Genomic DNA, 141,398 nt, shown 5'->3' with positions numbered 1-141,398 from the left:
GTTCTTAAGGACAGTTTTTCTAATCCTTTTTCGGATTTCCCAATCGAACGGTAAAAATGAAAATCCGAAAACAGATACCTCAGCGTTGAAATCCGTTTTCGGATTTCGCGTTCTATTGCAAATCCGAAATCCAGATTTTCAAAATCTAAATCCAGATTCACCAATCGAACGCACCCAGAAGGAATTTCAATTTTTGAAGCAAGGACCAGCTTACAAAAAAGAACGACCGGATCCTAATAAAGGATCTAATTAGCAATATCTGAAAATTTAAAAGAAAAGAAGCAAAGCTGATTTTACAGTCGAGAATATACACCTACTTCAATAAAGGTTGCTCCCGTTTACCATGTTTCATAGCCTGCGGTGCATCATGGTAAACCGTTTTGTAGCGGGCAGTTTAGTCTTGTTCACGTTTATTGAAATAATGGAGACCATTTGCGAAAGGCGTTCAAGAGAGCTTTCACGTCAAATGGCTGCTAAAATTCTTAAGCATAAGCGAGCTGTAAATTTTATTGTTAAAATCTCATGGTAAAAAATTAGAAGCCTCTTCTTTTAACAACGTTAAATGAATAGGGGTTTACTGTCTCATTAAGCTGCGTTTTTGCATTGGCCAGAATGCTGGTTATTCACGCCAATAAAGCAAATCAACTCTATTTTTTTATTCAATTTTAAGAAAATTGCCTCAAAAATAGATAAGCACGTAATGTTAAGTTACAAACGCCTCGAATTTGATTTTTTTAAGACCCTGTTTACATGGAGTGGGGGACCCCGGTCTAGTGGGGTAAGTTTCTTTTGTTTTGTGTCCCACAGAGCGTGAAAACAAAAGAAACCAATCCCACTAGATCGGGGTCCCCCACTGCATGTATACAGGCCCTAAAACTCTATCTAAAATTCCTACGTGCGCGAGCCAAGCAAACTCGTTGAAAATTTGCAGCATTTGCATATTGCCACAGAGAAAAACCTAACCTCAAATCACTGTCTTGATTAAAAAGCCTAGGATTCAGTGTTTTGAAATATATTGTCTTAACGTTCTGCTGAGACAGCATAGAAGCGTTAGCAGCGTTTGCTTTCTGGGTTTCTAGGCTTGTTGCGGGCACAAAATTTACTTGACTTGCTACAGTAATGCACCGCGGGCTATGAAACATGGATCATGCATTATTCTTCTCATAAGCAACCTTAACTGAAATTCTCGGTTTTCACTCACGTGAGAAAGCAGGAATAAAAATGGAAACCTTTTAAAACAGACAGTCTAGAATCTGGAAAATGAAAGAAGATAAATATACAAAAAGCCTTGCCAAGAATCGGGTCTATGCAATAGTTCATATGCGAGATATTCGGAAAAACGTTTTACCCAAATTTATAAAGCTTTGTATGGAGACGCCATGTTTGTGCCCCTTTCAGGGGCACAAATATGGCCGCCGGAAACCAACAGAAACATCTGTTTTTGAGTTTTCCTACTTATGCGTGAATTCTTCGCGTGAGGAACTCATAAAGATTAAAGTAATATTTATATTTATTCTAAGACAAGGAATGTTTAGATAGCAAAATCTCCAAAAATCCGTAATGTTTTTAACCCACATAAGAGCTTTCCCGGCCGCCAGCTAAATGCCCCGTCACGCAAAAGCCTGGAAATGCAAGCGTCCTGTATCACAAAACAAAGAACCCTTTTGAACCGAAAATGGAGAGGTTTGCTATTCTCGTTCCCAGAGTCCGCGCTGGACATTGAGAAGGAAGCGTAATTAAGAAGCGTAATACTGGGTCCCACTTGGCGCCTGCGCGTTTCGCAATGTTCCTCTTTCCCTATCCAACATGTCGAAGAGAGGTGAGGATGACAAGCAGTCGATGTTTATATCGTCTTGCATCGTTTTGTTTAAAGGCATTGCGGTCAAAATTTTGCTTATACTACAACATTCATTAAATTTCCTTTCTTCTGGTGTGTAAAGTTCGAATAACTTGCCCTGTGAGCTTTCAAATTCACGTGGTGAAAGTCAGTGTGTCTTGAAGACATAAATATTATCGCTCGTGGTGCTTTATATTTTTGTTGACTTTCGATCTTGGTTCTTAGTTAAAATCATCGTAATAAACTGACTTTCTTCTTAAGGAAAGGTTTCTAGGGTTTGTCTTTGTTAGTGATGGTCTGTCTTGTTGCTGAGATATAAATTTATACAGTAAACTTCGAGGGATGTAACAGTCGCGCAGACATGTCTTAAGAGTTTATAGGATCACACGCTTATAATACAGTCAACTCCCTTTATAGCAGATAATGTAGGGAGAGTGCGTAATAGCAAGAGTTTATGTGAGTCAAACATCTATAATTTGTTTTTACTGAGGAGTTTAGCTGCTGTCTGTATTATCGGGGTGTCTGCAAGGCGAGAGTTGACTGTATTATTCTGGACATGTTTTCTTCGAAACAGATTGTTAGTTGTCCTTGGTAGCATTTTGCCATTTCAGTGTGCAAAGAAAGTAGTGTCCGATAGCCGGGGGCTAGTGGATTTCGCTATTGGGCTAGTGATTTCTTTTATAAACTTGCCTGATGGGCAAATGAAGTTTTTTGAGGAATTGAAATTACAGAAGAACTGTGAAATCAATCTGCTCATCAAAACGTTTTTGGGGCTAGTTGAAATGATGTTTGGGCTAGTAAATGTTATCTTCAGCTTGCCCGAATGGCAAGCTGTAAAAATGATTTTTTTTTTTTTGCACCCTGCATTGACACTAAACTGTATCAAGGGAAACGTCTAAAGGAAAACTTGCTTCAGTAAATTAATATATGTGAAGCAATGTGTGGTATACTTTCTTTCTCCAGGACGTGGAGGTTCTTCCGGAGGGAAGTTTCGTATCTCCCTGGGTCTCCCAGTTGGTGCAGTAATAAACTGCGCAGACAATACAGGCGCCAAAAACCTTTACATTATTGCTGTCAAGGGAATCAAGGGTCGCCTGAACAGATTACCAGCTGCAGGGTCAGGAGATATGGTATTAGCTACAGTCAAAAAGGGAAAACCAGAGCTCAGGAAAAAAGGTGAGAAAATTGTTAGGATTCCCTATGTTGATGGATTTAGTATTTTGCTGTGCATGTAATTTGCATTGACAACTCCTATGACTTAGTGAAGCAACATGCAAAATTTGTTCTTTATCTTACCCTTTTATTTTTCAAACTATGGCTCAAACTTATAATAGGAATAACCAAAGGTTAGGGAGTACAGGTGAGATTGATCAAAGGTCAAGTCACTCTTGATCCAATGCTGTGCTTTCAATAGCTTTCATGTGATAGAAGTTTAAAATGTATGTCACCAGGTAGTGTTCTATGGATCCCATTTATTCTTTGTGGGAGTCTGGTTGAATACTGGGTACATACTTGCCGTGCATACATAACAGCAACCAGGGCCCAGTTGTTCGAGTGCTGATTAAAGCTAGCCCGGGGTTAAATTTTAATCCCAGTTAATTTTTCTTTTGTTCAACGGCATTTTCTCAGATAATTTTCTCTATTCATTTGAGAGCATCCAGTCATCAGGTAGTAGAGAAAAAGAATTAAACTGCATTTGCTTTTTAATCTTTCATATCTGAATTCAAATTTCGTACTAACCCTGGGTTATCCTAACCCAGCTTTGAACAACCCTGCCCTGGAGATTAGACTTGCAGGCTCCTCTTGCCATCCACAATAGGCCATTTTTCCAATTACAACATTTTACTACAATGAGCAGAATTCATTTTGTTTTTGCTTTCCTATTGAAATTCATCTATCCTGCTGAGATTCTTCTAACAATTTCCAAAGTGAAATTTCACAAATATCCTGAATTTTTTTTGTGAAATCCTAAAAAATGGAAGAAAGCCCTTCATGTGTGCAAAAGTTCTGCCAAAGGGATTCCATTCGAGTGGTAACATCATCAAGGATTTTGTCAACAAATTGAAAAGTTAGAATGACAATTAACATTGCACCATAACTTTGTCTTAGCTCTTAAAGTAATATTATTGATTTTTTGTCAAATTTCTTGCCATTTTTTATGTTTAGTGATGCCTGCAGTGGTGATTAGACAACGGAAGGCATTCAGAAGAAAGAATGGCATGTTTATTTACTTTGAGGGTGAGTTCAAGGATTCAAGTCTATTTTCGTTATTCGCTTATTAAAGAATGTACAGCTGTAGCACACAGTCCTCTTTAATTTCAAGGTAGCATTCTTCTTCTTTTTTTGAAGTTGTAGCTTGCATTTTTGTTGTTATCAGCCTCTTAAACTTCAGCTTTGTGCAGGCAATGGAAATGCTGACAATTTAGCAGACTGAAAGAAGTGTGTGCTGGGCAAGAACTACCAGGCCCTGGGTTAGCGAGTAACTAACACAATCAAACCTAAAAAGACCAAAGAAAGATTTTTGACTCCAGTATTTGTTTGGAGCAAAATGTTTTCCTACTACAATACAATGCAATATTCTTTATTCAACGAAGGTGACGTAATAACCCAATGAGTTGTCTAACTTATGGCCCTCACAAAAATACAAAGTACACATATAAAAACAATGCCTAATCAGTAATATACGACTACAACAAGAGAAAAAATAGAACTAGACAAATGTATGGTTTAACATAGATATAAGATGATATAAACTAATTACCTTCTAATACAGTTACAATAAAGAGAAAAACGTAAAACATATTAATTCTTCAAGATGAGAAATGTTACTTGCAAACTTAAGGAATAAGATAGAGAGTTTATGCTTAAAATTATTTAATCTAGGTGAAAAAATAATAGAAGAAGGAGATACACATGCTACAGTTTGTTGTTTAAGTGTTGTGTCCAACTTCTTACATTCTTCTTTATGATCTTCTTCTCCTTGTTGCAGACAATGCAGGTGTCATAGTGAACAATAAGGGTGAAATGAAAGGTAAGATACGGCTATTTCCTTGCTGTTGATGAGGTCAATCTGTGGATGAGTGTAAGCAGTGATTTTGTTACAATTTGCTAATAGTGAGTCCGGGGAATCGTCTCACGAAAACCAGTCCAGAATCGAATGAGTCCCAGTTCAAAATCTAATGAGGCATTACTATAGTAAAAGATGCCAGAACTCTAATGAAACTAGACAATCACATTTAATCTGTAGTCTACTGTTAATAGCAAAGCACTTATCTCTGTAATACATTACCGTGGCGTTGACTCCCAAAGGACACAAGCTGTCAGTTATTCTGCATCCTTGAGAATTTTTTTGCGTCAGGGACACTTTACGCAGGGGTAACAAAATCACTGGTGTAGGTTATTAAAAGAGTTGAACGTAAAGCAATTTGTCTCGTAGGGGATGTGTAATTCGACCCAAAAAGGGTGCTGATAGTAGTAAAAATTAATATTATTCCTTGAAAATATTTCTCAGTTTTGCATTGGGCTAAGTTCCCTAGCTTATTCTTCCTAGCCAGCCAGCAATGAGCAAATAATGAAGATGTTGTTATTTTCCTGTTAACTTCAATGGTAAAAGAGTTAACTGAAATAATTGTACGCACTGACTGTCGCACATAAAGACACAGTGCAGCAACCCAGCAGTTTTGAGAGAAAATGGCGGAATAGTTTACACATCACATGAGGATAGAATATCCAAAACACAACAAGAACACGTACACATACATGTACTGTACCAACAGTGCCACTTGATTGATGATTGCTTTCCGGAATAATCCTTTCTTGCAACAAAAAACATACATTCATATCCTGAGACTGCTAAAGAGCAGCCAAATGTTCTTAAGATGGGAATTCTTACATGTACATGTACCGCTGTATATGTAGGTGTGCCTACATGTTTGTGTTAAGTGGGAGCATATGTTGTAGGTAAAATTGATTTAAGGTGAAACCATAGTTCAGCCTAGTTTGATATTCACAATTTTCTATGTCCTAGCCCTAACTATTCATAGGAGACAAAAGAAATTCTGGTTTAGTCTAAGAACACATTTTACATACATGCACAACACATACATCTACACCATATTTTGATGTTAATGAAGCTGGCCAAGCCATGTCTTTTATTCATAACTTTATGTGCATGTATATGAAACTACAAAATTTTGGTGGTCGAGCAAATTTTGACAGATGAAGATTATTGCAACTTTTTTCCTCTGGAGTTTAATGGTGGCATATCAGTCCACAAGGTCTCAGTCATTATTTTCTATCGGCATGGCTATGCTTTAGACAAATAGACTACAAGTAGTTCCCATTTTTCCTTAGGGATAGTAAAGCGAGCAAAATGCAAGCGCGTGTGAAAATCATCCCATGCAAGAGAGGCAAGCTGTTTCGCTTGCTCTACAATCCCTGAGAAAAAATGTGGACTACCCGTAGTCTATTATAAAAAAAGCCATGAGGAAAATACACTTGTACTGATGGTTTTTGATTATTTTCTGTAGGTTCTGCCATCACTGGCCCTGTAGCAAAAGAGTGTGCTGACCTGTGGCCAAGAATTGCTTCCAATGCTGGTAGCATTCAATGAAATGTACTGTACACTTGTTAAAATAAAGATGCTCTGACTTACCCATAATTTGTTTTTTTTCTTGTTTTATTTTCTTTCTCTTTTTGTGCTAAATTACAGTCAAACCTACAAAACTGTGAACTCGTGATATATTTCAGGAATGTTTATTGTGTTATGACCAATCACAGCAAAGATCAGGATGGTGAACTAGTCACCAAACCACAAACTCATTAACGTTCTTGTTTGGCGTGTTTCTTGCAACACAGTAACATTCTAGAAATTTCTGTATTTCTGGTGTTCACAGTTTTTCGGGTTTGAAAGGTACTCTACCTTTCAGGGTTTTGTACAGGTCATGGAAAACCTGGAAAGTCACGAAATTTAAGAATTTCATATTCCAGGCCTCGAAAGTCATGGAATTTAATTGGTCATGGAAAGTCGTGGAAAATTGATAATTGAAGTTGTGATTGTTAGATTAGTTACTGCAGACGTCAAAACGAAGACAAAGTAAGATAGAGAGAGGTAATTGAACAGTTCAAATGACACACATTTTGGTGGACACCAAATTGTAATTTGTCGTACCATGAATCAGGTCAAAAAATGCCCTAAAACAAGGATAGTTTTGAAAGTTTTTGAAAGTGACAGCCATACCTATACCTTTAAGCCCTCCCTTGGGTTGTTATGTTAAAAGTTCTCACAAGCTTTTCTATTGATCATGTATGGATATTGTTAGAAGGAAATTACTATTGTCACTCTGAAGGGGTTAAGCCTGCAATGTGGGTAACCCCCGCCCCTTCCCTGCCCCAGACCAAGAGTAGGCACTCCTTGGACAGTGTCTGAAAAAACTTCAAGTGTAATCAGACATGATGGCCAGGTATATTAAATACCATGGAAGCTCAAGAACCCTGGTTGAGTTCAAATCTTTCAAATCTTCAGAATGTGCCATCAAGAGGGTTCGCTGTCCACTGAGCTACATGGAGCTGGGGGGGGGGGCACCCAACAAAGTTTTTTATGGGGAGTCTTTGTCTCAAGTTTTAACCCCTTACCCTTTTATATATCATTTTTGGTAGAAAAGACACCCCTTTCGTATACCTAGTGTGGAACTTTGCATCCTTTTTAATTGCTGTAAATGCTCTCTGTTTCAGATATCAATAAACCTCAGTTTAGAACATTTTCTTGACTTTTTCAAAGCCTTAAAATGCATTTGTTAATCCTTTTGGGCCTTTTTACTGACCAAATTGAGAGAATTGCCTACCCTTTCATATACCTGAAACCCGAAGAAGGTACCCCTTTCGGGCGGCGCCTCCCTGCTCCCTGTGTTGGCTATTATAGGGAGTACCCCTCCCCCACCGGGGAGCTACAGAAAATCTTTGGCTCCGGCAAAGGGGGCAACTTTTTTCTCATTTAGACGATCGATAAAGTTAACTCGGCTGGAAGGGTGCTTCTTTTTCGCGGGACAACTTTTCTTTAGGTAAGAGGGGCCTTTATCTTGTTTAACCCATCTGTCCCTGAACCATCCGTACTAATCTTTGTACGGCTTGTGACGTCATCCGACTAACGCTGTTTCCTTATGGGTCCATACAATGAAGGCGAAGACAGGATGGCAAAACCAGCCCAAATCACTTCGAAACGACGCTGGAACACAAAATACTGAAGAGGTAAGTCTATTTCATTTCATTTCTTCACATTAAGCTCCGGTGAGGCGACTTATTTTCGAAATATGAGCCTTATAAATCGTTTCATAACGCAATATTGCCAGTTGTGTTAATTTTTAGTAAGCGATCACATATAATGCGGGCAAGGAGTACTCCTGGGAAACCGTTAGTCTCTCAAAAAAACATTCCTAATTAGGGCTTCGTAAGAAACACTACGCTACGAAGCCCTAAGAATTTCTGAGTGGGAGGCCAGGAGAACGTATACCAAACAATACCTGGTTACCTTGGAATTGAATCTCACTTTCATGCAGACGAAAGGGTGTGGATCTGACCATCGGGCGCCGATTGGATGATATTTTTAAAAGCGCGCAAATCAATTTGATTAGTTCGTATAAGTGGAACTACTATGGGGGCCGATCAAGTAGGTAAACTGGTAATAGACCTATTCGGCTAATTCAATGTTGTGCCCAATTCAAATCTCCCGGGGATAAGATTCATTGTGTAATATTTTATTTGGATTATAATGTGGCATTCACATTTAATTGATATGGAAATTCCTTAAACAAAACGTTTTATTCCCTAAGGGTTTGAATTGGGTACAACATTGAGTTAGCCGAATAGGTATATCGGTGCCAGATCCAGACCTTCAGATAAGAGGGGGGGGTGGGGGGGGCGGACTCCAAAAAATTTTTTTTCGCCCCTTCAGGTCTCAGATTGCCCTAAAAATAAGAGCGCGGGGGGGAGGGGGCTCCCCTGGATCAACCACTGGTAATTGTAAATACTCGTCACCACCCAAGTGGAAATGGATTTTTCATACGAACAATTTCCGCGCGGCTACCCTGCTTAAAAAATAGCACGTGATGGCTAAATTACCATCGGTCACTTCTGTAACTACCAATTTGACGCGTTTGACAGTTGTGGTCGGCAAGAGAGCACTGAAACCCCGGAGGGGTACTAAAAAAATTTTAAACGGGGACGCTCCGCCCCGAGGTCCAACCCCTTACCCTTTTATACACCATTTTGACAACCAAAGGAGACCCCTTTTGTGTACCTTTCATAGACAAATAGTACCTCTTTCACATACTGGTTTCGAACGATGCATCCCTGTTAACTGCTGTAAGATGTTTCGAATATGGATAAATTATTAACATAGGCAGTTTTCTTGACTCTTTCACAGCCATAGAAATGCGCCTGTTAGCCCTTTTAGATTAATGGTTTAGTGGTTTACATAAAATTTAGGTAAGGTCTACAATCTTGGACAAAAAGTGTTAAGAATTTTACACTTTGTTATACACGGGGGACACACCCAGTGAATTTAGCATCATGGTGGCCCCTCCCCCCACCCCTCCCTGATCAGTGTTGTTAAGTCTGGACCAGAAATGTTCCGGTGACCCTTCAACATTGTTTTTTTGGGGGAAGGGGAAAGTATCTTGAGTGTACGGGTCTTTGGAGTGAAGTATTCTAAAATGAAACATACTAGATGTATTTTTCTTAACATTTTTGTCCAAGATTGTAGATAAGAAGTAACGAAAGTACTCATCATCATACATGTATATTCCGATAACGTTTTTCAATAGCTATAACGGTGCCATTCAGTTAACAGAAGAAGAAGTTAGTTTCTTAAGGCCCCGGCGAAATGATCTATTTAAGGTGAAGCAAATACAGGGATTTACTGCACAATGCGAGAAAGCCAGAAAATCAAAGATAAGGCTACAAAGTTGAATGTCACATTCAAGTGGTCTTCTCTTCAATGCAAAGCGCCTTAGCAAGTTTAAAACAGTTATGGGCACCAAGCATAATATGCACCCTAACACGATGACAAAGGTGGCGAGCCAAAGAACGTTTCGGTTTCGTTGAACTCTTGCGCGAAGAACCTCAACGTTGGACATTTGCTGGCCGAGAAAATCCACTCGGTAGTGCTTGAAAATAATGAAAGAGTAAAGTATCGTAAGCAGAGCGGTGGGGATATAAATAAATACAACATATGTGACTAGGAGGTAATTTTTCTCAGACAAGGACTCTCCAATAGTTTCATTCCAGCTCCATCCGCAGAGTAGTTGTCCCTGGTCTGAGCGAAGCTTAAAGGCCAGTAAACCGGGAACGGTAGCAGCAATTGCGATTATCCAAATGGCCAGAATACATAAAACGCTTCGTTTGGTGGTAAAGAATGGGGAGTAAAGAGGAAATGCCACACGACTACATCGCTCTGCCGCTATGAGAATCAGGCTCAGAATGGAGACATCAATCGACACCCTTTCAAGTAAAGCTCTAAGTTTACAAAGTGCTCTTCCAGGGAGACCATCGATAAACCAGGAGTCGTGGTACAAATGCGTTAGATGGATAGGCAACAGAAAGGTTGGATACAGCAAATCCGACGTGGCCATGTTGACAATAAAAAAGTTAATTGGCCTTCTCATTCTTTTATTTTTGTAAACAATGGTCACAATTAAGGAATTTCCAACCAAAGAGCCAAAAATAATCACGCAGTAAGCAACTGTTTTTCCAATTAAAGCTGAAGGATTTGTAGTGAAACAGTTCGATGTATTTACTAGTACTCTTGTGTTCGAATTTGACATTTCGCTCTCCCTTCACTCAACTTCTTGGGGTCCTCAAACGATATTTCTTTAGTTACAATAAAAAATGAGGAGGCAAACGTAAGTGTACCATTGTTCACTTGGCAAAATAAGTTGAAAAGTGGTGAAGGTGATGCAGACCAACCGCTCTTTCATGAGTTAAACACCTAGTTATTATGTTATCTCGAACCAGTCTGATCGCTATATGAATAAGTCACGTTTTTTTTTGCTGAATATGGGAACCAAACACCCCAGCTCTCAAATGATCAGGTTTTTTTTTAACTAACAGGACGTTTTACCGTTACCTCGACATTGCACACGCGTGGGTGCGATGGAAAAATTTGTAAATGTAGACACGTACGCGAACCCCGGCAAAATTTTTTTGTGGTTTTGACAGAGTGACGATACTACTTTATTCACATGATTAAAAATTACATGCGTGTACACGCACGTAAAATTACGCGACAGTGGAAATCCACCCATACATTGCCTCTGCTTTATTTACGCGCGTAAAATTTAAGTGCGTAAAAATTGCGCGGCAGTCACTGTTGCGTAATGTCACGTACGCAAGCACGCTCGTAAAAATTACGCAACATTGGAAATCCACCCTTACTCGTATGTATGACATTCGTGTGGTGTTTTTTTGAAAACGGAGATTTCTCCGTTCTCCAAAAATACTGACATTTCTAAACGTAGCGTATTCGAATCGTCCGTCTACACGAAAACGCTAAAACAATGGATTTATGATATCATCTCTTATGGAGAATTCGCTGTATGATGTATTCAAAAACCTCCGTTTTCGTCCATTCACACAAAAACGATATGCCGGCTTTTTCATAAAACTCCACTCTAGGAACTGTTATCAAAACCTGCATTTTTGTGCCTGAAAAAGCCGTTTACGTGTAGACGGAAGGCTAAGACTATATAGTTATGAATCAGACTATATTATTCGCCGTTCGGAGGCAACCTCATCAGACTTTGTTATATCTTTTTGTGGGCTTCAAGGTGCACATAGTTCAATAGCATTCCCAACATTTTGATCTTTTTTACCAATGAAAACGTCACATTAATATACTCCATCACAATTTTTGAGCAAAAAAACAAAGGATTGTGCACCGTCAGGGAGCAAGATGCAGGGCAGCAACGTTTTTTTTTTTAATCTTTGATGTTTGCCACCTATCAGTTTCCTCTACTAACGCGGAGAAAACGGCGAAAAAGTCTCCGATTTCAAAAATATCCGGATATTTGTTGAAGGAGCCTTGGTTATGGTCGGTTCCGGGAAGCTGCATTGCGTGCATCCCTCCAAATTTCTTAATCACGTATAGAAAACATGTCAAAAAAAGTTAAATAGTGGTAAAACGATCGTCTCTGCAAGTGCGTGTGTACGTGAATATATTATACTTCCTTGGCCTGTTATCGTCTCCATCGACTAAGATTGTTTAAACAGCAGCGATATTTATCTTTCTAACAAGGAAATAGCGTTAAACCATACTCGTGAATTAAGACACAAGCGCCATACAAAAATTAGTCATGCAAAATACAGCACTGTTTAACTTTGTAAGCGATTTGATATTATGAGGCTAGCCTCCCACGCCATAGGTACCCTAAGCTCACGAGCTAGGCTGACAACAGAAGGATTTGTTATTAAATGCACGACTCTCTTAAACCTCTCTTCTTTCTCAATTTAGTTCGAAATTTAACTAAAATGCGGTGGTACAACAAAACTAAGTTTATTCATTGCAAGACGCTTGCTTATCAGTGACGATTATTAATGTTAAGTTGTGTGCTTCTTCTTTTCTGTGTGGTTCCCGAGCCGATTCATGACCATTTAATAGGTTTTATAGGAACCAGTTTGCTCTTGGTTATGCAGCAGTTCCGATGGTCATCCATCTGACTGTATTCAGTACTGTTTCAGCTGTTCGTAAGGTGACTCCTCAGTGGTCGTAGAAAACAATAACACAATATTGTTTATCACTATTTCTATTGTTTCACGGTGAGAGCTGCAAACCAATTGGCTTTTCGGGTTATTATAAGGTTACAAAAGAGTGATCAGTATTTGTAGCAGTGTTTCTAAGAGACTACCGTCAAGCAAGCTCTCCATTTCGACAATATCTCCCCAAAATGGAAAGCTTGCTCGCAGGCTAACTGTTGTTTTATTCAATAGACGAGCGGAAATGTCTGGAATAGATTTTAAACGGTTCAGCACCTAAAGTTACCCTTAACACTCATAATTTGCAAGGTCATTATATGAGTAAATAGTCCTTTATTTCAGTTTTTGTGTACTTATTGAGAACCGCTTTATCGTTTACAAGTGAACAGGACCAATCAATTACTTATAAACCGTTGGATATCGAAATGATATGATATCTTATGAACTTTATGGAAATGTAAAGAGAATGTCAAAGTTGACAATAACAATGCATCCTCCTTTTAAGAACAAATGATGGCGATCTTTAATGTTGACCAGTGGAAAAAATAAATTGTTTCAAGGTCACGTACATTATAATCGTCTTGTGCTGCAGTCAGAACCACAGACAACCCAAGCTCTGCGAGTTCTGCGCAAGCTTCCAATAAAGTAATTTGAAAGTCACATTAATTAACTCTACTACATAGTCGAAGGTTTCTTAACGCATAGTCTCGTAAGCGTACAGCCCCATGCTCTCCGCCGCCTTGAAAATATCCCAGAAGGCAAAACGTGGTCAGTTTTCTGAGTTTTAATTGGCCACCCGAACGGCAAGATAGGCTCATCTAAAATTTTAATGGAATGTTTGTTATAAGGGGTCTCAATGGGGTTAAAACTCAGCCCGCAAAACAGCCACAAAATTAATTGTAAGCCGTAAGAAATTGAAATTTTTCACCGTTAGCACCCGTTAGTCATAAAACGGGAGAGTGACCATATGTCCGGCTCCATGTCGTTTCTTAGAACGTCGGGCGTGTCTTGTCTTTGTGTCTGTTGGACTGCGTTTCAGCCACTTGTCCTTAGGGGCCCAAACCGATAGAAGCTTTTCAAAGTTTTCAACATTATCTATTTTTTTTCTTTGTCAGAGTTTCTGATTACCGTAATGGAGAGAAATTTAACGTTAGCCATAAAAATTATTGGAGAAAAAACGGTCATTGTAGGAATATTAATTATTTTTTTGTGAAGACTTTTTTACTCACAAAAAATTGGTTTTTGTGCGTGCAGAAAGTTCTAGAAAGAATTCGCGAATCAACGTACGCACTGCGCACTTTGCTTGTCTCTTGAAGGTGGGCCATTTACCTTTTCTGGGGATAGGGGGTGAGTGGATTTAGTGATTCATCTTGTCAGTTTGAGCTACAAATTTTTCCCTGGGCCGTGTTCGGAGTTTTTAATGCTCCCCCCTTTTGGAGTAAATATGAAACTATTGACGCGATGCAATGCCTTTTTGTCCTCTGAATCACATCATGATCAAAGTTTCTTAGGTTTATGTGAGCATATTTCGTAAAGAATGTAAAGCGAGTGTTACTGGAAACATTTTTCTTTTCAGAAATCACTCAAGCCTTCAAAACCTTCTACCTTTAACAAATAATGTTTAAGGTTACTGACTGAAGCCTTGTATTTCACAATGTTTGAATTCATAGTTTTGGCTTTCTTTTTAGCTTCGTTTCCACGTGCAGTTGTATAGCCAATCAGAAAACACTTTCCTGATAACGAGGTCGCTTCGCGGCGCCACGTTTAAATGCAAAATTGAAAATTATTCAACAGCGAGCGAAGGAAGACATGAAAGTAGGACTTATTGCGAACAGTTTTTGCACTCCTAATACAGCCGATATTGCTTTTCGCAAAGCGGTTTATCTCGCCGTCTGTGCAAACTTATCTGCGAAAAACTGTGGGCCGCAACAACGCGGTAAACTGCATTTGAAGAGACTGACATAAACAAACTGAGTGGTAGGTAAATGTTACTTTTGCATCATTTGTTATTTTAACCTGAAGTACAAGGCTTAATTTGTCGTTGCATGAATTGTCGTGCTTTAAAAGATTTGTACAATATATTGATAATTATCTTTCGGTCTCGCGCAGAAATTGCCGGAGGAAACAAACAGAAAACAAACACAAGAAATCCAGTTTGGTGAATCCATGAGTTTATCTACTGAACGTGGACGACGCAATGGCAATAACAAACAACTTACAGCGTTTACATGGATATCTAAGAGGTAAGGTCATCTCTTCTACTAGTAATGTACAATAATCTGAAAAAATGAATTTTTCTTTTTTTTGGCTACTCATTCGAAGCCTTTATCGTATTTGCATGTTACAACAGTATCTCAGATAATGTTACAAATTAATAGACTTTCAATTGGTTGACTTCGCAAAATGAGGCAACAAGATTTATGAATACCTAGTACTAGTGAATGAACAGCAGAAGTCAGTGTTATTCAAGAATAGCAAATTTCGGCTCGTTTTAGTATTTATCTCATGATTTATCCAAATGCCTCGCTGTTACTTGATGTGAATAACTCATAACTGAGGGTCTCAATGGGGTTAACCGATAGGGGTAAAACGGCCAAAAATTTAGCCGATAGCCGTAAAAATTGAAAAAATTTAACCGTTAGCCGTAAATAGGGTAAAAAAGAGTTAACCGTAAAAGATAGTGTTCCTTAGATTTGCTACTTTTAAGGAAGGTACTAAACTCACTTATGGTTGTGTTTTTTATTTCCCGACTAGTGTGACTCCGTACGCACGTAAGGCGAAGCGCCCTTCAGGCGTTAACCAAGACCTAGGCTCCATTTCCGGCGCTCTATCGGGGAACTAATTTTTTTTCCATAGCGGAAGTGTGGCTTCTTGCTGGGGATTAATATTTGCAATTTTCGGGAGGTCGTGCCCTCGAAACACTAGTGAAACAGCACGCAGAGACGTCACTATTTGTAAAACACGTTGCCGATAAACAACATTTCCCTGTTTTTCTCTGACGCTAAGGTAGACATTGCTATGCCTAGTCCCTGTACGGCGTCTTCCCACGCAGTCTCGGCCAAGGCATTTCGGTGGGGAACTCACTCGGACCACGTGACCCGAAACGCATTAGCAGCGCGGAATAATGCGGCCTACGGACAAGGCAACGGCAGACAGTCGTTCCGTACAGTGATTCGCTTTCCTTAAAAACATTGGACACGGGAATTTTGTTTTTGGCCGTTTTCACACTAGAGCCAGAAATGGATCATCCGTCCGAGACTAGCCTGTGTACAGTCGCGCCCTCCCCACAGACACCCCTTGTCCGATTTTTTTCTGAGGGGAGGGGCCGGCTGTACACAGGCAACCTGGAACGGATAATCCCGTCTTCAAAAGTCAGGCGGATTGTTCACTCAAAATTAAAACTATTCCATTTTCAAATTAAGACGTACATTACCTATCTGACGTGAATCATCAAACAAATAGCCCGTCTCACACGAATAATCCTTCTCTAGTGTGAAAACGGCCATTTCTGTTTTAATGAATGTCGCCCCGGCCTTGAGTTGGGCGCTCGCTTGTCTGCTTTTGCTTTTTCACAAAGGTCTTTTTTAAATTGACTATTGACATTTCTATGTGTAAATAATATTAGAAGTGGAATACTTTATTAAAAGTATGATCTATCAAATGTGAAAATTTTTCAAAAGAATTGCTTATTTCATCCCGAGATGATCGAAAGACCTTTATTTTAATTTAAAAATACAAAAAATACAGGTTAATTAATATTTAACTTTTTGAAACAAAAGAAGTTAATTTTTAACTTTTTCGTTAACCGTAACTGAAAAAAATTAACCGATAGCCGTAAAAGAGCCAAAATTTTAGCCGATAACCGTAAAAGCCACCACCCCATTGAGACCCTCATAACTATTTATTATATTCTTCGCTCACAAACAAATAACGGCACAACTGAGTATCAAAAATAAATGTACAGATTGAAACTGGGATGTAATTTTAACAGAATGAAACGATCCTTTTTCTACCATTTACCCGCTTTTATAAATTAAAGGGTCTTAGGGCGACTCAAATTATTGCGGTGGAAAATTTTAACAATTCCTCACAACAGCCCGCGTTACTGAGGAGAAATAGTGTGGAACGCTTGTTAGTTTAAATGCGGCAGAACGTTTAATCCTTTTTAATGATTTTAATGTTGTGAAACAAAAGCTTGCCTTAACTTTTTAAAACTTTTTTTTTTTAAAAGTCGACTTGCCAATTATTAGTATGGTTGCATTGTCACAAATGTTTTATTTCCCTTCCTACACGGTTTATTAAACATTTTCGGATTTGTTCCCACCTCGGCCAATACCTGGATTTCATCTGCTGTGCAGTTTTGTTAAATTTAAGAACTGAAATTTGTGGTTATAAAAATTTAAATGTTATCAATTGGGTTCTAGTCTTTGGTTTCAGTGATCGTTGTGTAATGATAGTAGCTGACAATGATCATTTGCAAATTAGTCTGTTTGCAAGAAATGAAATGAAATGAAAGCTTTATTACAATTTTTTAAATTCGTTCATCCTTTAGAACTGAAACTATGAAGTTTGCTCCTCATGCTTCATATAGAATTTTTCACATGTTGTTGTATAGGAGCGTCTTTGCGTCATTGTTTACATTTTTGCTCATTGGCATACGATTTAACCAATTAAAAGATGTCGTCGTGGGGCGTCGATAAAACCAGGAACATGGAACATCCCGGAACATTCCGGAACATTCCGGAACATCCCGGAACATCCCGGAACATGAAAAAATTAAAATAATTTTCATAAAAAAAAAAATTAAAAATAATAAAATAATTTTTGTAAAAATTAATAAGAACGTAAAATAGCCAAAAAAAAAAAACGAAAAATAATGAAATTAAATAATCAAGAAAAAGAAACTGGTATCCTCTCTGTAATGAGTGAAGGCTTGCTTCTAAATTCAAAATATATTAAAATGGGTCTCGAGGAGGGGGTTTTCAAGCTTTCCTCACACAACCACCTCTTGTAATTGTTTGCCATGAGTTAATCATTTGGCGGTTATCCATTAACGGTTCTGCGATGGTCTGAAATGTCGGTGCAGTATTTCATGTCAAGCGAAGTCGGTAGAATGAGCTCATGTCAAGCCAACATATAGTCTTCTTATACGCTGTGGCTATATGGCCGGTAACCGGTCAAGGTTTTCAAAATACTAAATGGCCGGCAGTTCTATATTCTCAGTAAATTTCACAAAATCGAAAGATTCCCGCCGGTTTTGCGCAAAGGCCGCATGAAAGGTCAAGATGGCAGACGTCAAACGTCGCCTGTCACGCCACGCTTTGGACAGAAAACAGTAACGAACATCCAAAGACTCGCGACCAACAAAAATAATGATATAGAAATCCCACAAAACCGGCTGGTTTGATCAGGATCACGACATGTTCTGGTTTAGATTAGCTGGAATCTTTCGATTTTGTGAAATTTACTGAGAATATAGAACTGCCGGCCATTTAGTCACCATTTAGTATTTTGAAAACCTTGACCGGTTACCGGCCATATAGCCACAGCGCAAAACGCTTATATATAACCGACATTTGCTTACTTGAGTTGCTTTGCTTCACTTTGACATGAATTACTCACAGACTAGGCGTCTCTGTAAACTTAAGAAGAGTATAGGGGCTCCTGTCTTTGGATTTTAGTGGACAATACTCACATTCGTAGTAGTTTCTATACTGTTTACAGTCAGCATGATATTTCAGACGTCTCCTCGAGTCGCAAGAGGAGTTTGCGGGGAGACGACTAAAATTCAGGCTCACTGATAACAGTTAGAAACTACCGCTGCGCTACCACTGCCGCTGCAACTATTCTGCGGCGAATGTGAATGTTTAATTTAATTATCCAAGTCCAAAGCGACGAGCCCCTAAGCTCTTCTTACGGTCGCAAAGCCGTAAATTGATAACCGTTAAACCGCATGGCAAACATTTACAAGAGGTGGCTGTGTGAGGGGAAAGCTTGAAAGCCCCCTCCTCGCGACCCATTTTAATATATTTTGAATTTAGAAGCAAGCCTTCACTCATTACTGTCATTTGAATGGACCCTCACTCGCCCCAAAAATTCATTGCGACAAAATATTGTTTTCTCATACTCGGAGTTGACACCAGTTTCTTTTTCTTTCTTTTTCGTTTTTATGTTATGTTATGTTATTTATTTTGTTATAAGAAATTTTTGCAAAAATTGTTTTTTATCTATTGTTCTTTTTATTATTAATATTATTTATTATTATTATTATTATTATTATTATTATTATTATTATTATTATTATTATTACTATTACTAATATTTTTGTTTAATTAATTAATTATTTTTTCATAAAAAAATATTTTAATTTTTTCATGTTCCGGGATGTTCCGGAATGTTCCGGAATGTTCCGGCATGTTCCGGAATGTTCCATGTTCCTGGTTTTATCGACGGCCGTCGTCGTGTGTACAGACTAGGTTCAAAAGTTGAAAGAGCTTGTTATTTTGAGCAGCTCTTTTTCGGTGATCGACAAAACGCTTATGAGTTCATATATTCTTTGTTTCGAGTTTTTGGAAGAGAATTTCTCCGAAACTATTCGGTATATTGGGCTAAAGTTTTCAGAGACAACTGAATTTGTTATGACCTTTCAATATTCAGTGATTTTATTTCAAAAGCTTGATGAGGGAACGAAACGCATAGGTCAATAAGGCAAAAAATATAAACAAAGATTGGACTTTTATATACACACCGCTCTGATATGACATTCAGATTCACATTAACGACAATACAATACGATAACTTTATTTAAAGAGAAAGACGTAATAACCTTTGTACACTTACGACCCTCAAAGAATAAGTAAAGGAAAATATAAAAGATATGTACAACAAGTGAAATATTGAAATAAATATACTATTTATATTAACTAAGTAATATACATTTATATAAAGTATATCAGTAAGCAACGTAAGCAAGTATTAATTACTATACCCTCCACATTTCCACAATAACAATAAATTTGCCATTTTCATCTTTCGGACAGTGCAAATCAGCTACCTCCACCCGCTGAACAGATCAGACCATTTTCCTGTCCAGCAGACCTTAAGACAACGCCATTCATCTCCAGCAGACAACCTTTCAGACCATGTTCCTCTAACAGACGTCCATACCAGACCAAGAGACCATGTTCCTCTACCGGACCTTCAGACCACACCACTTTCCGCTACCAGACCTGCAGACCAGACCATTTACCTCCAAACAACCACCAGTCCAGGCCACATTCCTGTACGTACCATTCAGCCTCGTACCACCACAGCATACCCAGCGCTAATACGGATATTCGTCACTGAGGTCAGGTCTTCTCTTTGTGGGTTGGGGTCAAGGGAGGTTAACATATAGAGCTCTGGATGAACCTTGCAAAGCATACTATCCACACACGTTCGGCCTGAAGTCACATGACTTCACACTTCGACTTAACTTAACTGTAGATAGATTAGTTAGCGGGGTTCCCTGGGCTGGTAAGGGCCTCCCCTTCCCTTTTTTTCTAGTTTGGGTTCCTTTGCAGGTATCCGATTTCGGCATTTTTGATGTTAAGTTATTCGGCTTTATTCGGTTATTTTCGTATCGTCTTCGCACCTGTTTCATCGATGGTCGTTTTCGTCGTCGTCGTCGTCGTCGTCGTCGTCTTCGCTGCTGTCTTCCGCTCAGTTGCGCCAAATTCAATTGATTTACTACACTTCACTTGACAGCCAACGCGCTATGCAAGTGAAGCTTACATTCGCAAGGCTCATCCAGACAGAAATTACTTTAAGAGAGATTTTAGGAACTAGAGACTACAGACCATTCAACTGCTGTCAGGGGACCTTATTTGGCAACCCCTTACCAGTTGAGTGTTTTTTTCTAGTTACAGGAAGCTAACTAGTTCAGCCTCACAAATTTGGTGGTGTTTGCGTAAAATGACCAAAACGTGGCTTATAAACCTTTTGGCTAGTTTTAGAAGCATGAGAAAGGCGATGATAGTAAAGAGCAAGTTTTCAGATAAGCTTTCATTGCCAAATTTGTGAGCGTAGAGTTGATACAGTCAAGTCTTACAAATGAGATAATCTGCGACTAGGCTATCTCCCGAAAAGAGAAAACACCATGTCGTGTGTTATCTCTGGGCAAAATGGGACAACGCACACACCGTAGGCTAAATCGTTTACAAATTGTAAGCGTAGGTAGACTTCGAGACCGATCTACGACGCAGTTTTATCGCTGGAGTACACCACAGAACCTGAACATGGAGCTTTAGATAAGTTAGTAGCCTGCGAATTATGCGCAAGGTTGGCATGGGTGCGGCTATATTTCGAGAACATGCATATAGAGGGCATTAGATCTCTATCTGCTTGTTATTGGATTTGCGTCCACTGTAGATCTTGTGTATGCTTCAAGGGTTATAGATAATTGTTAGTAGGCAGGTAAAACGGGAGGATCTTCTTGCAATGGAAAGGTAGACACTAAGACGACCGGGTTTGTCTTCTTGTTAATCTTGCCTTGCGGGAGATTGCTCTCGTCAGGAAGCCCTGCACTGCACTACGCAGGCACTGAACGTCTACAAATGGTAGGCGTAGGTAACCTTCACGTCGACAGCCCATTGGTTTCGCCTTCCTTGCCCATCCCATCAGGATTGGAGGTCAATGTCAGTCTGCGGTCATTCCTTGTAAAGACAAGTCAAGACGCCTGTGTTAGAGTCCTGAGGATCATACGGCACACTGCATGGTACACGAGAGTAAGTATAGCCGGCCGAAGAAAGAAGAACAAAGATCACAGGACGGCTTAGAAAGCTAGAATGGTTAGTTAAGTAGGTAAGGCAGTTGCGGATTGCGGCGATAAAATAAAGAACACACGAGGCGGATGCACGACCATCCCAGATGGGGACAACAACTACGACGATTCAAACCGTTTGCTCTTCTTAGTCAATTCTGTGGTTATAAGAATTTTGATGTGGTTTCTTCTGCTCAACAATTGACAAAATATGGCTCTAAGGTCGAGGTGCGTCTGCTGCAAAACTCATGTGCTTAAGTGCCTATCTCGAGTTCTGCTTACAAACGCCATCTGAGTGACGTGGAAGTGCAAACGAGTTGGCGGCTAGGAAGGAGAATAGCTAGAGTATTCAAGAATAAGTGATTTATGTAAGTAAGAGCTTTTTCAACCAACTTTTATGTTCCCTCCAGCCTTCAAAAAGTAGTGAAATTCGAGCGCGGAAAAATTGTTTGGGTAAATTGTATTCCTTATTTTATGTTAGAAAATTAAAAGATCTCAATATGAGTAATTTTTGTGTCTGCATTACATGGTAAATTACAATGTTGGTTGAGACAGCTAGTAATTTAGTTTATTAGTATAAGTTGGCCGGCCGGACTTCATCATCGACATCATCATCGTCATTTTTACATCTGGAAAAGCGAACCACAAGACCTAAAGATACAAAATCTGGAGCCCAGTCGCACTCGGAGATGTATGGATGAATGGCCGATATTTCTTTATGATTGTTTGGAAAGAGACAAGATACAGCAGCCCATATAAGGTAGGGCCGATTGAAATGGAACAGCGCGTGCTCAAAGCTGTCTTGTGCTAGCTTAAATTTCCGCAGCAACGTTTGGTTAGAGATTGCGCACGTACGTTGTTTTCTCAGTTGTGGTTTTTGCAAACGCTGTTCCATATCAATTAGCCCAAGGTTACGACATCAATGTGGCACAAGGTATGTGTATTCTCTTTTATTATTCTTAGTTATATTTCCGGTTCCGGCTTCGATTCGGCTTTTTCCGGCTTTGATTCGGCGTTCGGTATGTTTCGAAATTCAGTATCAAACAGCGTAAAGGCTTAGTATCGAGCATGTGTCGATAGCAAGCCGCTTATGATCCTTGCGTACCGTCTGAGAAATCCTGGGGTGTCTCATTCGAAGTGTCAGAGTTTTATGGACACATGGACATTCCTTGGTTTCTGCAGACGCAAAAATTTTTTTCTAGGAGCGCTTCCCATCTGTCGATTATTTAATCAATATCTGTGATGAGAACAATGAATGAAATAAAAAACTTGAAAACTCTTGTGCCTTTCGTGTGTAAGTCTGTTTTTCTTTAAATATTAAATAAATTCATATTTTATTAAAGTAACATAGTCACTAGGAATAACATGTAACAGTTATGAGTACGTCTTGAATACAATAAAACAAAAAAATCACTAAGTTGTCTATGTACTGTCTTCCAAAACGGTATCTTGTATTAAATACAGGTAACTAATTACATAAGCAATTTACTGATACAATTCTATTTCAGGAATTTTCCTTCGTGCGCAAGTCATCATTTACTTCTATGCGCCAAATTGAAATTGCCATTGTAACACATTGATGAGAAATAAAATTTCGAAAACAACCAAAGTTGTCAGTGAGTCTACAACTAACGCCAGTAACATAAATCATAAAAATGTTACTTCTAGCAGGAACGACGAACGATGAGTTTTTTGCTTTTTCGTGCACCGTACTCCATGTTCTTTTTTGGGAGATCTCGACGCAACAAAACTGCACGGTTTCGTTTTGGGCGCGCCCAATCAAGATGGTATCAAGACTTCACCTTTCGCCGTTTTCTCTCAAGATGCCATTTTTTTGCTTGTCTTTGGATGTGCTACTTCTAAAAATGCATTGGATCACTAATTATGATTGTAAATAATAGAGTTTAAGTTTATTTGCAAATAAAAAGTAATAACACAACTTTTTCGTTGTGGTGTCCTTATATGGTAGTTTAAGACTAGCTAGACTTTATTTTTTGGGCTTAGTTATCTTTGTTGTAATTTAATTGCACATAAATGATCAATAAAGTTTTACAAAAGCAACATGTGCTAGTTCTTGCCTTTCTACTAACACATTACAAGATTTAAATAATTATATTTCAGGAACATCCGATGGATTATTGCTTTTTTTGGCATTTCCTCTCTGAAGAAGGAATTGAAAGACATGTCTTTTGGGCGCGCCCTCTCAAGATCGCACCGGACACAACTTTTTTAACGTTTTTCTATCAAGATGCTGCTTTTTTTGGATGCGTTTTTTCATCTCTTCCTGACGAGTGACTCTTCACAAGACATCATTTTTTTTAGAAGATACCACTTTTGTCAACTACTTGAAGAAACGCCTTATGCTACTGATACTGATGGAAGAAACAATGATGGCGAAAGGTAAGGCATATACTTTGTCATTTAAGGAACCTTTAAAATACTCTCTATTTATTTCAGCAGTTTTCAGGTGTCGATTAGTCATCCATCGACGTTTTAAGAAGGGAAGAAGTGGCCTGTGAACTGTAAGTATGAATAATACTCAGGCTTCGAAAAAAAAAGGAAGAGGACAACTGTGATATGCTCACTGGACGTTGCTGAAGGTCTAAGAACTGTAAGATCAGTTTTACCACACGAAGAAGTTAAAGTGAACCATTGAACATTTCAAACGGAGTGTGGATAATCACAACGATAAACTTTTAATTTTGTTAGATAAATATCGTGCTTTTTTTAGTAGTTCTTATTCTTCAGCAGAAGTTTTGCATTTAGGATGAGAACATTACTGCCAGTTTTGTGGACGTGATATCCGAAACTTTCAAAGAAAAGACAAGGTAAAGGTAGACTTTAATGCTGGGACGTAAAAGGTTTGTGTCATTAGAGATGATGAATCATTGCATTAGCGGCAATTTCACAGTCGGAAACGTACATTTCGGAGGCTTAGTAAGATGAAAATTTATGGCCAACACTGATTGTTGATGGTAGGGCGGCCAACCAAATATAAAATTCAGTTTGTAAAAAGGTAAATAACGTTAACTACATTAACCTCCATGGCTTACAGAGAGAATAACATAAGTTTTCAGTTGATTGCTAACCGTTATCATTCCTTGTTCTTGAGAGGTGTTGTATTTAGGTCTTGGAAATCGGCCTTCGTGATAGCACTGCCATGAAGTCTTTTTCTGGAATTGAAAGAATGCGTCAAAGTGAGGTAATTCAGTATTTGACTATACATCGTTGGTAATACCTTTCATCCAAACCTGGAACGTATTTACCCCCGACTTAAGGAAAAGAGTGAGATAAAATGGAAAATTTAGTAAAATATTAGAATTTAAGCGTGACCATCTGTCTTCAAAACTGTTGCTAAACTTGAAAAAGATATGTATAGAAGAGACAAGAGGATACTCGGAGGATGTTAAGACCATCGTTTGATTAATAGTTGAAATGTGAAAATATAAGTTGTTTTTAAAATTATTTCGTGCTTTTTTACAGCTAATGTTCTTCTTCTTACTTCAAGTAGACCACCAATCCTGACCAATTTTCTATACCAGACTGTCAGGCCAGACCATTTACCTTCCGCCGGCAGACCAGCAGAACACACCATTTGCCTTCGAAAAATGGCCACTAGACCAGACCACATCTGGGATTAAAACAATGCGTCAAAGAGAGGTAGGTACACGGTGATACAGCGTCGGTATTGTCTCCCACCTAGAATCTGGAACCTATTTCACTCAGAACTTGCAAGAACTGGTAGAAAATCTAGTCTTTTTCTGTTCTACATGACCCTCCACTCAAGCCTATTGAAGACCCTTTCCTCCAGGCATAGCGTTTAGACAAAAGAAGGGATTGGAGACGAATCTGAGGTTTTTAAAGTCTTGTTTGAACATAGGCTTACTAGAACTTTTCATTTACAAGACTGAATAGGATTTCAGGATCACTCTTGTGTAATCTGGCCTTCTGAAAGAATTCAGTCCTGAAACTAACCCATAACTGCCGTTCCTCTCTGTTTGGTTCGTTTTTTGGTGACCTTAAAAACATTCTCTTTTATTTTCACGTCGCAAGTTTTAGGGCAGGAAATTCCACGTATGATCAGGCTGGCAAAGAAGTCATCCGTGTAGGCCGCCATTGTGGATGACGTCATAGGTCCTTATTGTCGCCAGATCCCGTAGTACTTCTGAAGAGCACATTATGGCAAAGGGATGCTGTATTGAAAATACAAAAACAGAGCAATAATTCGAGGTAGGAAAGGGGTGCAACCACTTCTCCTTACGCCCTCCCCATCACTTGAGGTGTAAGAGTTTTCTTGTTCGTCTGAGGGGTACCTTAAAGAGGAGAGAAAATCAAGCAACAAACTGAAACTGGCAAAAGCAAAAAACTACAAATTTGAATAAAGTGCGAAATCGCGGATAAAAGCCGATCATGTGTTGCTGCAAGTTTTATCCAAGACTTTAAAGTTCAAATTTGTGGCATGGGTCGATTGCGTCCTGGATTGTCAATTTTTAAGGATGAAAAAATAACCTTTTCTCAGTAAACGTGTTTCAAGCAAAAGTATGTACCCATCCATATACTTGTGCAGTTACAGAGCCATTTTGTCAGAAGTCTTGAAACTCTAGCTAAAACTATTGCATCTTTCTTTTTTTTTCCATCGAACGAGGTGATTCGTAAGCCACAGCATCAAAAAAGTTGCCAAAGTTTTTTCATTTCTTTCAGTCCGGAGAAATGGTTCAATTTGAGCTTAAAACGGAGACCGATTCCATGATTAAACTTCCACCAAACATGTTATCAGTAAGGACGTTCACATCGTAACATGTTTCTCTCTAAAAAGATTAAATCTGCACTGTTTACATCTAGTTTCCCTGTTAGCGGGGGCCCGTTTTCCTTTTTATTCGCAGAGCTGAACGGCAGCGGCTAGCCCGTCAGGTCAGCGAAAACAAAGGAAAGAGGCTCATAACTGTTATCAGGGAACAAATTAGTTTCCAGTCTACCTGTCGACTGTGTTCTTTCAGCCGCCATCTTTAATTTGTTTATTTTGAGCGCATTTAAACCACCTCATGAGGTGGTTTCAACCCGTGCTCAGAATGAACAATTTCGATCATGGTTTCGCGCAACCGTTATAAATACAGCTCGAGTTTCCCGTGAAAAAATGTAGCGTGTTTTAAAATCCACTCAAAAGCGTATTTTTTCTGTTGCCCAAGTAAATGGCTTTAAAATTTCTGAGGTCATGATTAACATTTAGATTGATTCATGAGGTCATTTATAAACCATGCCATGTCTAAATCTAAGAGAAGAGGGCGCTTTCCATGAGTCAGAACTATCCAGCGGCCAGGCCCGTGAAGTCGTAAAGAGAATTTTAACATAAATTAGGAATGCCCATTCAGATCAGTCTGATTGGTCATCACTGTCGGGCATGCTCGGTAGTGATGTTTTTTTTTTTCGTGAAAATATTCTTTCATTTTAAAATTGACCAGTCTGGCCGGTAGGAAATGACTTTTGATGAGCACCCTTGCATTGAACATTCCATGCAATTCTCCCCTTCCCCACCCAAAAGTACCGATCTTTATTGACGACGCCTTTTCTCTAATATGGCCATATCATGATCATGTCCAAACCTTTAAAGGAAGCAAGAGTTGATACGAGGTGGTGCAGTTTATTCTTTCTTTTTCATGGAATTTTTTTCCACCAGATCCTTGCTTCTATTTCGCTAAAGGAGCAGACTGAAAGGGACAAGTGCGGAAGTATCTCTTTTGTGATGGTCATGATCATATAATATCTAAGCTACATAGGGATGTTTCTGCACACTACCCCCCTAGGACTGGCATACAAAGTCGAAGGCGTCATCTCGTAGAAACTTTGCTTCTTATTCTTAGGGATTAATTGTTAAACATTCATGTTGAATAAAATTCCCATTACATTTTCTTGCGCTCGGATTTTAAATACCTTTTTGAGTGGAAGAAACATAACGATAGTTTCGAGAACATGAAATGTAAATTGGTTCGAGCAACCAAATTTCTCTGTTCTGGGGAGGCCTAAGATGCTGTGGTTTATGATTATAGATCAAATTCGGTCTGGTCGCAACCTCGTCCCCAGGGCTTTTCCCTTAAAAAATGGGTGGGCCCCACCCATTTTTTAAGGGAAAAGCCCTGGGGACGAGGTTGGTCTGGTCGGTTTTGTTTTTCATCAAAAAATTACAGAGAGTGGTTTTGCTTGGAGTAATGGGGTAATTCTTAAACAGATAGCCCGCGAGGTGCTTTACAAGTGGACGTACGTATTATGAGTTATGACTTTAAATATATCCTGAAACCAAAAAAAACCCGAATATCAGCAAGTTGACTAAGAGATTTTGCAAAGAGGAGGATCTAAAAAAGCGGAAAAGAAATGGTAGCCTGGTTTAAAAAAGGGGAGAGGCGTGAGTAGGAATTATCATCCCCCCTATCCTCGCCACTTAAATGCCCGAAGGTAAATTTTGCACTTTTTCTCGGGAAGATGTTCACACAAGCGACTCTTGATGTAATGTTTGCAGATAATGAAATGTTGATGGCGTTTTCTGTCCTCTGTTTGTCTGCGTATATCTACTAATTTAGAGATGAAGTCTGTTCTTGCAGTTCTGAATGATGCATTAACATTTCCTAGCACGACAAGGACGACGGACTGATTTGATCTTTTATTGTAGCTTCAACGTGAACGGGAACATGCCCTCTCAACTCACCTCACACTATTCATCTGTTACTAAATTGCCTTTGTGTACTGTAGTCCTTTTGCAGGTAGTTAAAATGTCCCATAAGATTTGGTAAGTAACTGTCCCCGCGTGCAAAATTGACCGAGATCTCGGCGAGATTTGTAATGTCCGCCGAGAAAATTTTGTACGTGCCGAGATCATTCAAATCCCAATTTGAGGAAGACTTTTTTCCAGACCTCTGGGTCCTCTCTTACCCGTAGGGACGAGTAGGAGACAACCCTGGGGACGAGGTTGGGTTCCCTATATATTTCCTATGTTGCTGATGAGGAAAATCTGTTTAACAATCAATATCTTGTTTACATGGAGATCATTCTCTTTATTCTCATCACCATTATGCTTGCTTAAGCAGTGATTCCGTACGGAGAAATTGTATGCTGATCACCGAATCTCAAGGGTTTAACGGTTAATCACAGCATTCATATCCCGTGGCTCTGAGGGATTACTCTTGTGCTTAATTTTCGTACCGAGTAAAAGCCGAATATGACCTCTGTTTTAAAGAAAAAGAGAGGAAGAGAGAAAATTTTAATTGTACGGATGCAAGGTCGGATCTTTATTACCACGGGTAAAAACCAACTGTTTTTCAGGCTACCTTATATGTTGTAAAAAAATTCCTTTAATCTTCACAGATTTGGTTTTAGGTCAACCTTTTCTTCCTACCATACAAGCCATGACGTCTCTCTTCACATGCTCTCTTAGAGGGAATAACAATTTTGGAACGAACCCGGCCACAGAGGTAAGAGGCTGTAAGCGCTGAACAGGGAACCCAATTTCCCTTACCTTACTGCGACTTGTGAAAAGCTCTGGCAGTATAAAAACAAATGAAAGACACTTCTGGTGATTTGTCAAGAAAGAAATCGATCCAAATATCAACATTTTGAATTCTTATAAATTCTTTCGGCGCGCAATGAACGTCTTTTACAATCAGTATTAGAACACACGAATCTGTTTTATTTGGATTGCGTGTGTTTGACTTGCTTTATGACAAGAGAATTGAAGAAGTGACGCTCACAGACAGACAGTATAGAGTCACGGAAAAAGCTAGGCGTTTCCTATCCTTTTTTTAATACTGAAACAAAAGCATTTGCACGGGAAAAGTAAAACGTTAAGTAAGAGACGAACTGTATTATTTATACGCGGTGCGTCTTAGAAAAGACGTAAAGACATTTTCTGTGCCATTAATACGAGAAGTTTGCGAGTTATCTAAGAAGTGTCTCCTTTAAATGACCCTACAGTTCCCAAGTTGTGGAAACAGTTTAAATTGCTTTCTAAAAGTATTATGTCATACGACGCGCAAGAGTGATTGTAGAAAAGGGATGGACATAGAAATTCTTAAGGAAAGCAGTAATGATATAATTTTATCATTTTTTTGCTTCAACGGCTGGTAGGAGAGAAGAACAATCTTAAGCAAGCAAGAACTGAATTGTCACTTTGATGGAGGGGCTGGATATCAAATCATTTATTCTTGACCTTGGAAGATCTGACGACCACTGGAATATAACTTACGAATAGAGATATTAGGCAAAGAGGAACTTTAATATAGAAGCTCACTTACTATATTTTCTTGAGTGTATTGTGTTTGGCCTTTTTAAAGGAACAGTTGTTTCTTCTCTTTAGAAGGAAATTTCAAGAATTTCATTTTTAGGTTTAAATTCCAGTCTTCAACTTTTGATGCAAATTTGAACCGAATTCGATCATGATCACTGGTGATAACTACATAGATTAAATCTTGTCTCCCTGTTTTGACGTTACATGATCGATTGAACTTTTTTTGATCCGTAAACTTGGCAGAGAATTAGTGCCTACACGCGGTGAATTGCGAATTGAATTAGAAACGAACATTTACCAGTTATAAAAAGGAATTTGGAACCTCTGAATCCTAATCAAATGCTTAACCGCTTACTCGCTGATCATAGCTTAACATTTAACCTAACCAGTAATAGCCTTCTAACGACTAAGCAGTTTCAGAGATTCCAGGTGACTTTTTGCAAACCATCATTTCTAAGAAAGCTGTAGTGACAATAATAGTTGTGAAATAAAATCTTTGTTCTTCATAAAATAAATATTAATCCAAAGAAACGAGAATGGTCAGGGATGTTTGCTAGTCTACAGAAAATGAGAAAACAGTCAGTTGGCCCCTGTTTGCCTCTGTTCTTCACCTCCTCTTTTGGATAAAATTGCATTTGACAATGATATTTTTAGACTGCAGAAAGACAGAAAAGTCAATCGCTTCGGCAACAAAGCGCAAAGCGCTGGCGTGAAAATGTTGATGGTGGTAGTAGGGAGGGGGGGCTTCGCGCAAACCCCTCGTCAAAGTCTTGATCTCCATTTTTCCATTTGTTCCCGACCTAATGTTTGACAAGTCCTTGCGTTGCCGACCATCAAAAGAACACAGCTGTTTTGCAGTCTATTACCACTAAGTTTGGCGTGGTAGTAATACTGTTTTTCTTATTACTGTTAGAGCTGATACTCTCATAATGAACTATGTATGGGTTAAGAGTAACACTTCATGTGAACTTTGTTTTTGTAACATGTAATAAAGATCGTGTGGACATGCACAGCCGAACAAATATGAAATAGTCTCTACGAGTACGTTTAGATCAAATGAGAGGACGAATAAATTATTAACAAATCTCTCGTGGCCATTATGCGCTCGTACGTTTTAATAAAAGTTATTGACTTATTGCTTGATGGATTTATTGATTGTGATCAGTATCTGATCGACTGAAGGAAGGAAAGGGACTCTTTTTCTTGAAACATTTAAGCCTTAAGGTGGATTTCCACTGCTGTATTATTGTTACGCGCGTAAATAAAGTAGAGGCAATATATGAAAGGTGGCGAGTAAATGTAAAAGTTGAGCGACATTAAACTTTTACGCTTACGCGTGACCTTCCGTGTACTACCTCCGCTACGACAAAAAATAGAGTTTGGCGTTTGCAACAACAACTTTTCGCACCTGCAATAGCCAAATTTGTTTAAGACAGTTTGACTCGTGGTTGGTAAAACGCGCAACGTCGCTATTCAACTCATTTCGCAGCATATTATGTCGTAAAACAAGTTGCATGGGTATGTTCCCCTTTTTACTGTAACTTTACGCCGGGGCGGGAAGGAGTAAGTTGCGTGCATCTATACGTGTACATTCATTTATTGACATGTACACCTCAAGTTACTTTCCATTCATTATTTACAGTATCACAGGTTGCAAGTCTAATTAAGTTCCAACTGAATATTTAAAACTTCTCATTTTCTCGGGCATTCATTCGGATATTTCAACTAGAAATTCATTTTTCATCGAGGATGGATTTTCACTGTCGGTGGCGCTTCTTTTCAACAACAATAAAATGTAGCCGTGCGAGCTGGTAATAAACAACATATTGCTCTTTGAAGTTTTTCGAAATGTTGATACTAAAAAACCGCATCCTTTGTCCTCTTCGGTCTAGAAAATTATTAAAAGAGAAAAAAAACATGAATGATAAATTCGTTTCCTTTTCTCTTTTATAAGTGCATTTCTAAAAGGAACACTGAGGCTCATGGAAGAAGCTAAAGAATATAATAAAATACACCTTAGATTAAAATTTAGTTGCGCAAATCTTATTCCACCTGTTTCGACAACAGCACTGTAAACGAGAAATTAGCATAAGGAATGCCACAGTAAATGTTTGCCTGAAATATCACTATAAATATGCTGATATGTATTTTTTCCCAAGTCCGTATGCTTGTATTTAAGAACATTTTGAAAGGAACGTTTTGCACATCAAATCTTGTGAGAATTCAGAATGTTCCCTGAGTGCCGGTTCAGCCTGCCAGCTAGGTGCAGTATACTCCCTTCTAAACATGACGGGGGATACTCGACGGATAATTTCAAAAACACGACTAAAGTGTAACAAGAATATCGCTCTTTGGGGTGTGTTTTAAACTCGTTTCATTCTCTGAGAGGCACCACAAAAAGTTTGTGCAAGCTGTAAAAGCAATGCGACCGCTCAAGGTTCCTTAATGTTAAATCAAAGCACATAAGCAGTAGTTCACTCCCTAAGCAAAAGATGTAGCAAGTTCCTCCTCCATTGGGGTGTACCCCCCGGCGAAGATTTAGTCGAAGCACTGAAAAATTCTTTTAAAACCTTGACGATATTTGCTACAGAAAATGAAACAAATTATAGGGTTTATAGCACAATTTGAAAAAGCCATGAAAAGAGCGATGTGCAAGATCAGTACCATAGAGCAGTTATTGTCATAACCCGATGCAAAGTATAATAAAGAGTCGACTATACTGTAGGGTACCCAGCATAGTACGAAAGTCAACACAGTAGCCACAGCCATCTTGGAGACGTCTCTGTTTCTTTTCGCGCGCACGGAATGAGCATTAGTGCTGATCGATTGGTCGCCGGGTATCTTTTCTGACCAGAGCTTAATTAAGAGGATGGAGTAGACTATTATGAGCAAGACAAGCGGGGTGTAAATAAATGTGATATATACCACAAGAAAGTAGTTATCTTCAGACGAAGAATCGCCAAATACTTCAACCCACCGCCATCGGCACGCCTGTTGCCCTCGCGGGTATTCAACCACTTTGACGGAGAACAGAAACGGGGCTTTTACTGCGATCGCCACGATCCACGTGATGAAAATAACGAAGGGACACAGCTTGGAACTGATTAGTGGAGAACGGAACGGAAACAGCACAGCTCCAAGGCGATCCACTGCTATCAAAACCAGACTCTGTATTGACACTAGCATGGAGGCATTCGTTAAGAAAGGGATCACTTTGCACAATGTCTTGCCGAGAGGACCGCTGTTAAGCCAGGAACCGGCGGTGTACAGCCATGTTATTTCCCGGGGAACAAGGAGTAATGGAAACATCAGGTCGGATATGGCCATGTTTGCGATGAAATAATTGATCGGTGTTCTCATGCTTTGCGTCTTGTAGACAATCAAGGCGATGGAAGTATTCCCGACTAACGAGACAACGAAGATCAGAAAAAAAGCAAAGGATTCTCCAATTTTTTGAGCTGTTGGGTTTAACAGACTGGAGCAGTTCCATAGATTCACTGTTGTGTTCATTTTTGTTGGCCACAAAGTAACAGGTGCTTTCTCCTTACAAACACATCTGGTATCTAAAGAATCCTGCCTCTGCTATCATGGCTATACGTACCACACCCATGAATGCTTGCCATAACAAGACAAGCTGGTTATTAAATAACTTTAACATATGCCAATCCATGATATGAGGGAAGCCTGGTTATAAGCACTTTTTTTTTGTTTAATATCTAGCCAAGATTCCATTCAATCGAAAAATGACTCAATTAGTTTGGAGTCCTTCCTTCAATAATTATTTAGAAGTTGTGGATGATTTTTCGAATGTTTTTCATTTGTAAAAATTTGGTGAGGGAAAATTTAAAATTTTGGATGATTGGAAAATATTTGATCAGGGGATGGTTACAAAGTAAAATATGAAGCGAATAAATGAGTAGACAAATGCCAGATTGTACCACCAGTACAAGGCGCCTCTGAGCTCACAGTTAGAGAACTAACTGGTTTATGTGAATACCTTTTCTACTCTTATTTATTTCCTTCCCAAATCAACATAATTTCCCCAAAAAACGACCAGACACCTCCCCCTTAAGGGTTTCTTTGAGGTAGCCAGTTCGGATTTGAAATACAGTCGACTGTCTCTTAACGGACACCTCTATAAGACGGACACCTCTTTAAAACGGACACCTAGAGTTGGTCCCTGCCTTTCTTTACCCCCTTTATTTGACTCTCTATAAGACGGACACCTCTCTAGGACGGACACTTAGTGCCGGTCCCAAAGGTGTCCATCTTAGAGAGAGTTAACTGTACGTGTTTAGCTGCTAAGCGGGCAGTGGAACTGAGAAAGTGTTAAAAGCCGCGCGCTCGGCCGCCAATAAGCTCACAGTATTTGCTTAAATTAATAGCCCACGTTTGATATATTAAAATTGTAACGTGAATGCGGCTTTCTGGTCATTTTTCTATATATTTGGTTTGGTTTTCTTTGTGCTCAAGTCTCTTTTAGGAATTGCGAGACAATGGAGTCTTGAAAAAATTGCAATTTTAACCCTAAAGCCTCGGATTCATGTTAGAAGTTTAATATATCCAACGTGGGCTATTTCCCCGCCAGCTGTGCCTTTCGCGAGCAGTGTTACAGCCTACGCGCCAAGACTGTAAATGACTGTAAATCCCTTAAAATTTGGTCACAACTTCACGATTGTCCGTGCTATAGAACGGTATCTGAAAACCTCACAACCTTTACTTAATTCGTTTTATGAAAGAAGAACCGTGCTTCATGGCTGAGTTTTGGAATCTTTTAACGACATTTCTTATATTGCTTTGCGGTCTCGTCGCAACGTCAACCGAAATAGCTGTATAATCACTCGAACCTTCTTAAGACCCTAATGTAAACAGAGTGTAATGTGGCAAGAGGTTCACATGGTCAGGTAGTTTGGGTCATAAAAAGCTCAGTTTCTTGCACGATCTAGTCGGCTAGCAAACAAATCATTTTAACGGTGCTTGTATGGAAATCTGATGTTACTAACCTTAGCAAAACGTTTATATATAAATTCATCATTAAACATTACAGTTTAATTATATCGCACATGTTTCCAAGCACATGCTATCGTTGATCACCAAGATCATTATCGCGTACATGTATATATTTAAACTGCAGGCATCACTGTCACTCGCGGTTCTCTACCCATTCTCCCACTCGTTCTCTAAAACAGGACAGTGAAGGCTGCGGAGGAGGCTAGAGTTAGTCCATGGTTTCGGCGGAAAATTGGAAGCTTCAACATCCTTTGTTTTTAGGTAAAAAAGGACGACAAAAAGTGTTTGGTGACGTTCTAGATAGAAAACTAGTCTTTCTAGACCACAAAAACCTCGTTATAAGAAAGTAGCACAATTTGCATCTTTTCAAAGGGTTAGTCCACTAGTCTTAGTCAAAAATTTAAAATTTCTTCATTCTACCTTTTTGGGTAAAAGAGGCCTAAATAGGGTTCTTAGCGATGTTCTAGATAGAAAACTGACCTTTCTAGGCTATAAATTTTTTCAAAGCGCTATTAAATGGTCTGGAGTCAAAAATTTGAAATTTCTTTATTCTTTTTTTTTGGATAAAATAGGCGTAATTAGTTTTTTTAGTGGCTTTTGTAGACTTTAAAAGAATCGATTTTAGATAGTCCTCTTTGGTTTTGGTCAAAAATTGGAAATTTCTTCATCCTTTCATTTTAGGCAAAATAGGCAATCGTATTCGGCAAAATTTCTTTTGTAACTTTGTAACTTTATTTGATTTACCACAAAATACAAATAACGATAAAACATGACAGTTACACAAAAGCAAATGAAAGTGGCGAGGAAGCCCAAAAAGAAACCATGAGGCTTATAGACATTGGGCTCCCTCAGAGTAAAAATAAAGTTAACAGTAACGGTAAGGCCAGGATCGAAAGCAAAATACAATGAAGGTAAGTATAAATTAACTAATTACATAGACTGAGTTGACAAAATATAAGGTATGGTACAAGTAACAATAAGTATAAAAATAATATCAGACATGTGAAGAAATATAACTATTTACTACAAGATTTATAACTAATAATTCATATATAATTTTTTTTTTCAATTTCGTTTTGAATACGTGGAGAGAATTAGATTCTTTAATATCATTTTCTATAGTGTTATAATAAGTAGGTCCTTGGAAACTGACAGAAAATTTACGAAGGTTTGTTCTACAAGAAGGAAGGTGAAAATCGTTCGCGTGTCTAGTGGCATAGCTATGGACTTGTTTGTTTAAAGAAAAATAATTCTTGAACTTTGAAGGCAAAAGAGAATGGTTAAGAGAAAACATAAGTTTACCTAATTCTAGCTGTCTAATATCGGAAAGTTTTAGTAGCTCTAATTCTTTGAAAATAGGGTCTGAATGAGAATCGAAAGTTGATTTAGAAATAATTCTGATAACTCGCTTTTGCAAAGAGACAAGACGGCGAAGATTGGTTATGTACGTAGATCCCCAGACAATAATACAATAATGAAGATAAGGATAAACTAAACAATAATAAAGAGTTTTTAGACACGGTTTAGGTAGAAAAAATCTTGCTCTATTAATGACACCTATTGATTTCGAGATTTTACGAGCTACTTGAGAAATGTGCGGTTTCCAAGACAGATGTTCATCAAGGACTACACCGAGGAAGACCGTTTTTCTTGTGGGGTTTCAGGCCCTAGTAATGTGCGTGTTGGGAAAATATGATCGATCGGTAATATTTTTTTCTAAGTTTCCTAGAGGAGGATGAAATGTTCGTCATTGGATATCTTGAGGTGTTCTATATCTTTTTTAAGTACGTAACTGGTAGCGTGATAAAACTGGAAATCACTCAAAAATATTGATGCGGAATTGGTGCGAATTTGCTTTGTGTGAATAAATTGATCAACGTGTTTGATAGCCGAAAATGCATTGAATCTTCAAGTTTGTTTTACAGTTAGAGCTTTGTGTGATAATAGGCTGGATTTTACTTTTAAGACTACGGTTGTTCTCATTTTGTTTCGTTGGAGAGAATAGAATAGTAATTCCCACAAAGAATGGTTGGAAAAATTCGAAACGAATCTGAAAAAAGTTTTATTTGATTTTTTCATAAAAACGTTTGTTAAATATTAGCGATTTTAATAATGATGGTCACGTGACATATCACATGTCTTGTTGTAAAGTACTTTGCAACGGTAGGTGAAGTTCTCCTGCGTGCAAAATTTCCATTCAGTTTTTTTTCCAATCAAAATGACATTAATTTCCTGATTCATCGGTTTCAAGTCGTATGATATTTATGTGTACACAAATCACGGACCTATCAAGCGCTGACCAAAAGGATCGCAGCCTCTGGGAACAAGATTGTAAAGACTCTGTTAGTAGTGCCTTTTGACAGGATTCACCTTTTGTCATAGTGATAATAGTAGTCATTTTTGTTGCTCAAATGAACGGTTTGTTCAGTCACTCTACTTACGGTTTTACTTGAAATGGTCAATAACCCTTTTTAACGAATGGACGAAATCGTGCCGTGGACTAAGCTTTAACTGTCTTGTTCGCTAATAGATCACAGATGCACCTAGCCTGTTTGAGGCGTTCAGACTGAGGCGACAGGGCAAAATGTGAGAAGGAAATGAAAGGTCTCTTTGACTTTGCGCCACATGCCCACATTCTACGATCGGAACCGCTGGAACAGGTCGCCCCATGTAAGGGAATGTGGATTCCGGAATCTGGGACGTTTTTCTAATGGAATCTAGAATCCGGAAACTTTTGCATGTGGAATCCGGAATCTTAGGCTTTGGGATATGGAATAAACATCAGGGAATCCGGGATCCCAATAACGATTACAATCCAGAATCCGAGTTCTACAGACAAAGAATCGGAGTCCAGTACCCGTAATCCAGAATCCCGCAGAGCGTTGAATCCAGGATATCCAAGACTGTCTTGGATTCCCTTAACTTGGGCAGAAAAGGCTAAAAAGCAGCCGGGTTTGATTTAATGTAAGTAGATTGAAGATAAGCCTCTCTAAAAAGCAAAGTTTATTTGCTTTTGTCTTGCGTAAATTAAATCACCCTTGTCACAAACACAAGAGCTATTACCAGCAAGACACTCTTAAAGTTACGGGCACTGTGAAGCGTATTTGAAACTGTCCTAGCAACCAATAATAAATTCTTAGTTTATGAAGTGAATAATAAATTGGCAAAACCTAAGAAATTTTCTCGTTAATTTGAAAATATCCAAGGTGAGCGATCGTTCTCGCGCATTTCATCTTTTCTTTTCCGGCGCTCTTAATCACCTGATTCTAAGGAGAGAAATTCATTCAAGGTAAAATAAGAACTAATCAGGTGCTAGCTATATCAGAGTAACCACAGAAGGATCTTTGGTAATTTTTAAACACTGAATACGAGAGCTTTTATAGACCTAAACCCAAAAACAAACAAACGCCAACTTTAAGGGCAGTTAGAATATGAGTACAAGGAGAAGACCATTTATGGCCATATGAACACGTTAATTTTTGGTCGCTACAGAACAAGACTACTCAATTTTATCCAGAATCCATATTGTGTACAGTTGGTGGACTCTGATAACAGACCTCATTTCAGATCCTTTCTTTATTGGAGTCCAAGGGAGTAGCGATCTTAGTTGCGGATTGTATTCCGTTTTCCAGACGCTGGATTTAAAATTTGTAAACCATTTAATATTTGATATTCACTTTGGTTTAAATAAGAAAGCAATTTTTAATTCTCTTAAAAAGTGTTTCTGGTTTGAGAAGGTTATGTTAATCACATCAGTTTACTATTCACAGACACTGTTCTCAAAAATCAGTTAAATTACACTCTTGGTACTTTGGCGACGGACGCCCTGATCAAGAATAGCTAGGATTACTATTCCTCTTGTTTAAAATCTATTTCAAAAACCTGATGATTCGTAAAAGCCTTGACCTATCGAGAACAGGTTGTTAAACGAATTCACGCAACTCCGTTTTCACAGACGTCAACAAGGAAGTGTAAGATTGCAATGAGCCCAAGTGTCTTCGTTTTCCACATTTGGATCGTATTTTGCTGTTTTCAAAAATCAGGTCAGTAGTTTCATAAATAAAGTTTAATGTTATTTGAAAGAGAATATATAAAGTTTTTATATATTTGAACGTCAATATATATATAAAACTCCAATGTTGTTGTTGTGCGCCGCATGTATTCCGTATGGCTGAGACATCAGATCAACAGACGATATGATATTCCAATGGTTTATTTTGTCGGATCCTTGAATTTCGATGCGGTTTATTACTTGTTATAAAATAGCTAAGATAGTACGCGCGTTCTGATTGGTTAAAAACCTAGGATTTATTGTGCCGGTAAACGCATAGTTTTACTTAAAGTTATTTAATAAAAGCAATAGACCACACTTTCTTTGGGTTTACCGGCGTGATAACCCACTTGGGATGTTGGTAGAACACTCGAAAAGCTTGTAAATCACTCGCCTTCGGTTCATGATTTACAAGCTTTTTCTTGCGTTCTGCCAATATCCCAAGTGGGTTATCACGCCGGTAAACCCATGGGGAGTGTGGTCTATTGCTTAATTAATACGGTTATTTAAGTTACTGGCTCACTTCCCAATTCCAAGTAAATCATTTCTTGTGGCTTTGAATAATCTTGTTAGACATTTACGGTCGAGAAGCACGCCATGCGATATCTGTGTCATTTTCATGTCTCCCCATTGTTCACTAGATTCCGCTCATCACGATCAGACCCAAACCCATGGCAACAGCTCGAAGCCCCTTGGAAACTTTCCCTTGGAATCCGAGACCAAATTTCTCAAGATTCAAGAGGAACCTAATAATGAGAAAAAAGCCTCGCGTAAACAACTGAAGTTTGATGAGGAAAGCAGCTCCAATATTCAGACCAGGCTAAAAGATATTCTTGGCCGAGTTCCCTGGAATTATCATTCTGGTTCATTTGCTCCTTACGCTAATGGAGTGGGTGGTCTATCCCAAGAAAAGTTACAAGCAATTATGAATCAGTTGACCACTAATATCAGAGTTAACGGACGGAGGGTTTCTCCACTGCAGGCGCAGATAGTACATCAGTCATCCAATGGGGATTTAAACCCAAGCATGCCCGAGCTGAACGACATGCAAAATGACATGATGAGCCAACTTCAGGACTCTATGCAACCCAGTATGCAAGGCAATATGCAGGATGACATGCAAAGCAGTAAGCCAAACGACATGCAAAATGATGACACGGGTGAAACCGAGATTAAACCGATCCAGATACCATGGAATTCAAAGGGTGGCAACAATGCACAGTCTACGAGTCCCTCCACGTTTGAGCGTTTGATGTTTGGTGGCCTTTCTCAAATCGCAGGAGGTGGAGAAGGACAGAATAAAGGTTATTCCGATTTCGGAGGTGGTGTGAGTAACGTTCCTGGATTATCGTTTGGTGGTACACATACGAGTGGAGTCATCAACCTTATGGAGAGTGAAAATGGATTAAAACCCATGACTGGTATGAATGGAATGCGCAGTATGAATGGAATGATGACAGGAATGCATGGTATGACGACGAATGGAATGGGTGATAGAATGTGGGGAGGTCGGTCGTTCTTTTCCAGAAGGGGAGAAACTGTTACAAATAAGACCAACGAGCTTTCAATAAGAAAAAACGCCGACAAAGTCACTCGTGCAAACAAAACACATGAACATGGTTCTGCAAGTGATATCCATCAAGTTCAAAAGTCGCACCACGAGACAAAGCCCAGTGTAATAAGGTTGATACCTAGTGACAAGCTAACCCGAGAAAGGAATAAACTCGACAATAGAATTAAACCAACAGCTACGAACTAGACTCATCGCTGACGAAGGCAAACTCATCAGATTTAAGGGAAATGGAATAAGATGTATTATAACTGAGTGGTTCCTCAGTGTTCTCTTAAGCTTGATAGTCATGAAACTTTGACCTATCGTAGCAGCAAGAAATATAAACGGCTTACTGTAATTGATGTGAAAATTTAATGTACCTTTATCGGTTCTGGTTGTTATGTCTCGATGTTCTGAATTTGTAAATTAAACTCGCTAATTAACACACTTAGATGCATCACCTGTCTATCTACTTATCAGGTCGCTTATAAAAAACGTACAATCAAATCTGCAACTACAAACTGATGCCCAAACGCCCATGTCAAAGAAACCCCCCCCCCGGGGGGGGGGCACTCCCTTGTATAAACCATATAGGTATGTGCCGCCCCAAAGGGTAGGGTCTTTGTGCCTTGCCGTTTCGGTCTGACAGCGGTATAGATTTTGGTCTTTTTGGTCTGAAATCGGGTGTGGTTTCGAGGAAACTACGGAAGTCAGTGTTAACGTATTTATCGTTTCAACACCAAATGAATCAGAAAGAAACAGTAAGATGCGAATGTCCGATGTCTGACGTCCGATGTCCGATTTCCCCTGTCCGATGTCTGATACAGTGATGTCTGATGTCCGATTTCTGATGTTTCATGTCCGCTATCTGATGTTCGATGTGTGATGTCCGATGTCTGATATCTGATGTCTGACGTCCGATGTCTGATATCAGATGTCTGATGTCTGATGCTGATGTCTGACACGGATGTCTGATGTCTGATGTCGGATGTCTGGTGTCCTATGTCTGATAACCAATGTCTGATGTCTAATGTCTTATTTCCGATACCCGATGTTCGATGTCGGATAGTCTGACGTCTGATGTCTGATGTCCAATGTCTGATGCAGTGATGTTTGATTTCCGATTTTGCTGTCCAATGTTCGATGTCTCATAGTCTAATGTCTCTTGTCGGATGTCCGATGTCTGCGATGTCTGATTTTTTTGTCCGATCTTTTTGTCCGATTTGATGACCGATTTGATGTGCGATTTGTTGTCCGATGTCCGATGACCGGTGTCCTATGTCTGAAACAGATGCCTGATGTCCGATGTCCGATGTCTGATGTCTGATGTCTGATGTCTGATATTTTGTCCGATTTGATGACCGATTTGATGTCCGACTTTTTTTCCGATTTTTTGTCTGATTGGATGTCCAATCTGATGTCAGATTTGATGTCCGGTTTGATGTCCAATCTGATGTCAGATTTGAGGTCCAATTTGATGACCGATTTGATGTCCGATTTGATGTCTGATTTGATGTCAAATTTGATGTCCGACTTTTTGTCTGATTTTTTGTCCGTTTTGATGTCCAATCCGATGTCAGATTTGATGTCCAATTTGATGACCGATTTGATGTCCGATTTGATGTCTGATTTGATGTCCGATTTGATGTCAAATTTGATGTATGATTTGATGGCCGATTTGATGGCCGATTTGATGACCGATTTGATAACCGATTTGATGTGTGATTTGATATCTGATTCGATGTCCGATTTGATGTTTTATTTGATATCTGCTTTGATGTCTGATTTGATGTCCGATTTTATGTCAGATTTTTGTTTATTATATCGATTGTAATCTTAGGCCATGATAGATTTTTATTTCTGTAAACGCATTGAGGCATGCAATCAACAATCCATCATCATTATTATTATTATTTTCATATTATTATTATTATTATTATTATTTATCAATAGATTAGGTAGTTTTTTGCCAACTGTATGATTTCTTCTGCTCAAAAAACGAAGCGTAGAAACTGCATTAATGTGTTTTTCTCTTTTTAATCTGGACCCATTTAAACTATAGAGCTAAAATATTTCCACCAGTTTAAAAACTTAAAAACTCCAGTCATATTTGTAAGGATTTTAGAAACTACGGCTTTACTGGAAACTGGCGAAATCATTTTGACCCGAGCAGCTTCCTAGCCTTGCCTGCTGGTAACGCATTGTTGGTGATACTTGCAAAACACCCACGCTTCCTGTAGCTACCTAACTTTCACGCCCATCGATGTGGTTCACTGAACATCTTTCTTTGTTCAACCTGGGGAAGCTCTCTAAAACGCGTTAAATATTAATCGCCAAAAGCAGAATGACGTCATTGTATCAACATTTTCGCTGTCAAAGAAGCAAAACGACGAGAAATTATATTGAAAATGTATGGCTCAAAGATATTTGAAAGATGTCTAAATATTGAGTGTAAACAGATTTAAGCCTGATTCAACATTGAAGTAAGTAATCCTACTGTCCTATTATCGCTTTTAAATTGTGTCCAGTAAAAAGGTCTTTAAACAAATCAGGTTAAATTCAGGAGCGAAGACAAAACAATCGAAGGAGATAATTAGCGTTGAGGGCATCTTTGTTAACTTAATGTTATATTTATGTACAACAAAACGCACAGAGGATGACCGAAGTTAAGAACTTTTTACGCTCAGCAGTAGAGTTTCTGACCTTTGTGCTTCCAAACTGGCCTGTCTTAGGCGTGACTTCTGAAGAGGACCTCGTTAACTACCTGCTATGTGCATTTTCACCTTGGAGGGCACAGAATCAATCAGTTAAATGCAAAACCACAGACTAAAAATTACCCAAAGGCAAATTTCATAACCTTAAACTGTGAACAGTTGAAGTGAAGAGGTTCATTTGAATGGTTACATCACAGGATTTTGTCTATATATTAAAAGCCTGTCGGTAATTTTCGTCATGGCCAAGAAACTAAAAATTCAAGACAAAAGAATTAGGTTGTGCAAAAGCTGGAAACAGCAGAGGAATTTTTCTTACAAAGAGTCAGCCTCTTTACCGATAGTTATATACTCCTATTCAACCATATTGCACTATGAAATTGGTGTTTGGGTGTTTAAAAAAACGGGTAACACGATGATTAACGATGTTTAAAAAGACGGGTAACACGATGGGAAGAATGTTATGTAGTACCAAATATCGTCCGTTTCTCTTAATAGAAGTATAAAATAGGGTAAAGAGAACGAATCTTAAATTTGCAAGATTGGATTTACCAACAGAGAAAACGTTTTTCTGCTTTTTTTCTGAGTTGTGGTGGGAGAGCAGGACGTTTCGCAGTTATATTAGAGTTAATTGATATATTGATTGGATTAATTATATGGTTGCTTTACAGCTGATGTCACAAGATGTCCTTTGTGGTGTTACTTCAGTGAAAGATGGCAGACAAAAGGCACCGACTATATTCAATTCTGCTGTTGTTTGCCGTTGTTAGGGGAACCACGACTACGGGTACGTCAGCTCTTCAAATTTTACTCCTGTGTAGACGCGAGGAAATGAGGTCTGTTCTGAGTCCTTCTTCAGCTTGAAACAACTTTTAGGAAGTGATGTGCGCATTATCCTGTCTTCAGAGCCTTGGGGTGGATTTTCAATCTCGCGTAATTGTTACGTGCTTTAATGAAATGGAAGCAATGTATGAAAGGCCGCGCGACCTTCCATATACTGTACTGCCTTCTATACATTGCCTCTATTTTATTACACAGCAGTAGAAATGAACTGTTCGATGAACGTGTGAACTGATGCAATGTTGATTTTTGCAGTGTTCCTGGTACAATGCATAAGCGGTTTAAATATAACGGGAGGTTTAAATATGACAGGCTATGTCCTCTAAGCCCCCCCGTTCTAGGCCCAGGCATTTTTTGTGCAAGGCACTGTACTCTAAAAGTGAGTTAAAGAGAAATCTTGCCTCTGTTCCCGATGAGGTCTATGACTACATTTTATTCGTCAACATTCAGGCAAGTCCGAAAAGTTGCATCATGGAAAAATCCAAGCTGCTAGAATTTCGATTGAGTTCGAGAATTGTTTCACCTTTTCATTTACGTCGGATGAAATATCACGAATATTTATTTTTAGTCATCAAATCGTCATAATGCCACTGAAAAATTCTAACTGTCGTGAGCAAGTTGTTGGATGCCGGTAAATCAGTGAGACTTTTTCACACTGAGGCTTTTATTTAAAGGTTTGAACTGTCCGAGACTGCACCTTCTTTCTTACTAATTACAAGATCCTCAGTGGAGTGTGGCAAGGCTAGAGATAAAAAAAATTAAAGAATCAAACACATGCTATTTCGATCTGAGGAATTGAAATACTTTTCACTAGGATGCAGTCTCCTTCAATTAATGAGGGTTGACTAAAACTCTTTAAAGAGAGGCCTTGATCACAATTCATTTATGTTCATTGCAGTTCAAAGAGAAAATTCCACCAATGAGTTTGCACGGCAGTTTATTGTTCCACCAAGAATTCAGCAAATGGCATTGGCAGACAGAATGTTAGGGAATAATCCTTCTATGATGGCCTTCCGTGGACTTCCAGGTGCAACTACCGAGGTCACTGCACAACAAGTTGAAGACCAAATAAACCAGTTGAACCGGCTCAGTCAGCAGCTTCGTGCTTTACCTCAGTCTCCTTCAGCCTTCGAACAATTAGCTAAGGAACAGCAGAATCCTGTCTCTGGATATGTTCAACAGGCAAGCAGACTGACTCCTGAGACTGGATTTGGAAGACCACTTGGAGCAGTTCCAGGATACGTAAAAAGTATTGCTGGAAACCCATTAACAGGACCCAATGGTCTTACAAAAGAGGTTTTAGCAGACTTGATGTTTGGGAATCTTAAAAGTTTGGCCTCAACAGGTGGTCTGGCAAATTTCAATAATCCAGTGGAAGAGAACGAACTTCCCCCCCAAACACTTGGAACTTCAGAACTGAGTGCATTCAACAATCCTTTAATTGAAGAAAAGCTCAGACAATCACCACTGGGAAAGCCTGGGATTGGATTTCCACTTCCGCCAAATGAAAATGTGGACTTTAACGATCTTCCTAACGATGATTTGGACACTTTGAAAGATTTATCCAACATCCACGCAAGACACAACACTAAAAGTGGGAGGAAGAAGAAACCAGTTAAATCAGATGTGGTTACAAAGCTTCTGTTGAGTTTACTGGTTGACAAGTTGAAAGACATATACGAAATGGACAAATTCAATACCACCCAGAACAAATCCTTAAAAACGAAAGTGGATTCTTCGACGATAGGAAAGATTGGAAATGCTTTAAAGGAGCGTAGTCAACCGAAGAGCAGAAAGAATCCGACTGACAAAGCTGGTGAAAGTAACATCAAGGTGATACAAAATTTTGACAGTAACCTTTCCTTTCCTCTGACGATTTCGGATCAGAAAGGGTCCAAGGTGTCACTCATTGACTCTCCACAAAATGGTGGTAAAGATGACAGTTCCGCAATCAATGTTGACACCAAAAACATCGAGAATATAATAAAAGGCATCGAAAATGGCAACATGGAGCCCAAGGAAAACATTTCTACCCATAGAACTGGAAATGGTGTTGACTCTGGAAACAGCCCACAAGAAATTTCGGAGAAGACGACAAAGACTTTGGATGACGCCAGTCTTTTTAACAAAGGATCAAGTTCTGAGTTTCACCAAGTGAAAATAGAACCCGATCGTGATGGTGTTTTAGGAAAGAGCAGAACTATTCCCACAATTTCAAACTATCATCCAACCGTAGATACAACATCAACAGATCCAAACCCAGGAACATTCGATGTTCAAACCGACAAAGCCACAGTGTCAACGCTACCCACGTTTTCTATCTCTTCTATACTAAACCAAGAAATCCCGGGAAGCGTCAAAGGAAGTAACCGCGTTTTAGATAATAATGCCTTAAAGGACGTCAAGGCTGAATCTATTGGTTTGGGGGGTTCTCCATCCACACAGGAACCTGTTTCCTCAAAGGCGGCTGGAGAAAGCGACACTGTCGATTATTTGCAAGCTTCCAGAGTTCTCGGAGCTGTGTTCAACAAAGTGAGGGACCCACTTGCTAGAAAGAGCGTTGAAGTTGCTATAAAGGCCATGTTGAAGCTGATGAAGTCGGACAGTGCTTATTCCAAAAAGCAAACCGTTCCATCAGTGCAGGAGCCGTGGGTAAATCATGAAAAAATGGGAAGACTAATGAGAACAATCCACCAGCTCTCTAAGGCAGTAGACGAGGAAGCGCAGGTAGCTTCAAGTAAAAAAAGGCGTCAATGGCGATCGAAGCACAAAATTCTTAAGAAATGGATTTCACATAAACACTCACATCATCGCCATAAATCAGGTCTCATACAGCATCATAAACATAAATATTGAGATATGGTTGATGGTAAGACAGTTTCTTCAACAGCGACTGGAGAAAGTGACACTGTCGATTAACTGCAAGCTTCCAAAGTTCTCGGAGCTGGTTCAACAAGGTGAGGATCCACTTTCCATAAAGAGCGTTGAAGCTGCTATAAAGGCTATGTTGAAGTTGACGAAGTCGGACAGCGCTTATTCAAAACAGTTTCAGCAGTGGAGAAACCATGGGTAAATCATGAAAAGTGTGAAGGCTAATGAGAAGAACAATAATGAGAACAACAACTTGAGTCAGCATTCCATGTCACCTTTCGGATTGCCTCTAGAGAATGATAATAATAAAAAGCATATCATAAAAATTAATTAAATCATAATTGTCAGGCGCCCTAGCAAAATAAAATTTAAGCTTCCCGCTTTGTAAAAACAACCCTAATGATTTGGTAATTAAAAAACAGGAGTATTGCTAATAAAAATGTTTAATTGCTGTATGGCCATTGTGAGGAAAGCCCTTTTGCCTTGTAAGTATTGACTCTAGAATTCTTCTCACTTTGCTTGTCATGCTTATATCAATGTTTAAGTTGGCTGATTGCCGACTACAAAGTTTCTTGTAGTTCTCTTCTTGCCTGTTTGCGTGTTTGGCGATGCGTATATGTAAACTCTCAGGAAAAGCAGAAGGTCGTAAAACCCTTACTGAGATTCCCTGTTTGTTCTTGGTTATTTCTATTCGCTGGTTTGAAAGCCCAAAATGAAAACCGTAATGCACACACATTGGTCGCCAACTACATGGGCTGTGACCATTGTAGAATATAGAATATAGAATATTTATACGAGTAATAACCCAAGGTTAGGGAATGCGTGCGAGATCGATGAAAACGCATTTGCAGTACTTCTAGAAGAAGTGATTGCCTGTCTTGAGTGATAGAACGTCCAAACGCGTTTGATCAGTTTGTGTTCTGTGCGTTTTATTCATTCTTAGTGGAAGTCCAAACGAATTCTAGCTACATACGAGCTGGGCATGTGTACCAGCAACCTGGAGATTAGGATTACGGGCTATTCTAGTCAACTGCAATTGTCCCCACTGCCGTTTTATATTTAAATGATTTAATTACTACTACGGTGCAATAATTTGGAAAACTGCTACCTTCGCTCCTGGATGTGGCCAACGAAAAAGGGCAAGAAATATACCTCATTTCATGTGAGAAATTACCATTAGGAGTAGGATGTGCGAAATGGTCCACTGGTGACCCTTGAGCCCTTAAAACTGGCTGTTTATGAGGGTGACGGACCCTTCTGTAATCTACATGGAAGTCACAGCTACAGTTACAGTAAAAACAGTTGTTCTCTAGGGGATGGGTGTTTACCTTATTGGTCAATTCCTGGATGTGGCATGTCGACTTGACTGATCAGCTGTCAGCTAAGAAGTGATGTTATTGGCTGTCTTGAGACTCGAAAACGAGATTCTAGGTGGTACGTTTTGAAACACCTTTTACTCCGGTCTCTTGTTGATGACAATGAAGCATACAAATGGCAGCAGGTTGTTAAATGACACGTTCATTTATTAATTTACGGTGCACTGACGCTCGATTCATCTCTAAATCTAAAAAATAATATGAAAGAAATGATGTGGCTTCTATTTCAAATCCTGTCACGTTGTGCTACTTTGTAGTAACCATAAAGAAACTGTGGCACCTTTGACATAAAAAAAAGGTCGCCAAACCAAATTCTGTTTCTACGGCAGTTTAGAGCATGAAAACGTAATTTAATAAGAGATTTTAGAAACTGCTGTATTTTAAGTGCTATATATTTGGATCTATATTGCTGTTAGATAAAACCAATAGCGTATGATGAAGCCAGACAACCCATGCATAAAGAATGTCGTTTTTCTTACATCATTTAAACGAAAGCAATTGCCACCAATTTCGTGGGCAGCAAGTACGTTCGGAGCAAAAAAACATGGCGATAAAGTGATATTTTTCAGCGACGAAAATTTTCTTTACATCGAAATGATATAGCGAACATGTAGCTGTGTATCGTTCAATCCTTTTGGGTCCAATGATTCATGGAAGTTGTATTTTCAATGAATTGCAGGTAAGCCTTGATTCATAGACGATTCTTGTTACACTAAGATAATGGAAAGTGAATGAGTGGAATAAAAACTAATTTGATCATTATAAACCATTAAATTCCCCTCTTAAAAAAAAACTATAAATTTGTTTAGATGTAATCAGTCACTCTATAGTTTTGTATCTTAGGTAGTCTTACATAAGTTTTGAATGTTTCATTGACTTATTATAGCATTTAATTTGCGATTTTGGTGACCCTTTTTTGTTATTCTATCTATACAAGTGCCTTAGTTATCCTGCACAGTTAACCTCTTTTAAGTAAACATCGATATAGCTTAGATGCTCCTTTGATTTTCTGAGTTGAGAGGCGGGAGCAAATTCGAAGGAGGGCACTTATTTCGCTTTTAGAATTTTGACCTGAAAATAACATCTTTTTTTTATCCACAGTGTGTACAAACAGCAAGCTAGATCGTATCCGTCGTATCCGTAAAAAAAACTGTGTGTAGTCACTTTAAAAGCCCTGTTTCCTTAACTTTTTCCCTTACGACCATACTCTATTACAATGATTTTAGAATCCACCGAATCAGTGGATAGCAATTTTCGCGCGTTTCGATTGGCTACCGTAACTCGGAATGTCCTTGCCTATAGGCCATTTGCGAGTTCCAAAAACCCTCACTTTCAAAACGAGGCTAAAGTGGCAACTGAGCAATGGCCTATAGATGGTTTTCACAGTGACGTCATCAAATTGTAATGTCAAAATAGCGAGGTTTTACGAATTCTTATTTACACTAGGTTGAAGATAAACAAAAAGTATCTTTGTACAAGTTTTCAGTCCCATAGCATGTTTCATTTCGAAAATACAGCCATTTGAACTTCCGAGTTTTCACAGTGCGTGACACCAGAATAGGAATGCTGTCTCGTTGAAAAAAAGTCTCTCCTCTTGATTTTCAGCAGTATAACCATTTCAAGCATTAGAAGATATGTTTATGCGCACGTAGACTAGTTCTCGAGTGAAAAGAAGGAGCTTTTATGGAACAAGTGAACTCCAGATGTTTTTGTTGATTTTCGGCGGCCATATTGGTGCACCAAAACTGTGCACCAATATGGCGTCTCCACACAAAGTTCTACAAAGATGCGTGAAACGTTTCGGCAAATAACTCAGAAACTGTGGGCCAAAAAGACCTGAGACTCGGACAAATTGTTTAAATATTAGTCTTTTATAACATATCATTTTCTTGGCTTCTTTCACTGGACGGTTTTCAATTTATTTTTTTGTTGCGTGACAGTGAAAACGATCTATTCCCCCTCGGGAAAATATAAAATCGCATAGCCGCAGCCCAAAGCAAATGAGTCACCTAAAAAGCCGGGTTGTATAACTTAACTTTACCTATTTCACTAACTTTCATTACCTTTCTTTTATTGGTTTGCAGTAATTTACAATAATGAAGTTATTGTTGTCATCGTTTGTCTTCATTTCGAGCTATATCCTGCTTTCTTATGGTAAGGGCTTTCACCACATTTGACTTTTAAAAAGTTTATACTTTGTGTCGTAAACGAATGTAGTTGTATGTATACCATGTTTAAACATCTTTTTCCGTGTACTCACATAAACACTTCTATGTTCATACAGGAATTCCGAAACAAAGAGACGAAGGTCGCAGCAAATCAAGTAATCTGACTCACTTTTTTCAAGAAATCGACAGCAACATATCTTTACCAGAAAATAACAACAAGACAAAAGACAAAGAGAATAAAGTAGACTTGACCAAAAGCTCTGCCGCGGATAAACATGAAAAAAGGTTGAATGAGACCGATGGAACTACTAAGACTCTTATAGCAAAGCATAAAACAAATCCCTCGAATACTTCTCATGATCAAAAGGCACAAAGAGTTGCGATTCACAAACTTCTGTGCGACCTCCTCAACAAGACAAAGGGCAACCAAACCTGTAAAGATAGGAACTTTTCAAAGAAAGCTATGATATGGCCAACAAAAATGTTACCCTGGTTAAAAAACGTTCTGATGAGCAAACTACAACGTGGAAGTAATAATCATATGTCCTTTTTGGATAACATGGAAGACCCGACAGGATCACCTTTTGGAAGCAATTCAGTAAACAGCATCTCTGACAACTGGGATGAGAATCCCTTTTTAATGCATAGAAAACATCGACATGGACTTAAAATGATTCCACTGTTAAAAAATTTGAAGGCAACACTTTTTGGACAAGCGCCGACTTCCAATGTTGGAAGTCTTAATGATGCGTTAAATAGCGAGACACTGAATGGATTTGGACCAATACCAACGCAGGGAAGCTCGCCTCTTGTTCATCAAATATTAAAACAAGCTTTGGGAAGTTCCGACAGGAATTCGGTTTTAAATGAAATGAGGCAGGAGCTCCTTCTGGCAAGCGACCGTGGAGAGGGAGAAACCAACGAGGTATTTGATGACGTAAATGGAAGAAACAATCTTGCTCAACTAAACGCTGGTGTTCAAGGAGATCCCGTGATGTCTCCACCTACTCAAGGTGTTGCACCATTTGCTGGCATGAACATGTTACAAAGTAATACGAGGACTTCAATGATGGAGCAAAATGTTCGTCAAGAACCTTTAATGGAACAGCCGATTCATGCCCAAATGCTAGATAATGGCGTCATAGCGCCGATGGGGAGACAGCCTCTTGCTGGCTCATCTTTAAAGGATGCGTCCTTTTTAAGTAATTCTCCTGTTGGTGGGTCTTCACTTTTTAGACGCCCTTTTCGAACGTCGTCCTTAGCTGCATCCTCATTAATTGCTCCAACATCGAGACGTTCTCCACTGCAAAGCTCCTTCCTCGAAACAGCATCACGAGAAGGCTCCCTTCTTGAAAAAGCTGGCGGATTTGACATGCCTGCGACACCATCAATGCTTGGACGAACGTCAGCTCTAAAAGAAAGGATATTTTCTGACAGTGCACAGGAGATGCCAGATTTTACAAGTCGGCAAGAAAACTTCATAGAGCGTAACGAGCCTCTGGAGAGACATCAGAACCCAAATCCACGTCCTCTACCTCGACTTCTTGGCAACAACTTGGTCATGGAGGAAATCAGTGACTCCATGGCTCGCGGCAGAAATCTCCCCGTGCAAGCTAATCCTGATTTCGAGCGTCTGATGAAACTACGTTCCCGACTCCGGTCAAGAAATCCCACTAGTTCACGGATGTCTGGCCTTGAACTTGGTAGTAATTATGGTGATACACTTCGTTTATCACCAAGCTCTAATTCATTAGGAATCGCCTCTGTTGTGGCCAAAGATGAAGATTCCATAAACTTTAACGACCTAAACTCTGAGCGTTCTTTAGCATTTAGAAGAGGGAAAGTCTCAAAGATAACAGGCAATTCTCGTGCCTATACAAAGAACAAAAGCAGCCAACAAAATCATAAAAAAGATAACACCAAGACCAAAAAGAGTTGACTTAAGAAGTTTCAGATTTCGAGAGGATTTGCAGGATAATGCATAAAGTATAGTTATCCTTGATCTACCTGTAAATTGTGCCAGCTTCTCATTCTTATTCATTAGTAAACTGTCTGGGACAGTGAATAAAGCAGTGTTTTGATTTAACCGGAGGAATTCTTGTCTTATTGAAAAAAAAATTGAGTAATAAACAAGAAGACTCAAATGTTAGGAAAGCCAAATATACCCCCAGAATCTGCAGCATGAAAAAAAAAAAATGCGGCAAATAAAAAGCGTGCAATTTGGCTTGGACATTTTTGCAACTTTTGTCTAGCCTGTGTTTGAATTTGGTGCCTTGTTTTCGAAAGTAATGTGTTAATAAGGAGATAAGTAAAAGCAAACAGAACATACAGACTAAGATCAACAAGAGATATTTTAAAGCAAAACTTCTCGGAATTACGACAAGGCTTTGCGCTTTGCGATGGGCGGGGGTAGCTCAGACGCCACTTGAATTCAAAACCATTTTACCGAATTAAGCTCCCCAATTGTTCCATGAATTTTATGTCGTGAAAGAGTAATAACTTGGTGTAAGTACAAATTTGGTTGCATGTTTTAGTAATTCTCCCACTTTGACCGAAAATCAGTTTAAATTAAAGCCATTCAGATTTACTGATCAACCAGTGATTGTAATCCTCTATCACCTCTGGTAACAAAAGGCTAACTATTTTCCCAGTGTAAGAAAAGTTACCGTTACCCTCATTTTGCTTCTCACGGTTTTATAATGTTGGAGTCGGACAATAGGCCCTTTGCAGCTAGCCATTCAGGTGGTACAAAACCGCCCTGCTGGAGTGCAAAAGTCGCACTTGGACAAGGCAAAAAAGGCATACGTAATTTTAAATGGTAATTTCCTGTGTTTGTCTTGTCCCAGTGCCACTTTTGCTCTCCAGCGTGTCAATTATGTACCACCTGAATGGCTAGCTGCAAAGGTCCTCTTCTATAATGAAGGGGGCGGGCAACTGAGGTACTGGAAGGCCAAAATACTCTAAAGATAAGCGAATGCCTAACAGGAAATGAATGCACCTTACTGATCTTCCAGGCCCCTGGAATTTCTTTTCGTGTGCAATACTTCACATAATAACACACATCAAGTTCCGCTTTCTATCAATGACCTATAACTTCAACGTTCAAATGAAACAGCTAACTTAGTGATCAAGCTGTGCATGGTACGTAATCAACACACCTTCAAACCACAAGCGATTTGAAACTAGCTGAATTTGGCAAACGGTATCCTGCTTGTCCAGACAGCAAACTTTTCCAATATTCTACAGATATTTAGTCTCTTCACCTAAAGGGAATAACCAGGAAGAACCAGGGTGGGTGAGATGCAGAGGTGCGGCCCGGGCCCCTGTTTAAGATAAAAATCGCTGATTTTCCTTCCCTGTTTAACACAGAATTCCCGATTTTTGATACCTTGTTTAAGACATTTAACCCGAAACCATACCCTGTGTAAGACAATAATAAATATCGAAACTCTTTCTTATTTAATCCATTGGCAATCACAAAACTATTTTACAGCTTGATCAACATAGTAACGAGGAGCTTGTAAATATTTTGCTGTAGTTTAGTTCGTAGAACATACGCGCAGATACCATGTTTAAGACAAAAATTGATAAAATCGATACACTGATTAAGACAAAAAGTGATAAAATCGATACCCTGTTTAAGACAAAAATCTAGAAAAACATACCCTGGCTGGCCGTACGTCCCCATTAAGCCCTTATAAGGGAGTACCCCCTCCCCTGGGGACAGATCCCGCTCGAAAATATTCTGCAAGGTATCGATCGGAATCCAGAAGCCTTTCTGAACGACTACTAGCTCAAACAATTATCGCGCCTCCTTGCACTCTGAAACACAAAATCCACCATTCATTCCGACTATCTTTTCATGTTTCTGCTTCTTAACACGTTGTCAGCAAGGGTACGAGGCCGTCTCTCTGATAAACTTCCATTAGCAGTACAAAAGCAGCAGCTTGTCCCCCACTTTTTTCCCTCTTTCACGAGCCAAAAAATATCAAAAAATGAATTCCTATTTAAACCGTATTTCCCTTTTTCATTAAAATCTGCCATCGTTTTCTAACTCACTGCGGTCAGCACCTCGGTGGTAATTTCTACTGGCTTTTGGTGAATATTGTGTTAAGAAGGCAGTAGTGTCTTTTCTACTTTAGTGATTTTCTAACCCTCTCACTCCCGAAAATGGCTTAAGTAAAAACTCGACAAAATCTCCAAATTTCAATTTGTAAAATGTTGAAAACCAAATAACATCATGTGAAAGTACTGCTGATAAAAGAGGTTTTTTGAATGATCACTGATCTGAGCCATGGACTTATTTAAACTTTTGAATCACCTTTACCAGACTCCACCATTCACGCTGGAAGTAAAAGACTGGTGTTTATAACAAACCAGAACTAATTAAAGCAAATGAGATACCCTCCATCGATCCTCTTGAAAAGCGACTAACCCACAACGGAACACCAGTCATTTGTCTCGCTGGCCGGACGTCACTGATCCTCTAAGTGAATAAATATTTATCACTTTACTGTTTAGATCATGGAAATAGAATGCGGCTCAGAAGGAACAAAGTTTGGCTATACTTTTTGGTAAATTTCTGGCTCCGTTAAGGAAAATTTAACCTAAGATTTAATATATGGCTTCGAAATGAGGTAAGTGGTCTCCAGGCTTTTAGCAGCTAATTTTACTTGCTCCGAGGCAAGATTATTGCTTTTGTGAAGCCACTTAACTTCTGAAATCTTGTTGTTGCTAATTTCTTCAACAAACTGCCAATCAATTACGTTGTTATGACAGACTTGCTTTCTACATTAAAGTTTGGCTTTGTTGTGGTTTAGCCTTTAAATCGTGTGCCAATTGTTCTAGAGGGTGTAAAATAACAATGTAACACAAGTTTTAATTAGTTCTTGATGCAGGTGCTGGCGATAACTTTCGATGAAGTTTTATTCGCATTAAAATGCTCTCTCTCTTTTAATAGTTTGATCCTGCACTCGTACGGAGTTAGTATTTACTTCCATTGTTAACTTTAAGATTTCTTGGAACTGTTTTATTGTTATAGAGTGGTATACAGCCTTGTGTTTGGTCTGCTTGTCGTCTTGTTATTGAAGGAATCCCTGTCAACCTTAGCAGGTAAAAAATCACTTTTCTGTGTCTCACAGCTAATTTATTGTGTCTCTTATGGACACTGGAGAAGCCAAACTCCACTGGATTAAGGAAAAGAACATTATATTACAAGATAATCGAATCTGTTATTAGAATTATTCCCCTATAGTATAGTAAAATACTGTTAAATCGTTAACTTGCTTTCTCTTAAATCTCTAAAACTGATTCGCACAACAACTGAGTTACGTATCCATTACACTGTCAAACATTGTAATTTTAAAAACGATAAAGATTTTTTTAAAATTCTTTCTGTTAATTCGAAACCAATTTTCCTTTCCCTTGGATAATCTAGAAACTACGACTCCATTGTCAGTTTGGTTTTTAAATAAATAATTATGGCATTTTATGATAGTCGACAGGGACAACAGCACATTAAAATGTTGTCTAAAAGAGTACTGAACGGACGACTCGGTATCTCTGGATTCAGCCACCTGAATTGCGATGTTGATTATTTTACTATATCGATTGAAATTCACAATTTTATCGAATTATCTCTACTTTGCCCGAATTACTTTAGGTTTAGTACTATTAAGAGTTACTAGAGGTTGTATGCCTTGGTTGTTAACGAAGCGAAGGCGTTTCCCAGCTAATTTATTGTTTTTATTCTCTTTATTAAGAAGGATTTGTATATAGGATTTTAAAGATTAATTTTTGTTTTTAAATTGTTATTTTTACTAATTTTTAGGAACGATGTGTAAATTTTTTTTTTTTTTTTTTTTTGGAATATGTACTAGGATTTTAGGATTTTGTTGAGTCAATGTTATGCGCAGATGAAAATTTCTTTCCCTGGATTGATATTTGCGCAATACAAATCAATAAAATTATTATTATTAAGCGAAGAGAGAAAGGCGGGGAAAATTTTAATAACTGTTGTTCTTGTAAATTTTTTTTTCATGTAATGACAGACTTGCACACACGTCATAAACATGATGCGAATGAATGGAGAGTTGTACCTCGAGACACTGAAGCTCGTCTCCAGAAAAACGCCAAGTTTGCGAAAGCATTGCTAAGCAGGAGGCTGATGAGAAACGAAAAAGCGAGGAAACATTCCAACCTCACAGTTGAGAAAGGAGTAGTTGCAGAAATGAATGAAAGTTCTCCAGATCGTCTCACAAACAAAACCCAAAAAATGGTCGAAGACGTAACGGGAACTGAACTGAAAGATTCTCAATTACAATCACAGATGCGAGATAAAAACGGAATCTTAGGTGTCTCAGATGAAGAAGATAGCGCTAAATGGGCAGCTTCGCAAATAAAAATGATACCAGCTAAGTTAAACCGCAACGAGAAAGAATCCAAAGCAGTCCAGGGAAACAAAAGTATCGAAAATGGTATAGGCTTAAAAAATGATCCGAGGCTAAGTTCGCTGCAACATATCGCGCAAATTCCTCAGAGTATTGAAACATCTAAGATGGTAGCAGCTCCGGATTTCGAAAATTTGAAGCCTTCCAACGACAGTAAAATACCTGGGGCAAATGCAACGAAATCAATGATCAACCCCCATGATGGTGATATTAACACGGTACTGGAGCCTTATTTTTCACAAGGAATAAAAGAAAACGCTGGCAATAGCACTAATTTCAACTTAGCAGTAGATCAAGTAAATTCTTCAGCTGTACAATACGATGCCTCAAACAGCAATGTAGCTGGCAGTATGGAGAAAATGACAAATGAAACTGCATCCAATCTTGCAGGACTCTCGTTAAAGACAAATCACTCAAGCATGGATTTGCTTCCGTTGAAGAATACTACAGCAACCAACCAAGATGACGAAGAAAAGGCACCTTCGCTTTCAATCAATATCACAACTTTAAGGAAAGGGCAATCTTTTGACTTGCAGATGCCGAGTTTGAAAACAGCAGAAGGAACTATTCAGGATAATCACCTCCACATTGCGCCACAAATGTCGTTTTCATCTGAATACGTTTCGGACAGTTTACAAAACTATTCCGGTCACTTGCTCAACGATATCTATAATACTGTCACTGATGCTGAGAAGAAAAACGAAAACGGTTTGCAAAAATTAAATTTAGATAGTGTGTCAAGAAAGGTGGAGCCTCTAAACAGGAAAGTAAGTCCCGGTGCTGGACTCTTTGATGAAGCCTCCCGCGAAGAAAGGCCAGCTGGCCGAACCTTTGCAGACAAACTCTTGGAAGATGCCTCAATACAAGAATTACTTAATGGCAAGCCGGAGCAACAAGCCCAACAAGTGCAGCAAGATGAGACTCTCGCACGGGCTCTAAATCAATCTTCGGTTTCGTCTATCATCTTTTCTGCTAACGAAGCTATTTCCAGTAGTGACTCGCACGCTTTCGCGAAGAAGAGCACACAAGAGGCCGTTAATACTGAACATAAAGGGGTCAAGTACAAGCGAAGCAAAGTTGCCCACTCATCGCGCGACCATCACAGAAAACACAAGAATAATCACCGTACAGCGACTGAACGTCAAGTCATAAATTTTGGCAACCATTTACTATGGGTCGGTGGCCAGGGTGCAGCTGATGCTAACGGCTTTCCGCGCCACGATGCGACCTCAGAAGATCCCCAGTACAACGTTAATAGTTACGTTTCTAGTCTTCTTAATTCGGGGAGTGAAAAGGATAAAGATGGTACAACCAAAGGATATAAAGCGCTACAAAACGCCTTGACTTCTATGGAATCCAATCAGGGAGAAGATTATTTGTCTTTCCAGAATAGCATCCCAGGTAATAAAGAAATGAATGACACTGGTCAAGAACCAGCTTCAACAAGCGTTCTCATCCAAGATGAGGCAGGAAAGCCAGTATATCAAGGTCTTGTAAATATCGTCAAATTAAATCAAACAAAATCAGATGACAATGTAACCAGTGAGGTGAAACTTCCAAACGAGGCCGATGCTTCCAACAAAAGCAGTGAACATTTTCAGGCTGAACAAGAATCATTAACGGAAACGGGTTCAAATAATCAGAGTTTAGTTTTTGGAACGAATACCACCACATCATTGTTAGCCGAAGGGGGCAAAAAAGTAAATCTAACTAAAGCTCTGAATGGTGCAGGACATGGAGATGAAAATAACTTTACTGTGTCCAAAGAAACTGGTGCTGATCAAAGTCCGACTAAGGAAGGGAACAAAATTAGCCAAGATGAACAACTGCAATCTGAATATCAAGATCAACAGCACCCCTCAAGTGGAGCACAACCATCCGCTATCATAAACAAGCTAAAAAGCAACTCAAACGAACCGGAGACTTACCATATCGTAGTAAATGATGCAAAAAGAAAGGTTACAAATGCAAATGGCCATGTTACCGTTATTATTTCTGGTCCAACTGCAAATGAAGCCACTATGCCTTCTGCGGATGCTTTGCTTATACCACAAACAGATACCTCCGGTTCTTTCTCGGAAAACAGTGCCATTTCTTCTAACGAAAGCCTTTCGAAAGCGTCAGGGGATGGGCAAAGCTCATTTACACAGGCCGATCAGTTATCACACAGCTTAGCGAATGGAACTCAAGGCGTGACATCTCAGTCTTCGTCATCTGCAAACAAAGCTTCACCAAACAGTACCAATGGACCCGTTTCACTTCTTAAGGAAGATGCTCTTTCAGCGTTGAAAATTTCGGAAGGCATAGAGGGACAATTAAACAATGACCAAACCCAAGTGGAAAGAGAAAATCAGGATTCCAAGGCCTCATCTTCAGACGCTGGGCAAACTAAACCTGTTGACATTCCAAGCACAGATTATCTAAAGCAGGCAGGACATCATTTTGTCAAGATTGGCCAGGATCTTGAAGGTGGAGTCGATGGTCTTCAAATCGAAGAAGTTTCTCGACCTAACATACAGGAGGAGCAGCGAGAAGAAAAGGAAAATCCTCTCATAGCTGGAGAAAATTATTTGGAGGGTATTGAGAAGGCTGTGGCGGGGCAATCTCAAGATGTTCCTACCTTAAATATTATTTTAGACCCATCACAGAAATTTGGCTCGTCTTTATCGGTTGGTGGTAAAGTAATTCCGCTTGGCACAGGCAAATCAGGGGGAGATTCTATGCAAACCGCTGGCGGCAACAAACAACAACTAGACTGTCATGCTGACCCTAAAGAAAGAAAGACAACGGTGACAATTTTGACGTGCCAAAAGAAACAAAGTTTTCCAAATATTCCCATGTCCTTAAGTGGACAAAATGTAGGATACTTCGGTGGTGGCCAAACGTCTGGTGGACCCTCTTTACAGCTGGACCAGGTGATGAATGTCCTCAACGATCAAGTAAAAGCAACGATAAATAAGGAAATGTATTCGGAAAGTAAAGACATTCAAAAAATGCTGACAGGTATGACATCACCGAGCAGTACTCTCTTGGACACTGACGAAGCGTCTTCTCAAATGGGTTCACGTCAGCGGTCACCTTTGATAGGACCAGATGAATTTACCTCACTGCCAGAAGACGAGGAGCGTGGCAGATGGGGACGTCGTCACCCTCATCACCGGAGAATGCATCATTATGGGTTCCCTTTCACTTCTGGAGTCCCTAATTACCTTGGACTCCTTAATAATGCATTCCCTACACACAGGCGTCATTTTTGGGGCGTCCATCGTCATTCTAATCCCTTCGTGGTGATGGCTCATAAAGATCATAGTGGAGAAGGCTACTGGGATTATCAACACAACATTTTCATTCCCCATGAAGAGGGGGATGATGATAATGATGATGATGATAGTGATGACGATGACGATGATGAAGACAGCAGAGAAAAACACTGGATCCCATGGAGCCAACAAGCTCATAGAAAAGGAGACTGGTTTATGCCCCATTCACGTTTTTACCAATCCCATTTCTCTCCGACCACGCACCACGATATTTTTCATCTTCGTCTTCCTACCCTCTTCGGAAGATCAGGCCCTTGGAGGCCTCCTACAAAGCATAAACAAGAGCAGGGTGCAAAGAGAACCGCAGTGGTCCATAAGACAGTCAGGGGGGATAGAGACACTTGTAGACCGATTATCGAGGGCCCATCCCCTCCCCTGAAAGGTGAATGGGAGTACCTGGGAAAGGTTCTGTGCAGTTGCCCTTGCAGGTTAAGTGATGCTGAATGGTGAAGAGATAAGTCAAAGAAAACAGAAACAATCCACTTTCATGAATATACAAACTTATGAAGCAATTTCGTAACCGTTGTTTTTATTAGACGTAATTTTGATTCGTATGTTGTAAGAAAGACGACACGCATGAAAGAAAAGTATTTCGAAGATTTTTGAGCTTTCTTTGCTTCACAGTTCTCTATAATATTACTACTCTTAAAGCTCTTCTTTGCTTTTTGAGGCTTTCTATGATAATTTGAAAAAGGTTGCGAATACTGTTTAAATAGTTTTGTTATCGTGGTGGGAAGTTTTAAAGATCATCATCGTTTCGTCTCAATTTAGTGTTGCCAGAATTCGACATAATGATAAGCAAGTAGAACATCGTCAAAAACATTGTCATCATACAAAAGCATTTATTTATTTGGTTCATTTTTAATGTTCCACACGTATGCGTTTTCGTTCGTGAACGCTAACAAAGATTTCGTCCACAAGAATCGGGACACCGTTTAAAAATCTCTTGCAAGATTTCATTTGAACACGGGAGCTAAACGAATATTGTGAGTGCTAGAGTATTAACAAGTAACCACACTCAGTTACGACGCGACTACAGCGTTGAACCTGCGCTGCAACGTCAGTGTTTTAAAAATGAGTACAGTCACTTCAGGGGTGGATCCAGGAATTTTTGATTGAGGGTCCAAACTTTGGTCCACAAAGGACTGTTTAACTTTTTTTGTGACCAGCTGAGAAAGCAAAGACGACTACGTGTTTCTCAATCTGTGAGCGCCGGTCGTCGTTGGCGGGCGAAATACTGCTTTACGAGCAGAGGCGAACAGAATATAGGAGGGTACCCAAAAACGATTGCATTTTTTAATATCCTCATGCAACGCGCGTTTCATAAAAAAATCAACCTGTTAAGAAGTGATATACCATCCTGCCGATGTAAGAATTTCAGTCTCAAACAAGGTCAGGTCAATAGCGGAAGTCTAGACCCCATGGACCCTCCCCCTTGATCCGCTGCTGTACTTTGCCTCCATCATGTAGCCTGAGGAAACATTGTCTGAAGACCAGCTTCAATTGGTTGGTTACGTCGTTTTTTTGTGGACAGAGTCTGACTTACATATGCGTTCACGTACGTTAACGTATACTCAGGGGTGGTAGCCTTGGAAGATTTGCTTCCAATAGCTATTAGCATGTGGACAAAATATGATACAAATACCATTGACCGTGTTAATTAAGATATTAGCACAGAAAACAAGCTGTTGAAACAAATTCCTTCCTTTTGAGGAACAGACTGAATTAGAAGATAATTTTTTGCATATCTAATAGTGACTTGAATTCTCCAAAGAATTTGAAACGTATGAGACCCAGAAGTGCAAATAAAATTGAATTAACCTGGAACTTATCTAGCGTTTGTCATTATCACTGAAGGATAGACGTACAGCGTATCTTTATACGACATGGACAACTTAGGGCACAGAGGAAGCTGCAATTTTTTAAAACTGATTCTCCGGAACAGAAAGGCTATGGGAGAGGGGGAGGAGGGAGGGGGGTTACGGCGTGCTTCTTTTTCACCATGATTCCCTATTTCACATTTCAATTGCGTTTCTCAAAACACAATTGATAAAACATAACCAATTCTTGACTCAGCTTCCAGAACTACACTAAACATCAATCTGTGTGAGACTCAAACAGCCAGCCACCATACCAAATTCAGCACCAGAAGATTTTAAAACCATACCAATTTCCGCCGCACATAACCGATACAGCGTATAGCATCCCCTTTAATCCTGGATTCTCGGGATAAAAGAAACCACCGAAACCACCTGTGATGACCTGGATGGCCAGTATGACCCGAATGAGTGAGATGAGTGGGATAACCACGACCACCAAAACAACCAGGACAACTAGGACAACAAAGACAAACGGGAGAACCGGAAAAAACAGAGACAACCAGGACAACCGTGACGACTAGGATAACTGGGACATCTAGGAAGACGAGGTTAACCGAGACAACCTGGACATCCATATAACTGGGACAACCGAGACAACCGAGACGACCGAGACAACCCGGAAAACTGGAACAGCTGGCACAACCAGGACAACCGGGACAACTATGACAACCTGGACAACCGGGGCAACCGGGACAACTGGGATAACCCTGACAGCCCTGAAAAGCCCTGGGACAAACGGGACAACCAGGGACAACTGGGAAAAGCCAGTCAACGGGGACAACCGGGACAACCCGGACAACCAGAACAACTGGGACATCCCGGTCAACTGGAACAACTAGGACAACCGAGACAACCGGGAAACCTGGGGACAACCGGCACAACTGAGACAACCGGGACAATCGCGACAAATGGGACAACCGGGACAACTGGGACAACCCGGACAACCAGGACAACCGGAGCAACCGGAACATCCGGGACAAATAGGACAACCGAGACAACCGGGACAACTGGGACAATTGGGATAACCGGGAATAAGGTTTTTAAACCCTCCATCATCATTAATTCGCCACTCCAATGTCTTTTACTTTCACTGAAAATACCCAACAATAAAGAGAACACTTTATTTAATATAGTAATAAAATTTTCACTAATGCCTTTTTTTTGCACTTCAAGTTCATGTGCTCTGATCAAAGTACTTCTTTCAGTTTTCATAACATCAAAAATAAACTTTATTAGAAACAGTCATGTATTTCCATAATCTCTTAATCCAATCTACAATGAGAGATCCAGGGTGTGAGGGAAGAATGGCCTGGGAGTAAGCGCCTAAGAATCGCGACCCGGAGCCCCGGGTTCGAGTCTCGCTCTGACCATTAGCTGCATTTGTTTCTCAGTTGTCTCGAGTTTAAATCCTCGGCCATGCTCGGGAAAAGGCTATTGAATTGCCTCCTTAACAATAGAATCCAAACTAGTGAATTCAGAATGTCGGAACTCCAAACTGTTGAATTCGGAATCATCCGTCATCATCCGGCCTACTGATCATGTTAACAACCACGATATTTCGAGCAACAACAATTTGCTAACAGTTCCGTTTCAATAAGTCCAAACATTTGAATTCAGAATGTTGGAGATCCAAACATTCGATTTCCAATCCAAATGCCATGACTTCAAAGAATTAAATTCAGAACTCCAAACATTTAACTTCAGAATGTCATAACTCCAAACATTCGATTTCCAATCCGAATGCCATGACTTCAAAGAATTAAATTCAGAACTCCAAACATTTAACTTCAGAATGTCATAACTCCAAACTCTTGAATTCAGAATGTCGCAACTTTAAACTCTCGATTTAAGAATATGGAAACTTCAAACTCTTAAGTTAAGAATAAATCGGAACTGCAAGTTAACTCTTGAATTCAGAATGTCTGAACTTTAATCTCTTGAAATCGTTCCTGTCATTCACTTTTAATGAAAAAAAAGTTTGAAAATGATGTTTTTGAAATTGATTTTGGAGCTTAAAGGTTTCTACTGGTTTTAAAACATTTGTCTTGTATTCGGAATAACTTATCCACTCATATATGGGGGCATTCGGCTGAAAAATCTTAGCAAAGAAAAGTTGAAACTTTTTACATCTAAAGCACAGTAATCATCTTTAAATGTTGGATTTCGTTGAAAATAGCTTCGGTGTAGTTCTTCATCTTAGCATTCGTTGTTTACACGCGAGGTTAGACTTTTCTCCTCTGTGCGTAGACTGGATCTATCTTTTCTAATAGCTTTCTTTCTGTTGATTTGCTCTTTGACCTTCTTTATCGCCCAATTCGGGTAACCACATGTATGGAGGGCTGTTCTTATGTGTTCTTCCTCTTGTTTACGGTCTTCTTCTTCCGTGACAAAGCTGTCACTCCTTTCCAATAACGTCCGTATGACAGCAAGTTTGTGCTGAAGTAGATGATGCGATTGAAACGACAGGTACTGGTCTGTTTGTGTGGCTTTCCTGTAAACCAGTAGTTTGATGGATCCGTCCTCCCTCCTGGTGATAAGAGTGTCCAGAAATGGGATCTGGCCATTTCTCTCTGGTTCGTGCGTGAATGTGATGCTGTTTGTTTTGTCTATTCCGTTGACATGATCTGTCAGAGCCTCCACCTTTCCCCTCTTAATGATTTCTAGGATGTCATCCACATATCGTTTCGTAGCTTAGGTTTAGAGAAACCGGACACAGTTCCATGCAGCCAATGCGAAAAGGTATATATCGGTGAAACAGGGAGACAGCTGGGAACCAGGATCACAGAACACAGAAAGGCAGCAGAAAAGATCTCTGACAGAAATTTCACAAGATCCACCCGCAGAGCTTTTACCAATGAACACCATAAATCAGCCATAACAGACCACGTCTGTCAGAACAATCATATTATGAATTGGGAAGCAAGTGAAATAGTTGAGCAGGAAAGTAACAAGTTTAAGCGATGGATCAAGGAAAGCATATGTATTAGATCGAACCCTCCTACCATGAACAGGGACGAGGGAGCCTATCAGCTTTCTCCCATATGGACACAAGTGATCTCCACCCCCAAACCAGGGGGGAGGGGGCGTCTACAGAGTGACTTTGCGCGTTTCTCGCAATAATTAACTCCTTCAGAAGCCTATTTAAGGCTTCTGACACTTTTAATGTTTTTCAAGTTTTGATAAAGATGGCTGACAGTCATCGAAACTGTCAGCATCAATAAGACGTTAAGACTGTCTATGTTTTAAGAACATTTCAATCGACAGAGCAACCCTATGTTCATGGATGCTTAAAACGTTATAGGCAGGAAGGCGTATGTGACCTTTGCCATCCGAGTGAAGCTTTGGCATTACATCATTAAAGGTTGGACTTTCTAGCTAACATTGCGAACATTTTGGTAAATATAGCCCTTATTACACGTTATCGGGAAATATTATAAAAGGTGAGCGACTCTGAATTAAACATTTTGCACTCTAAAATAACCATTAATTCTAAGGATGTTGTCCATATTTTCATTTATGGTTTATTATTATTGATTACACGGTGGTCAACACACCAGGTACATTAAAGCCAGCCATTTCTTTCATATAACAAATGATGTTTTGTCTAGTTAACAGACTGGCAAAAACTTCAAAATTCCTTTTATATTTTCTTGGCATAAGAGTATTTATTAGTCCTAGAGTAATCTGTAAAGGAGAGACCTTTCATTTAATTTTTAAAGGATAAACTTAAAACGAAACCACGGAGATGACAGCGAACTGTGTCCGGCCAATATTTGGTAAAACAACATACATCAAAATATGTTCTTTGGGTTTGACCCATAGGACACTGAAGAACTAAACAACTAAATGATCTTTCATTGCTTTCTTTTGTCGTCTTTTTTTCTCAAATGATACTTGGAAAAGACGAAAATAGCAGGTATAACCAAACGGGTCGAGTGTTAAAGCACCTGCCGATTTTATGCTTGATTGCCTTTAATCTCAGTTCTAGTTCGCTAAAATCGAAAATATAAATCTTAGCTTCAAAACGTTTCTATTTCCAGACTGCCATACAAAAGGAGCAAGGTTTTATCTATGTCCCAATGTGATGACCTTCTAAGGGAGACAACACAGACATGAGAATTCTGGGGCTTGTCCTCATACTTTTTCTATCAGAAATTTCTGCTTCCCGTTCAGGTAAGAGGCAGAAAATTATTTTTAACAGAATTTACAAATAACACCTATTGGTTGACCTTGAAAGTAAGGTTGTTTATAGAACTATTTGTACGATGATATGGATTGTAAAATTCGACATTGCAGTAAATTTCTATCACTTGTTTTTGAAGTCTTGAACCTATCCAAATTACTACACTTCAGGGGCAGCTGATAATTGCTTTATCGCATGAGACATTCAACGTATAACCAGGTGTCTCTTATTTATTGTGAACTAGGAAGGAAAAAAACGAAAGTGTACCACGGCAAAAGGAACTTTCTAGCAGATGCTATGCGTGAAATGGAAAGCGGCGAGAAGGCATCGAATCCCGTCTCTGCAGTAGGAAGCGTTCCAAACGTCATCAAAGTTGTAATGAAACCGGAAGTACCTCCACGGCGTCATCACCACCATAGACATGGAAAAAGACATCGGGAAAACCTCGCATCCTTTCTCAAGCTAGCTGTAAGGCTTGATAAAGCTATCAAGGGATCACATAATAACAAGAGTGTGCAGCAAGACAACGCAGAAAACGCACTCAAAGATACTTTTCAATTTCTTGAAAGAGTCAATGAACAATTACAAAATATGTCACAAACAAATACGAATGGTGAGCGTAAAATTTCTTCTGAGGTAACCAATGGTTCCAAGGCAAAAGTAACCAAAGATCTGGTGCAAAATGATACGTTTCCATTAATTCCTGAATTGAGAAGTATCGTTGTGCATGGAAAGCCATTTGACCCAGACGCAACAAGGGCAGCATTTGCGAAGGCCAAGCAAATTGTTTGGGAGAGCGTTGGGCAAGATCCCACAGGAACAGATATAGGTCATCTCAATAACACTAAACTAACCAATGCCGTTGCTTTGCTTGAAATGGCCGTAAGGGAAGCGGAAAAAATGCAACGAAATAATACGAACATTGTCAATCAAGGAAAGAGTGCCAGTGACAAAATTCCTGACACCACCCAGCTCAAAGTGCCGAGTCAGAGATCAAAACAAGATTCACACCAGTTAAAAATTCTTAAGCGTCTTCTACTACAAGAGCTTAAACAGGCAAACTACACTAAAGACCAAGCCGGTATCGTTATCAGCGATATACCGTTTCAGAAACTAAGGGGTAATGAGCAAGCTAATGTAATGCAGAAACTACATAAACCATCAGACAACTCCTCGTTGGAGTCCAAACCAAGCTTCAGTAGCAAAAGCAAAAAACCGACTGGCGGCACTTCGGCTCTCTTAGACAAATACACTTCATTTATCACTAACATTCTAAAAGCTGCACACCTCAGCTACGTAAAGAATTTGACTAGTGATGCAAAGAACATGCCAGCTAAAAATAGCACCAATTTGAGTCTAAACAAGCAAACACAGGGAAACAAACCGGTTATTCCGACACATGGTATAGGGAATATTTCTCTCGAGGAATCAACAAAAGGCCAGCAGATCAACGAGCCACAAAATGGAAAAGGAGATCAACTTCTGTCATTTGCTAATGCAGTACAGGAGCAAAATCATCATCGGCAGCAACCTCAACAAAGGTTTTTCCAGCCTATCTTGTCTAAAGACCGTCTGGCAGCAAGAAAAGCATTTGGTACCGCCCAAAAATTGGTCAAAGCATTTCAGGCCAGACAAGAGCTTTATAAAGCGGAGAACGATTTCTTTAAAAGAGTTCATGAAATGCTGAATAAAAAGGATGTAAGCGAATCACCGGCTGAGAAACAAGATTCTACTTTAGCTAGCCAGCCGACGGTGGCTAGTCCTATCCAATCCCCATTAAGCCAGCCACCGGTAAATACTGCAAACGGCTTAACGGGCCTTGGGGGAGAAGGTAAAAAAGAAACATCGGAGGCTCAGAAAAAGTTTGAAGAGGCGGCACATCTTGAAGAAAAAGTTGCAGCCCAACAGGATGCGATGTACGATGCCTTAATGGGTCACTCGACTAGAAACAAAGGGCTTGGAGGATATAACGAAGATGGAGCCATCCGTGGAATACCGGAACAAGACGATGATTCCTACAACACGGAAGACTATGGTGATTTCAAAGATAGTGACGAGGAAGCAGAAAGAAAGTTTTACCACGATCATCGCCAGGGTGATTTTGAGTCCAAAGCTGAAGATGACACTTCTTTTAGTCTCCGTAACAAAATAACCTCCATGAAATCTAAGGGGTCAGGAAGCATGGAATTTAGCGGTAATGGTCGAGGAAGCGCTCACAAAGACACAAAACCAACCATCTCTAAGCTGTATTCTTCATTTGAGAGTAGCGGGGATCATATAAGAAATAACAAATTGGTGTCAAAAACTCACAAGAAGGCCATAATCTCGAAGCCGAGTATAGCACACCACTTGATCAAGACATATCGAAAAGGTTCAAGATCCCTACGAAAAAATATTTCTGCAAAACGAACAATTATCCCTAAAATAGTAAAAAAGAAGAATCCACTGGAAAAGGATATAACAGCAACAAATCTGCGAATACACGTTTTGTAACTCACTCTGAAATAATGCCGAAAAAAAGCTTAGTAAGATAAAACGTCAGTTTCCTTCGCATTAGCCAGAGAAAGTTCTCGTAACATTATCATTTTAAGAGTTCATTTGTAACCGAGCACTTTCGCAGTATCGCATTCTATGTTTCGTGGTTGCTGTATCTATTTGTAAGCTAATAGTTATTTACTTATTCTGCGCCTTTTAACATGTAATGATCAAAGGCGCATCACATCAAGAATTCTAAAAATCTAATGAAATTTTCAAATAAAATAAAATTAATATTACTAAGAATGGAATGCTTGTTTAAAAAGATATGTTTTGAGTAAGGATCTAAACTGTTGAACTGTTTTTGATTTCATTCACTTGGGAAATATAGTGGTAATCCATAATTTGTTCGCAGCTAATAGACAGATTGATACCTTACGGAAATTATAGATTGCAGCGGTAACATGGCTGAACTTATATGAAAAGGTAACGAGTCTAGCTGCAGCGTTCTGGACTCTTTGCAACTTGGAGATCGCAGTGTTTGGAAGTCCGTACAGTAGACTGTTACAATAATCCAATCGGCTTGTAATACAAGGAGGGGCGGGCTCTTACCAATTTAATCCTCGCATCAGAAGATTAAAACACAGCTAGTCTGTTTTACGTTATGTAATGTGCCTATAAACGTATTCGTTTTTGCTTTTTTGACCATATCAACATTACGCAAACACTATCCCTTTACAAAGCTCTCAAACCTCGTAGGAGTCAACGAAAAAAGAACAGAATTTCTTCGGAATCGTCAACGATGCTTTCCTTTTGCTAAAACAGACTAGCTGTGTTTTAATCTTCCGATGCGAGGATTCATTTCTGCCCCCAATATATCGTTTACAAAAGTAAGGAGACGGAAATCATAGAAAGATGCTAGAAAATAGATTCTTTTTGCAGCCAGCAATTGTGGGGGGAGCTCAAGCAAAGACGGAAGTGGACTTTTTGTATTCTTGGGCGATGGTGTTCTCATTATTTTCGGTCAGATTGTCTCTATAAGAGCAAAGACAGCGTCGAGGCATATTAGAAGGGAAAAGCGCTCAATTCCGGTTGACATACGTCGCGCAAAAACGACTTTGCTTAAGCTTCCTATTATTATCTTAAAGAGAACATCGGTTCCCCGGTTATTAGCCCCCCTTTTTCAGGGGTGACCCAGAGATTAGCCGGTAATTGGAGATAACAGATTCATCGTCTAAAAGGGCGACAATGTGGACAGTACTTAGCCTTTTAGTTTAGACAAGGAAAGTTTATGCAAGAACCATAGACTGACATATGAACAGCTAGCTGACTCTGTTAGCAGACCATTATTGGGGAAAGGCCTAAGCGTAGCCATGGCAATTGATTGCCTTGATTTGCTTAATACTGCAAGGCAAATATCGTCGTTCCTTTTTGGTTCTTTCCTCGACTCGAATACTGGCCATTTCTTGCGGCTCGGGCTCCCTTAAACGGCTGGAAATCGACTATCTTGCTCATATACGTCTTGTAAAATATTTAAATTTCCAACAAACAATACGGAAAAAAATAACAGCCGCCACTTTTAGTGATAAGAAGTACTCCTCAGGACTTTCGACCTGGATAATATCAAAGAGTAAGCGTCTAGTAGCTCAGACCGAGAACTGCTTGTAATACGTTACAAAATTGTTGACTTGGATTTAAAATCAGACTTATTTACGTATTGTCACTATCACCACGAGGATACTTGAAAGGCTTTTCAGTTGTTTGGCCATGGTTCACCGGCCGTTGCACCTACTGACTATAACATAGGTGCATCTCGGAGGTAGTGCCAGAGAAATCCAGTTAAGGGACACGCCCGTCCTCGATAGAGCTTTATAACACGCCCTGAATTGTTCTAATTCGCTCGTTGCGCCGTGAAGTGACAACAATCCTGATTTGCAGGTAGCGCTTGAAGACCCAGTTTGAGGTCCTTGACAGGCTCAATATAACCTTAAAACACCACCTCTCGACAAATTAAAGGCATCGATACGTTCACTTAGTAGGCGATCATCACCTTTGACCTCCTAGCTTGGCGTTTTAAGCTTTGTTTTAGCCACGTATTTATACATTTTCGTAGCTCTGGCATTGTCCTAATGATCACGCAAAGCCAAAACATGTATACAACTACCGTTTGATCGTTCAATGCCTGCAAACGCTCTGTTTCTTAACGTCCTTGGCAACACAAGAGAGCTATGTTTTAAACTTATGTTGTAAATAATTAATTGGTAAATAATTTTATGATCTGGGTTAGCTAAATATCGTATTCTTACATCAGTAGCGAAGCTTTGATCTCTAGTGCTTTGAGACAAATGTATTTGACCAATATCTTCAACAGTTCCTCAACTGGCGGTAAGTTATCCGACGCCACATAATTCTGATTGATGAGTTTGAAATTTTCTCACTTTCTTTATAGCTTGTAGTGACTATTCTTAATTATCGCTAAGATAATTGTTTTTGCAGCTCGTAGCAGTTAATTTATATTTTGATCGTCTTTGGAGATTACATTTCCAAAACCTGTCAATAACCAAAGGAAGTTTTGTTTGTAGAGAAAAGTATCGGCCTCTAGTATATGGTGCGAGGGTGGACGAATGATTAGTAATCTTACCTATTGAGTATTTGTACCTTGTAAAATTTTGTTTTCGTCTTGTAAAATACATCAACAAACTGGGTCCACAAGGAGAGTCACCAGGTATCACTTATCAAAACAAACTATTAAGGCACATGTTTTGGTTTTGCTAGTTACTACCTATTCGTTATGTTCTTAGCAATTAGTTTTTTTCTGGTAGTAGATAAAGTAAAGACTGGGAGAGAGCTAAGATTGCACTGGATATCTGCGTTGTTCGGATGTTTTGGCCATGTCAAGCGTAGTCTAATTAACACTAAACCCCCTCGATTTATTAGACAACGTTAAAAACACAATCTAGTTACTCATGTTAAAATGTTTTTGTTTTAACTTCTATTTCTTTTAGCATCGAGGAATTGAAAATGATGCGGAAACGTCCCGTTCTGCTTTTTCTACTTTTAGCAGTCAATTCATTAACAGGTAAGCAACTGGTACCAGTTATTTTGACAACAAAGTTAATGTTGCGTTCAAGGCTGCACAAGCCCTTCTTTTTTGTTCCATGTAGAAAATACAAAAGAATGAGTGATCTGACAAAATAAATTCGCCGGAATTATATCAGTGATACGTTTCTGAACAAATTACTCGGTTGCGACCAAAGAGAGAGAGAAAGAGAAAAAAAGAACTTGCAATCTAGATATTTCTTAACCTCGTCGTCGAATGAACATTTTCGTCAAAGCTGAATCTGATACCGCGTTCTATGTGAACAACGTGACATATATGTGACGTACATCCTACCATGGAATGGGCTAGACTTCCGTATTAAAAACAGTGATTCCATCAAAGAGCGATTTTCGTGTGACCTTGAAATGAACACGCACGAACTAAACAGAAACAACAAATGAACGAAAATTGAGTGATTTGATTGGTTTATCAAACGGATACAAACGCGCGTGGCTTTTGGTTGGTTAATCGAACGCTCGGGTGAAAAACTTCATGCCCGAGAACTTTCTAGAAATCATTCAATACTTCCTTTGACGCAATACTGCAACACTATTGCCCAATCGAACAATGCCTCCTCCATATTAGGGTTTTATTTAGCGGGATACGAAGAGTCCAGGTTTTGATCTTTTCATCCATTGGCTGATAAAACAAATAACGAACACTTACCGAAACCATTTTTCAAGATCATACGAAAATCGCTCTATTTGCAGTTACATTCCAAGTATGGCGTAGTTTGAAACCCTAGGCCAGCTGTTTCTGTAAAAGAAAAATTAATCATCAACCTGAGAAGAAACCAGACTCATGATAGCGGAAACGTGATGATATTTGTAAGCATGATACGTTTAGTCACAATATATAAGTAAAAAAAATTTCCCGCGTCTCGCTGCAATAGTGGAAAGGAAATGCCCTTATCTGAGATGATCACAGTATAAATTCCGTTTGAGATTGCCCCCTAATTTTTCTTTTTTAACACTTATCGGTCACGATCTAGTAGCGAGGATTAAAGGTTTAAAGAAGGTTTAAAGGCTTGTTTATAGTGGAAAAAGTATTTAGCTTATCCAGCTACCTTAAAGGCATTCCACTCAAATACTTAGAAACAAATAATTCAAACACAATATAACAAATGGCAGGAGGCAACCAAATAGTTATTTACAAGAATTGTTTCCAAACCTCTTCCTTTATAGGAAGATTTTGGGACGCGAACTTTCTGGAAAACAATTATTAATCTGTGTATTCATGCAATTGTTACATACGTTTTTTATTTATTTCTTTTTGTTCTCCAGAGGTTTCACACAGCAAATCTTTGAAAGGTATTTAACAAAACAATGAAAACTATAGTGTGTGTTGTTTTAAAATGCAATAATATGTTTTACCTCGACCCCCCTTTTATATTCCTTTTACCTTTTTCAATTTTCCAACAGGTTGTATTAACTCAGTTCGCAGCTCGACCTCTAAACCTAATAAAAACTCGCATGATCCTGATGATGAGGTCGTGAGGTCCTTGAAAAGGTCGTCCCTTAAAGAAGGATGTGAAGATGACGAAGAAAATAGACCTCAAGTGACCAGAGAAAAAAACAAAATTAAAAGGCTTCAGACAAGCATTCACAAAAACTTAATAAAACTGTTTCATAAGCTAAAAAGTGCCAAACCCGGAAGCGTAATGCCTGATCGCAAGGAATTTACTAACTTCGCAGAACCGGCAAACCAAAATGGCAAATCTGGCAATGCAGTGTCAACAGGCATTCCACTGAGTAAAGTCAGAGACGGAATCAATAACATCACTCAGTTTCAAGACATGAACACTACATCGACGCTCAAAGCTCTTGACAAATTGGTAGGTGCAGTTCTTCCTAACATGTCTTCGTTGCTAAACAACAGTAATCCACAACGAGCTGATGATGCTGATGGCGGAAGTGGCTCTGGGACAGAACCCAATGAGCTACAGAAAAATAAATCAGATCCTTACGCTGCCATCGCTGCAGGACCCGACCACCCTAAGCTTCCACCAGACCTGAAGATTACTCCTGGTGGTGGATCGGACGGAGAAGCTCCACCTGTGGTACCTGTTGGGATGTCTGATGATAGTAAGACCGGCGGAAGAAACGATGAAGGACATGGTCCTACTCCAGAAGGTAACCATGAATATTTGTCTAACTTTGACTTCACATTCACTCTGTACTGCAGAATTCTTTAATGTGTTTTAAGTTTGCCCTTTTATCCCTACTGTCGGGATTTTAGCTGCCGTTGCGATGCCACGCAATCTGTGTTTGAAGTGTATTCGTGCCTTCTAATCGCAGTACCATTTAATGACATTCCCTACTTTAAAAACTGGATCGTCTCAGTCATGTGATCTATGTATGCCTTTCTACAAGAAAATATCGCAAAATCACAAAATATAAATGTGATTTCGGCTTTTCTGCTCTTTCGAGCAACGTAAATAGGATTTATCAATATTCTTTGGTGGGTTAGTACGATTTACCGATTTAGTGCTTTTTAAAAATGCTTGCTATGCTCTTGTTGATCCTAGCTTGGTTTTTTTTCTAGAACCCAGTGAAGCCCCAAGTCAGGATGAAGGTAACCGAACTCTTTTGATAGCTTTTAAAAAGGGAACTGAACATTCAATAAATGAAAAAGACAATTTGATGATAAAATTTCCTTTCTACATTGCTCGTTTAGACAAAGACAACTCCGAAGAACCAGACAATCCTATGGTGAAGCAAATGCAAGCCCAAGCTATGCAAGTAATACAGGAGCAGATGCAAAACCAGTTCAAGGCCGCCATGCAAGCCGCTAAAGGAATGCCTGGCATGTCGGGTGGCATGGGTGGAATGGCAATGATGGGAGGAATGGGGGGAATGCAAAGTATGAACGGTGGAATGGGTGGTGGAATGGGTGGTGGAATGGGTGGTGGAATGGGTGGTGGAATGGATGGTGGAATGGATAGCATGGGAGGAATGGTTGGAGGAATGGATATGGGAGGAATGAACGACATGGGGGGTATGGGAGGAATGGCAGGATTTGGAGGAATGGGAGACATGGGAATGGCAGGAATGTACGGCAATCGTATGGCAGAAATGGCTGGAATGGGAGATTTTGCTGGCAATGCTTATCAGAGAGACTCGCTGAGGGGCAGTAGGGAGTCTTTCGGTGAAGGAAACCCTTTCTACCCAAGAGGTCTAGGTGGAGGATTCAGAGCACCCATGGGACCAATGTACCCAATGGTAGACGAATCGGCAGTTGGAAGAGATAAAGTTCCCGTGGGGTACGAGGAGCGGGAGCCGATGCCTTACTTCCGTCCTTTCCGGAGACATCGTTATTTTAGTGACGGTGATGACCTCGATGACGATGTTAGTGATGATGATGATGAGGAGGACGAACCGTATTTTGTTCCAGCAAGAGAACATGCTGCGTTTGACGAGCCATTAGACGAAGGGGCTGAAAACGAAATGGATGACGGGTATGATGCACCTTATGAAAGGAAGACGAAAATAGAAAAAGTTGAAAAACCTAAAAAGAAAAGCAAGGTGAGGCACACCAGCCACAAGAGAAGCAAGGCAGCTAAAGGACACGCGAAGAAGTCCAAAAAACACTTCACAGAGAAGCGAGGAAAGACTGAAGGTAAACAACGCAAAAAGAAGGAATCAGCCCTGTAGATCGTGCATGAAACTCTTTTCTTCCCGGAGCAAGAAAGATAATAGGCACAGAGAAATTGCATGCTTGTGAAATTGTCATGGAAGAAGTGTCTTCGATGAAAACTGGGACTGCCTTTAGAAGCAATAATTTGAGTCAGCTAGATATTAGATATCTCTATTTACATTTATGACACAACTCAGAACTGTTTTTCAGAAAGAAAAATATTATTGTCAACACAATTCAGTATTTCGTATTCCTTAAGCGAGATTTGTTAATCAGTAATTGCTTCCTTCAGCAAAGGAATATACAACATTTTAATCATTTTTAATAAAATACCTTTGACAAGAAATCATTTCTTCGTTGAACCTTTCACTCGGAAAAAGAAGAATATCTGATTCTTCAGCATACTTATTTGGTATGTAGAAGTATCATTGATCGTGATTTTACGCCTGCATCAGAAGTCACAAACAAGGAGAAGCAAAAGTAATTGGCTTATATTTTGTCCGTTAGAGGTCTCTTGCAGATTGACATCGCGTTCACTCACAGACATTAAAATAAAAGTGTTTGGCAAAATTTGTTGTAATCTTACATCATTGTAATCTCGTAGGTGTGAGTACTGATGCAGTAACCCCGCAGATGTTTTACAGTTCAGCGATGAAACAAATGCAGCAACAAGCGATGTCGGCTATCGAAAAACAGATGCAAAACCAATTTGCCAGCGCTTGGAAAGGTGCTAATGGAATGGGAGCAAAGATGAATATGGGAGGTGGAAACATGGGCGGCGGAATGGCAGGGATGATGGGTGGTATGGCAGGAATGAATGGAATGCCAGGAATGGGAATGGGAATGGGAGGGATGAATCAAATGCAAGGTATGCTAGGAAAGGGAGGAGGTGGAGGAAGAATGAATCAAATGCAGGATCAACCACAAGGAATGAGCCCCATGCCCGATATGCCAGGAGGACAAGAAGGGTTTGGCCCCATTAAAATGCCAGGAGGTTTTGGTCCCATGAATGATATGCCAGGAGGAATGGGCCAGATGAATAATATGCTAGGAGGGCCAGGCGGAGCGGGGCCGATGAATGATATGCCGGAAGGACTTGGAGGAATGGGATCTATGCAGGGTATGCCTGGCGGGCCACAAGGTAATGGACCGATGCAAGATTTTCCTGAATATGGAGGAATGGGTGGATTTGGAGGAGGTAATGGCATGGATGTTCAGGATCCGAGCATGCAGACAAGCATGGGTAATGGCTTATTTAAAAGAGTGTTGAAGAACAAGGCTAACAGAAAAGACAGTCACAAGAAAACTAAAATAACTAAGGGTAGGAAAGGTTCTCACAAGATGAAACACCACAATTAGCTTTTTTTAGTTCTGCGGGTACGTGTTAAAGTGATTTTCGAATTTTAAAAGACCTTGATAATATTATTGAATATTATGTAAATTCAATCATTGTGCAGCAAAGCGCATAGACATTAATTTGCTGACGTTAACCACACATTTTGTAAAAGTCTGCGCTTTGATTATTCCCAGAACAGTATGAAAACCATATACAGACTCCAATATGTGACCCTCCACAGGAATTTGATGCTAAAGGTGAAAGCACGCGCACGACACGCTTGCACGACACGCTTAGCGTGCCGTAGATCACGGATATGTGCATATTAAATTGAAAAAACAAAGACGGACACACTTGCCTTTGTTTTGGCAAATTTAACACGCTAGACCTTTTGTTTTTTTTGTAGCGTGCCATATGTCATGGTAAGTGTGCGAGTTATAGCACGGTTAGCGTGCAATTTGGGTAAGACACGCTGAACACGCTTGATTACTAAAACCGCTAAGATGATAAAAATGGCTTGGGTTTTCAGCGGATTTAATCAGCATTGACAACTGGTCGAAGTGAATCAAATATACCAATTGAGACTGTTTTGGAATTTGATAGTAACCGTGGCCATTTGAAAATCACGACTTAATGGTGGTCTAGCCTGGAATTAACGCGAGATCAGTGTAAACCAATTCCTCCGGCTGTCGGCTGTTGACCGGAATCGCAAAGAGGCCTGCTATCGCATGCGAGGCACTGAAGTTATGTCGCCTGAAAATTATAGTTATGCCACCGGAATATTTATTAGCAGTAATGCACAGAGAAATGAAGTTGAATAAATTAGTTTAATTGTTTCTTTAAGCCATGCTGAGACGAATGAAGGTAATTAAATCGGAGAAACAAAAACTGCCTAGAATTTTCTATAGGTGCTCCTGACGAACGAATAATCATAATTTATGTGAAGATATCTCGTTACGCTATGCTAAGACGAATCAAGCGCTGTAAACGTGTACTATATCTCGTTCTTCACAGGACGAAAAAAAACAAGAATCTGTAAACTAAAAACACTGTAGAATGAGGGAGGATTGCGGGCGACTTTTCTTTGAATTTTGGGCGACAAAACTCATATTATATATAGTTCTACCCATAAATCCGGTAGGTCACACCGTTCACTGTTTATACTTTTCAAGCGACGACGTTTTTTCAAACAGATACTATCGCTGCGATCGCTGAGGTATAACTTTTTCTTTCTCGATAGTTACCTAAAAAGGGTGCCGTTCATAATCATTTACGGTTCCTTTTTGTAGAGGAAATTTATTTAGCTTATAGATAACACGCCTTGCGTGCTTTTGCGCACACTGAAAGCGTGTTGTGCTTTTTCGCACGGAGCTTTTGTTTCAAAACTTTAACACGCTCTTTTGTTCGACTTGCTCACGCTTGATTGTCTCAAGCGTGTCCTCTGAAACAAAAGAAATTGCTAATGAGGCAAGATTGCAAGCGTGCTAAAGCGTGTTAAAATAAATTCTTTTGTTTTAAAGTGAAAGTGTGTCGTGCGCGCGCTTTCACCTTTAGCATTAAAATCCTGTGGAGGGTCACATATGCCTTTACAGACTTGCCTCAAAATTGTTTTCTTTTTCATTCACGATAACTACTGATGCCGGTTCTCTCCTCACTCCAAATGATTGCTTACAAAAAATGGGACAGGGTGGTAGGAAAAAACATGGAGGGTTTTCTGACGAACCGTAACATATTATTTGTAATGATAGAAGTAATAACTTTTTTGAAATCTAGAACATTATTCGAGTTTAACAAATTAATTTTGTAATTCTCATATGGCAGAAAATTGGAGGTTTCTCGGGCTAGTCAATTATGCCTTCATTTTGAGCGGGCGTGAAGTGCCGGCTCTGGAGATAATTGAAAATGATTATGAATTGTTTCAAGGATTCTTGTGCAAATCGTCATTAAAAGTGTTAATTCAAAATTTGATTTGAATACAACAAGTGCGTCAAAAAAAACCCAGGCTGCCCTGGGCCTGACCATTATTAATATTTGTAGTAAAAGGGATTGGCCACAACAAGAATTTATTGACAGCAATATATCCGTTGCCTTCAGATTTCATTTTGTTTATGACAATGTTATTATCAATAGTCCCTTCTCTCTTAGACGGAAACTGCAGAGATCGACAATGAGTGGCCCTCTTGGACATGTGCGCGCCAGTGAAACTTTAGGTGTTTATTTAGGGATGTGTCCGTCTTTTGGAAAGTTGACTCTGCATAGTATATTTTTATTCCTGTACTGGCAAATATAGAAACGTTCACTTAAACAACGAATGGGACAGATGTTATAAAAAATAAAGTACTTTATGTGTAGATTTGTAATCGGCATCGAATTTTTGGGATATTTTGGTTCTATAGTATGTGATAGAATGGTTTATCAGTGCAAGGACCATGACATTTTGATACTCCCGTTAAAGAAGGCAGATTGCTTTCTTTACAAACTCGATACAAAGAGTCATTCAACAAAGGATTCCAGATCAAATTTCACCACCATAGGATACCTGGTCTGGGATTCAAAGTCTTGGCGCTCATCCCTCCATGGCCCTTTGCACTGGTTTACTAAAAAACAGGAGTAATGAGCTTTTTAGCGCCTCTAACTCTAATACACCCCCTCTCTCCAAATCGCGACATCTTTTAGCTGAAAAGTTGCCTTTCTCAACGAACAAGGTTGACCGCTTAATACAGGTTTGACTAAATAATACCCAAGTTTAACTCCTCGATCACGCTTGCAAATAGCCAACAGACTAACCTTGTGCTGTTCTTTTTTCTCTTTATTCGCTCCGCCCCCATAAACTCTGGTCAATGACTACTGCCAAAGGAGAATTACCTGAACGCTCACTCTGAAATGTGAATTAAGTCTTCAATTCTCGAAAATTTGTTTATTTAAAATGATAAAACAAGGAAATAGAAAAGTAATTTCTTTAATACTTCCATAAAAAAATTCCACTTCGAAGGAGACTGGTTTCCAAACTCAGCGGTAATTTTCTTTAGTGTTGGAGATTCAGGTTGACTTCCCCCTGTCGTGTTTATTAAAAGGCTAACATACGCCTATTTTTTCAGCATTGGTATCTGTCTTATTTCAGAGAAAGGTACTTTTATTAAAATTCCAACTATTGGCTAATATAGCAATCTAGGTTGCGGCCCTACAGGAGTGGTCACGCAGCAAACATTAAAATCATTGCATTGGTAGCTTGTTGTTCTCCTTCTATATTAGCAGTTAGGACAAAGGCAGGACAGGGGACGGGGCGTGCTTAAATCGCTAATTTCTATCACACTTGTAAGAAGCTGGTCCACACTAACGCCTGTTTGTTAATATAGACGTTAAGACAATCTAGGAACCACAAAAATGACATATATTGTTTACAGACCCTCTGTGTTGTAGGTAGCCTCCCATGCAGACGTTCGTATAGAGGTTCGTAACGCGTTCCTGCTCACAGGAACGCCTGACTAATCCCTGACGAACCCCTAAGAACGTCGGTGTGGGAGGCTATGTTGTAGGGTCCCTTTTCCTAAAAACAGACAGCTATATAAAAATGAAATTATCCTTTGATCTTTAAGATAGGAATAGGTCCAGCGGCATTCACCATTTGATTTACGGCTCTGATAAGTTCGTCTTTCTGCTCCTTAAGACTCTTTTTCCCTGACTGTCCTGCCAATAACCTTGCTACACGATCCTCATGTTTCCTGTACTCGTCTTTTCTAGTGAACATCCCGCATATAATTTTGTCATAAATCGATTCGTCTTTTGTCCATTCATCTCTCATTTTTATTTTACCAGAACATAAACGATGTAGCCTTGTTGTTCTTTTTTCCCCTCGTACAGCCTTTGCTGTTTTTGCTGTAGATAGAGACAATAACGCGTAGTAAGTGCTGTAAGGAATCTTGCTGGGTTTTACTTTGCAGAAATTATAAACACGATAACACTGAGAGGTTTCGAGGTCTCATGCACCTACTAGCGCCGCCGCGATGAGACTTGATAATGACTTAGAGGTTTCGGTAACAATAAGTACAGTTGGTAAGAAGCTTTCCAGCTATGCCTGAGGTTGTAGATTTTATTTTAGTCAGACCCACCAACGAGGGTCTTGCCGACCGTCAGTAAAACCTTTGGCACTTACCATTTCATGATGGGACGACCGGAAATTCCAGTTAAAAAATATAATGGTACGCGTCATTCCGTTTGGGAAGCTTCTGACAGTATGGGCTGCGTTTCAGGCGAAATTTTTCGAACTCTTTTTGAACCTGTTCAGATAATGTGGATATACTTTGTAGCGGGTCGTTTTACCACCAAGTAAAATTTAATAGCTCCACGCGCAGAGCCCCATAACTAAGGAAATGTAGTAATCTACCAATCCGAGAAAATTTGGTAATCACGTGACCGTACACCGACCGACCGACCGACCGCCCGACCGTCCGTCCGCACCACAGGCATGGCAACCGAAATGCAACAAGAGGTTTTATTTGGACGGAAATAGACCTATTCGGCTAACCCAATGTTGTACCCAATTCAAACCCTTTGGGAATAAAATGTTTTGTTTCAGGAATTTCCATTTCATTTAAATGTGAATGCCACATTATAATGCAAATACAACACACAAAGAATCTTATCCCCGGGAGATTTGAATTGGGTACAACATTGAGTCAGCCGAATAGGTCTAACACATGGCCGCCAGGACTTTTAGAAAGAAACAACAACAACAAAGTTGTGTCTTTTTCGGCATTATTTTTTATGTTTACACTAACGTGGATAACAGAGAAAAAGCTGGAGCGAGTTATTGAAAACAAAGGAGACGAATTTCGTAGGAAGAAACACGTGGAAATTCAAAGCGGCGGTGAGAAAATGAGAAATGCTAGCGGCCAGCAAGGTGAAAATGAGCGGCAGGGAAAAGTAATAGCGAACGTGAACACAGGAAACAAAATATTGGGTAAGCACATACGACAATGTCTCCATAAAAATAGTGTGTCACTAGGTAGTTTGACGTTTTAGTCTACAAAACAGCGATGTAGTCGTGCAAAACAACGGCAATAGAAAGACAAAAAAAGCGTGCAACACGTGCAAATTTGGTTTTGCTAATTAGAAGAAAAAGTGCGCTGCACGTGCAATTTGTTTTTTTTTTGCTAATTAGATCTATTAGTGTTGAAGCCATTTTCATTGCCTTCCCCGTTTAGCATTACACGATGTAATTTTTTTGTTTACACGTATTATTAACCGGAGCTTCGCTTTTAGCCCTGGCTAAATCTATACATTAGATGTATATGTTTATGCACAAAATTTCCAACATGGGTGGATTGCGTAAATGGTAAACACTCCTTGTTTCCGTTAAGATACTCAATTGTGCACTGACTTGTCTTTTTTACGCCTGGTGGGCCTTACCATGATCCTTACTCTTGAAAAGAGTAGAGGATATAGACGCTTGAGTCATGGTCTTTCTGTTTCATTGTGCTTTTAGGTTTGGTTGAGCGGAATAAAGACCGAGGAAGTAGCTGAGTAAAAAAAAACGCTAGCTAATTTCTGACCTCTGTTGTATAATTCCTCAACAATGAAAGAATGCACTTACGATTTCCCTTCGGGTCTCCTAAAAGATGTTTAAGCATTGCTGTAAGGAAACGAAAAGAAGTTAAACAACTGTATTTTAGAGTCAAATCAGTTTTTTTTTATCTCTTTACATGATCTTAAGCAATAACCATTTGACGATGGTCGAATTTCGGATTCAACTTGAAATGAGAGTTGGTGGTCTCAGACCGTAAGGTCTCATAACGCCTTACTCGATGGACATAATTCTTTTAATCAAACTCAGCGTTATCTAATATTTTTTCATTATTGATTAAAAATCATTTTTAGCTCACAATATCATGCTTACTTCGATCCATGTACTGACGTTCCAGTCTGGAGTCTCCCTCAGCGGTAGTATTAGGATGAGAAGGCAGGTTAGGAGGTATTTTATGTTTTTCAGAGAATACTTCAGATAATTCTTCTTCGCATAACGTCAAATCTTGCCCCTTTTTCTCCACTTATTTTTAGTCGATACTGTTATGATTCACTTGAAATGTAATATTAACAGCTAACATCTTTCAAATTTGGTCAACGATTACTGGATATGAAGAATTAGCCTGGGATTAGTAAATTTAAGCAAAGACTTTTGGGCGACACACGTCAACCGGAAGTGGACTTTTTTCATTCTTGAGCGGTATTTTTGCCCAGATTTTTGGACAAATCGTCTCTATAGTAAAGAAAGAGACTAAGAAATACAAATTTGGTATTGTCAATTTATTTTAAAATAAAAAAGATCTCACTTCCAGTTGACATGCGTCGTCAAAAAACGCCTTTGCTTAAGCTCCCTTATATAATATTAGTCCATTAGAAACGGAGAAATGCTCTAAATGAAAAGTAAAAGAAATTTATCAATTTCACAACAGAACTTCACTCACCATACTCCCATGGACTCCGTCTGTCAATTCTGATCGCACGCTTCTGTACTCTTTCATTGGAACCTAATCAAGTGAACACACAAAATTGTGAAAGAATTTAAAATTAGCTGAACTTTCTAAATGTCCAATTGGCCATTAATAAATGAGCCTCTTCAAAACGTGTACTCTACTGACTGATATCAGGTTTTAACGACTGGTTTCATTTCAATTAGCATTCCTGCTTTTGATTCGGTTGGTATCATAATAAACTAGGCCTCGTAAACAAAGGGGGTAAATAAATGTTAATCGTTCTGTAACCTCTATGGCTTTAAATGACTAAAGAGAAAGAAGTGGTTGTGTGCAACCTTTTCCCAAGTGTCAATTCAACCGTTTGTAACAGAATTAAAACTAAAAAACAACAACTACTTTGTGCTTGAAATAAAGGGTGAACGGTTCCTGTTTGCTATATTTTGGACAAATAAGCGAGACTCGCTTGAAATAACATGATATTGGGTTAACAAATGGACGGTAAAATCCCCGACTCGCCGACACCCTTGTTTAAAAACCGCACTCTTCAAGACCCCGAGCCAGGAAGAAGTGCACAAAAACGAGAACTCTCAAAATCAAATTCTGCTGGAGCCCTGATTTTCTAGGTGCCGTTCACCTTCCTTAGGAATAAAGCGACCATGCGAGGAATTTTCAAAAAAAACCAGATCGTTTCAAAATAACAATTTTGGTCAACAACATGAAATCAATGGAAATTAATACCTGTCAGAAACTGTCAAGGGAAATTTTCAAACACAGGAAAGTCAACGAGGCGGAGAAAACTAATTTAACTTACACTCAGCAACAATCACGACTTCCAGACCGATAATCACTACCGTAACAAGAATCAGCCTCATTGTAAGTAGCACATCATGCGTTGGTAGATTTCGTACTCCAAACTGAAGCGAGTCACTTGTGTTAACTAAGCACCGAGACTATAGGAAAAAGAAGATAGGCTTGTTTAAATTTGTGCATCAGTCTTATTGTCGTCAAGCGTGGTTGTATGAAACCTAAAGGGACTGCGAGGCCTTCTCGAGTCATCCCCACGGGTGAGCCACTGAATCACAACATCGCGGAGTGGAGACGTGGTTTCTTACTTACAAGAAAGAAACACTTACATGTTTGCTTACAATGCGCTAGGGAGAAATGAAGTAAAGGCAACGTCCAGGCTACATAGCATATCATGTTTATATCTTTAGTATTGAGCTATAGAAGAACTGAAATCAAATACTTCATGGCACCTGTTATGGGAAAGTAGTTTTCGTCAATTACACCAATAAAAGGCGAATATTTTTACTTACGCGATCGGATTGTCTTCGCCAAAATAAGAATAATTCGCGTTCAACTCGAGGTTACCACTCTCAAATTCAGCGATTTCTTTACAGACAGCCAGCCTGCCATGAAGCCTCCTGTATGACGTAATGTTTTGCCACCCTCACAAGCCACTTGTCGGTTTCCTTACTGGCTACAGGTCGCCTCCGTTCTTAATCTGTGGCAAAACATTATGAGAGAGACTTGCCCTGCTCGAGTGAACGTAACAAAAATAGGATTTTTTTAACTGGCCTTGATAAGCAGGAGGTGTGTCCTAATTTTGCCGTATCATAAACATTCTTTTGCCTAATAACTATTCATTCAAAAGAGGTAAATTAAAGGTCAATTTAACCTGTTAGTGTCATTGAAAAAGCACCAAAACAGCAACTCACTTGACCTGGCTGTGATGAGTAGGAGGTGTGTCCTAAATTTGTCGCATCATTAACATTCTTTTGCCTAATAACTGTGTGTGCATTCAAAAAAGGTATAATTAAACGTCAATTCAACCTGTTAGTGTCATAAAAAAGCACCAAAACAGCAACTCACCTGACCTGAACTGATCTTATTTTAAAGCTTTTGACCACTTATGCTCTTAATAGTCAATTGCTCAGACTAAGGAGATTTACATTTTGAGTCTGTTGGAGAATCCTTTGACGTACCCATACAAATAGAGGCTATATACCAAGAAAGGGGGTGGGAGTGGGGGGGGGGGGGGGCTGGGGGTCTCCCCTGTGCTGAATTGTTTATTGTAATGTTCAGTGTTGTTCCTTTTGTGTAGCCATTCAACTGAAGCACGTGATATGTGATTTTCATTATTTTTACAGTATGATTTAGAGTTTTCTTTTTTAAATTATCCGTCGTTAAAAGTTTAACCCTTTCCTTTCTTACCATCTCACATTACCTCACGCAAAAAACTAAGATTCAGACAAGTCTTAGACATGTTTTAACTTTCACTGGGCGCAATTATTCTTTTCCTATCAAAAACCTACTCAGTTGCAGGAAACACTGTCTTTTTTTTAAGCTCTAAGGTACATATACTATCAAATTGTTTTGCCCAGTCTGTACGCATTTATAGTGCGAAGTAAAATTTTAATCTGTTCGAGCAAGGACACCTACAAAACCATGTTTGTTATTTTCGTCCAAAACAAGCATTTTTACCCCGCATTTACTACTTATTGATCAAATTAATGTCAGTTATGTCAACATATCCTTGGACGGCTGTATGTTAAGAAAACTCTAAATAGAGCGCCAAGTTTGAGATTTGAAACATAACAAAAAAGGCGGGCGCTGTGGTTGGACAAATACGCGCATGTGAACGTTAAGCTCTTGGTTGCACGTAGACGAACTCGACTATTGCTGTGTGGCGGAGTTTCTTGAGGAATTTTTGCTAATATTGCTGTTAGACGTCACTTTTAGAGACGATGTTACTGATAACTCGTTGAGAGGGTATAAACAACAATATATGAAATCCACAAAAATGTCTGACAATGATAGGAGAATACATCATTAGCCAGAGGATATGCTCCCCCAAAGACTTCTCAGATGACGTCCAGAGGTAATCAGAGCAAAAACGTTGTTAGCGATCAGCGATCGGCTCTTTCAGCTCTTCTGTAATCTATAACCGGACAGAAATATCAGAAATCTCATTGCAAATGCGTCTCAATGGTCCCACCCGGACCTCGCCTATTTTGTACAGAACAGACAACAAAATTCTGCAGTGTTCCCTGTACGTCCGGTTGTCTAATGGACCAGATAATAGACGGTCATAGCCCCAATGAGCCCTTTACAGCCACTCATCAAAGTAGTACAAAACGTAACCACTATGCTGGAGAGCAATAGACGTACTGGGAGAGGACAAACAAAGGAAATTACCACTTTAAACGATGTTATCTCTTTACTTCTCTTGTCCTAGTGCTTCTCTAACGAGTCGTTTCGCCTACGTCGTGATGTTAGCAAAACCACATTCGTTTCCAGAAGTGTTTTATGCACGCGTCGTGCAAAGAATTCTTCAATTCAGATCACCGTATGTACTGTACGAAATACTCCCCCTACCTCTAAAACTAATTTCCCTTTCATGTACACGATACTGACATGTCTCCATCATATGGACGAGTTTATGTGCAAGAATGGTCAAGTCTTTGAATTTAGCAGGTAAAACCCACGAGACAATGAACACATTCTAAGCGTTTCTGAAGCATAAAAACGGAAATTAACCTCCACAATTAAACCAATTTCCTTCATTGACACATTATCTTCTGTAGCTTTCATTGTGTAGTTGTGATTCTGTTTATCGTTTCGCCAGCGTTAGAATCAGAATGGATGCTTTTGTCTCAAGATTCTTCGTAGCGTGTTGGTAAATATTTAATCTGGGTTCATTCAAAGGACTTTCTCTGTGTCTATGACGTCATTTATCGGAAGTGATCACATAGGACAAGTTTGCCAAGTTCCTTTTCCTCCTTATTTGATGATTTTTAAAGGTAAGTCTTTCTTCTCATGATGGTATGGCTACACAAAGCTTTGTCTATGGCAAGACGATATTTTGGCGGCGAAGAAAGGTTTTATTTATAAACAATGAATAGTTATTACAAACAAAGTAAGATAGACCTGTTCCTATTATCAACCTGCAACGATGGCGCGCGAAAAAGATAAAAAGATGAAGCGATTCTTTGCCCAGTGAGAAATGTCTTCCATTGACATCTACGGAAGCTCTGGGGCTATCTGTTTCGTGAAACGTTAATATTCTCGACATAAAGAGCCCGAATGTCTTTTGTTAGCGTTTAACCTTGGTGATAAATTTCTATCATTTGGTCAACAGGTACAGATTTACGATAAATAAACAATAACCGCGAACAAGAAAAGCCCGTGTGATGAACATACGACTTCTTTTCACGTGCCTGACATTATGTTTGTCGCATTCAGGTGAGTTAAAAGTAATATTTTTACTTATAATGATAAACGTCGCCATACACTTGTGGTAGTATAGCACAAAGTGACTCGATCATTGGTCCCACTCAGTATATTATTCTGGTCACAACAAGCGGGTTGTCTCGTTTGACCGGAGATGTCTTATAGCTTGTGTGGAAATACAGAATATTGAAAAAGCGAGCTTTACTAATAGTTCACAGAACTGGAGAGTGTTTCTCATGTATGGTACAAATTAAGCCAAATTCCTGAGCTCGCAGGTTCTTTATCATTTTCTAGGATTTTACTGTAATAGACGTTTTTAAGAATCTGAGGTCTACCAGTGAGTCACTTTAAAATGCTTCTATATGATATTAGTTGTTAAGCATCATGGATAAGTACTATTTTGGGGTGAATGAGCAAAGCTGCTCTAGATATCTGGAAGTGAGTAAAGACATCCTTATTGCCTGAGGCTCTTTAAGAGTGCAATTGCATAAAACCTTACATCAAATGTATTTAAAAACGTTTCGCTCTAAAATAAATAGTTTGAGTGGTCCGAGCGTCAGATTCAGAGCCGTTGTGTCCGGCGCTACTTTTTATGCAGCTGGGCCTAACTGATTCGGAAACAGTGTAACAGGTGTTTCCTTCAGATTCGGCGCATGTGTGATTTAACGTATGAATTGGGGCCAATCGCAACCCGCAAAGTGTGCCGAGGAGAGCAAAGAAATGTACCAAAAAATTGGGTTGTGTGTGCAAAGCTGTTCAGTGTTTCAATTAATAAACCTATTGTTTTCAAACCTATTTATTGCTGTCGCTATCATACGAGTTATTTGGTTCTTCAGTAACTATTAGGTCGAGGAGGTTACTTAAAGGGATCGTACAAACACGCCCACAATCTTTAGTATGCGAGCGAAAGACTATCAAAAAAATGGTCGAGATCTATCTGCGTGATGCATGGTTTGCGATAGAAACGCCAAAAAGACTGAACAATTTTGTGGATTATTGCTGGGAAATTATTAGTCGATTGTCAAATATATCGTAGTACTGTGTTTTCGTTCAGTTGCATTTAGGGACTGCTCGTTTCATAATATGTTAAATTTATCCAACAGCATCTTATTCTTTCCTTTTAAATCATTGATGTTGCCTCTAGTGTTCTCAGCTCCACTTGAAACTACAGAAAAACCTGGATCAGAACAAGGTAAATCCTATGTCTCGTTAGCGGAATGTTACCGTCTTCTGTTTGTACAAATACGGTCTACAAGTAACTTAAATCACTGCCGCTGTCTATAAATAAACCACTTAATTAGATGAGCTTGCTATTTTGGCTTTGTCTGTGGACTTTTATAAGCAGTCAGTCTATAACATGCTAATACATACAAGGATGAAAATATAAGCTGCGAATTGGTCTAACGGTCGCAAATGGGATGAAAATATGTCCATTTTTTATTCTCAGTGCACAGAGAGGATTCAAAGTCGGTTAATCTGGAAAATAAAGGTATGTAACGTTGCGGTGGTGAGATGGGCAAGGAGTACGTGTAATGCAAGCATCAAAATAAGTGTGCATTAATGCTTAAAGTAAAGTAAGTCTTTTAACGAATTGAATGAGTGGTAAAATGCGTTAATGAATCTGCAAGCTTAATCCAATGTTATAGTGATTATTTGCTCATGAGTGACTAGATGAATCAGATATGTTTGCTTTTGCGCATGCCTAATAGTGCTTTGCTAATGCTCTTTCTTTGAGATAGGATGTAGTACTGCTAAAAAATATTACATTAGAGTAGTGATGACGCATAATGACAATAGACCATTTTACAGTTGTGTGCTCAGTGCCCTGGCCTTTGAATGGAAGCGAGGCTGGCCGTGACCTTGTTTTATTACAAACCTTCTCATTTTTCATGTGCAAATCGTGGTATTCTCATGCCAACAAGCCCGTGAACATGATCATTTACATAAGAAAAACACTAAAGGTCTGTAAAAAAAACAAGGTCACCACCAGCCTCGCTTCTATTCAAAGGCGAGGGCTCTGCGCACACAACTGTAGAATGGCCTATTACGAAAACAATGGACATAATACGAGGCACATATGTTACCTCGGGATTTGACATATACTCTGCTTGAATCATTTCGTCCTTTTCCAATAAAATAGTTGAGACACTAAATTGATCTTTTCCTACAACGAATACAAGTTTTTAAAGAAGGGATAAAGCTAGGGTGGTGCAAGAAATCTCGTACCCAGATCTCTTGCTCACGAAACCGAAAGCAAAGACTTCGTCAGCAAGAAATCTGGGTACGAGATTTTATGGTGAATGTCCATGCCAAGTCCGACTCTCCAGAAACCTGTTTGACTACAACACTCTAGAGTCGTCCTGCTCTACGAAAATCGTCTATTGCCGATATTTGTGTTAAAAAAAATTGGAATAAGAATACGCAACCCCGGATGTGCGCTTGACTTGTGTTGAGCAGGAGCATCTTGACTTCGGTCAATCAGTGTCTCAACTGTTTTGTCGCCGATTTTGCTTTTGTAGTAAAAGAGGCTGTACAGAAAGCTGAATTAGACGCCAGTTTAGCTGCTGAAGATGCAGTGCGGCACGGACATAAGGCCGAAGAAAGAGTTAAGAGTAACAAGGGGGAAACAGAACAGAGTGAGGGAAGCAACGATCACGTGACTGACAGTGACAAGCCCACTCTACACATCAGGACGCATGCGTCAATAGGCACGAGTTGTCATATTGTACCCATTAACTGGATTAACAAATCTAACACATAACTTAAGCATGTTGAGTATAGATATAAGACACTAAGTAATGACTACCGAACAGAATAGATCTAATCCTGGTGACATAGCTCCTTTAACCTTCGCTAGTCAGCATGTCCATGAGTTTTACAGCCACAAGCATTTAGATGAGAACATTAGGTATCATAAAACTTAAATGTAACATGCAGAATTTATAGATTGGACGTGATTTTAACGTAGGTCCATTCTTCTCTAGGGAATGAGGACGAGGAAGGCTCTCACATAAAGAGAGTGAAAGAACACAAAGTGAACCGAAAGCCTGGGTTTAGTGACTTCGGAGGGAACAATAATGATTACAAAGAGGATACCAAGCTTGAAGATCGCCTGGCCATGGAAGCAGAGGAGGAGAAGAAATATGAGACAGGAGAAGGGTATGGCCCTGGTGGCGGTGGTGGCGGAGGAGGAGCTGGCTGGGAAGACGGAGCAAAGGGCGTCAACTGGGCCACAAATATACAGAGACAAGATGCTGCAGAGGTAACGGATGTCTTCAAAATCCTTGTCACGATTTACTGATCTTGCTTAAAAACTCTAAAACACTTTAGAATCAAAGAAAACTTACCCAAAAAGTTTTGCTTAAAATTACTTTTGTATTCTCCTTAAAAAATATAAGTTTACATCTTTGACTTTCGATTGCCACGATTGAATGGATTCCAGGTTTTCCAAGTCACCTCCACTTGCGCGTGTCAAAAAAAAATGACCAAGACCGATCCTTCGCAATTCTTTGCCTTCCATTTGAGAGCATATTAGCTCTCTTTTAGAGATTCCTAGGATAGAAAGAGACTTCGAATATACTTAGTTGAATATCAGCTCATTTTTCACCTGAAATATGGAACTCGCAGCATGACAAAGCTCTTCCATAAAAATTATAAGAATTCTTTCAGATAAGTGATGCTTGCAATATTCGCCGCAATGATTTCTTCTTCTGAAACCCGCAGAAGCAAAGCATTCAAGCCCAGGTCGCCTCTGAAAGTGCTCATGAATTAGACGAAATCCAACGTGCAATCGCAGCTGAGTCACAGTCATCTCGAGGCTCTGCTTCGATTGGCAATGAAGGAGCTTCAGTGGTCGGTGGAGCGCCATCCACGGTAACTCTCCTTTGCTCTCCTCCTAGTTCTTGATATTTCTTTGCGGACTTTTAAATTGTCAGTATTTCAACAATAAACTTAAAATTATCCTGCAATTTTCAGGAGCAGACAGGAATGCAACCAAGAATCACAAATCCCGAAGGAGGTGGAAGAGGAATGTCTTTCCTTGGAGGACAGCAAAAAGGAATTAGTCCAGCAGAGAACCAAGGTGTGCAAAATGTCTCGTAACATCTTTATTACAAGGACAACCTATTAGATGAAGTCGATGCTTAAAGTGTATGGATCGGGAGCAGCAAAACAAAGTTGTAACGAAAAAACCCTGGAGTTCTTTTGCCATTGATGATTTGAGGCACTTTTAGTCAGAGAAGCCTAATATATACTATTTATTCCCCCCAGGGAATAATAGCTTCCAAAGTTGTCGAATTATTTAAAAAATTGTAAACTTGAAATCAATTTACCCAACCTTTTTTTAAATTATTAGACTGTTCACAGTCCCCAATTTTCCCTATGATCGTCGAGATCAAGCGCTTTGCGTTACGGGTAACCATCCTAATCTCCAATGTTCCGAGTCTAGCCTAAGGAAGAGTGTCAAATCCACTAAGGGGGCGGATCGAGGACAGTTTGGGAGGAGGCGAGAAAAAATAGACGGCGTCTCTGTTTTTCCCGCCTCCTTCCCCACACCCTAACCCTAACCCTAAAACAGCATTCTTTGAAAAAAAATAGACCCCGACCCCGCGTTTTACTGACACTCAATGGATGGAGCAATGCATTCCATTTCGTCTAACTGGACGTATTGTTGCACGTGTCTCTTTTGCATGCTTGCATGACGATTACACCGGTCACTAAGACGATTTTCAGGGACTTCTAACGCAACGCTACTTTACTGAACACCAAGCGACTGAATTTGGTCCACCAGGTTCGTGTTATTAATATTCTGCAACTGAAACCACTTTTAAAACAATTAGTCTATTAAAAACGTCGTTTAAAGGCTGATAATACTTTACAAAGGGTCTCGAATATTCTGCATTTTAACTCCTAATGACGGTAACAGTAAAATAAATTAATCTACATTAAACAGGAAACGTTGCCTGCGCTCGTGTTTTAGTTCGCGAAAACACCATATTGAATTGCAAGAAAGCGGAATAGTTGGGTTGTGTCGTTATTAAATCCCTAGCGGCTACCCCAAGGTTTGTTATTTCTACCCTGCCCAATCTTTCTCTGTCGCTAAATTAAAGAATGCAACTACGGCGTTAATGAGCTTTTGAAATATCGTTGGCCAAAGAATATTAATAACAACCAGGGCTCCTGTCACAACCTTACGGGTGCGATATTCTGTGTTACCAGAGAATGTGTGGTAACATTGGTTGGGTAGGGGTGAATAGCACAGTGAAACCTTCTACCATTATCAGACTAGATTGTCGCTCATCATATTTCTCTTTTTCGTTAGTCGTTTCATAATAAGAACATTGGCAAAAATAAAACATTTGCTCATTTTGATTGTATGTAGACTTCTTGAGGAACAGACAGAATGACCTTTTTAGAAAATTAATTTTGCCCTTTGTACATAATTCAACAGAGATCTCAAACTTTATTCACCAAGAGGACAAAATATCGCCAGCGGAGATCAGAGGAGCAGCCCAGCAGAGTGACATAGGAATGGGAAGTCTCGGAGCCCGGGAATCCCAGGCGTTAGGAGGCAGTATCGGAAGCTTTAGAGAATTAGCAGGACCTCAACAGATGGGGGGCCAAAGCGAAGGAGCTACTATGGAGCAGGCTCCGATTGGAGGAGCAATCGATGCTGGAGCCATGGGCCAAGATTCCTTGGCGCAGGCTGGATTAGGAGGCGGGGCAGGATTGAGTGAATCTGCCATCAGTCGAATGACTGAAGGATCACTAGGAGGAAAGGCTGGAGAATCGTATCAAGGACTTCAAGGACTTCAAGGAATGCAAAGCGTTCAAGACATGCAAGGAATGCAAGGAATGCAAAGCATGTCCTCTGCTCTGACAGGAGGACAACAAGGACAAGGTGGAATGTTATCAGATAGTGGGGCTCTCAGTGCTCTTCAGGGGCAGGGAATGATGGGAGCGTCTCTTCAAGGAGGCATGCAAGGTATGATGGCTGACGGTGGAGGACTTGCAGGTCTTCAAAACATGGGTGGTGGAGGAGATTTGGGGCAGCAGCAAATGGCATTTAAAAAGGCAAGTATTTTGCACTTACCCGATACATATTCTCTCTTCTAACCATTATTTGCGTCAAAATGTTGAGCTCTGGCTAAATTGATCAAATTAGTATAGAGTATTGCTTATTGCTTGCCTAATAATATAACCCACACCATTTGCTCAGGTAGATGATGGAGAGCTCAGTCGAGGGAAATATTAGGGAGCTTTAGCATCGACGACGGCGACGGCAGCGAAAACGTCACTTGTAAAAGGAATCCGCGTTTTTCAAACTTTGTCTCGTCTATTCCAATTCGCTGAAATTGTCAAATGAAGGCGAATTTCCCTAGGGTTGATTTTTCAGGGGACCGTACTCAAGTTTAAAAAGAGAAAGAAAAATTCGTCGGCGCTAGTTTACGTCCTCCATAAAACTTGAAATTGGGCATGTTAACGTCGTTCTCGTGCAGTGACGGCAACGAAGTGTACAGAAAAGCGTGAAGCATGTGTAAAGTTCATATTGCTTTTTCGCCGTTCTCGTTGCCGTCGCCGTTGTCATTGCTAAAGCTCCCTATTACTAAAAACAACATAACGTTTTGGCTGGGGAGGGTCAGAGGTCGATGAGTGTCTGAAGATCTATGAAGAGTAAAAACGCACTCTTTAACAGGACTTGATTGACGTTAGATCCATGAACAAACGTCTACTCTGACAAATCTGAATCACGAAAGGATAATTCATGACATATCCATGCTTTTCATTTTTGAACGCACTGCTTTCACTGAAACGTAACTTAAGCATGATTGTGCTGCGCATGGCTTTTAGGATAAACACTAGATTCTTTGTTCTTCACTAACATTTGAACCAATTAACGACTGACGACGTACTTTTATCCTTAAACAGTCAACAATAGCAAGACCAAGTGACTCTCAGGTAACACTATGTCACTTATTCTTCTGACTGTGGTAGTTATGAAAAACATGACAAATACAAATGGACTGCTATTTTTATGTATATGAAAAAAGTGTGACCATAAGTCATATAACTAACCAGCAGTGTTTAACCGACGTAACTGGCCGTTCTTGCGCAGCACCATCGTCATCTCTACATCAACCATATTTTTGGCAACTGAACACTATACTGACTGTAAAGGTGAATTAGTAATTCACTTGTTGATGAAAACAGGAAAATTTACAAAATATTTGTCATCACTTAATTGGAATATGATCAACAGCTTCCTTGGTCAACTATTCTCGACCGGTTAAGAAATAGATTTTTGCCGTGTGTGTGCTCAGTTATGTGCAGTGGATCACAGATGGAATCAGATTGAAGTAAAAACAAGTAAAGTGGTACCCTTGGGCCAGTCTATCTAATCTTCTTACCAAGTTTTTAAAATAATTACTGCTTTTTCCTTTTATGTGACCTTTCTTAATTTTTGTGTTTTTCAGCGGTCAAAGACGCACCAAAAAGACGAGACTACCACTAAACATAAAAAAATAACAAAGGATAAAATAACCACAAAAAAGGTTGGTGATAGCATCTTTGCAAATACCTTTTAAAGAAAGGAATTATTTTCAAAATTTGTTTCGGCCGCCTCCTCAGAATGATGGGCCAGCTCGAATTGCCAAGGAGCGGATTGTACTGTTACAACAAACTAGATACCTTTAGATTCTAAGACAAGGACGACCACAAAGCGGATTTTCTGAATACCAAGTAGTCTGTGCGCGTAAACCAGCGTCATTTTGACGAGAAAACGTGGTAGTCGTCGTCATTCTACTACGGTTTCAGCGAGAATGCTTTTGTGGCGGGAACAGGTTAACAACGGTTAGAACTTGTATCATTTTGTGATTGGGAGAGAGCTTAACCCCCTGCAATAAAGTAACCGTGCTAATTTTTTCTGGTGACAAAAAGTACGATGAAGCTTTCAAGGCTGTTTATTTGTTGAGAATACGCGAAACACTTGAAGTCAAATCTCGTACTAGTAGTTGTCCTCGTCCTGGAATCTTGAGGTCTTCTATTATAAAGTTGAACTTCTCAACAACAGCCACCTTGGGGACAGAAGAAAGTGGCCGTTGTAGAGAGGTTTAAACAAGAGTCAAAGTATGGACTGTCCGCCACAAAAAGTGGCCGTTGGATAGACGTGGTCGTTACTAGAGATTCGACGGCATATCCCTTGGACTCCAGAGATTTGGGGGTTTGACTTGTAAGACTTCTGAGCAAAAAAAAAAAAGAAAGTAAATTGGGCAACATAATTAGTCAGAATCGTTGACGTTACTCTAATCTGCGTCTCCTTCCCTTTTTTTTTCAGAGTAAACTGGCGAAAAGCCGTCAAAACTCCAAGCACCCAAAGAAGATGTAAATCTACTCAACGTTTCAAACCAACAGCGCGCAAGTTCTATGCTTTAACAGGTTTCGAGAAGGAAAGCAACAAGTCGACTATCATTGGACTTTTACAATACTGCATTACAGTGATACAGTTTTTTAAATGTGCCTTGTATATGGGAGAAAGAAACCCTCAGTTATAAATCACAAATGTCTTCATTAATGCTAAATTGACCTTAGTACGTCTAGGTCTCAAATAACGATCAAAAATAAAACCTTTTGTATTTGTTACCGTGACTTTGAGTTAATATTATTGTTATTATAGCATTTACATAAAAATAGATTTTAAAAAATATTCAGTGCTGATGTCGTATTATTACTGTGAACGGATGAACGGTGAAAATGTCTCGTCGCTAATACATGTACACGTGATGGACTGTATAAATTACTCAGTAAATTTTCAGACATCGCCAACAGGTATATGATTAGATGGACATTGCGTACCAAAGAGTAATAAAAGTGTCAATTGGACCCAAGTTTTGTTATAATGATTTTGGCTCCTGATTATGGCTATCAAACCCCTGATTGTACAAGCTAGGGTACAAGAAAATCCTTTCCCATTTTTGTGCAAGGAAGAAGTTGTGTGACCCCACCCCCAATCCTCACCGTTTTTTATGTTATAAAATAAATGATGCAATACTATCCTGAGGCGAGTTTTAGTACATAGTATAATTATCCTAGAGGACAATATAATTACAACGGGATATGGCTCTACTAAGGACTTTTGACGTCACTCAGATGTCCGCCATCTTGGCTGCCATTTTGAATACAGATTTATGCAAATCTCTTTTATCATTTAAGTCTAAGCAGTTTTTCATTCTTGAGGTCTATAATACGTTTGCGTAGCCAACGATCTTGCTGCTTCTGTGAAAATTTGTCCCCATGTCTCTTATCGCGTTATGCTTCGTAACTATAGCGTCTAACAATTGACTGTCGCCAAAATTGGCCAAAACATGTCTGATGAATAAAGAGACACCTACCAAAGTGAAAAGGAAACCTCGTTCCCAAAAATCAAAGAAAATTCTTTGGAGGGTAGAATCTACGTGTTCCGTTTGTCAGTCCGAGTACAAATTAAGGGGAGAAACAACCGAAAAAAAGCTCAAAGCCATGATAATTCTTACTATGGAGAATATACTTGTCATGATTAGTTGCCATAGCAATTGATATTCTATGACTGAGTGATTCACAGAATAATACTTTTCCCATTTTTTAAACTTTTTTTTATCGTAATATAGCAGCAAATGGTTTAAGGTATAAATAATCTAACAGGTGGTTACCAATATGCGAAGAAGTAAGACTTCTTATTAGCTCAGTTAAACTGTGCTTTATTCAGATACCTCGCCGGGTTATGTCAAAAACCCATTTTCAAACTGCTTCAACTTAATAGGTAATAAGACAAACAGAGCACTTCCTAGATTTTTGAAATTTTAATGTATCATTTACAAGCTTGATTTAAGTAGTCATAAAGAAGCAGTAAGGCTTTGGCAAAAAAAAATCCTGACTTCTTATACAAATGAAAGACCTGTGTCACTATCATCAGTAATGCCCTTAACTTCAAATCTCAGTCAATTCCGGCAATTATCACCGACGATATTAGCAAAAGACATTTTCTCATATTCTCACATAAACAGTGATTATCTACTTCTCGGCATGAAGAATTAATAGTCAAATAACCACGAATTTGCTAAGGTAATCAAATCAGAAATTTATTATAACTTTATTCAGAAAGCTAATTTGACTACTTTTTAAAACTTTTTTGTCAGAAATAACCGATACCAGTCTGTTTATGAAACCGCCATTCAAGACTATTTATTTCTTTTAAGCTTAGCTTCCTGGTTAATATTTCTGAGATAAAGACTCGCTGTAATCCAAACAAATCAAATGGCGTTTCTCGCATTTACACTGGATACATCCAATCAGCGCATTTTGATTTTAATTATACGAACTAGATCACATGTAATTTGAATTTTGTTTTATTTTCAAAAGGAGTTGAAATACTTAAAGTTAATATTAGGCTTTCACCTGCTCTGACTCCTGAAATTTCTTTGAAATATAGTTAAGACCTGTGATAGTGGAAAGTATGACAACTAAATTTCAGTTTTTAACATACATTCTTCACGGAAATTGTGAACGCTTTTGTGATCGAATTGCAGCTCACGCCCGCTCAATAACTTTGGTTGTTTTGACAAAAGCGATTAATTTCTGAAAAAGTATCATTATTTAGGATCAAAGTCACCGCCTTTCAATTTCCCAAAACTTTGCTACCTCCGCGTTTCTTTCCGGATATGCAGATGTCAAAAACACGTAAACAAATCTTTAAAGGGGCTTTTTTCCTTTGAAAGGGTTGTATTTCAAACTTGTAGAGTGCCCAGGCTTAAATCGATAGACTGCAGTAGTATGTAAATGAAATAAGTTCAGGCGTGTTCTTTTCTTCACGGCGATGCCTTTTTGTGGGGAGATTTCCATTCGAGTAACCATGCTCATATTGCAGATGATGCTAGTACCACTGGTTTTTTGTCATGACCATCAAACTCACAACAAAGCCAAGGCTTACCAAGAGGGCGATGTTATATTGGGCGGTCTGTTTCCTGTCCATTTATACTGCCCAGATTCGTGCAATTACAGCTGTGGCGATTTGCGATCTCGCGATATAGTTTATTTTACTCAAGCTATGATATTCGCCATAGATGAAGCCAATAACAATTCTTTCATTCTCCCAGGAATCTCGCTTGGATTTGACATCCTTGATTACTGCTCCAAGGACGTCATTGCATTGGAAGAGGCGTCGAATTTTTTTCCATCTTGTTCTAAAGCTCCTCTGCCACCGATTGTTGGCGTTATAGGACCTTATTCAAGCAGCGTGGCTCTCCAGGTTTCGAATCTTCTCGGGCTATTCAAAGTGCCGCACATAAGTTACGGAGCTACCAGCCCGGTACTTAGCGACAAACAACGCTTCAAGTACTTCGCTCGTACAGTTCCTTCAGATGAAATGCGCGCCCGTGCGTTAGTTGATCTTCTACTTCACAACGGCACGCTCTATGTCTCTGTAGTTTATTCTGACGATGAATTTGGTCGCGAGGGAAGAAAATCCTTCACAAAAGAAGCAGAGAACCGCGGTATATGCATCGGAACAACAAAAGCTCTTTTACAAGGTGACCAGGCATCCAGTTTTGATGAAACAGCGATCGCTATCAGCGAGAAGTTAAATTCTAGAGTAATAATCTTGTTTTGCTCCAAGCGCGACATAAGTTTACTTTTCAGAACGATAAAAAAATTTGGGAAGCACAGTTATTTTCGATGGGTTATTGGAGGTGACTCGTCCGAAATGTCTGTGTATTTAGATGGAAACGACGACATGGCTAGCAACGTGGTAATATGTTCGCCCCACAATGAAAAGGCGACAATATTTAAGAAGTGGACAAACACAGCCAACTTGGTAAATCGTAACCCTTGGATCTCAGAAATATCAGAGATTAATACAACGAAATTTCGAAATTTTATCAGTCACGAAGGAGAGCTATCCTCGACCGATGCTTATATTCAAAGTGTCATAAACTCTGTGTATACTTTTGTCCACGTCTTGGACGAAATCTACAAAACAGATTGCAAGAACATGTCAAATCCCAAATCCTGCCTGCAAGCAAAGTCACAGGACGGAAAATTAGTACTTGAAAGGATTCTAACCATTTCGTTCATGCGAAAAAACGGAAGAAAGATTGAATTTGATAAAAACGGCGACATTTCCGCAGAGTATGACTTTTTGAAACCAGTCAAAGAGGAATTTGGTAGATGGGGCCTTACCTTATTAGGGCGCTGGAGTGAAAAAAACCGGTCGGGTTCTTCCATGGTGACGCTGTGTAAGGACATGGACATCTTGCCCCGTACTTCATGTAGTCAGTCCTGCAAACCTGGAGAAATTAAAATACCTACCAAGGCCTGCTGTTGGATATGCAACTTGTGCAACAACAATGAGATAACCACTAAAGAACAAATGGAATGCTTGCCATGCAACAAAGGTTTTAAAGTAAGTTTTCCAAAGTATCATAAGACAGGATAAGATTAGCAATAACCAAAAGTTCAGAAGGGAGTGGGGGAGAGATCGACACAAACGCGATTGCCCCAACATTGTGCTCTGCGTGCGTTTCACGTGATAGAATGTCAAAACGCGCGTTACCAGATTAGGAGTGATAGAAGGTCCGTGATCAGATTGCGTCACGTCCTTAGCATTCGTTTGGGAAGTCCAAACAAACGCTGGCTACATACGTGCCGCGCATGTGTTATACCAGCCTGGAGAGTAGGATTGCAGGTTCATCCCCTCCTCTTCAGAAACTTAAGCCTGCTTGCAGTCTCATGTATAGACTGGAGAATCTTTTTGATTGACCATCTTACGATATAGAGATGGGCGGAATTAACGAGCTACTACTTCTAACTTGCTCCTTTCAGTCTCCTTTCAGTTTTCTGATCAGCTGGCCCCACCTCAGTGGCGTGGAGGCGGCAAGGATGCTGGGGCACCATGACGTCTCCAATATGGCGGCTATGACGAGCGCTACTTTGGATTCGGTGCAAAAGCCAGGTTTACTGAGAACAACTAAATTCATTAACTTGCGTTTGTTTCTCCTTGTTTTAGCCAAATGTTAACAAAACCAAGTGTTTAAAGCAGCCAGTTGTTAGCGTGGATCCATCGTCTGGTTTCATTCTGTTTACTATTTCTTTCTCAAGTATTGGACTCGCCTGTGCATTGTTGACGCTTGTTATGTTTATTAGATGGCGGGCCCATCCACTCATCAAGGCATCTAGCTGCGGACTGAGCTGTTTTCTTCTGGTTGGGATAATGATAACTTATGGAGAGAGTTTTTTGAATCTAATAACACCAGGTAAGATATCAAACACCGTATACGAAGTTGTTATGAATTCTTGTTTTTTTACTGTCAAACTCCGAAAACCGTGAACACCTGGAAAATTTCAGGAATGTTGATTGTGTAGTTGCCAATTACAGAAAAGTTCAGAATACAAAACCACAAACTAATTACCGTTGCTGAAGTTATGAATATATGAGAATCATATATGTGAACTGCGGAGTGAAGAATTAAATGAAGGATGATCATCGCAGTTATATACGCAACTTTTGCAGTTGCGAAAAGAAAGCCTAAAAACACTTCAGGCTTGTACGGGATTTGAACGTTTGACCTCTGCGATACCGATGCAGCGCTCTACCAGTTAAGCTAACAAGCCAACTGAGAGCAGGTCGTTACCGTTGCTGTTTGCGTGTTATGTACCTCGCGCCTTATTGGCTAATTCCTCGTAACACAATAACATTCCATAAATATTTCTGGTGTTCACGGCTTTGTGAGTTTCACAGTAACAGTGCTTCAAATGATACTGATTATTTTGCTTGGTTTCACTATCACGCAATCAGACACAAAAATCGAAACTATCCAACGAAAAAAGACAAAATTAAAGAACATAAATAGGGAAAAAAGTCTTGCCAAGATCCACTGGTCTGAGCGGTTTTTTCACATGACATATTCGGAGAAATGTTTTGCCTAAATTTACAGAGCTAGCCTGCTTAGCAGGCACCGGTTTTTTTATGGCGAAGGAAGAAATCTCGAGGATGCGCGAGGGTAGAAACGGAGAGCGAGGCCTCCTTCCACCTTCGCGTGTTCCCCTCGCGTGGCCTGTAAAATAAAATAAATAACTGGCGCCTGCTACGCAGGCTATTACAGAGGTTTTTTTAGTTTTTGGAAACGCCATGATTTGTTTTTCCTCCGAAAGGCACCAACATGGTTGCTAGAAACTAAGAGATCACATGATCATTAAGATATTCTACGAAATCGAGTAGCAAAGCTTGTGACAAAAATTAAAATTACTACTTATTCTAATGCAGGAAGTCTTTGAACAGCGAAATCTCAAAAGCTAAGCCATTTTCTTATTTTTCCCTTCATATAGATAACCTAGTGTGTAGCATGAGGGGCTACACCCGCCTGGGCCACGTGATGTGTTATGCAGTTATGTTCTCTAAAACTCTGAGGGTGAATCGCCTGTTCAACTCTACTCTCCGTGAGACTATGAATCCTACATTTGTCAGCACTCGCTCGCACTTGGCCATAATAAGTTTCATTGTAGGCTTTACTCTGACTTATTCTACGGTGTGGGGATTCCTTAGGTAAGTAATGACAAATACTTCCGGGTATTTCTAAAAGTAAAAGCGCACGAAAAGTGAAGGTGTTTCGAACGGCAAAAACATTATTCAGACGTCTGTGGCTTTGAGATCGCAATAGAAGACTATTATAGTGATCCTGCTGTGTGTTTTTGTTGTAGAATAAACCGGGATTTTAGAACTGATAACGTTTTGTATAAATGGCTTGCAGCTCTGCGTGAGAACAAAACAACAAGCAACAGAAATAAGTGTTAGATTAAATGAAAGACGATCATTACAGTTATAGACGCAACTTTTGCAATTGCGAAAAGAAAGCTTGAAAAAAAAATTACAGTTTTAGTAGAGTGGTTACAACTTGAATTCGGCATCAATCACAAGCAGCCGTGAACGTTGCAATTGGCTTAAATGTGAGTTTTCGTCTTTTTTCAGATACCAACAGAATGTGTCAAAAATCTACACACCAGATGAAGTTGTTGTGCAGTGTAACATCACGCGACTGAACGTGGCAATAACAAATTCGTTTTACTTGAGTCTACTTGCGTTGTGCGCTGTCTATACGTTCAAAACTCGCAAACTTCCCAAGCAGTTTAGAGAAACCAAAGGCTTGGCTTTGGCAATTTACTTAGCTGCCACTATTCATCTTATTGTTCTGTCCATCGTCTGCACTATGGAGGACCAGAACCTGATTCGAGGAAGAGCCGTTATTTTGAGTCAGCCATTGGCTGCTTCTGCCATATTCTTTCCGGTTTATTTACCTAAATTATACAGTGTAGTATTTCGAAAGGAAAAGATTGTTAGCATGTCAAAACACGACAATTCGCCTGGAAAAGGTAAGAAGCGCAGTTCACAAGGCTTCTCTATGTGATTAAGCCGATCCACTCTAAAACTTCTCCAACGCAGAAATGGTACCGTAACCACAAGGCGTTTAGGAGTGCAAACTGACGAATTAATCCTAAGCCATTGCGAGTCATTAGCGACACTTTCCGAAGATTCTCGAAGCCCTGCAACTTCTACTGAAACCTTACCAAGCAACCGATGCCTGTCAATAACCGAACAAAGCAGACGAGAAGAAAGATGTGATGGTCCAAGTTATAATGAAATTACATCTGGCAGTTCCGTTTACTCTACTTGGTTATAGAAATTCTGATATTATCAGATATCTCACACTACTGTCAAATTGTGTCTACGACGTCTTGAAGTTTACTGTTTCTTATTTCCAGGTGCAACTATGGATCGAAATGCCCGGAGGTGCACTCAACGAAGTTTTATGCCGGACCTCCGACTCGGGGTCGAGCCCCTGATGTCGTATAGTTCGTATACCCGCTATTGACAAATGGTAACCCCTTTTATGGTTTTTTGAAGACCGAAACGACAGATTTCCCTACGCTTTCACATACTTCAACTAATGAGATTCCTACCCTTTCATATACCTGACGCCGAAAAGAGGTACCTATCTTTTGTGGCGTACATTCAAGAGTCAGATCAAACTGAAACTGAAGGCCCTTGCATTTGTTGCCGGCAAAAAAAAAATCGTATCTTAATCGACATAAACCAGGAAGGTTGGTTTGTTTAAAGGGTAGTAATAGTTGTGCAGCATCCGTAGACTAAAGTTTAAAAACAACAATAATGATAATTAGAAAAGTCTCTGAGGAGACAAGCGTCTAAAAGGCAATCATAAATAGATGAAAATAACGATAGCAAGCAAGTGGCAGCTTTTTTTGTTACTAAGCCGCTACTGTGTATGGCACCAGCAAAATTATAATACTTTGCTATTGCATTGATGTTATGATTTATATTTGTTCTAGATCTCTCGCGTACTCACGCTCTACATCCAATATTCCGTATGGAGTGGTTTCTTTTAAATGACTGTGCAGTAATCACAGAACTGCTCTGTATTAGACTGCGAGCGCAATGGCTTAGCGCGAGGGCGGCGGGCGACGAAGCTGAGAGCCGCTGGAAACGAGGGCGAGGCGTAAGCCCTAGGGGTGAAGGGCGCGGGGGAGCGGGGTTGGGGGGAGAGAAATAATTTTCTCGTCTCGACCCAGTCCCTTTTCGGCTAAAAGAGTTTTCTATCCCTACGCTTTGACCGTCTATCAAGAACTCGACTGATCTAAAAGAAAAGGCGGCTGCAACAAATATACCTATGTCTCAGAGGGTAATCTCGATACTTTTAATACACTTTGAAACACACTATACAAGAACACGGAGTATAGATTGGCGCACCCAAATATTCTTATATTGACCACCAGAACAAATTTTAGGTATTTTTTTCTTACAACATTAACCCCCAAGATTTATGTCCTCCCTGCTTATGGAGCCAAATACATCAGCTCAGGTGATGTAGCCAAAAATTGAAAAATTGTCCAGGGCCGTGTGAACGTTGCTTGCCTTGATCAACTTCGTTTCTGGTGCGTAGTATTAAAGGACAAAACTATCCTTGATTATATTTTCACTGGCAAAAGTAAATGAATCCCATGAGAGTAGAGGGGAAAACACGCGGTTTTTAAGCTCAATGGGATTAGTTTCCAAAATTACTTGACCATCACTTAGTTTCTTTTAGTTGTTTTTTGCCGAGAGAAAGACAGATGGGAACTAGGGGTGAATTATGCGCTGGAAGAACTATCTTCTTTGTTTGCAGCATTCCTTCGCTTGCGCTTTTCGAGGGAACGTAGACAACTCCATGTTGGTTGTAATCGAAAATTTCATCTTCGCTGTAGCTGGAATAATCATCCTCATCCGTGAGAAATAAAATGGTGTTTGCCTGAGACGGGAGGATCTCGTCTCCTCCGGAAGGTTGGATCATTATAAACACCAGGCAGGTCAAAACACTCACAAGGCCGAACAGGCGAAATGCAACGTTTGTATCAAATGTTTGAATTAAAATCCCTCCGACAAACCCTCCGATGCTACCTCCTACCCCGAGATACAACCCCTGCAGAAGAAAAATACCCGTGGGAAAGGAGGATGCGGGAGTATAGTTGGTGATGTACAATAGGAAGGCTGACCAAGCTGTAGAGTGGGAGATACCCTGCAGTAACTCGACCGGTGGGGTAACCCATGCGGAATCTGGGGTGCTTAACCAGGAGTAGATTATGAATCGAAGGGCATATGAAGCAAGACCAATGTATATCATACCGATATATCCCAAGTAGGTCATAAGAATGGGAGCTGAGAGAGACATAATAGTGTCAGAGAGATACTGACTCACAACTGTGAAACCCACGACGAGATCAGAGCCTCCGATATCCGCGATATTCCAGTAGACAAAGTTGAACAAAACCCCTCGGAGAATCCCCATGATTACCACGATATACAGAAAAGTCACATTGCTGACAGAAATCAGCTTCTGCAGCGATTCTTTAATTTCAAAGCTGCGGCGACGCCTTCTATAACTGAGGTCAAATTTTGTCGAGATCAACACAGCAACCGCCATAAGTAATGAAAATATTATAAAGGCGATTTTGTATTCAGCGTACTCAACATCACAGATTGTTATTTTTGGTGCAAAGCGAAGAATCAAACCAGTGGCAAATGCTGCAAGTCCAATACCGATCGAGCTGTAAATGTTGTTGTCGATCACATTTTGGTACATAACACCCAAATGCTCTAGAAACGTTCCATCAAAATGTGTGTTGAGGTCATCTGTTGCGGACTGAAAAATCTCCCCTGTGAAAGCAATAAAAAGCAGTTCGGTAAAAATTGTGTCCGAATACGGATTTCTTCTTTTGTTGAGGTATGGCCCATTTGGGGATTTGAAATCAAAAGGCTTGCGTTTCTCAGCTTCTTTACTGTCTGTCGAGACCTCCAGTTTAATCCCGTTTGACATCCGAAAGCTATCGCCAATTGTCTGTTTTAAAGATCCGTGTTCATAATACAGGCCATTGTTTATCCTAGTTTCCTCTGCACCTCTTTTGACAAAGGGCGGTTTATTCCGTTTTCTATTTTCACGCAAACTGTGACCTTTGATTTTATCCTGGTGTCCCTGGTACAAACTCGAAAGGCCATTCATGAGTGAAATATTTAAAAGCGGATAGGTTTTTATCCTTTTGAAATGAACCATGTTGGAATCCTCACTTGAGTTGAGGCTTAGCCTCGTGGAATTTGCCTCTTCCACGCATTGTTCACTAGCATTAAGATGCGGCACCAACGCAATTGGAATAGTAAAAGCAACCCAGCTAATGAGCGACCAGACAAGTATAGCTTTTCGGATTTTATACTTGTTGGCCAAATAACTCCATATCGGGGCAAAAAGTAACGCTATCAATGGGCGAATTCCCCCTAGAATTCCAATTTGCCATGGATCCATTCCAATCGCCCGGTAATACAAGTTTAGAAAAGGGAATAGAGAACCCAGTGCTCCGTAGAAAAAATAATAATAAGCTGTTGGCAGCCATCTTTTGAGTTGCTCCTTGTTTACTCTCCAGTAGCCACCTTTCAGAATTCTTCCCATCTTGAAATGCAACGAAGAGAAAATTTTTACTGAAACGCGGGGGAAAATGGGATTAGTTCAACTTTCTTTTCTTGTGATACTTTAGGTATCTTCTCCGCCTGAGACTTTCGTTTTAAAATCAACATCATACTGACGTTGCACGAATCATAGGCCGGCCACGGCGAAATCCCAGTCAATACCTCTTCATCTTCTTGCATGTAATCCAATGCCGTCTTGAAGAATTTTTGTCAAGAATAATGTTTCAAATCAGAGCACACCTTTTTGCAGTTTATAAGAAACCCTAAAGCTCGCAAGAAACAGAAAAACTATAATTATTGCATCTTTCGTTTCATTAAGCAATAGGGTCATCGAAGTTTTTCTTGGCTCTTTCGGTTGCTGGGGTTTTTTAAGAAAATTAACATAACAAAAAATAAGATTGTTTGAATAATGTATATATTAATGTACATAGTCTATCGATTTTTTAGATTAATTCTCTTCTCAACAATGGGGTTAGATTCCTAAACGAAAGAGAAAAATACGACTGGCAACAATTTAATCCTTTAATTTGGAGATGAGATCTTGAGCCACATAACACTGATTTGACTGATGCAGTGTGTGTTACCAAAAACTGTGCGACCACTTTGTGGAGATTTATTCACCCAACAAAAACTTTATTTGTCAACTTTATTTCCTCAGCTTGTTTATCGGTCCACCTGCCTTATGACGTGCAGTTGATCGAGAAGCTTTCTTATAGTGCGGGATTCGGGAAATGTTAACGGGATACGGGGTTTAACTCAGTGCTAACCGGGAAGCGGGATTCGCCAAAATTTAGGGACAGAAGCGAGATAGGGAAAGAAAAGGATATTCTGGAGGCGTTGATAGAAGTTCCGGATGCGGGATTCTCGTAAAAAAGGTGCAGAAATTCGGGCCTACGACCCCCCTTTCCTAATCTGAAATGTCATACGTCTCCACCAACTAACCCTGGGGGCGCGGGGGAGAGAGAGACGTCGTCTCTCTCCCCTGCGCCCCCCACGGGTTAGGGGTTGGCCAGCGCATGACATTTTAGACTACGGGGGCGATCCATTCAACCAAAATTTCCGGAAATTTCGGTCCAAAACTCAATGGATCGGTTCGGTCCAACCGGAAAAGTTTCGAAAAAACAGGTCCACCTTTTGAGGTGGTCCTCTTTTCCCGGTCGGACCGGTCTGAATTTTGGTTGAATGGATCGCGCCCTACCTCTTTCCAGACCCTATTCTTAAAGTTCGGTAGACACAGTCAACCCGACCAGTCTACAACTCCGTAAAAATCGAGCTCAACTTTTTATCGTTGGCAAGAAGAATCTCGCGATAAAACAACAGCAAAATTCTCAAGCAGTCTTCATAACAACTTATTAGCTTGGAGGTAAGCGTCAAATTTAATACGTCGAACCCCCATGTGCGACTTCTTCTCGTAAGAGACCACTTCTGAAAGACGTGAACTAAAAATAGGCGCCTTGTTGTCGCTGTTACTCTAGACTACGAGTAGTCCCCCATTTTTCCTCAGGGATAGTAGAGCGAGCGAAGCGAGAGCGCGCGTGAAAATCACCCCACGCAAGAAAAGGCGACACGCGGCGGGGAGAGAGAATTTTTCTCTCTCCCCGCTGCGTGTCGCCTTTTCTCGCGTGGGGTGATTTTCACGCGCGGTCGCGTTTCGTTCGCTCTACTATCCCTGAGGAAAAATGGGGGACTACTTGTAGTCTACTGTTACTCACGGTAGTTCAAGCCTCCTCGCAGATCGCTAACTGTTCAATCTAAATTAGCATCACATAGCCATGATAGCAGGATATGAGCAGTACTCCTTAGTTGCTTTGACGGTATGAAAAATGCAGGAAAGTTCACCTGTCAAAAAATCCCACGCGATCGTCTCTTCCCTTCTCGCGGGGGGCCTGGGGCTTCCCTTCAAGCCACCGGCTCGCGCCTCGTTTGCTTCTGTTGGAAAGATAACTGCAACTTTCCAAAGCTGATCATGAGCTATGATCAGCTATTTCGGAGCTTTTTATTACATGTACACAAGTGCACATAGAGACTGTATATTATTCTTAAGACAAATTTTGTCCCTTTAAACGGAAACCTCAGTTAATTAATATTAGTATTAAAGTGCTACTACGATCAAAATTTAATGTCAAGTTTGTCACAAAAACGCTTTCTTTTCAGCTTATCAGAAGTGGCTGTACCTGTTTCGGTCATCGAAATGAACTTTAGCGCCCTCTAAGTGAAAATATTGAGCTTGAAAATGCAGGTTTTTCGCGTCCGCCATTACAAATTTATGTTCTACTGACAAAGCTATTGTTCTCTGATTGTGACGTCATTTTCTGAACACGCCAAGAAAACAAACCTGAATCGTGAGAAAACTGTGAGCGATTCTCAAAGTTTTCGCTCGTCTTCGCCCGATTCTGTAATTGTGAAGGAGGAAATCGTAGATTACGATGACTCTGTAGAACCAGCACCGACTGAATATGAGAAAGTCAAATACTAAGGGCAGCTAGCCTCAGAGAAGGAAAAAAAACACACTTCACCAAGTCGTATTTTATGCAGTTTGTGCCGACGGAGATTCGCAGGTTAGACTACTCCGGGTAGGTGTATTTGTATACGTACTAGCTATAATAATAATACACAGGCAAGACGATCGAGAGTCCGCACCAATTTCACCTGCCTTCTAGCCACTCTCGAGTGCTCATTTATCCAAGTGTAGATAAAGTTTTGCTTTATAGCTCTTCAGGCACAGCGAATCAGAGTGGGTACAGTTTTCAGTTCAGCTAAGTTTCAGTTCTAAAGCAGCCAGCTCGTTCATATGCATGTGTTTTTTTTTTTTACCATCTTAAACGGACTGCTGTCCTTTATTATTGAAAATGTAATTGTTACTTTAGTGTTACGTATCTGAGCTGAGGATTTTAAAATTAGATCTAATGTTAAGTTCTCTTTGTCAGAAAAGTTAATTTACTCATTTTCAATATAAATAGATAAATAAGGGGATCGCTCGCTCTTGATTTGGTATATAAATTTAATAATTTTCAGTGCTGACATTAAAGACTGTCACATTCTTTGTAGCTCATGTTTTTTTGAAAAGGCTGTGTCTGCCTATGCCTTCCCTATCGATTGACTGCAGATCATTATTGCAACTTATAAATTGCAACGCTAATAAAAATGCAGAGATTTCACCTCATCCAACTATTGTCAATGATATCCCCTTGTATTCCCATAACTTTTATAGATAACTTTATGAAATTGTTGTATGTGACGTTTTTTTTTAATTTATTTATTATTCAAACCCAGGTGTGCATTTTCTGGATGCTCTCTTTACTGGGACCAGCTTTGAACCTTTGGCTAGACAAGAAAATATATACTGGAAAGGTTAATACAGACATGTTATGATGTCTATATTATCTGGGTGTCCGTATTATCCGGGTGTCCATATTAAGTTAGCTCTCTGGAAAAAAGTCACAGACACGTGACTTATTTGATATATAGCATAAAGGAACAAGGAGGAAGAAGGGTAGGAACAATGACTGTAGCAAAAAGCCAAGGACGTGAAACTTGTTGAGTAGTAGGCTGAAAATTTATCAAAGGACTACAAACAGGGGAAGAAAGAAAGATGTATCAAAATCAAATGTGTCATGCTATTTGGCTGCAGATGTTTTGGTAATAAAATCTTATTAACCCGTGAACTTGGTACAATGTCTACAATTGGCACATCATTGTGACAAGAAAAATAGAAAGTGCCTGGATAACCAGTGTCTGTGAAGCTGGATTAAGAATATATAGGAATTTTTGACTTGAAACACAGAAAAGTGGTTGTTGTCCACATTAACTACTGTGCTAACTACTGTGCGTACTAAGCCGGTTAATTTTAAAGAAAAAATGTATGCTTTTCCTCAGGACAAACAAAACTGCCTGTTATATATGGGTGTCCAATTAAGTGGGTGTCTGTAGATCATAGAGTACTGGGTTATCACTGCATTAATAAATTATTATTTGCAACTAACTTTATGTATTGAAAAACTAAATGGTTCGATCAGTACATCACTAGGTTGCACGATTCTGCTGATAACACAGTGTGCCATAAATTCACTGCCTCTAGGAAGAAGTGTTACACAGTGGAAATTATGTTCATCATGGAGGTCCATCCTTGATTGTGCTCTGTGGGTTTTTCTTGCTGGTTTTTTCCATTGTAAAATATTATTAGAAACTAGCATTTTTAAGAGTTAAAACCCCTAAGAGGGCCTGGGAAGCAGTTTTTATTGTGCCGGGGCCGGTGACCACCTACATTGAGGTGGGGGGGGGGGGGGGGGGAGCAAATTTGGCTGTTCTCTCTTTGTGGCTGATTAGAACTGTCAGATTACTGAACCTTTCTTGAGTCATTGTTGAGCAGAGTCATGTTCATAAATTTCAAGCCGCTGGAAAGTACCTTTCTCCTGCTGAGCGTGATTGCACATGCTGAATCCACCACTAGAGGTTTGCAGATCATGATATTACACTGTAGGTTCCTGTAATGCCTTCATTTTGTCTAGTATGTCATTGAAATGTGCCAGAGACCACATCATCAGCTGATATAATTCGTTTTAAGAAACCGTAGTTCATGGAGTAGTCTTCAGATTTAACCAAGAACCTTTATCAAAAAAGACTATTCTGCATTGTTGCAAATGCTACATAGCTTTGCTGGATTGAAAATGCAGAAATCTAGGACGATTGACTTTTTGAGGCTTGCTGATGGGATCAAAACGGACCAATAATAAATTTAGATGCTGGAAGATTCTTATTCCAACAAAGATACTATTCAGATAAAAATGTATATTACAATGGAACCTCTATAACAAAGTCCTTGGTCTAACAAACCATTTTTTTTTTACTCCAGTAATAGTAAAATATAAGGCAATATGAAAAAGAACCTCGATAAAAGTTAACAAACCTTGTTATAATAAACACATTTTGCTAGTCCCTTGGCCCTTCGTTATATCAAGATTCCACTGTACTTAATTTTATTTATTTATTTTTCAAAAAGTGGGGAAGCCCCTTTGCCCTGCGTGGGCCCTGCCCTAGCTTGGCTCAGGCTATATATAATACCCCCAAAATAGACTATGCTAAATCAGGCAACAAAGAACAATAAAGTTGCAGCCTTTAAACAGTATTACAGCCCTTGACTTGTTTATTGTAATCACTGATATGACTAAAAAATAATGGATTTGTATATTGCACACGGTACGCAAGACCTAAACTTGTCCTCCAGGTTCTTAGCTGGGGCCTCACATTTATCTTGTGATCAACAAGTGTGCATATTATTGTTACAGTAGGGTGGACAGTATCTTTGTATGTGGTAAGGGGCCATGAAGCTTCCTCATTTATAGGAATAACATTAGTCTATCCCATATTAAAAGATACACCAAGGTTTTTTGAAGTAGCAAGGCTGTGCTCTAAGAAAAATTGAAAGGAGCCCAGTGCTCCGGACCAGTGAAATCCTGGGTGTCCAGCACATGATTTATATGAAAAAATTTCCTAGTTGCCCCGGAACAATAGTTAAGCACCATGGGCCAACTGGGTGCTGGTAGAGCACAACCTTGAGTAGTGAAACATAAAGCAGCAGTGATGAGCAAGGGCCATGAAACTATCTCATACATGTACATAACCCTCAGTTGCAGCAAATATTTCAGTGACCAAGCCTTGGTGATTATTCATTTTTAACTTGCAATCTGTCAGTCACATCACTTCAGTGATTCAGTGCATGAGTGCCCCTGTGTTGGAGTTTACATCGCAAATTATGATATACTATAATTATAATTATTATAAGTATTCAATGCGAGATTGCAAAACTTTTCGTTATTCACTCAAAAGAATAACAATACACAACATTCAAGACAGGATCACAATTTTATTTTAAAGACCACATCAGTAAATGGTAAGAATTCTTGCTGTATTTTACAAAATGGCAAAAACAGTTTTTGCAATAAACTTGTGTGGGCTCTCTTGCTTTAGCTTGTGGTTTGAACTGACAATGTGTCTGTGCAGTTTAAATCAGGCTCTGAGTTTTTGGAAGATTAAAATTGAAAAAAGCATACCTTTTGTTTAGTGAGGGTTATGGCGACCAGAATGTTGGAAATACTAAGGAATTTACTGTATATTAAAATATCATACCATTCAGATTGCACCATGATCCTGATAGATTTTAATATTAATTTTTATAATAAAAATTTACAAATAGAGCTTTAAAGCTTTTTATAAAAGCTCACAGGAATGTTAATAGTGGTAACAGAAAAAATAGTACAAAAGTTTTTACAAAACTAGAGGGCTCTCTGTGATATGTTGCCTTAGGGCAAATCTTTTTGAAAGTTTCCTAAAAGTTTCGTAGTCGTCGCGTTCCAGTCGAAGAAAGGTCTAAGAAAAAATTTATCTTCGATGACTTCGCCAGTAGTAAAAGCAAAAATCACCACCGGCGATATAAATAAACTTAGCGTTGGGGACATTCACTGCCAGTTTTGCGAACTGTAAGCTTACCTCCATGCGCTCCCTCTTTATGCGAAGATTTCTTTCCGGATTCAAGATCTGTCGATTGATCTTTCTTCCATATGCTAACAAACGATCCAAGTTTAATTTTCCGCCACTGGTTTCCGTTGAAAGCCCCGTTGTTGCTGCACACATACGGAGCCTAATGTAGTAAGATCGAAAGAGTCTTCCTAAACAAGAACGCATCGAAGTGGGAGGAAAGGGAATATTCTTGAGCAGGGTTCTTGGAAGAAAATTGTCATGCTGTGTGTACTGCGTTAAGTAAATGACGTCACAAAGCAATTGCCTTGTGTTCTTCGTAACCGGGCCACAGGAACATAGCGTTTTAATGGCGGACGAAAATTAATGGTTTTTGAGCGCCAAAAAATACCACTTTCCTTAATCGTATGAAGCTATAATTTGCACACCATGTACTTCAAGTACTAAACTGCCAATCTAGCGAAAAAAAATGGTAGTCAAAGATTTGATCGTAGTAGACAAATTTTGACCCTTGATACGGTAACGTTAGTTAATTAATAAAAGTAGCAAATGAAAAATGACGCAACAACTGCTACAAAAACGGTGGTGATGACAAGAACAGCTCTCCAGAGTTCCCATTTCACTTGTCTGCCAAATCTTGTCATCTCCAAGGACACTAATTTTTGAACAACTTCTGCATTAATGTTTTCATGTGGAAAGGCAACCTCTGGCACCTCACACCCCAAGAAATCACACAATGGCTTCCATCCCTGTTTTACATTATATACCAATAGCTTGTCAGGGGTAACAACAGACTTCACATGGTCTTGGTGCAAACGATAGCACTTTCTGAGAACACAGATGGACCTCTTATTATGAGTGCCGACTAACGCATCAATAAGAGAATCTCCGACGAAATACATCTTTTTCATTGTTGGCGACAGCATCGACATTATACGTGATTTCGCAGCCGTGACCGCTTCAAGTTGCCTCACCATACTCTTCACCCACGAATCTTCGTCTCGTTCGCTCAGGATCACTTTACAATCGGGAAAAGCTTGCAGTATTTCTTCCCAAAAAAAGTTTCCAGGAATATCATTGAGCGCGTCAGCATCCTGATAGACTCGTTTCGCATCTAGTGGAACGCCATTTTGTAGAACATCGACCCAGTGATCCATAAAGTCAAAGATTTGTTCTTCCGCGTCAAAGACAGTGAAGCCAAGGTGACGCAAAGCTTTAGTAATGGATTTAGTCCCAGTTTTTCCCATTCCTGCACAAATGATCTTCATGATATATAACCGTTTTTACGACTCTTCTCTTTCCGTTTCTTTCACATTTATCGCTCTGTAGCATTCTCGTCTCGCATCATTTGTGGTCCATAACACCCGGGGAGGGGTGGGGGGCTACTCCCTTTTATGGCCTGTGGAGGCTCCGTCTGAATGGGATACCACTTGAGGGCTTCAGGTATATCCAAGGGTAGGGAATTTCCGAGTTAAAGTATATGAAAGGGTAGGAAAATCTATAAAATGAGTATTGTTTCGAAAAGACACGCCTTATGGCTATTCTTGATTTATTAAACGTCACGCGTTAATGACAAGGTGACTCTCTGTTTCAGCGTTTTATCCTTATTATATTAAGTAGGTATTCCGGGGGGATCATTTTTCAATGAGAGCTACTTGAAAGAGGCATCTTTCCTGTCAAAAATGTTTTATAAAAGGGTAAGGGGTTGGACTTCGTGGCGGAACTTCCCCGTAAAAAAGTTTGTTGAGTAATCCCCGGGCCATAACTTCCCTCTTTACGGCTAGGGATAATAACAAAATTGCTTCATTGCAGGTTCAATACTTTTTAGGCACTGGACCGGTTATTAGTGATGATTGCCGCAATATTCCCACTGTTTGTGAGTAAATTGTCTAAAGTTGGCGGGCGGAAAGAATGAGTCATTCGCATATTTTTTAAAACTCCAGACTGGATGGCTGTACTTAGCCTAGTAAAAGTCAACCAGCCAGTCGCAGGAACTCCTCGGCAGGGTAACCCTAAAATACCGACCCCGGGCCCGCCCACTTGATGCACCCGGTCCACGGACCTTTCTAAGGATCCCCTCAAAAAATACATGCAAAATGAACAACATCAACTAAACTAAACTAGAACAACCTTACCAATAAAGGATTAAATTAACTGCAAAAACCGTGGACGAAGATCCTGCTAGTTGTAAACGTTGGATCTCTAGAAAAGAGATCAAATCAGCCAAAATATAAAGAAGTAAGAACGAGAAGTCCAAAGACTGCTACAAAGCTGATTCAGAAGAGCGTGTATTGTTTTTTCATAACAATATTTCGGCTAGCCATACCAGCCTTCTCCAGGTGAAGAAGGCTGAAGAAGGCCGGTATGGCCAGCCCAAATATTGTTATGAAAAAACAATACACGTTCTTCTTTTTGTAACTTCATACTTCTTTTGTAACTTCTTAATTGTAACTTCTTACAATAAATAAATATATAAAACAGTATTTCCACGAACGAACCGTACACTGGATAGCAACCGTGTCCTTACCAATATAATTTACCTTCAAAGCGACGACTTGAGAGACACAATATAGCAAGCTACCTTTATTGTTAGAATACATTTTACATGATAGATCCATTTTTTTCTGGAGAAGTTTGAAAGACGACAATGTGAACATGAATTGTACGATTATTTAGATGTTGACAAGATCTCTGCTCTATGCGCCCAGTCCTTTTTTACTAGAAATTTACGTGCAATGCCTGAGGAAACGATCAAAGTTTGCCATTTTCTTGCGTTATTATTGCAATAGTTTTGCATTGATGATACGTGTGACAGTGTTACCGTCTCTGTGACTACGCATGGTGACTTGTATTGTAAGCCGAATCATGAAGCCGATTATGCAAAATTGTCAAGTCAGCTGTCTCGTCACGACCAAAATCAAGCACTTGACGTCATTTGCGTTGGAAATCTATATTTGGAAGATCACGTGATCGAATGAAGAGCCTAGCAAATTTTGTGAGGCTAGAACGAAAACAGTTCCTGAAGTAGAAGCTTTTCCCTTCAAGAAAGTAAAAAAATCATTCAGTTGCTCCAAAATGAACAGATTATTTGGGCGAGGAAAGCCAAAGGAACCGCCACCGAATCTCACGGATGCCATTTCTAACGTAAGTCGTGGTACATCGTGGAACACAACAGACCAGAGTAAGTGACTGCAGATTCCCTTGCATCTTTCAGTAAACTTTTTTCTGTTACTTAGGTGGACAGTCGAGGGGAGTCTATAGAGAAAAAGATTAGTAAACTTGATGCAGAGCTCATGAAATACAAGGATCAGATGAAAAAAATGAGAGATGGACCCTCAAAGGTTTGTATCAGGATACAAGGCATTTCTTGAGCTTTTAAAAATAGTGCTGAAAAATTATGTCTTTTTGGCCACTATAAATTCTGAAATCCATGTAATATCTCTTGTTATCTTGTATTAAAATACAGTCGTATCAAGCTGGTGCTTTTAGCAGTAGAATTATTGTACCATTCAGAAGAAGTCTTTTTTTGGTTCAAGATGGTCGACACTTAAGCCACCAGGCTCCAGTTATTCAAAAGGTGTATAGCGCTGTCCATAAGGACAAATTACTATCCAGTGGATAATGCAATTGGTTTTTGTACTACTTATCCGCTGGATAGCAATTTGTCCAGTGGATAGCGCTATCCAACTTTTCAACAGCCAGGGCCAGGAATACAATAATTTCAAGCCAAGTAAAGTTTTCTCAACACAAACAAGGTCATATTTTTTTTTTAACCCTGAGATAACTTTGGTTTATGTTCCAAGGCAGTTAACATGGGCTAATTGCCAGTTGTACAGCGTAGCATACAGCGCATGCTAAGCCAACTAGACTTCAAGTGAAAGCAAGGCTGGCAGTGACTTTGCTTTGATAGAAACCTCAGCGCTATTTATAGATTAAATTTCCCTTATTTTTTTCTAAGGAAGAATGCAAAGCCCCAACAAACTGTAATCAGAACATGAAAAAACAAATTTATATAGATACATGCAGATGGATAACCAGAGGGGCTTATAGCTGGAATAAAGTTTCTGTAAACACAATAGTAATTGTAAGCCTCCTTCCTGTTTATAAGCAGATCTTATTATTAGATTTGCTTATAAACAGGAAGGAGACATATAAGCTGCTGTCTGCAGAATGGTAAATGATGTAGAGTGTAATAGTAGTTGATCCTATGTATGGTTGCCTGCAGACATCAATTTTGTCACACATTTTCCATCAAATCATCAGTTTTTCAGGCGAAATTGTCACATATTAAGAATTGTTTGGCATGGTAATGCTACCAGTAAGCTCATCACAACCACAACAATGACTGAAACTAGAAAATAACTCTGAGCGTGCAACACACTTTTTGGCAGATTTATTTGCAGTCATTATCAAACTTAATTGAGATGGCAATGTGATGTTTGCTCTACTTTCTAAGATCATCTCTTCATCAATGGCAATTATGGGAATTGTGATTGAATGATGTTGGAAATACCTTGTATACAGAGTCTCGTACTTAATGTCTGTCTGTTTATTAATTTTTTTATCACTCCAATGTGTTTTTCCTTTCTTTTAGAATATGATCAAGCAAAGAGCAATGAGAGTTTTGAAACAGAAAAAGCAGTAAGTTACTTAATGCTAAATATTCTAATAGAAAATATTTCTTTTATAAAAACCAATGGTACATGGAGGAAGCCGCCAGCAATCGAGTTGATTACACAAATTAAAGTTACAGCAAAAGCAACAAAATAAGTGATGTATGCAAAAAATAGTTACAGAGCACTAAGAAAGGCTTGGTGTAAGTCAGCGTGCGAAGAATGTACTGTCCGATAGCTTGAGACTAGTGGATTTTGCTATCAGGCTATTGAATTCGGTTTTTAACTAGCCCAACAAGCAAGTGAAGTTTTTTCAGGAATTCAAATTACATAAAAACTGTGGAATCAATCCTGTTCATCAAAATGCTTTTGGGGCTAGTTAAAATGAATTTTGGGCTAGTTCATGCTAGCTACAGCTTGCCAGAATGGCAAGCTTTAAAACTGACTTTCTTTGCACCCTTTGCACCCGTCAGATCAATAAGAGCAATGCAATATTACAAAGTAGAAATGCAGGTTAGAGGTCCATTTAAATACATGTGCATGTATATAAACCTTACATGTAAGAAAATGAAAAAAAGCAGCCTTAAGTAAACCGATTTTGCCAGAGGGTGTGAAATTCAAAAGGAGTGGGTTATGAAGGGTTTAATGCTCCCAATAACAAACTAAACTTAAAACAAAATCAACAACTAAAAGCATTTCACTCTGACCTAAATCCCAGTGTTGCTACCAGCAAAAGCATGTGTACAACCAACTGTACACAGACAGAAGATAAAGTGGACATACTGTTGTAATCAGGGGTTTCAATAAAGTTTTATGTAGGCAGCTCGTTTGAGTGGAGTAACTAGTCTTTGTCTGACTCCACAAGGTGGAAAAAAATAACGTTTTAATACTTTCACTGACTGCCAACCGTGTACATGTATACGTTGTATTGAAAGCACTGATAATCACCTGTACATGTGTGCTACAGTGTATGTTTATCCATGATGTTTATACTTGTAATTCCATTTCAAAGGTACAGTTGTACAGCTGTAGGTGTAAGAGGAAACGTTTTTGAGACATTAAACTGAAGACATTATGAGTTTGATGGCTATGAAAGAAAAATGCAGCCAGATTACAGCCACAACTCTTTGTATAATGTGGTTACAAACTCGAGAAAGACGTGCAGAGCCAAGTGTGTACATGTACATGTATCATAGAGGTGTCTGTGTTATAAAGGTTGGGTCCATATGGGGTTTGTTATCTTTAGCACTATGATAACTGTCCAGTTAGAGGGTTGTCATAATAAAAATAGGGAACTAAAGCAATGATGATGACAAAAGCAATGTCGCTAAAAAATGAATTTGCATCGTTTCAAACTTTATCGTGTCTGTTTGGACCCGCTCAATTTGTCAAATGTTTTTATTGATTTTTCCTGGAGTTCAATTTTTAAGGACTTTATCCAGGTTCAAAAAGAGAAAGGGAAACAACTAAATTCTAAGTCTTGTATGAAATATCACATAAGAGGGTTTCACATTGTGGTTGTGCAATGGACGTCCAAAAAATAATACTAAAAAGTGTAAAGCACATGCAGGGTTGTTGTTTTGCTCATAAAACCAATTGTGTCTTGACTTTGGCATTGTTGTTGTTGTGGTTGCTTAAGCAATATTATTATTATGAACGCATCCATAATGAGAGGCTTGACTGTTGTTTGTCTGTAACCCATGAAAGTTAGTATGTAAGCTTTTGTTAACCTTCAATACCTTTCAGGTATGAAAATCAACTGGAAAATCTCCGACAGCAATCCTTTAACATGGAGCAGGCAAATTTTGCAACGCAAACATTGAAAGATACGAAAACTACAGTGAGTATATTATTGTTTTTATACAGATACATGTACAGTGTAATGTTAAAGAACTAGTGTTCAAGATCCACTGTACCCTGGTAAAAATATGTCCTGCTCAGGATCCTAAGTAAGGTTTTGAATGGATCTTTACAGAATCCTAACTTAAGATCCTGCAAAATCCTGTCCAAGATCCTGTTTAAGATCCTATAGCATCCTACATGTAGTTCGGATCCTGCAATATCAAAACCACAGGATCCTAACCTGAGTCTTACAAGATCCGATGGGATCCTTTCTCGGACTAACTAGTATAGGATCTTATTTAATATTAATAGAATCCTACTCAACTTGATTAGCTGTAGGGTCCATTTTAAGACATACTATTATGATCCTCTTAAGATCCTTTAAGATCCTATCAGGATCCTATATTATATGCTATTTGAGTGTTCATGTAGGTATAGCTGTACCTGTTAAGGTCCTGTTAAATCCTATTAGGATCCTACATGTTCATGTATAAGGTACAGCTGCACATGTATACTACGTAAAATCCTGCAACATACATGTATGGTACCTTGGGAAAGTACTCCAGAAGAGGTTTCATTTGGATGGTCACACAACAGGATTTCATCCACAGACTCAAAAGTTAGAACTACATACTAAATAAGTAGTACCATGTGAAAGTACTGCTGAAGAGGTTTCATTTGAATGGTAACATCATAGGATTTCATCCACAGACTCAAAAGTTGCAACTACATACTAAATAAATAGCAGTATGTGAAAGTACTGCTGAAGAGGTTTTGTTTGAATGGTCACACTATAAGATTTCATCCACAGACTCAAAAGTTAGAACTACATACTAAATAAATAGTACCGTGTGAAAAACAGTGTGACAATACTGCTGAAGAGGTTTCATCTGAATGGTAACACCATAGGATTTCATCCACAGACTCAAAAGTTAAAACTACATACTAAATAAATAGTACCATGTGAAAGTACTGCTAAAGAGGTTTTGTTTGAATGGTCACACTATAGGATTTCATCCACAGACTCAAAAGTTAAAAACACATACATGTAACAAGGCTTCATCATTCTCTCTGGGATTGAAAGGGTTAAAGATTAGGTTTCTTGCATGAACTAAAACAAGCAGTCTCAAGTGGCAAGAAAGGCTTATCTTGACTACTGGTGTAGCCTATGGGCGCAATCCATTCTACCAAAGTTTCCGGAAATTTCGGTCCAAAACTCAATGGATCAGTTCGGTCCAACCGGAAAAGTTTCGAAACAACAGGTCCACCTTTTGAGGTGGACCACTTTTCCCGGTCAGACTGGTCAGAATTTTGGTTGAATGGATTGTGCCCTATAAGAACACTCACAAAGTCAGCTTAATGTTGTTTACTAGTTAATTGTGGCTGGGCATGACTGTATCTACTTATTTTTTAGGTTGATGCTATGAAGTTAGGACTAAAAGACATGAAAAAGGAATATAAGAAAGTCAATCTTGATGAAATTGAGGTATGGCCCTTTTGTTTTCAGTCTTCGTATTGTTTGCTCATATCTACATTGTACATTGTATTTTTAGTCTGCCTTTGTTACATTATACACTTACATGTAATGTCAGGTATCAGGGGGAAACAAAAATAACTGTTTTACCAAGGGACCTGACATTAAGTGTTTTGTTATACTCTTAAAAGGCTTTCACTTCAATGGCCACAAAGAATATAGAGTGATTTAAAACAATGCCAGTTCTTCAGAACACAAATCTTATTCTCAAAACTGCAAATAAATGATTTAACAAAGTAAGTGTACTCCTTGTGTTATCCACATCTTTTTCCTTCACTAGGTGCTATATTTCTTCTTGGATGGCTTCAAAAATCATTGCTTTTTAGCTTGAGGCTCCATGTTTGTGTTTATGTGTTTATTTACAAAAGTGAAAACTAGCTTGGTGCTTTTTTTCCTGCCTCCTGTCATGCCACTTTTCACCATGCACTGATCACAACATGCTGTGGTATCCCAGGCAGGTTACAATAAATTATTTTTGCTGAATTGTATCACAATCAGGATACATTTGAATTTAGTCAAGGCCATTTGACTAATAGTCAACTGACGACAGTCCCAGTTTAGTTGAGTGAAAGTGTAGAAATGTAATAATACTTGTTATTCTTGCCTAAAGGACCTTCAAGATGACATGGCAGATATGCTTGAGATTGCTAACGAAGTTCAAGAGACTTTAGGCCGGACTTATGGCATGCCAGATGATCTAGATGAGGCTGATCTTGAAGCAGGTACTGTACATGAAATGAAAGCCCATTCACTGCCCAGGTTAACCTAAACTGGGGGGGGGGGGGGTACTCCCTACAATGGCCTATACAAAGAGGCTCTGCCCAAAAGGGTTACCCTTTTCAGGCTTCAGGCATATAATAGTTATAGAGGATATTACATGGCCGAGCAGAGATACAAAATTCCTCCTTGAGCGCGAATGAGTGAAATATTTTTCAACATGAGAGGAGAAATTTTGTATCTCCAAGTGGCCATGTAGTGTTCTATTTATTATATAAACACCAATGAATGCCAAACCATTTCACCTGAATGGTTTTTGCTGCAAAAGGCATGATTTATTATGTAGCCTGCCATAGCCATTATGATCTTTTCACATGTGAAAATAACGTTATTTTCACGTGTGAAGATATGTTTTTGAGCAAAAGCTCACCTGGTATTTCATTGGTGTTTATGTAGATACTTTAAAATAGATTACATTATGTAAAAGTATTAGTGGAGAGCTTTCATTGCAGGGGAGTTGTTGAAACAAGACCCACCTGGTCAGAAAGAGCACACCAAGCTTTACAAAATCCTCAAGTTTGGTGTTTATCAAGCGAATAATAAACAAGACACAGCTATTCAAAATCTCTAAAATTTACAAAGAAATATACAGCTACAGTCCAGACAACTTTTAAGCTTTTGAATGGTTGTATCTCGTTCAATATCAATTTGGCTCATTTATCATCAAACTTGGGTATTTTTGTAAATTGCTCCATATAAGGTAATCCAAGACAGTCTTAGATCCTGAATTCCATGCTGAAGATTCCAGATCCCAGGTACTGGATTCCGGATTTTTTGTCAGTGGAACTTGGAGTCTGGATTCTACTCAAAAAATTAGAAGGATTCTTGATTCCTTGAGCTGAATTTCCGATTCCAAATCCCTGGTTTCCGGATTACCTTTCATGGGTGATGTATGACTTTGTGTGCTCTTTCTGACTATGAGGTTCTTTTGTTTGACCAGGTCTTAAAAAACTGTTTAAACTCATTTCTCCTCAGAATTGGAAGCCCTTGGTGATGATCTAGCCCTTGATGAAGACACTTCATACTTAGATGAAGTTCCGGCGCCATCAGATACAATACCAGGGGAGCAAGACTCATCAGGGACTAAAACACAGGTACACAGCTGCTCACTCCAATTCCCAGACCAGACCCTGGGAAAAAGGTTGGAATAGGCCATTTTCAAGTTCCAAAAACTCTCACGGCCAAAGTGTTGTGAAAATAAGTTCTTTTTGCATGAAACAATAGCTTGGGAAAACTCGGAAATGGACTATTATGCTAAACCTTGGCTCTTCTCCTTGTCCCTAACAGCCTTTCTCATGTTTTGCTTCATTCTTTCAGGATGGGGTGCAAGTCGATGAATTTGGTCTTCCAGTGCTAGCAAGAAATTAATTAATGAACACTGTATTTTAAGATTTCATAACCCTTTGCCTTTGAAACTTTTCTGTAAATCTATAACAGTATGATGTTATATATTTGTAATTTCCTTTTGTACGTCAGAGTATTCAGGGATCAGTGAAAGCAAGCAAAATTAGCTGCTCATTGACGTCTGTTGATAACCAAGTTCAATTTTGCTCCCATAGCCTTCATTACCCTTGTTAAGCGGAACAGTTTGACCAGCCTCTGTTAATGAGATGGCACACTAGGCTTAATGCGAGGTTTACATAAGGCCAAAGGTTTTGTTTTGTGATCGTAATCAAGTCTGGCATGTTGATTTTGAGGACAGTGATGCCAGAAAAACGATTTCAGTGCCTTCTGATAAAGCCGTTTCTCTGCTAAAGCTCCCCAGATCTTTTAAAATAGCATTTTAAACCGTAAGAGCAGCAAGTTTCATGCACCATTATTTAGTTGAAGTTTATAGAGTTCATGCGGTTTCGTAAACTGCTGAAAACATAACCAGAAATGTTTTAGGGAAAAGGTTGTTTCGTTTTAAACTTGAACTAGTGTCCATGCGGCTTTGATCGCTGTAGTTTATAACACTTGTTTTCGTCTGGAAAATTTAGGCGCTAAGTGACTTTTTTAACTGCAGGGCCGGGTTGCTCAAAGCTAGGTTAAGATAACCCAGGGTTAGTGCGGAATTTGTTGTTCCTATTATTTTGTTGCCAATAAAAAAACACTTTTTAATAACCTGGTACAAATGCAGTAGTGACAACGACGACAACACCAGCAAAACAAGCTTTCATGTGTGACTATAGCAAAGTATTATAGTATTGCAGATGTCACTAGTATCTTATTCTTTATTCGTTAATTAATTAAAACATAAAAAAAAAGGTCGGGCAGTAGCAGCCTTTTCCTCGTTGTTCAAACGTTGGATAGCACTATTCCCAAAGGCCCCAATTCTTCAAAAGATGATTAACGCTATCCACCGGATACATCACTATCCACTGCATAAAGCAATTGGTCACTGATTGTTGTCCCTAAGATTTATCCATTGGATAGCACTATCCAGTGGACAGTGATTTATCCAGTGAAAGGGAATCTAAAGTTTGAACAACCAGGGCCTGAAAGTCAGATCATTACTGGAATGGTCTCCCTGTCTTTCTTTACGTCTTAAAGAGACTGTGTCACGAGGTACCCATTTTGTATGCCTTCTTTTGATAAAAGTTACCCCTTTCATATTTCTTGGTTATAACTTTGCATCCCTTCAAATTTTAAACTGCCCTAAATACATTGTCTTTTTCCACTTTTTGCATCTGTTAGCCCTTTTGGGCCTTTTAACAGACCAAAATAACAGTTTTCCCTACCTCCCCACCCTTTCATACACTTCAACTAGTAAAATCCCCACCCTTTCATACACCTGAAGCTTGGAAAATGTACCCCATTTGGGCGGAGCCTTCCCGTATAGGCCATTATGGGGAGTACCTCCCCAACCTCCAGGGTGAACTGTGGTTGATCAAAATAAGGAAAATTTTCAAAATTTTCTAAGGTGACAGCTAAACGTGAGGTCATGGAAAACTTGAAAGGGTTATGGAAAAAAGTCATCAAAAGTCAAGGAATTTGAAGAGCTCAAACGAGAACGTTAATCGTTTACCAAGTCTAAGGAACATCATTAGTTACACCGCAGTTCGTTGAATAGAGGCTCCATTGTACTTTTTTATTGTTAGAAAAGAGAAACCAGTTAGGGTGAATAGTCAACAACATATTCTAGTCCATTAAGTATATAGATTTAGCCAAGGTTAAAGTCGAAGTTCCCGTACGTAAATCTACTTGGAGTTGCGCCTGTAATCAGTTGAAAACTTTATATAATAACTTGTCAGCGAAAAACTCGAGCGCGACCTCCGCTTTTATCTACCCTGGCCGGATGCTGCGCTAGGAAGGGAGAGAAAGAGTGAACCACTGCAGCGCTCGTATGGTAATTATCCAGCGTTCGTTTGTTTCCCCGGGTTTTTTTCAATCTGAAAGTCTTTCTGTACGCTCCTCCCTACTAAGGAGCGTTGCGTGACGACACTAAAAACGGTTGTGTAGCAGACTAATAACTCTTTCATAAACTTCATCTCATTTATTATGCAGTATATTTTCTTGCTTTTATATCTTCTCTCTACCGAGTTTGATTAGAATCCAAAACAGCCCGTATTTTGTAGGTCGAGTAGGTCAAGTCACACGCGAGCGGTCAAGGGAAAGTCCTGGATCGAGAGTGAAAAAGGCGTGAGAGTGAGAGTGAGAGTCGAGCGCTTCGCGCCCTGATAAACCAATTTGAGATGAAAACCGACTGTTTTTTCAGTCTACTCTTTGAGGGTCAGTTTACTATCTTTTTGTATCGAAAAGCTTCAATGCGCTCGGTTTTTTGGGCGAACATTTGGGGGGTTCCGAGAGCATCATTCCCTTGCGTGGACGACTTGCGCAGTCGTAATCGGTCAGCAGTAGTTAGAATCGACGCGGGCTCAATAATGGTAATGACGAAGCAAGTCCATTGTTTACGTTCTTACAAATTGTTACATCATTTCGAGGTCAGTGACTCGTGATAAGTAGGACGAACAGAGATTGTACTACTGTATTTGTACTCTGTTCTTTATCGTTCTGCTCGGGTTTAATTTCCAGGCTTAGCAATATGTGCTTTCAAGTGACCTGTGATAATTGTCGGAAGAAGACTTGGAAAGGTAAGCAGCTTTTTTACTTTAAAATTATACGTCAAACCGTCGAGAAATATGGGAAGGTGGGGATCATTTGGAACTTGCTGTAGCGTTCCTTGGCGAATGGGCTGCATGTAGGTAGTGCAATATCGAAAACCAAACTGAAAATCAGTGTTTTTGTTACCCCTGCGTCCTGCGACCGTGACACATAAAAATCCCCAAAGACGCAAAATAATTCATGGCATTGTGTCCCGTAAAACGCAAAGATCGATCGATCGAATCATCTCATGAACGTGTGTAATTGTAGAAATATCCCATTCGAGTTATTTCTGTGGCAGTTATTATGACTGTTGTTTAACAATGCATATTTCTTTTAGCCTTTTTTGTCCTTTAAAATAGTGGGACTATATTTTAATTTCAGTGTACTGTATTATAGAGTTTTGGAGTCTGTCTTCAGATTAACTGTCTGGTTACACAAAGTCCCAAGCATTTTAAATTGCGGACTTGTTTTTTTTTGTTTTTTGTTTTTTTTTAACTGGGACTCATTATTCTGGACTGGGACTCATGATTTTCACAAGATAAGTTCCAGGACTCTCAATAACTATTTGTAACAAAATCAGTGGAAAATACGCAAAGTAGTAAAGTCCCTTGTCTAATTAAGGAAACAACGTGTCAGACAAGGCTTGAATCCCAGACCTCCAGATCCAGAGTTTGAGGTGTTCACTGTTCAGCCACACATGCCTCCACAGAAATTTATTTATGCTCTGTTCAAGTGCTTAAAATAACCCATAAATCCACTGAGCATAGCCCTAAGAAAGGGAATAGGAGATGAAACATTAAAAAGACTGAAGAAATCTTTTGACCTCAGTGGTATTTGATCCCACCACCTCCAGATCAGACCTTCTATTGCTCTGCTTATGAAGCCTGATGAGAGCAAGTCCTCTGTAATAAGGTGGTAGATCGCAAGGAATAAAGAATGTAAAGGGTACCTTATTGGTTCTTAATTTGACTGATCCATAATTTCACATTTACAACAACAACAACAACATCTTTATTTCTTACATTAAATATACAAATATCACACCACCTGCAAATAGCAAGGCTAATCGAGGCAGGTGGTGTGTAGACGGCTTAAGATTTATTACGAATAGTTGAAGTGAAAAAGTACCATATTTATAATAAAAAGGTCAGTCACGAGAGAAATTGAGATAAGAAAATCGAGGCAGCTATTTAGATAAGCGGGGGCTAATATTTTTTAAAATCGGAGATTATCGTGTTCAGGTCAGCATATCTATCCTGAACTTCAAATATTTTCAACAGAATTGTATGAACTTTTTCCTTAAAGAGAGATTTTGAAGAATTTCGTAAATTTTCAGGTATACTATTCCAAATTTTGGCTCCCATAATAGAAAACGAATCATTTTTCTGATTTTAGTCTAGAGTGACTAATGTAATAATTTCCAGAAGAGGAGGAGCGAGTGCTGTAAGAGTGGATTTGTTGAGTAGGAATAAAGAGATGTGAAATATTATGAGGGGCAGTGTTATTGTAAACATCAAACATTAACATCGAAGAAAGTTTAAAATAGAGCATTGTAATAGGCATAATATTAGAGTGAAGAAAGTAAGGGACGGCATGAGAGCGGAAAGGTGCGAAGTTAATTAGGTGCACAGCTCTCTTTTGTAATGTAAGGAGTTTCTCCAAATGAGTTTTTGCAGCCTGGCCCCAGGCAACGAGGCCATAAGAAAGATAAGGGAAGATTAAAGAATTGTAAATCCCGAAGTGTCTTAGGAGGAACAAAATGTCTTAATTTAGATAATATCCCGATGTTTCTACTAATTTTTAGCGCAACATAGTTAATATGATGTTTCCACAAAAGATGGTTGTCAATCATGACCCCTAGATATTTGACATACTCTTTACGTTCAAGGTTAAAATATTTATTTACACTTTTTATTTACACTTTTTATTTACATTTTTTGCAATATTGTAAAACAATTGTGAAATGAAAGACCCAGGAATTAAAATCCTCACAAAATATTATTATACACTCAAAGTTTAATATTATACACCCATATAATAGAAAAGTCAATTCACAGAAAAAATGATTAAGATGTTACAAATGTCATAACAACCACACATGCAGAATGTGTATCAACAAAATATTATACGCAAATAATTATTAACTGGTCTCACTGTCGGTAAGGTCCATATTTTAGATCATCTTGTGCTGTGAAATATATTAATTTGCAAAGAATTTCTAAAAAAATTAAAACCTTCAAAGCATTTTTTTTTTTGCAAAGGAAGCTAAGAATGCTAGAATTACAAAATTTAATTTTTTTTTTCATATTTCCCTATTAAAATTGTGAAAATAAAACCACTGAAATACTTTCTAACTGAAATTGCGAAAAGGTACATAAATTATTATTATTATTATTATTATAAACATGTCGCACTTAAATTTTTGATTCTCTTTTCCATCATTTGTTTCACGGTGCCATAATCTTTCCATTTGCTGTTTAGGTTGTGGACGACATGCAGAACAGGTGATGAAAGATGTGCCTGTTGAACAAAGGTGCCAATGTCCTCGCGATGCTCCTGGCAAATGAATCAAATCATCCTGAAATCAGTGTATCATTTCAGGTTAGGCACATGTATGAGAAAGTGTCTTAAAAGGAAAGTTAACAACTTACTGTAATATTATACCATCATAACATTGAATAAGAATATGATAATTTAAGATTAGGGAGGGTTTATAAAAGCCAAACGGCACCTTTTTTGTACAAAAATAGGCTTAGCTTCACAGGGATTGGTGTGCAGTGTTAAGTCACTGACACTTATACAGATGTCTGTTCAAACCACTTAATATTTTCTGATCTGTACATGAATTTAAACATACAGTGCATGTGTTGTATGGTTGTAACAAGTATCAAATTCTTGGTCATTCCAGATTACCACCATTAAAATTAATTTAATTCAAGATTTTATTTAATTCTAAACTATTAGCCTATTCTAGGCTGCCCTAGCAAGCCATAGGATTACATGGTGACAGTCTATTCTATTACCATGTCATTTCATTTACTATCGTGTTGTACTAAAAGAGAGTGTCACCATGATGTAATAATTATTCTTTTCCTCATCAAAGTGCAGATTGACCCAACCGATTGATCATCCACAAAAATCTCTTAATTGCAAAAATCTCTCCATATAAATTCCACTTATAGAAATGTATTTTTCACTTCCTTATAAGTGAAAGGAATACAAACTTTTCAGTCCTTTCAATGTGGAGGGCTTTTCTATCCAGCATGTCCATCTTAAGAGTTACCCAAGTCACCCTAGTCACCCAATTCCTAGCCACTGTAGTCACCCAGCCACCCAAGTCACCCTCTTCAACTTAGTCACCCTACTCACCCTAGTCACCCAAGTAACCCAAGTCACCCAAGTTCTAGTCACCCAATTCACCGAAGTCACCCCAGTCACCCAAATCACCCTAGTCACCCAAGTCACCCTACTGACCCTAATCACCCAAGTCACCATAGTGACCCTAGTCACCGAAGCAATACAAGTCACCCAAATCAACTTAGTCACCCTAGTCAACCAAGTCTCTCTAGTCACCCTAGTCACCCTAGTCACCGTAATCACCCAAGTCACCCTAGTAAACCAAGTCACCCTAGTCAACCTAGTTGCCCAAGTCACACTATTCACCCTAATCACCCAGGTCACCATAGTCACCCTAGTCAACCTTATCATTTTTGTTTTTACAGGCTCCAGCCCTTGTTGGTTGTTATAGGTATTCAGTCAATTATGTTAATGCATGTTTGGAACTCTACTATGTATGCTGTACATCTCTCAAAGTGACTGTAATCTTTGGTTTCTGTGCTCAGATTGCAAAGGTGTTTATGATTTTGTGGGTGCACATAGTGCACATATTATTGTACACATAGTGTAGTCTATAGTAAGTGTTTATATAATTTGTTAAATTTGATGGTGATTGCTTAGCTAATTACCGTTTTTTTGTTGAAAATTTGAGCTCCACTTTGTGCATTTGTATGCAGTGTATTTATATGACGTGTTTTACTGCTTGTTGTTATCCGTGTTTTAAAGAAGTTTCAAGCGAATGTAATATACAATGATTTACTGAAAGTTGGCATTACTGTTTTTGACAAAAAGACATGTAATTAGTACCCTGGCTCTAGAGGTTCATTTTAGAATGATCTAAAAATGCAAAATCAATGAACCTTGTGTCAAGTACAAAAAAGAAAGTCAGTCAACAAGCACCCAAGGTTTTCGATTTAGGATGAGTGGGGTGGGCTTGTTTCCCTGATGGATTGCTGCTTTGGTGTTGTGAGGGTGCTTGAATGTCTGAGTGACCCCTAGAGCTACAGACTGGATACCAAGGGGCGTCCTGGTAGGGCCACCCTAGACGGACAGGTCAACGCTTTTAAAAATGCAATATACTGGTCCTCCAGGATGGGGTGGGGGAGGGGGGGGGGGGGGGTTACAGGGCCAACAACCCTATCCTATAAAAAGTCGAACGTTACAGAAACTGAACAGCCTTATTCGCCTTCTGGCGTGGTTGGACGATGGTTGGACGATGATGATGATGATCGATATCATCATCATGATCAGTAGAGCGGTTTTCATTTGAGTGTCGAAAAGTAATTGGTTTTGCACTTTCTACACGATGCGATTGGCTTAAAAGATTCGCGCCACCTTTTCATCCAATCAGAAGTAAAACCAAAGACAATTGTGTCGCGCTCGCATGCATTTTCCCGCGCTTTGCGTCAGCCACATGTAATTACTTCGAGTTTTGATTGGTTCAATGTATTGTCTGTGTCCTATGTGATTGGCCAGAGTAATTACTTTGGTTTTGGTTTTACGACACTCAAACGAAAACCACTCTATCATCATCATGATCGTTATCATCATCATCATCATCATCATCATCATGACCATCATCTGAGAGTTGGACAGGTGCACCTTGGTTTCTCAAGCAATGAATACTTGTTTTTGGCCCTAGCAATTTACCCTAATACCCTGTCAACAACGGACTTAGATTTTGCAGACCAAAATTTATAAAAGCAGTTTTTCGTCCTTAAGAAATAAACAAAAAATTTCGATTGTTCAGTGCATGGAATGTTACTAATAAGAGAACTAACACCATCTCTTAATGTCCAGTTGGACTCAATTGGAGCCAAATTTTGTGCGTGACATTCCACAATTAGTATGTAATTCTTCAGCGAACTATTTCATAATCTCACAGTTTATTCCAATCATTTTGAACTTGATAATGGTGTCATGACAACTCCGAAACGTCCTTCTTTTTTAGCGTTGTCTTCTTGTAAAATTTATAAAGGTTTGGGTGCAGACCACTCATGATCCGGGTTCCAGGCCCCAAGCTGTATTGTTGTCAATTTTAACCTTAAGAATCTGAGCATGCACAGTGTGTTCTCCACGACTTCCTACCAAAGCAATGAACCTTAATACCCTGATAACAATGGGTATAGTTTTATAAAGTCCTTAATTTAAGAGGTGCTGATCACCCGTGATCACGATTTCAGGCCGCGAGCTGTATTTTAGTCAATTTTAACTCTTAAAATCTGAGCTTGTACAGTGTGTCCTCCACGACATCCTACGTAAGCAATACGCCTTAATACCCTGATAACAATGGGTGTAGTCTTATAAAGCCTTAAGGAGGTGCAGATCATTTATGATCCGGGTTCCAGGCCCCAAGCTGTATTTAAGTTTATCTGAGCATGTACAGTGTGTTCTCCACGACTTCCTACCCAAGTAATGAACCTTAATACCCTGATAACAGTGGATGTAGTTTTATAAAGCCCTTAATTTAAGAGGTGCTGACCACCCTTGATCATGTTTTCAGGCCGCGAGCTGTATTTTAGTCAATTTTAACTCTTAAAATCTGAGCATGTGCAGTGTGTCCTCCATGATGTCTTACCCAAGTAACGGTTGAGAGGGCATGCTACGTAATCAGGACAAGATGGTGAAAAATCAAAAGTTTGTATGAGAATACGAAGTCATTTAATTCTTGCTAATTGAATACATCTGTCACTTTTCTTTGAAAAATGTAACCAATGAGCTTAAAGAAACTGCACCTTTCTTGCTGTCCTTTGTTGCTTTTTGGAAAACTTGAGTTCTTCCATACATTTTCTGTAATCAGACAACACAAAAATTACAGAAAATGTATAGAAGACATCAAATTTTCTAAAAAGCGCCAAAGGCCTGCTGTGCACTCCATATTTAGTGTACAGTTTCTTTAAATTCATTAGCTAAAGTTTGCAAAGAAAAAGTGACGCATATATTCAATTAGGAAGAATTAGTTGACTTTGAATTCCGATACAAACTTTTGAATTCCTCGTCATCTTGTCCTGATTACCCAGCATGCCCTCACAACCGTAAAGGGGTCTACACTCTGATAACAATGGGTTTGGTTTTTCTAAAGGCCTTAAGGAATGGAAGACCTCATGATTACCAGGGTTCCAGGCTGCAAGCTGTTTTGGAACAAATCAATCCTAAAAATATCAGCATAACCGTTTGCTCTCCACGCAGTCCTCCGTACATTTTCTATACCATTGATGTGGAGCATTTGCATAATACTCATGATCATTGTAACTTGATCATCAGTTCCTTTATTCTCATATCGTGTTTTCGTTTCTATTTTAATGAAACTAAAACCGTAGAACCCGCTATCACGTTACGCTTTACCTTACTCGCTTTGTTTTTTCCGGTTATCAGGTGTTTTCCGTGTTATTGACATGACTCGATTGTGCTGCTTATTATGTTATATCGATATAGTAAGCGTTTAAGAAATAATAAAAAATAAATGGTCTTCTCTTCCCTCGTAAAAATGGTGGCGCAATACACTCCGTCTTCCAGTAACGGCCTCTTACCTTTTCCCCCAAAGTAACAGTGGAAAGGCCCAACCAAGCCTGGTAACTGGTGTTTTGTCTGCGAGCGAGCGCGCGCGCGATTGAGGCGCGAAGCCAGGAGAGGAATGAGAAAAAGCAATAAGAAGTAGCGGACTGGGCACTAGTTACTGTTTAATTGGCAAGTAGAAATCTCCATGGAACTTGAAGTTCTTCAAAGCATTCTGAGGATTGTTTTTAACAGTGCCCTTGCCAGACGGTTGTGTTTTACATTACAATGTGATAAACGTTCTTTTATGACGAAGAAATTACTTGTTGTCTTAGGTTAAAAACTTTAAAATCTTTCCATCTCGCGAAATTGAAATTAATTGGAGACAATATACAATTCAATTTTTTTTTGAAAAGGTATAAAATAGAATAAAAAGTAAATTAGAATAAATTTTCATTTCTTCCAATATCTCCGCTTCATGTAAACCTCAGACATGTATTTTCTGACTAAATATCAGTCTTGGCCGGCTTTGACTACCTTTAGTGTGCTTGATGAAGGGGTAAAACGTCGATTATTTGTTTTTTTGATCCTGCGCCTCGTAAATTTAAAATAGAACAAAAACAACAGCCCAAGTTGATCTAGACATCCTTAATACTTGTTCCGCCAAGTTATTCTAAAATCGTAATTGATTAAACGGTTTACATTTAAGCCAGCAACATTGTATAGAAAGCCTAAGGGGCCATCTTTAGTGTGCTTGTTTATCTGGGAAGTCCTAATTCATTGTATAAAATTTGATTTTCTCTTTGCAGTTTAGGCACAACCTTTTTCTGCCCGTTAACACTGTAGAATGAATCCAATGTTGTGCTTTATTTTTCGTGATTTGTGATATTTTGGTGACCCACAATAGTTTGTTATGGTCATCCTTCAATCTAAGTCGAGAACGAGTTAGGATAAGACACCCAACTGGCAGGAGACAAGATTATGATGTCGAACGAGGAAGAGCGCAAGTTGAAATTCATTTCAATACAGCTTATTGTTAAAAAAAAGCTCTACTTAAGCTCAGTTTCGATTTACATCAGTCTCGAAGTAAATCAGAATAATTTTGTTTCCCGGCCCCACCGTGAGGAAAAATGTTTGACATCGTACAAATGTAATATTAATAAAGAACCACCAAAATATAAGCAAAATAATTATATATTTCAAGTTTACCTGTGTTAATTATGAGCAAGATTTATTATTTTGGAGGAGGGAGGAAAATGTGAATAAATTTATCAAACTTATCGTTAGGCGACCATTGTTATGCTCAGGGTTTAGAAACAATCAATTTAAGTGCTTTCTTCACATATGCGTCGCCTAACAGGAATTAGTGCTTAAATTGTTCAAATATATTTAGACAGTTTTCGTTTCTTCATTTATTTTTCTAGTATTTATTTGCTCAGAATCGAGCGTGTGAAATGCTGGTAATATTATGCTACAGAAACTGGAGTATAAACCATGATCTTAAAAAGCTCATGCTTGAAAACTATAATTTGTATTAAAATGCTTATTACGTTTTTGTATTGAACTGTCAGAGTATAAATATTCAAATCGATCGTTTAAAAAAGAAAGTCGTTAAATATCTGCAACGGATTTGAATAGAATCTGATGTCTGGAAAAATTGTTTGATGTTTCTAAATCAGAGGGAATATTTGTATTTGAACGAAAGTTAAGCACCTTGCTGAGAATTAAATTTTGGGAAAATTAGAGACTATGCAAGGACATTGATAGCAGGAAAGTGGTTTGGTCGTTTATCATCGCCAACAATCAATTTCTGGAGATTTCAAATCGATAACAATGGAAAGGTCTATATGACGCAGATCATTTCCACTTCTTTCAGCTGTCTCTAATCTATTGGCCGTCAATCATTTTCAAGTACAGGCGGAAAGAAATTTAAAATATTCCATTGAATCGGATCAAAAATAGCATTAACCGTGAAATGTGGTTGGATATTTTTCGGGCTCATGCAAATTTTTGTGAGTTAAAGTCAAAAGACAGCTGTTGATGTTGTTAGCTGCCCATAAGCGGAAACTTCTGAAACTTCCCAAATCTGCCTTAAACTGCCGCGCATTGAGGATTCACCCCGACAAATTTTCTGTTTCAAGCGCTTGGCGATTCATGTTCATGTGAAATAACGGTTAAGCTGATTAAGGATGACCGAGAAAGAAAGGCTTTTGCCAGCCGGCAAAGAAACCGGAGAAAACTCTGGAAACTTATTTCATCCCGAAGAAGGCGCCGTGCCGTCACAGCCGTTGTCAAGCGAGCAAGCAGACAAGCGCGGATCATCTCGGCCTTGGTACGACACAGTCCACTCGATGCTTGCCATCAATAGAAACCTTCTTCTATACAAAGCGTTTTATTTCTTCTATTTTGCGGCGCATGGAAGTCTCCTTCCGTACTTATCGCTGTATTTCAAACATTCTGTACTGCTGCCCGCTAAAATGGCGGGCATTCTCTCGGCTGTGAGGCCATTTTGTTTGTTTGTAAGCGCCCCTATTCTGGGAACAATCGCGGACAAATTTAACAAGATCAGAACAGTCTTGCTTGTGGCGCTTTGCAGTTACATTATATACAACCTTCTCATAGCAGTTGTGCCTCCAGTGAGTGTGGAATGCCTCAGTAAAGTGCACGTAATACTGAACATTACGCACAACCACAGCCTCCCTCGAGCGGTCCATCACCACGATGGCAGTGCGCGATTTGAGCAGGAGGAAGCGGGCTATTGGAACTTTGGGCAGATGGAGGAGATGTGGAACGAAACTTGGCTTTTTGACCTTTATACGAAAACTGATCCAGCGACTTTTAAAAAGGCTGAGAGTGTTTTTATAGTCATCCTGGTCATTACAATAGTCGGTGAATTCCTTGGAGCCATTTCTAACACTCTGGCCGATGTAGCTACCTTTCAAAACCTGGAAAACCAACCCAATTCCTACGGAATTCAGCGTTTATGGGGATCGATAGGATATGGGATCAGCGCTTTCATCACCGGTGAAATAGTGGAGAGGCAATATATTAAACAGACCGATATTTGTCCCAAAGTGGTTTCCGATATCTACCGCCCCTTCTTCTTCGTCTATTGCGTCCTAATGGCCGTTGCTCTGAGTCTGGCGACCCGCTTCAATTTTCTGAACGGGGATAAGCACGTCAGTGAAAATATTACACTGATCAGGGGTCTTAAAATTTTCTTCAAAGTCGAGTACGCAGTGTTTGGTGCCATTGCGCTTTTCTTGGGAATTGCCAAGGGTTCTGCTGAAACGTTCCTGTTCATGCACCTAGTGGAACTTGGCGCCCACTCTCCATTTTTGTTCAGTTGGCTGTTTGCCATTCAGTGCATTTCCAACGTTACACTCTATTATGCCTCTGTGTACTTTCTGGAAAAGGTTGGCCACGTGAAAATGCTCATAGCAGGTCTGTTGGTGTACGCGTTGCGATTTTACTTCTTCTCCGTCATAGAAGATCCTTGGCTCGTCTTGCCAGTCGAAGTACTCGTGGGGATTTCCTCCGCGTCAGTGTGGTGTGCGCTGGCCTCCTATGTTGCCACGCCACCCCGCCTTGGTGCTACTCTTCAGGGTATTTTACATGGCTTGTATTACGGTCTGGGTAGTGGGCTTGGACAACTCATAGGCGGTACTTTGGTTTACAGTTATGGCACTGCTCCCTACTTCCGTTACTGTGCCCTTGTTGTCTTGTTGATAACGATTCCGTTCGCGTTGGCGAGCCCATTTTTGTCTTCTCGTCTCACCATTTGGATGTCTCTATCTGGCTACTCTCAGCTGAAACCAAAGCAAGACCAGACATGCTGTCCAAGATTGTACAAACTGCTTGGTGTACGCGAACAGAAGTCTACCAACGAATAAGAGTAAAATGACTTTTCTCCTAGTCTGCGAGCAAGCTCTCCGGGGCGCCCCGCCCTGAGTTTAAGCAAAAGATTGATCAGAGAAATTTATTTATGTATATTATTTTTTTGGAGCTTAACAGTTTAATATATACATTCAATTTCGTTAAAACGTTTATCTCGCTGAAGTGGAAGATGCATTTAATTTTTATTTGGGAAAAACTGGGGAACCGCAACCTTATTCCAATTTATTTGGGGTTTTAGAGTATTGTTTCCTTTAATTTCATTAAGAGGAGGTGTTCTACGTCTCCAGCAGATCTTATTAATATCACAGTCAAAAAGTGACAAAAAATAATTATAACTTAATTTTAATGAATAATTTTATTTTCATTTCACATTTTTACGATAAATAAATTTGTTTTTATTGCCCAAAAAAGGGTAAGAATTTACAAAAAAATTGAAAACGTTTTATAGATCCAAACTGAACTACGACGAATTTTGACAAGCGGTTGTGGTAGTTGCAGCCCTTATTGAGTCTGACTTCCACTTGATTCGACGAAGAAAATACTATCATTATTTTTATTATCAAGAAAAAAATAACATGCTTGGCCTCATAACCGCCTTCCATTATCAATAATAAAGGTAGATATTCTAGAAAAGGGAGCATCCGTCGAAACTTTTAAGTCGATAAATATATTCGTTTCAGCACTTTCTACCAGTGTAACAATACTTAAACCTTCGTTAATTCCGCGATTTGATCCGTTTTAAAGTATTATAATTAAAAATAATTAATAAGAAAAATCGGGGAGTTTTTTTTTTTAACTTGCCTGCCTTATTTTGTGTTTTAAACCGCCAATTTAATGATTAGGTGTAAAGTTTGGAGTCGTGTTTTGACGTGGCGAATAGTGTCGCTATTCATATAACAACGGGTCAAATAAGGTGAAGTATATTTATTTATTTCTATTATCGGCATTCATTTCATTCAAAGCATGCAAAAATCTTCAAATCATAGACGACAGGACTTACTCTTTCATCATTAAATTAAGGATATAGTGGAATTACATTACGAAAGAAAACTGAGCGTGCTGTACTGTCCTGTATGTAACTTAGAGTGAACGATGAAGTATCGTAAGGTTTTGCCAACATCTGAGGCTGTGGGCCAAATCCTTTAATGTGACCATTTAAATGAAACTTCCCTGGCATTATTTTTACGTGGACTACCGTTGAACTTCTCCACAAAAGCCACCTTGGAGACAGAAGAAAGAGGCCTTTGTAGAGAGGTTTAAATGAGAGTCAATGTATGGACTGTCCGCCAAAAAAGTGGCCGTCGTAGGGAGGTGGCCATGGTGGGGAGGTGGCCGTTAGGAGAGGTTCGACTGTCTTTGTTTTTCAGAATTTTATAAACCGAGATTTGAAAATTTCGTTGGATCCTGGCTTGAACCTCTTACGGTTGAGAGTTGAGACGTTTTGAGTTAGTAGACCGCAGGGAAAATTTCCACTTATCAGGAACAACGGTAGTGTCAAATCATCAAAGTGAATATTGTGTACTTCATCGCTAATACAATATCACAACTCATTTAAATAAATATTGTTAAGCTTGGTCGCGAAATAAGAATGGCTCGAAGATATTGTCGCTTGGAGAGTAAATTGACCACGGCGTCTGTGATAAACAAGTCTGTGAGGGTCTTCCTAATTTTAGTTTTTTACTGTAAACATGTGTTTCACTTTGCCAACCGACTCGTAATTTAATTATGCAGCTCGTAAAATTAACAAATAACAACAAATTTTCCGTGTGTCGTATTCTTTTCGTGACGTGTGGTTTCTCGTGGTGAAAGTAAATGCCCCGTTCACTCCTATCCGTATTTATTTAAAAGGCGGAATCCTTTGATGGATTGGCCTTCCGTGATCACCTGTCGTTTCTGTCTATCTGTTTTCGTCGCCAAAAAAAAAACTTTTTAAAAAGTCTTACCAGATTTGAGATGCTGTAAAGCGCCATTTTCCCCGTACATCTTGAAGACGGATAAAAATCAAAATTTTCGAATCGAAAAAAACGATGACGTCACGCTATTTGACCGCGCACCCGGTAGAATGTTTAGCTTTCACTGTCACATTGCCATTTTTTCTCTGAAAAGAATTTTTTTCTTTAATTCGAGTTGTAAAGTGTTGAAATTTGATATTTCAGCATACAAATTAATCAGTGGGTCTTCATTTATCACCGGTCTCAGTAGAAAATCACGGCGTGTAAGAACTGACAACAGAAAGGAAAATATTGTACAAAGAAATTAAATATTGTAAATGGAACATATAAATTGTAAATAAAAAAACTGTCAATAATTCGGTGTTATGGAAAAGTCAGTAAAGGTATTAGTCTCCTTAGTAAGTGGACGTTATTATTATTATTATTATTATTATTAATTTTTTTTTATACATAAAAAAATAATAATTTTCTTCAACTTTAAAAATATGTACATAATTTACGGAAGTAAGAATTAAGCACTATACAACATTAAGAATTATACAAATCATAAAAATACAATCACTGTGTCAATAACGATTTCCCAGATACATTCCTTGCGGCTCAGATGTGATCCATTACTCTTGCAGGCAGTCCAGTGTTTGAAATTGAGTCTAGACTGCAAAACAGTCCGTATTTTTGCGTATTCAAGTACACACGAGCAGTCAAACAAAAGGCCTGGAACAAGGCGTGGCGTGGTGTAAGACTCTTACGCCACAATTTACCGATTTCTTTACTGATTTTAAGAAAAAAACTGACTGTTTCATTCCGGGATGCAAATAAAACTCATTTTCACAAGAAAGTTTTGAAAGTATCCTTGCTTTTTTGTGTGAGAGTTTTTGCAATTGCTAGTCAACCGGAAGAATTCCCTTGGATTGGGTTGCCGCCAGTAACTAAGGTTGACACGGGTCTTGCCACCTCTCAATCTCAAGAACTGTCCAGAGAATGCGGTCTCTTGCACCTGCCTTGGTCTACGCTGGAGCGACTTATTCACACCTTTAGGGATTGCTCCCAAAGCTCCTGCAGCAATCGGTATCATCTACACTTTTTGCATAGCCCACATGGTTGTTATCTCACGCTTTAGGTCTGGATATGTCTCAATGTTCTCACTTTCCTTTGAGTTAATCTGCAGTAGAATTTCCAAAAGTCCCAATACTTGTTTGGGGCGAAATTCCACCGGTTGACCCATAAGGGAAGTAAGAGATATTTCACCCAACTCCCGACACGGCATATGTCAATCATTTTTTCCCGCGTGAATGTAAAATGAATTCAAATCCATTCAGGCGAAACAAGTCGACGTAGCGACTTCACTGAAACTCTCTTCGCTCTCTTAGCACTTATGAGGAGTCAACTTGTCGCAATTCTAACTCTGCAGTCAACTGGTACGTCCACGTTTAATTGGTTTACAGACTCTATTACGTGGGCAGCGCACTATTTTTCAAATCCCACAATGCTTTGACCTTATCCGTCTCCAACACACTCTGGGGTTGATGTCTCCCAGTCGCTGTACGACGTCCTCTCAGGCCTTTTCGGTCAATGCATTTCGGTGACGTACCTGAGACGAACGTCTGGACCACGTGACCCTAAACGCTTAGGCCGCGCGGAATAATGAGGCCTAGGGACCAGGTAAGAGTTGATGTTCGCTCCTTTTTTCTGCTCTGTTAACCCTTGCGCACCAAACATGGCGGCATTATCGTGTCTGTTCTAATACTCTTGCTGCGCAGTTTGCTGCACTCACTAATCACACGTGACAACGTTGTCGACCAAGTATTGATTTCAAAGGAAGGAAGGAAGACTTTTAGATTTAAGGAAACTTCGCACTATAAAACAGTTTCAAAAAGAAAGGGAAACGTGTGAACGGTCGAAAACGATTCGAAAACGATGCGTGTATACACGAATCCCACTTTTGCTGGCTGGCAGTTCGCATCGAGACCCGTATTGGTAGTAGAAGACAATCGAAAGGTTTAGCCGAAGGAGATAAACACATAAGTCCCAAGAGTGGCCAACATCAATTTTCTCCTCACAATGTCAATACATTATTAAAAGAAAAGGTTATGAGATTTAAAAAAATTAATCAGGAAAAATGCTTTGATCTTTTCACACATTCTCTCAACTAATTCTTTAAGGAAATCTATGGAGATCAGTTTGGAGAATTTGGAAGTTGATACCAGAGCTTAAAGGGGTAAAGGAGCTATGTCACGAGGATACCGCCGTTTTTTGGTAAATCCTGTGCTAAAGTCATTACTTTAGTACCATTTTTTACCCAGACACAAAATTCTCCTATAGAGTTATGAAGAAGATATCAAATCAAATCTTATTAGGGAGAATTAACCATAATATTTTTTTGGTGATGCAGGCAAAACATTAAAACTTGAACAAGGTAGCCCAATTTTTTTCAAGTTTCAAACCACGTCCAACTTTGCAGTAGGCCACTTCCGAGTTCCAAAGACCCTCACCTTCAAAATGAGGCCAAGTGCACAACCTTTCTTATGAAAATGAGTTTTATGTGCATGAGAATGAAAAATCATTTACATCTCAAAGGCTGACCACTCAACCTCGTTTTGAAACAGAGGCCCGGGGGAACTCGCAAATGGCCTAATCCGTATCAACAGATGGCAGAAAACAGTTTCACTGTCTAAATATAGTCTTAAATAACAAAACTGGGCCGTTATTTTTGGAATACAATTGATACGAGGACACGCTTCAGTTTTTTTTTTAGCAAGTAGCGTTACATCGCCCCTTTAGGGTAATTCAAATGAGAGACAGTTATAGTCAGAGTCATTTGCATAAGCCTTTATTGCTGTATTTCCTAAATCTCTTAAGAAAGTCGTATGAAAGTAGCGCATATTTACATAAGTCATTTATACAAAAATCTGTACAACAAAATAGCTAAACAGAAGTAAGTCAATCAATCCGTTAATTAACATTTGAAAATTTCCAAAACACTGCTTTAATAATGTAAATTTAATGTTTTCCAAAGTTCTTAAAAACTTACGTGAATTCGTCA

The 141,398-nt window shown here is 39.3% G+C and overlaps 14 protein-coding genes and 1 long non-coding RNA gene across 20 annotated transcripts; 12 read left to right on the top strand and 3 right to left on the bottom strand.

Moving 5' to 3' along the window:
• The first annotated feature begins 1,753 nt into the window (after nucleotides 1-1,753).
• Nucleotides 1,754-6,497, top strand: LOC140929282 (large ribosomal subunit protein uL14). The gene is made up of 5 exons (XM_073379087.1): nucleotides 1,754-1,819; nucleotides 2,801-3,013; nucleotides 4,004-4,075; nucleotides 4,827-4,868; nucleotides 6,367-6,497. The coding sequence occupies exons 1-5, from the start codon at nucleotides 1,807-1,809 to the stop codon at nucleotides 6,447-6,449; spliced, it is 423 nt and encodes a 140-aa protein (XP_073235188.1). The 5' UTR covers nucleotides 1,754-1,806; the 3' UTR covers nucleotides 6,450-6,497.
• A 25,119-nt stretch (nucleotides 6,498-31,616) lies between these two features.
• On the bottom strand, nucleotides 31,617-33,269 carry LOC140929281 (RYamide receptor-like). Its single transcript, XM_073379086.1, has one exon. The coding sequence runs from the start codon at nucleotides 33,163-33,165 to the stop codon at nucleotides 32,194-32,196; it is 972 nt and encodes a 323-aa protein (XP_073235187.1). The 5' UTR covers nucleotides 33,166-33,269; the 3' UTR covers nucleotides 31,617-32,193.
• A 6,066-nt stretch (nucleotides 33,270-39,335) lies between these two features.
• Nucleotides 39,336-40,696, top strand: LOC140931450 (uncharacterized). The gene has a single exon (XM_073381263.1). The coding sequence runs from the start codon at nucleotides 39,336-39,338 to the stop codon at nucleotides 40,473-40,475; it is 1,140 nt and encodes a 379-aa protein (XP_073237364.1). The 3' UTR covers nucleotides 40,476-40,696.
• A 2,949-nt stretch (nucleotides 40,697-43,645) lies between these two features.
• Nucleotides 43,646-47,083, top strand: LOC140930211 (uncharacterized). Its single transcript, XM_073379875.1, has 2 exons — nucleotides 43,646-43,766; nucleotides 44,718-47,083. Exons 1-2 carry the CDS (start codon nucleotides 43,694-43,696, stop codon nucleotides 46,673-46,675), a joined length of 2,031 nt encoding a protein of 676 aa, XP_073235976.1. The 5' UTR covers nucleotides 43,646-43,693; the 3' UTR covers nucleotides 46,676-47,083.
• Nucleotides 47,084-48,591: 1,508 nt separating this feature from the next.
• On the top strand, nucleotides 48,592-52,250 carry LOC140929280 (uncharacterized). Its single transcript, XM_073379085.1, has 3 exons — nucleotides 48,592-48,745; nucleotides 50,151-50,220; nucleotides 50,351-52,250. The coding sequence occupies exons 2-3, from the start codon at nucleotides 50,163-50,165 to the stop codon at nucleotides 52,171-52,173; spliced, it is 1,881 nt and encodes a 626-aa protein (XP_073235186.1). The 5' UTR covers nucleotides 48,592-48,745; nucleotides 50,151-50,162; the 3' UTR covers nucleotides 52,174-52,250.
• Nucleotides 52,251-56,314: 4,064 nt separating this feature from the next.
• Nucleotides 56,315-60,776, top strand: LOC140930210 (uncharacterized). The gene has a single exon (XM_073379873.1). The coding sequence runs from the start codon at nucleotides 56,401-56,403 to the stop codon at nucleotides 60,451-60,453; it is 4,053 nt and encodes a 1,350-aa protein (XP_073235974.1). The 5' UTR covers nucleotides 56,315-56,400; the 3' UTR covers nucleotides 60,454-60,776.
• A 4,784-nt stretch (nucleotides 60,777-65,560) lies between these two features.
• On the top strand, nucleotides 65,561-68,723 carry LOC140929279 (uncharacterized). The gene is made up of 2 exons (XM_073379083.1): nucleotides 65,561-66,056; nucleotides 66,311-68,723. Exons 1-2 carry the CDS (start codon nucleotides 65,996-65,998, stop codon nucleotides 68,557-68,559), a joined length of 2,310 nt encoding a protein of 769 aa, XP_073235184.1. The 5' UTR covers nucleotides 65,561-65,995; the 3' UTR covers nucleotides 68,560-68,723.
• Nucleotides 68,724-70,851: 2,128 nt separating this feature from the next.
• On the top strand, nucleotides 70,852-76,835 carry LOC140930209 (uncharacterized). 2 transcript variants are annotated; one of them, XM_073379872.1, is made up of 7 exons: nucleotides 70,852-70,926; nucleotides 71,547-71,620; nucleotides 72,925-72,951; nucleotides 73,336-73,773; nucleotides 74,186-74,215; nucleotides 74,318-75,259; nucleotides 75,882-76,835. In XM_073379872.1, the coding sequence occupies exons 2-7, from the start codon at nucleotides 71,563-71,565 to the stop codon at nucleotides 76,634-76,636; spliced, it is 2,250 nt and encodes a 749-aa protein (XP_073235973.1). In that variant the 5' UTR covers nucleotides 70,852-70,926; nucleotides 71,547-71,562; the 3' UTR covers nucleotides 76,637-76,835. The 2 variants fall into 2 exon arrangements, with proteins under 2 accessions (XP_073235973.1, XP_073235972.1); XM_073379871.1 differs by having other exon boundaries at nucleotides 73,063-73,773.
• Nucleotides 76,836-86,894: 10,059 nt separating this feature from the next.
• Nucleotides 86,895-96,158, top strand: LOC140929276 (uncharacterized). 5 transcript variants are annotated; one of them, XM_073379082.1, is made up of 13 exons: nucleotides 86,909-87,005; nucleotides 87,228-87,331; nucleotides 88,464-88,511; nucleotides 88,767-88,808; nucleotides 89,839-90,027; nucleotides 90,304-90,581; nucleotides 91,043-91,192; nucleotides 91,295-91,400; nucleotides 92,040-92,108; nucleotides 92,769-93,391; nucleotides 94,247-94,276; nucleotides 94,792-94,869; nucleotides 95,652-96,158. In XM_073379082.1, exons 2-13 carry the CDS (start codon nucleotides 87,280-87,282, stop codon nucleotides 95,700-95,702), a joined length of 1,716 nt encoding a protein of 571 aa, XP_073235183.1. In that variant the 5' UTR covers nucleotides 86,909-87,005; nucleotides 87,228-87,279; the 3' UTR covers nucleotides 95,703-96,158. The 5 variants fall into 5 exon arrangements, with proteins under 5 accessions (XP_073235180.1, XP_073235183.1, XP_073235179.1 ...); XM_073379079.1 differs by lacking the exon at nucleotides 89,839-90,027 and having other exon boundaries at nucleotides 86,895-86,967; nucleotides 95,652-96,157; XM_073379078.1 differs by lacking the exon at nucleotides 89,839-90,027 and having other exon boundaries at nucleotides 95,652-96,157.
• Nucleotides 96,159-98,166: 2,008 nt separating this feature from the next.
• LOC140929275 (metabotropic glutamate receptor 7-like) lies at nucleotides 98,167-103,104 on the top strand. The gene is made up of 4 exons (XM_073379077.1): nucleotides 98,167-99,749; nucleotides 100,353-100,599; nucleotides 101,672-101,888; nucleotides 102,312-103,104. The coding sequence occupies exons 1-4, from the start codon at nucleotides 98,202-98,204 to the stop codon at nucleotides 102,745-102,747; spliced, it is 2,448 nt and encodes an 815-aa protein (XP_073235178.1). The 5' UTR covers nucleotides 98,167-98,201; the 3' UTR covers nucleotides 102,748-103,104.
• Nucleotides 103,105-104,033: 929 nt separating this feature from the next.
• On the bottom strand, nucleotides 104,034-106,680 carry LOC140930207 (major facilitator superfamily domain-containing protein 6-A-like). Its single transcript, XM_073379870.1, has one exon. It carries the CDS (start codon nucleotides 106,330-106,332, stop codon nucleotides 104,425-104,427), a length of 1,908 nt encoding a protein of 635 aa, XP_073235971.1. The 5' UTR covers nucleotides 106,333-106,680; the 3' UTR covers nucleotides 104,034-104,424.
• Nucleotides 106,681-113,301: 6,621 nt separating this feature from the next.
• LOC140929274 (uncharacterized) lies at nucleotides 113,302-114,168 on the bottom strand. Its single transcript, XM_073379076.1, has one exon. The coding sequence runs from the start codon at nucleotides 114,089-114,091 to the stop codon at nucleotides 113,357-113,359; it is 735 nt and encodes a 244-aa protein (XP_073235177.1). The 5' UTR covers nucleotides 114,092-114,168; the 3' UTR covers nucleotides 113,302-113,356.
• A 1,624-nt stretch (nucleotides 114,169-115,792) lies between these two features.
• On the top strand, nucleotides 115,793-123,692 carry LOC140930205 (charged multivesicular body protein 5-like). Its single transcript, XM_073379869.1, has 8 exons — nucleotides 115,793-115,967; nucleotides 116,060-116,164; nucleotides 117,418-117,464; nucleotides 119,183-119,276; nucleotides 120,693-120,764; nucleotides 121,423-121,534; nucleotides 122,565-122,683; nucleotides 122,907-123,692. Exons 1-8 carry the CDS (start codon nucleotides 115,899-115,901, stop codon nucleotides 122,955-122,957), a joined length of 669 nt encoding a protein of 222 aa, XP_073235970.1. The 5' UTR covers nucleotides 115,793-115,898; the 3' UTR covers nucleotides 122,958-123,692.
• Nucleotides 123,693-125,521: 1,829 nt separating this feature from the next.
• Nucleotides 125,522-129,776, top strand: LOC140929273 (uncharacterized). The gene is made up of 3 exons (XR_012164711.1): nucleotides 125,522-125,662; nucleotides 128,157-128,276; nucleotides 129,398-129,776. It is a non-coding gene; the product is annotated as an uncharacterized lncRNA (long non-coding RNA).
• A 4,524-nt stretch (nucleotides 129,777-134,300) lies between these two features.
• LOC140930204 (major facilitator superfamily domain-containing protein 6-like) lies at nucleotides 134,301-137,595 on the top strand. The gene has a single exon (XM_073379868.1). It carries the CDS (start codon nucleotides 134,696-134,698, stop codon nucleotides 136,397-136,399), a length of 1,704 nt encoding a protein of 567 aa, XP_073235969.1. The 5' UTR covers nucleotides 134,301-134,695; the 3' UTR covers nucleotides 136,400-137,595.
• Nucleotides 137,596-141,398: the final 3,803 nt, after the last annotated feature.

Source organism: Porites lutea, chromosome 3 (assembly GCF_958299795.1).
Source record: "Porites lutea chromosome 3, jaPorLute2.1, whole genome shotgun sequence".
Classification (NCBI taxonomy): domain Eukaryota; kingdom Metazoa; phylum Cnidaria; class Anthozoa; order Scleractinia; family Poritidae; genus Porites; species Porites lutea.
Note: the sequence above shows the minus strand (reverse complement) of the source record. Positions and strands in the feature narration are given on the sequence as shown.

Excerpts from the sequence above, each read along its gene's own strand:
- LOC140930211 (XM_073379875.1), top strand. The coding sequence starts at position 43,694 with ATGGCAGACAAAAGGCACCGACTATATTCAATTCTGCTGTTGTTTGCC. Across the intron at positions 43,767-44,717 it reads TAGGGGAACCACGACTACGG|TTCAAAGAGAAAATTCCACC; the intron begins GTACGTCAGCTC and ends TGTTCATTGCAG.
- LOC140929280 (XM_073379085.1), top strand. The coding sequence starts at position 50,163 with ATGAAGTTATTGTTGTCATCGTTTGTCTTCATTTCGAGCTATATCCTG. Across the intron at positions 50,221-50,350 it reads CTATATCCTGCTTTCTTATG|GAATTCCGAAACAAAGAGAC; the intron begins GTAAGGGCTTTC and ends ATGTTCATACAG.
- LOC140929281 (XM_073379086.1), bottom strand. The coding sequence starts at position 33,165 with ATGAACACAACAGTGAATCTATGGAACTGCTCCAGTCTGTTAAACCCA.
- LOC140930207 (XM_073379870.1), bottom strand. The coding sequence starts at position 106,332 with ATGGGAAGAATTCTGAAAGGTGGCTACTGGAGAGTAAACAAGGAGCAA.
- LOC140930210 (XM_073379873.1), top strand. The coding sequence starts at position 56,401 with ATGAGAAACGAAAAAGCGAGGAAACATTCCAACCTCACAGTTGAGAAA.
- LOC140930205 (XM_073379869.1), top strand. The coding sequence starts at position 115,899 with ATGAACAGATTATTTGGGCGAGGAAAGCCAAAGGAACCGCCACCGAAT. Across the intron at positions 115,968-116,059 it reads TCACGGATGCCATTTCTAAC|GTGGACAGTCGAGGGGAGTC; the intron begins GTAAGTCGTGGT and ends TCTGTTACTTAG. Across the intron at positions 116,165-117,417 it reads TGAGAGATGGACCCTCAAAG|AATATGATCAAGCAAAGAGC; the intron begins GTTTGTATCAGG and ends CCTTTCTTTTAG.
- LOC140929279 (XM_073379083.1), top strand. The coding sequence starts at position 65,996 with ATGAGAATTCTGGGGCTTGTCCTCATACTTTTTCTATCAGAAATTTCT. Across the intron at positions 66,057-66,310 it reads AATTTCTGCTTCCCGTTCAG|GAAGGAAAAAAACGAAAGTG; the intron begins GTAAGAGGCAGA and ends ATTGTGAACTAG.
- LOC140929282 (XM_073379087.1), top strand. Across the intron at positions 3,014-4,003 it reads ACCAGAGCTCAGGAAAAAAG|TGATGCCTGCAGTGGTGATT; the intron begins GTGAGAAAATTG and ends TTTTATGTTTAG. Across the intron at positions 4,076-4,826 it reads CATGTTTATTTACTTTGAGG|ACAATGCAGGTGTCATAGTG; the intron begins GTGAGTTCAAGG and ends TCCTTGTTGCAG.
- LOC140929275 (XM_073379077.1), top strand. The coding sequence starts at position 98,202 with ATGCTCATATTGCAGATGATGCTAGTACCACTGGTTTTTTGTCATGAC. Across the intron at positions 99,750-100,352 it reads CATGCAACAAAGGTTTTAAA|CCAAATGTTAACAAAACCAA; the intron begins GTAAGTTTTCCA and ends TCCTTGTTTTAG. Across the intron at positions 100,600-101,671 it reads TTTGAATCTAATAACACCAG|ATAACCTAGTGTGTAGCATG; the intron begins GTAAGATATCAA and ends CCCTTCATATAG.
- LOC140930204 (XM_073379868.1), top strand. The coding sequence starts at position 134,696 with ATGACCGAGAAAGAAAGGCTTTTGCCAGCCGGCAAAGAAACCGGAGAA.
- LOC140929276 (XM_073379082.1), top strand. The coding sequence starts at position 87,280 with ATGAACATACGACTTCTTTTCACGTGCCTGACATTATGTTTGTCGCAT. Across the intron at positions 90,582-91,042 it reads AGAGACAAGATGCTGCAGAG|AAGCAAAGCATTCAAGCCCA; the intron begins GTAACGGATGTC and ends TGAAACCCGCAG. Across the intron at positions 91,401-92,039 it reads TAGTCCAGCAGAGAACCAAG|ACGATTTTCAGGGACTTCTA; the intron begins GTGTGCAAAATG and ends CCGGTCACTAAG.
- LOC140929274 (XM_073379076.1), bottom strand. The coding sequence starts at position 114,091 with ATGAAGATCATTTGTGCAGGAATGGGAAAAACTGGGACTAAATCCATT.
- LOC140931450 (XM_073381263.1), top strand. The coding sequence starts at position 39,336 with ATGTCTCCCCATTGTTCACTAGATTCCGCTCATCACGATCAGACCCAA.
- LOC140930209 (XM_073379871.1), top strand. The coding sequence starts at position 71,563 with ATGATGCGGAAACGTCCCGTTCTGCTTTTTCTACTTTTAGCAGTCAAT. Across the intron at positions 73,774-74,185 it reads ACATGGTCCTACTCCAGAAG|AACCCAGTGAAGCCCCAAGT; the intron begins GTAACCATGAAT and ends TTTTTTTTCTAG. Across the intron at positions 74,216-74,317 it reads AGCCCCAAGTCAGGATGAAG|ACAAAGACAACTCCGAAGAA; the intron begins GTAACCGAACTC and ends TTGCTCGTTTAG.